Consider the following 133,535-nt stretch of genomic DNA (forward strand, 5'->3'; position numbering starts at 1 on the left):
TCAGAGCTTACAAAGCCTTCTTGGGAAAACTGTACCTGGCTTATAGGTTCCCAAACATGGAGGTAAGAAATAAAGATCACTTCCTGGCACTTTTGAGAAATTGAACATATTTTGGACTCTTAAAAAGAGAAGAATTCACAAAGAACTATAGGTACCTGCTGGAGAAACCTGATGGCTTGGTTTTCTTTTTCTTTTTTTTTTTTCTTTTTTTTAAATTATACTTTAAGTTCTGGGATACATGTGCAGAACATGCGGGATTGTTACATAGATATGCCCTTGCCATGATGGTTTGCTACACCCATCAACTCGCCATCTATATTAGGGAATTATCCTAATGCTATTCCTCCCCTAGGCCCCAACCCCTGACAGGCCCTGGTGTGTGATGTTCCCTTCCCTGTGCCCATGTGTTCTCACTGTTCAACTCCCACTTATGAGTGAGAACATGTGGTGTTTGGTTTTCTGTTCCTGAGTTAGTTTGCTGAGAATGATGGTTTCCAGCTCCATCCATGTCCCTGCAAAAGACACAAACTCATCCTTTTTTATTTTTTTACTTTTTTTTGAGAGGGAGTCTCACTCTGTCATGCAGGCTGGAGTACAGTGGCACAATCTCGGTTCACTGCAACCTCCGCCTCGTAGGTTCAAGCAATTCTTCTGCCTCAGCCTCCTGAGTAGCTGGGACTACAGGCATGTGCCACCATGCCCAGCTAATTTTTTGTATTTTTAGTAGAGACTGGTTTTCACCATGTTGGCCAGGCTGGTCTCAAACTCCTAACCTCGTGATCCGCCCACCTCGGCCTCCCAAACTGCTGGGATTACAGGCATGAGCCACCATGCCTGGCCAAACACATCCATTTTCATGGCTGCATAGTATTCCATGGCATATATGGGCCACATTTTCTTTATCCAGTCTATCTTTGATGGGCATTTTGGTTGGTTCTATGTCTTCACTATTGTAAATAGTGCTGCAATAAACATATGTGTGCTGTGCGTTTATAGTATTTAAAATCCTTTGGGTATATACCCAGTAATGGGATTGCTGGGTCAAATGGTATTTCTGGTTCTAGATCCTTGATGAATCACCACACTGCCTTCCACAATGCTTGAACTAATTTACACTCCCACCAGCAGTGTAAAAGTGTTCCTATTTCTCTTTCACACTGTTGGTGGGACTGTACACTAGTTCAACCACTGTGGAAGGCAGTGTGGCGATTCCTCAGGGATCTAGAACTAGAAATACCATTTGACCCAGCCATCCCATTACTGGGTATGTACCCAAAGGACTATAAAACATGCTGCTATAAAGACGCATGCACACACATGTTTATTGCGGCACTATTCACAATAGCAAAGACTTGGAACCAACCCAAATGTCCAACAATGATAGACTGGATTAAGAAAATGTGGCACATATACACCATGGAATACTATGCAGCCATAAAAATGTTGAGTTCATGTCCTTTGTAGGGACATGGATGAAGCTGGAAACCATCATTCTCAGCAAACTATCGCAAGGACAAAAAACCAAACACCACATATTCTCACTCATAGGTGGGAATTGAACAATGGGAACACCTGGACACAGGAAGGGGAACATCACACACCGGGGCCTGTTGTGGAGTGGGGGGAGGAGGGAGGGATAGCATTAGGAGATATACCTAATGTTAAATGATGGGTTGATGGGTGCAGCACACGAACATGTCACATGTATACATATGTAACAAACCTGCACGTTGTGCACATGTACCCTAAAACTTAAAGTGTAATAAAAAAAAAAGTGTTCCTATTTCTCCACATCCTCCCTACCATCTGTTGTTTCCTAACTTTTTAATGATTGCCGTTCTAACTGGCATGACATGGTATCTCATTGTGGTTTTGATTTGCATTGCTCTAATGATCACAGATGATGAGCTTTTTTCATTTGTTTCTTGGCCACATAAATGTCTTCTTTTGAGAAGTGTCTGTTCATATTTTTCACCCACTTTTTGATGGAGTTGTTTGTTTTTTCTTGTAAATTTGTTTATGTTCCTTGTAGATTCTGGATATTAGCCCTTTGTCAGATGGTTAGATTGCAAAAATTTTCTACCATTCTGTAGGTTACCTGTTCACTCTGATGATAGTTTCTCTTGCTGTGCAGAAGCTCTTTAGTTTAATTATATCCCATTTGTCAATTTTGGCTTTTGTTGCCATTGCTTTTGGTGTTTTAGTCATGAAGTCTTTGCCCATGCCTATGTCCTGAATGGTATTGCTTAGGTCTTCTAGAGTTTTTATGGTTTTAGGTCTTACATTTACATCTTTAATCCATCTTGAGTTAATTTTTGTATATGGTGTAAGGAAGGAATCCAGTTTCAGTTTTCTGAATATGGCTAGCCAGTTTTCCCAACACCATTTATTAAGTAGGGAATCCTTTCCCCATTACTTGTTTTTGTCAGGTTTGTCAAAGATCAGATGGTTGTAGATGTGTGGCACTATTTCTGCGGCCTCTGTTCTGTTCGATTGGTCTATATATCTGTTTTGGTACCAGTACCACGCTGTTTTTGTTACTATAGGCTTGTAGTATAGTTTGAAATCAGGTAGCGTGATGCCTCCAGCTTTGTTCTTTTTGCTTAGGGTTGTCTTGGATTTATGAGTGCTTTTTTGGTTCCATGTGAAATTTAAAGTAGTTTCTTCTAATTCTGTGAAGAAAGTCAATGGTAGCTTGATGGGGATAGCATTGAATCTATAAATTACTTTGGGCATTATGGGCATTTTCATGATATTGATTCTTCTTATTCATGAGCATGTAATGTTTTCCCATTTGTTTGTGTCATCTCTAATTTCCTTGAGCAGTGGTTTGTAGTTCTCCCTGAAAAGGTTCTTCACATTCCTTGTAAGTTATATTTCTAGGTATTTTATTCTCTTTGTAGTAATTGTGCATGGGAGTTAACTCATGATTTGGGTCTCTGTTTGTCTATTAATCATGTATACGAATGCTTGTGATTTTTGCACATTGATTTTGTATCCTGACACTTTCCTGAAGTTGCTTAACAGTTCCAGGAGTTTGGGGGCTGATATAATGGGGTGGTTAGCAAGATGGCTGACTAGGAAGAGCTCCAGTCTGCAGCTCCCAGCGAGATCAACACAGAAGGTGGATGATTTCTGCATTTCCAACTGAGGTACCCAACTCATCTCATTGGGATTGGTTAGACAGTTGGTGCAGCCCATGGAGGGTGAGCTGAAGCAGGGTGTTGCCTCACCCGGGAAGCACAAGGGTTCAGGGAACTCCCTCCCCTAGCAAGGGAAGCCATGAGGGACTGTGTCATGAGGGATGATGCATTCCGGCTCTGATACTATGCTTTTTCCATGGTCTTCACAATTCACTGACCAGGAGATTCCCCTGGATGCCTACACCACCAGGGCCCTGGGTTTCAAGCACAAAAGTGGATGGCCTTTCAGGCAGACACCGAACTAGCTGCAGGTATATATATATACACACACACACACTCCAGTGGTGCCTGGAACACCAGCGAGACAGAACCATTCACTTCCCTTGAAAGGGGGCTGAAGCCAGGGAGCCAAGAGGTCTAGTTCAGCAGATCCCACCCCCATGGAGCCCAAGCCCAGCAAGCTAAGATCCACTGGCTTGACATTGTTGCTGCCAGCACAGCAGTCTGAAGTCAACCTGGGACGCTTGAGCTTGGTGGGGGGGAGGAACATCCACCGTTACTGAGGCTTGAGCAGGCAGTTTTCCCCTTACAGTGTAAACAGAGCCACTGGGAAGTTGAACTGGGCGGAGCCCATCACAGCTTGGCAAAGCTGCTGTGGCCAGACTGCCTCTCTAGATTTCTCCTCTCTGGGCAGGGCATCTCTTAAAGAAAAGCAGTAGCCCCCGTCAGGGGCTTGTAGATAAGACTCCCAACTCCCTGGGACAGACCACCTGGGGGAAAAGGCAGCTGTGCATGCAGCTTCAGCAGACTTAAACATTCCTGCCTGCCAGCTCGGAAGGAGATCAGTGGATCTGCAAGCACAGTGCTTGAGCTCTGCTAAGAGACAGACTGCTTTCTTAAGTGGGTCCCTGACCCCCATGCCTCCTGACTGGGAGACACCTCCCAGCAGGGGTTGACAGAAACCTCATACAGGAGACCTCTTGCTGGCATCTGGTGGGTGCCCCTCTCGGATTAAGCTTCCAGAAGAAGGAACAGGCGGCAATCTTTGCTGTTCTGCAAAGATTCTGTTGTGTTTGCTGTGCTTGTGATACCCAGGCAAACAAGGTCTGGAGTGGTCCTCCAGCAAACTCCAGCAGACCTGCAGCAAAGGGGCCTGATTGTTAGAAAGAAAACTGACAAACAGAGAGGAATAGCATCAACATCAACAAAGAGGATGTCCACACAAAAACTCCATCCAGAGGTCACCAAAATCAAAGACCAAAGGTAGATAAATCCACAAAGATGAGGAAAAACCAGGGCAAAAAGGCTGAAAATTCCAAAAACCAGAACACCTCTTCTCCTCCAAAGGATCACAACTCCTTGCCACAAGGGTAACAAAACTGGATGGAGAATGAGTTTGACAAACTGACAGAAGTAAGCTGCAGAAGGTGGGTAATAACAAACTCCTCTGAGCTAAAGGAGTATGCTCTAATCCAATGCAAGGAAACTAAGAACCTTGAAAAAAGGTTAGATGAATTGCTAACTAGAATAACCAGTTTAGAGAAGAACATAAATGACCTGATGGAGCTGAAAAATACACTGTGAGAACTTCGTGAAGCATACACAAGTATCAATAGCTGAATCAATTCAGTGCAAGAAAGGATTTCAGAGAATGAAGATCAATTTAATTAAATAAAGCATGAAGACAACATTAGAAAAAAAAGAACGAAAAGGAACAAACAAGCCTCCAAGAAATATGGGACTATGTGAAAAGACCAAACCTATGTTTGATTGGTCTACCTGAAAGTGACAAGAAGAATGGAACCAAGTTGGAAAACACTCTTCAGGATATTATCCAGGAGAACTTCCTCAACCAAGCAAGACAGGCCAACATTCAAATTCAGGAAATACAGAGAACAACACGAAGATACTCCTCGAGAAGAGCAACCCCAAAAAATATAATCATCAGATTCACCAAGTTTGAAATGAAGGCAAAAATGTTAAGGGCAGCCAGAGAGAAAGATCAGGTTACCCAAAAAGGGGAGCCCATCAAATTAACAGTGGATCTTTCTGCAGAAACCCTATAAGCCAGAAGAGAGTGGGGGCCCATATTCAACATTCTTAAAGAAAAGAATTTTCAATACAGAATTTTATATCCAGCCAAACTAAGCTTTATAAGCAAAGGAGTAATAGAATCCTTTACCAACAAGCAAATGCTGAGAGATCATGTCACCACCAGGCCTGTCTTACAAGAGCTCATGAAATAAGCCCTAAATATGGAAAGGAAAAAGCAGTACCAGCCACTGCAAAAATATACCAAATTGTGAAGACCATTGATGCTATGAAGAAATTGCATCAACTGACAGGCAAAAAAAAAAAAAACAGGTAGCATCATGACAGGATCAAATTCACACATAACAATATTAGCCTTAAATGTAAATGGGCTAAATGCCCCAGTTAAAAGACACAGAATGGCAAATTAGATAAAAAGTTAAAACCCATCAGTGTTCTGTATTCAGGAGACCCACCTCATGTGCAAAGACACACATAGGCTCAAAATAAAGGGGTGCAGGAATATTTACCAAGCAAATGGAAAGCAAAAAAAAAAAAAAAAAGCAGGGGTTGCAATCCTATTCTCTGATGGCTTGGTTTTCTATAAGGTTTTAAAAATTCAATCTAAGATTCCTTATGGAAACTTTTTACAAAGTGAACTTCAAAAGGCCCATATAGCAAATAGTCCTTTTTCCTGTATCTGTGTAAATAATGAGGCTAAATTAATGAGACCAGCCATATGTTACTATTTTGTGATCAAGAGTGATTTTTCTTCAAGATTGCCTTTGATCAAAAGGAAGAGTGGGGTGACTATAAAAATAAATGTTGTGTTTTAACAGAAAATGCTAACATATTCATATTGGTTTCCAAGGGATGCTGTAACAAAAGTACTACAGAACTGGTGGCTTAAATTGATTTCCTCAGAGTTGCGAGGGCTAGATCTGGAATTGAAGTGTCATCAGGGCTGTACTCCCCATGAGACTTACAAAGAATGCTTCAGTGTTTTTTCTAGCTTTAGGTGGTTGCCAGCAACCCTTGGCTTTCTTGGCTTGTAGGACACATCTCTCTCATCTCTGCCAGTCGTCCGTGGGGCTTCTGCCGTGTATGTGTGTGTGTGTGTGTCCCCTGTTTGACCCTCTGTTCACTCATGTCCAAATATCCTCTTTTTATATTGAAACTTGATTACATCCCATGAAGACTAAATCATTGTAGACTTATTGTAGACTAAATCATGTCTTTCCACCAAATTCATACTTTGAAGCTCTGAATCCCAGTGGGGGTATAGTTGAAGGAAGAAAGTGATTAAGGTTAAAAGAGGTCATAAGGGTAGGCCTTTGATCTGACGGGATTAGTGTCCCTATAAGAAGACACCACAGAGCCTGTGCTCTCTCTTTACAAGCACACACCAAGGAAGGCCATGTGAGGACACAGCGTGAAGGTGGACATCTGCAAGCCAAGAAGAAAGCCCTCATGAGAATCAACAAAACACTGATGATTTTGGACTTGGATCCAAATTTTCCTTCTTTTCAAGAATCAATATGAATATCAGCTTAGAATAGTGTTCTTATTGACATTCCTTCAGGCAACAGGGAACCTGCTAATCAGTCAGTTCCAGTAACTAAAGCAAGATCATCTTCTGACCATAGCAAACCTGTAAGGCACGTTATTTTCTCCAGCTGAGTGGGGCACAGACCTCTTAATTACTGAGTAAATACTGCTCAGGTTTTTGGTTTTGGTTTTGGTTTTGGTTTGGTTTACATTTTATTTTATTTTTATTTTATTTTATTTATTTATTTATTTATTTTGAGATGAAATCTCACTCTGTTGCCCAGGCTGGAGTGCAGTGGTGTGATCTTGGCTCACTGCAAGCTCCACCTCCCGGGTTCAGGCCATTATCCTGCCTCAGCCTCCTGAGTAGCTGGGACTGCAGGTGCCCACCACCACATCCTGCTAATTTTTTTTATATTTAGTAGAGATGGGGTTTCACTGTGTTAGCCAGGATGGTCTTGATCTCCTGACATCGTGATCCACCTGCCTCGGCCTCCCAAAGTGCCGGGATTACAGGCATGGGCCACCGCGCCTGGCCAATATTGCTCAGTTTTTAAGTCTGTGACCTAAATTTTGCAGTCTAGAACACTGTCTCAAAGAAGATATCTTCATGATGCTTTGAGCTTGGGGATATATTTACTCTTTGGGCTGCCCTCTTCCCTTTTATCATCTCCCTGTCCATCCTCATCTTTAAACTTTCTGAACTCATTAGCAGGCAGGCACAGTACCTTTAGTGTGGCTTGGACTTCCCTGCCTCCAGAACTGTAAGAAATATATTTCTGTTGTTTAAACCCCCCCAGATTATTGCATTTTATGAGCAGACTAATACAGACACTACTTCTAAATAACATGATGTTTACAGATCCCAGAGTTAGTATCTGAACATGTCTTTGGGGCACACAATTCAACATACAATATCTTTCAGGGATATCAGATTCTGATCATATTCATTATCTTCAAACCACTTTGCATATCTTTATAAACTGTAAATAATTGATGGATAATCACATTCTGTCTTGACTTCTCCCACTGTGAAAAACAAAAACAAAAAAACAGTGTTACTTCCTAGCTGTCACCTTGTACAAACTGCCAACCATGACCAAGTTTTCAGGTTTTCCAGTTTCCTTCAATATCTGTTTCCAAGCCTCCAAACAACTATTTCCCATTTTTCTCTCTCCCTCCTGATTTGGCATCACTGAGAACTCAAACTTGACTGTGCAGATTCCAAGCCTCCAAACAACTATTTCCCATTTTTCTCTCTCCCTCCTGATTTGGCATCACTGAGAACTCAAACTTGACTGTGCAGATTCCCATCAGGGATCTAGGTTACCTTGAAGCTGGCCTTTTCCCCAGGATCTGAAGAAGTCCTGAGAGTTGATGCCTGGTAACTTAATGAACCTGGAAGTATTCATAACTACTGCAGACTGTGCATGGGCTGGATTTCTCCCCAGACAAACCACTGTGTGAGCTACAAAGGCTGTCTGGTAAAACACTTGCTTTACAGAAAAAATAAAAAATAAACAAGACTGTGGACAGCATCGTGCAGACTCCTCACTTCAAGAAACCCAACAAGCAATGTGCATAATCAAAAGATTTCCATTTGCAAACCAGTTGCAATCTGCTGGACTGGGTACCCTTGCAGTTCAACTCCTGGCTGTTTACTTTAATGCAACCTTTTATGTTAATATTTATGTTTCTCATTTTAGAAATTCCACTTTTAAGATACTTATTCTGTATGACCCTAAAACAGCTCACCTTTGCCAGCATGCTCAACAGACATTTCTACTGGTCTTCCAGGAACAGCACTGAGGAAACTCTGGCCCTGAAGACTATTGCACTCAGTCATGCCCAACTTCAAATTTTCCTTATCCCTGGTTGTTCAGGGAGAGTTTCTCTGAGCTTGTATTGAAACAGAGGAGAGACTGACAAAGCTGATCAAAATTTACATTTGACATAACTTGAAACTGGCTAGACTATGTTGGCTGGCCCTCAGTTTTATGTGAACTTCCTTCATTATAACTTTTTTTGCTCTATCTCAGATTCAAACCTCTGCCCATGTACCTAAATGAAAACAAGCATTCTCTACCTCAGCTTTCCTGTTATTCCAACATTTGATACAGTTCCTTAAGTATCAAGACCCCTCAGCATATTTTAGTTTTTTTCTTCCCACAGTCAACTATCTCATGTCTTGGCATATAACAGCTTTGCTCGTCCACCTATTCCAAGAGATGTTCTGGCATAGACTCTGAGCATCTCTCTACTGCAAAAACTCCCCTTAATGAAGTCTTTCCTTGGACAGGCCTGGTGGCTCATGCCTGTAATTCCACCACTTTGGAAGGCCGAGGCAGGCAGATCTTCTGATGTCAGGAGTTCAAGGCCAGCCTGACCAACATAGTGAAACCCCGTCTCTACTAAAAATACAAAAATTAGCCTGGCATGGTGGCAGGTGCCTGTAATCCCAGCTACTCAGGAGACTGAGGCATGAGAATCATTTGAATGCAGTAGGTGGAGGTTGCAGTAGGCTGAGATCACACCATTGCACTCCAGCCCAGGTGACAGGGCAAGACTCCATGTCAAAAACAAAACAAAACAAAACAATAAAGCCTTTCCTTTATTAAGGAAATCCAGAGATGTGTGTTTTTCCTTGACATTACATACAACTAATAGTTCTCTTCCTAAGCTGCCAAGGGTGTACTGGGATAAAGTAGGCAGTTTCTGGGAGAGAGAGTAACAGAGTGTAAACATGTTAAATAAATTTCCCAAGGCCTTAATGCTAGTAAGTAAGTGATTTAAACTTTTTAACCAATATATCTGACTCCAAAGCCCATCTTTTCTCAATATATTATGTGGAAGGAAGGCAGGCAGGCAGCCAGGAAAGCCACTTGTCTTTCCCTGGGCCATGTTACCTATAGTGTTTCTGTAATTGGTATGAGCCCCATCCTTAAGGTTCTGAGCATCCAGCCTCACTTAGTTTCCTAATGAAGTTATGAGTCTCCCTCATGAATGATAATGGATTAACCATACACAGTGTACCAGTCAGAGCAGCCAGGATACAGAAATCACAGCAGCCATATTTTAATAGGGGATTTTAATGTAAAAAATATTAACTAGATACTGAAGAACCAGAAGGCAAAATAAAATGAAGCACTCGGGTATCCTGGAAGTAGCAACTGCAGGAAGCAACTGCGGCACCTAAGGTTGTTGGAACAAAAAGGGACTGAATTATTGAAATTTATAAGCTTAGAGGAAAAGCCCCTTGGGACAGTAACCCAGGGCTGTGAAGGTGCTGATGTCTCCAAGGATGGCCATGAAGAAGGTATGCATGTATAGAAAAACCCACACACTGAGTCCACCTGCTGCTACACGAAGGCCCTACTCCTGCTGAAGTAACCAAGATTGTTGGTTCTCACTCACAGGTTTGGAAAAAAGTCTGTCCTCCCTTGCTTCGGCCTCCCAATATCCCTCTATGCCCATGTGGGCAGGGCCTGATGGGAGCCAGCTGGCAAGCATAATGTCAAGTGCAGCGTCCCAGCTCTGCCCTCACAAAGCAGAGCCCAGATGGGTGGGTTGTAAGCTAAGAAATGATAGGTTAATAACTGGAACCTTTACATGCCCCAGCGAGTGAGGCTTCCATGAACTACAAAAACTATTCCCAGAATGTAGTGGCTTAAAATGATTTACTATTTTTTTCATGATTCTGTGAGTTAGCAATATGGGCAGTTTGGTTGGCCCTACCTGGAGTCACTCACGCAGCTGACTGGGATCCAAGGTAGTCTCATTCAGACTTTAGGATGCTGGTGCCAGCTGTTTGTGATGGCATCTCAGTTCTCCTCTTAGGGCATCCCGTCCCCCCATAGGTGACTCTGGGCTTCTTCCCTGGAGGCTGATGGGAAGCTGATGTCGGCATTGTAAGTGGTTCTAAGCAAAAGCTAAAAGGCCTTTGAGCCCTCCACTCCAGCACTCACACACCCCTTCCAGTATATCCTATTAGCTAAAGCAAGCCACAGGCCAGACCAGTCTCCAGGAGATGGAGAAAGAACTTCTATCATTTGATGGAAGGAGAAGGTAAATCATTTTGCAAATAGAACTGGTCCAGAAAGATGGACTTCTGGGAGCTGTGACTGCAACCATTCTCACAGAGGGAAGAAACCTTTATTTTTCTAGGTCACCTCCTTTAGGTCATCCCTTTTCCCCTCACCTCTTGTTACCTGGGAAATGGCTTACTAAAGAACTGTCTTTCCCCATATGACTTAGCTATAACTCCTGGATAAGTCCTTTGTTTACCTAGCACAAGGCCAGACACACACTCTTCATGTTTCATATGGACCTAGGTCCTCTGAGGAAGAACATCTCATTACCTGACTTGATTCTGCCAAGGATGGCCCCCAGAGCAGCTCTGTCAAGGTTTTCAGGACTTCTCCCCGCCTGGAACCTCTATCCCTTTCTCAGCTCCATTTCTGCAGGACCTCCTACCTCAGTGGTCAAGTTGCCATGTCCATGACAACTGTGATGTGAAATTGCTTTTCTGAGGTTTACTTCTAATAAATCTGGTCAAACATTTGTAGAGCTAAACTCACTAAGGATAATAATTATTACCATTTTTATGCATTTTTTATAAACTGGTGACTCAATTCATCTCTGGGAAGGTTGGCAGAACCTTCCCAGTTTCAATACTAAGAATCCTAAATTCCAGAAAACCCATCAGTCCCAAGCATACCAGGACAGTTGGTCAGCTGATTGTTAATGTTCTACACATGGTATTGATAGTAACTTAAAGCTGTGACTCTGGAGAGTGACAGACCAAGTCAGCTTTGGCTCTGTTACATATTGGTCTTGTTATCTTAGTGTATTACTCCATTTTTACACTCCTGATAAAGACATACCTGAGACTGAGAAGAAAAATGGGCTTAATGGACTCACAGTTCCATGTGGTTGGGGAGGCCTCACAATCGTGGTGGAAGGTGAAAGACATCTCTTACATGGCAGCAGCAAGAAAGAATGAGAAAGAAGTGAAAGTGGAAACCCCTTATAAAACCATCAGCTTTTGTGAGACTTACTTACTACCACAAGAACAGTATGGGGGAAACCACCCCCATGATTCAATTATCTCCCACTGCGTCCATCCTATAACATGTGGGAATTATGGGAGTACAATTCAAGATGAGATTTGGGTGGAGACACACATCCAAACCATATTTTCCCTTCCCTAGCTCCTGTCAAATCTCATGTCCTCACATTTCAAAACCAATCATGCCTTCCCAACAGTTTCCCAATGTCTTAACTCATTTTAGCATTAACTGAAAAGTCCATGGTCCAAAGTCCCTTCTGAGACAAGGCAATTCCCTTCTGCCTATGAGCCTGTAAAATCAAAAGCAAGTTAGTTACTTCCTAGATTCAATGGGGTTGCAAGCATTGGGTAAATACAACCATCCAAATGAGAGAAATTGGCCAAAACAAAGGGACTATAGACCCCGTGCAAATCAAAAATCCAGGGGGCCAGTGAAATCTTAAAGCTCCAAAATTATCTCTTTTGAGTCCAAGTCTCACATCTACATCATGCTGATACAAAAGGTGGGATCACAAGGCCTTGAGCAGCTCTGCCCCTGTGGCTTTGTAGGGTATAGCCTCCCTCCTTGCTGCTTTCATGGGCTGCTGTTGAGTGTCTGCAGCTTTTCCAGGTGCACGGTGCAAGCTGTTGGTGGATCTACCATTCTGGAGTCTGGAGGACGGTGGTGGGACTCCTCTGTGTGGCGATTCTGACCCCACATATCCCTTCCACACTGCCCTATTGGAGGTTCTCCATGAGGGCCCCCCCCCAGCCCACAGCATACTTCGGCCTGGGCATTTAGGTGTTTCCCTACATCCTCAGACATCTAGGTGGAGGTTCCCAAACCTCAATTCTTGACTTCCATGCACCTGCATGCTCAACATTGCCTGGGAGTTGCCAAGGCTTGGGGCTTGCACCGTCCAAAGCCATGACCTGAGCTGTATCTTGGCCCCTTTTAGTCATGACTGGAGCAACTGGGATATAGGGTACCAAGTCCCTAGACTGCACACAGCAGAGGGAGTCTGGGCCTGGCCAATAAAATCATTTTTTCCTCCTAGGCTTCTGGGTCTGTGATGGGAGGGATTGCCCTGAAGGCTTCTGACAAGCCCTGAAGACACTTTCCCCATTGTGTTGGTGATTAACATTCAGTTCCTCATTATTTATGCAAATTTCTGCAGCCTGAATTTCTCCTCAGATAATGGGATTTTGTTTTCTATTACACTGTCAGGCTGCAAAACTTCCAAACTTTTATGCTCTGTTTCCCTTTTAAAACCGAATGCCTTTAACAGCACCCATGTCACATCTTGAATGCTTTGTGGCTTAGAAATTTCTTCTGCCAGACACTGTAAGTCACCTTTCTCAATTTCAAAGTTCCACAAATCTCTAGGGCAGGGGCAATATGCTGCCAGTCTCTTTGCTAAAACATAAAAGTCACCTTTGCTCCAGTTTCCAACAAGTTCCTCATCTCCTTCTGAAATCACCTCAGCCTGGATTTCATTGTCCATATCATTATCAGCATTTTTGTCAAAGCCAATGACAAGTCTCTAGGGAGTTCCAAACTTTCCCATATTTGTCCTGTCTTCTTCTAAGCTCTCCAACCTGTTCCAACCTCTGCCTGCTACCCAGTTCCAAAGTTGTATCCACATTTTCAGTTACTTTTTCATCAGCACCCCACTCCTGGTACAAATTTACTGTCTTAGTCTGTTTTCACACTGCTGATAAAGACATACCTGAGACTGGAAACAAAAATAAATTAATGGATTCACAATTCCATATGGCTGAGGAGGCCTCACAATTATGGTGGAAGGTGAGAGGCACTTCTTACAATTGGTAGCCAAGAGAGAATGAGAAAGAAGTGAAAGTGGAAACTCCTTATAAAACCATCAGATCTCATGAGACTTATTCACTACCAGGAGAACAGTACAGGGAAAATCACCTCCATGATTCCATTATCTTCCACCAAGTCCCTCCCACAACATATGGGAATTATGGGAGTGCAATTCAAGATGAGATGTGGATGGGCACACAGAGCCAAACCATATCACCTGGCAAGTTCATTGCCTTTCTAAGCTTTAGTTTCTTCAGTCTGTAAAATTCTGCATAAGAGAGTGGGGCACAGAATCTGTGGTTGTCATAATGCTCCATCATTGTTAGGGGAAAGGCCTTAGGATGGCTGTGTCCAAATGTGGCTTTTGGAGTAGACCCATGTACTCTGATGCTCTTTATACAGAGTATGATGATGATGGGGCCACTCCTGCTTCCACCCTGGGTTCCTGGAAACCAGGTGTTCTTCCTCCTGGGTATGAAGAGGAATTCTCTCATGTTATGCACACAGTGCATCAGTAAAGAGGGCACCAACCCTTGCATAGCATTGCCTCTGAGTTGCTGCTTCAGCTGTGCCTTCAGCAGGCCATTCCAGGACTCGAGGAGACCCGTTGCTTCTAAGTGGTGCATCCCACATATTTCTGTCACTGTTAGGGGATTTTATGGAACATGCTGGGTTGTATGGAATCCATGACTGACTGTGGATCAGGCATTTCATATGCCCCTGGACAGTGGTGCTTTTTGAGGCTCTGCGGGCAAAAAATACAAATAGACACTTTCCCAGTGGGAATGAACCACTGACCCTTTAAGGATAAAAAGGAGGCTGCTGTAATCAAATGACCATCGAGTTGTTCTTTTTCGGGAATATTGGTCTCTAATCTTTTTAGGTTGGCCATTTATACTAAGCAATAGCTAGATCAGCCATGGTCAGTGGACATCCAAGGTATTGGCCCAAGCATAGCATCGATCCTTGTCCTGCTGATTCTGGCATGGGGTGGATGATGACAAATGCTCAGTAATGTAAACCACCCCAGACATTTGTCTCCTGGGTAGTCCAGTGCCTCCTCTGTGGTGGATGTTTTGTGGTGGGCATTAACATGCCATGCAAAAGACTTCATACCTTCTGTGACTATTGATTCCAGCCAGCAAAGTCATGTCCAACAATTTGGATATGGTCTCATCTAATGTCACTGTTCCTTCTAAAAAATGTAAGTAAACAGGTACGGTACTGACAAGTTAGACCACTGTGAAGAAACTTTTCCTGTTTAGTCCTTAAAGGCTGCTCTGAGAGTCGCTTTAAGCAGATACTGACCATGTTGGCTGTTACCTACTTTCAGAGGTGAATAATTCATAAACCAAGAATGGGCTTTTTCTGCTCCCCCAGCTGGCTGCACGTAACCCCTCTCCACCACCAGACCTTGCAGATGGTCACAGGTGCACACTGGGGCAGGGCTGCTGGTGTATTCATGAAGATGGACATAGAGTGGGGCTTCTCCTCATGCAGCTTACTTACGTGCGCTGACAGTGGTGAACTTTACCAGGCCCTGTGATCCTGAGTATAAGGAAGTTTAAAGAATTCCCCTCACCTCTTGTTATCTGGAAAATGGCTTACTGGAATAACCATCCTTCCTCATGTAACTTAGATATAATTCCTGGGTTTACCTAGGAAAAGGCCAGAAACAGACCCTCCAAATTCTCATTCTTTGTCTCATTAATGAATACATGAGCTAATTTCCCCCAACAGATTAATCAGTACAAAATACTTGACCAAACTTTTACTTGACCAAACTTTAGTTAAGCTCCTCTCTCTTCAGAGTACCCTGAACTTCAGCCTACCTTCAGCTTGAGTCAGCATCTGAATGCAGAAAGGCCCCTCCTAAACCCTCCTAAATATTAGCTGACTTCAAAGACACACAGTCCCTGAGACCCTGATTTTTTCTAGCCTTCTTACTCCTCTCTATTACTTAAAAGCCCCACTCTGGCTGACCTTAGAGACACTTGCCAATCTCATGCCTAGGTTTCCCCCTGTTGCAACAGTCCTCCTCCCCTCCCTCCTATAATCTGTTTCAGTACAGGCCCTAAGCCCAGATTTCTTTTGTTTAGATAGTGACCGCTAGATCATCACAGCCCTGACCTTGAATGTACCAGTTTGAACTTTCAGAGGAATGCTGGGTGGTCTATTCACTGTGACTTCTTGAATGTGACAGACCCATAGTGCTCAATTCCAGATGCATGGATACATGCCCCTTACAGCCAGGCATTCCATCCTTACCAGGGCCCAGTAGTATGCCAGGAACTATGTCCCAAGGGAGGGATTTTTTAGCTGCAGATGGCATGGATGACCTCTATCACCAGAGCCTGTGTTGTGATTTCTCCCACTGTATGTGCACCCACTACTGACACCCCCATGGGGAGTGTAGGTTTCACAGACCAACTAGCAGGGAAGATCCACTGCAGAATGAACCTGCTGCAGAGCCTTTTCCTGTCCCAGGACCTGCTCCTACCTGGCCATGGTCTAAGTCATCTGGTGTAGAATGTGTCATCTCCAGATCCCAAAGGACTTATCCAGGTGATCAGCTTCCTTCTTTGTGGTAGGAGATGCAGGATGCCTTATACTTTTAAGGATAATGCTACAAATCCCCTGACTTCTGGACACCTCAAAACTTCAGTGACAGGTCCCTGAATCTTCTCAGAGTTTAACTCCTGCACCCACCCTCTGGAGTACATGTGTCTTCCCAAGACCTCCATGGCTTCTTACTTATCCAGCCTCATCAGCATGACGTCTTGACAAAATGGATCAGCATAGTGTTCTGCAGATGCACCAGATGGCTTTGTTCTCTTATATAACAGCACCAAGTAGAGTAATCATAATCCTAGGGCAAGACTGTCAGTAACTATTGTCCTTTCCACATGAATTCCAATAAGACTTCTGTTTTGATCAGAAGAGAAAAGAGTATATTCAAAAATTCAGTGCTGTGCACCATGTGCCTAATCGACTAATGAAATTAACTCCAACAACAACCCTGTGTCTGGAGCTGACATTGCCAACAGAGTGGCTAATTGGTTGCTCGAGGTGATCTCCAGTCCTCCCCCAGGATCCAGCTTACTTATGAAGAGGCTGCACTAAAGAGTTAAGAGGAAACATGATAAGGACCCCTCCACTCCATATCCCACCACAAGTTTAAGGAATTAAAAAAATGACACTCATCACTTCCACCCAACTCCATCCCCCTGCAAACATGCAATATTGTTGTTGATTTGCTATGTAGCTGATATGGGTTGCAATTTCAGCAGCTTCCACGTGTCCCTCTTACTTCACAGGCCAAGGGCCCAATGAAGGAACTACTCCAATGATCAAGTATATTAATCCAATTATACAGTCAGGGACTTTGGAAAGAACTGCTGGGTGGGTCTGCAAAGTAGCTGGAATTCACCCAGGACTCTAATTATTATGTAGCCCTATAAGCTCCCACTCTAACAGGGGACCATGATGATGCTTTTGGTATTTGGGTATCAATATTGGCTTAGACTCATGTCCAACTGTCTTCAAATATCAGGGGTCAGCAAACATATTTTGTAAAATGTTAGTTGGTGAACATTCTAGGTTTTTCAAATTATAAGACTGTAGTTGTAATTATGGACTCTGCAAATGTAGCATTAAAGCAGCCATAGACAATGTGTAAACGAATGGAAATTGCTGTGTTCCAATAAAATTTTATTTCCAAAGACAGGTGTCTGGCTTGATTCTGCTCCCAGTCTGTAGTTTGCCACCCCCTGCTCTAGGCAATCTCTTTCCCTTAATGTACAGTAACCCAAGTAAATGTCTCTATGTTCTCTTTGTAGAAGAACTGTATACCCCAGAATACAACAAGGTTTCAGGGTTCTTCCTTCTAGAAACACAAATATTTCTTCAGTTCCTGTGTTCCAGAGCTGAAGATACAAAGATATCACAAGAAAATAAAACTACAGACTAACATCTCTTATTAATAGAGGTGGGGAAATCCTCTATAAATACTGTAAAACTGAATCCAGCAAAATAGTAAAAAGAATTATTTGCCATGACCAACTGAGATTTATCCCAGGATTTGACAGCATTCAATATATGAAAATCAATCAATTTAATATTCCACATTAATAGAATGATAGAGGAAAAAATCTACATAACCATATTGATTAATTCAAAGGACACATGTGAGGAACTCAATACTTCTTCATGATAAAAACACTGAACAAACCAGGAGTAGAATATTCAACAAGTGTAAGTCCAAAGAGAACCACACCAGGACACATTATAATTAAATTGTCTAACATCATACACAATGAGAGAATCTTTTTTTAATTTGTAATTTTTATTTTATTATTAAAATTTATTTATAATTTACAAAAGGTATATATTCTGTACAACATTGTTTTTAAAATGCATACATTGTGAAATTGCTAAATTGAGTTAATACGTGCATTACCACATGTACTTATTTTTATGCTGAGAATTGTTTAAATTTACTTTCTGTGATTTTCAAAAATACAATATGTTGTTATTAGCTATAGTCACCATATTGTACAATAGATATTTTGAACTTATTCCTCCTAGCTAACTGAAAAAGAGAGAATCTTGGAAGTAGGAAGAGAAAACAGTTTGTTGCATAAGTGGAGCTTCTATAAGATTATCGCCCAATTTCTCAGCAGAAATTTTCCAGGCCAGAAGGAGGTCAGGTGATATGCTCCAAGTCCTGAAAGGGAAAAATTGTCATCAAGAATACTGTGTCTAGCAAAACTGACCTTCAAAAATGAGAGATAAATTAAAGCTTTTTCCAAATAAACAAAAGCTGAGGGAGTTTATTACAACTAGACCTGCTCTGAAATAGATAATAAAGGGAGCCCTTCAAATTGAAACAAAAGAGTGGTAGACAGCAACATGAAGCTGTATAAAAATATAAGGTATCTGGTAACAACAAACACATGGACAAATATAATAACCTGTAGTTTTAAGTATTCATAAAGATATAGTTTGGAATTACTTATGTTTAAAAAGGAAGCAGAGGACAAAAGTTTGGAAAATTTGCAGCCTGATGATGTGATAGAAAAGAAAAACCCATTTTCTGAGGAGAAATTCAAGCAGGCTGCAGAAATTTGCATAAGTAACGAGGAGCCAAATATTAATCGCAAATACAATGGGGAAAATGTCTCCATGGCTTGTCAGAGGCTTTCACAGCAGCCCCTCTCATCACAAGCTGGGAAGCCTCAGAGGAAAAAACGGTTTCACAGGTCAGGCCCAGGGTTTTGCTGCTTTGGGCAGTTTTGGGACTTGGTGCCCTGTATCCCATCCATGCTAAAAGTGGCCATAATAGAGCTCAGGCTGTTACTTCAGGGGTTGCAAGCCCCAAGCCCTCAAACCTTGGAAGCATCCACATGGTGTTGAGCCTGCAGATGCACAAAAGTCAAGAATTGAGATTTGATAACTTCCACCTAGATTTCAAAGGATGTGTGGAAACAACTGGATGTCCGGGCAGAAGTTTGCCACAGGGGCAGGGCCCTCATGGAGAAGCTCTGCTAGGGCAGTGTGGAAGAGATATGTGTGGTCAGAGCCCCTACACAGAGTCCCCACTGTGGCACTGCCTAGTGGAGCTGTGAGAAGAGGGTCACTGTCCTCCGGAACCCAGAATGGTAGGCCCACCAACAGCTTGCACAGTGCACCTAAAAAAGTCACAGACACTCAACATCATCCAGTGAAAGCAGTCAGGACAGGTGCTGTATGCTCCAAAGCCACAGGGGCAGAGCTGCCAGAGGTCAAGGGAACCCACCTTGTGCATCAGCATGACTTGGATATGAGACATGGAGTCAAAGGAGATCATTTTGGAACTTTAAGATTTGATTGTCCTGCTGGATTTCTGTCTTGTGTGGGGCTTGTGGCCCCTTCGTTTTGGCCAATTCCTCCCATTTGGAATGGGTGCATTTACTCAATGCCTGTACCCCCATTGTACCTAGGCAGCAACTAATTTGCTTTTGATTTTACAGGCTCCTAGGGGAAGGGACTTGCCTTGGACTATGGACTTCCGAGTTAATGATGAAGTGAGTTAAGACTTGGGAGACTGCTAGGAAGGCAGGATTTGTCTTGAATTGTGAGGACATTTGATTTGGGAGGGTAAGGGCAGAATAATATGGTTTGGCTGTGTCCCTCCCCCCCCCCCCACCCAATTTCACTTTGAATTGTAATAATCCCCAGGTGTCCAGGGCAAGGCCAGGTGGAGATAATTAAATCATGGGGGCAGTTTCCCCCATACTGTTCCCATGGTAGTGAATAAGTCTCATAAGATCTGATGATTTTATAAATGAGAGTTCCCCTGGACAAGCTCTCTTGCCTGCCACACTGTAAGACTTGCCTTTGCTTCTCCTTTGCCTTCTGCCATGATTGTGAGGCCTCCCAAGCCATATGCAACTGTGAGTGCATTAAATCTCTTCCCTTTATAAATTACCCAGTTTCAGGCATGTCTTTATTAGCAGCATGAGAACAGACAAATACACTGCATGAACAATTTATAAGTAGACTCTAAAATAATCAAACTCACAGAAGCAGAGAATGGAATGATGTTTTCCAGGAGTCAGAGGAAAAGGGGAAGATCTTGGACAAAGGTTACAAAGTTTCAGTTATGCAACATGAATATATTCTGGAAATTCAATGTATATTTTTGTAACGTTAGTTAATAATACTGTATTATACACTCACAATTTGCAAAAGATTATTCTCACCACACAACAAGGAGATTAAAAAGAAAATGGTAACTGACGATGTAATGGATACGTTAATTATCTTGATAGATGTCATTATTTCAGTGTATATTCTATCAAGACATCAACCTTTATACATCTGATATATGCAGTTTTTACTTGTCAATTATACCTCAAAAAGCTAACGGTAATGACTAGTAGAGGGCCCAGAGGGAAAAGCCATTGTGAAGCTTGGAGTGGGAGGGGCAACACAAATGACAACACCCCACTGGCATCAGGAATGTCACATCACACACTCATTCTCCAGAATTGTATTCCATTGGGAAAAATCATGAAAGTGAGATTTATTTTTTCTAAAACCCTATTACACTATAAAATGTTTCACAGTATTTAGAGGAGAAAGAAAGTCACTGATATGGAACAAAGATCCTATTTTCCATGTGGTAAAGAAGGGTAAAGTGTATTTATTATTTGGGTATGATAAAGATACAGTATGTTCTCAATGTTCAGTTAATAAATGTTTGGAGCTATGTACATTTTTCTATGCTGTTCTGTTTCAGGAAATTTCCAACAACTGAAAAATGTTATCAGGTGACACTACCTTCAAATGGGACAGAAAATTTTGACCGGCGACACCATCAACACAGACAATCTTTCATAAGAGACTATGCCTTTGAAAATAGGAGGACAGTCTAGTTGAAATGGCCCACTTTTCAATTATTTGTATTTCTACAGATTACATCACAATAATGAATCTATATATATAACAAGATTATGTAGTAAGCCTCTAAGTGTCAAACACATTGACAAAGATTCTAACAAAATTAACATTGTCTATACTGCATAATTTATTTTGTTGAAAAAAATAAATTGAAAGAATAATGAATTGTTTTCCAAAACATTACATAATTATTAAGAGTAAAGTTTTAGGAATCTATGAGAAATATCTGAGTTTTCAATACAGAAGTATTGGAAATCCAGTAAATTATTCCTTCTCAAAAACTAATGGATAAAGTTAGATCTGAACACCATATTTCCACTGTCTTCATGAAGAGATTCAAATTCCTATTTCTAACTTAAAAGTCCTTCTGTAAAAGTCCCTGGTCCCTTCTGTAGACCATTAACTGAGCAGAAGATTTGAGAAAAATGAAGACTCCCCATTGTATTTTAAGGTTAATCTGTTGGAGTGATTTAATTTTTTGTTTTTAAAGTTAAATATTACAAGGAGGTTAAAGGCTAATTCTTTCAGCTTTTTCTAATAGAAAGGAAATCAATGAAATATTTTCAGACATGTTAACTTAGAGTTATAACCACACAGAGACTTAATTAACACATGACTGATGGCTAAAATAAAAATCTTGAGATAAATATAATAAATAAAGCACAGAAGTAGATGTAATACAAATATGCCTAACGTTAGAACACCATTGTGAATATTTGAATCAAATTTCTTAAAGACCTTTCAATATAAATAAAATGTTAAAACATATGAAATATTATTGACATATTTGAGGTCCCTTTTTCCCTCAGAAATAAAAAACAGATTCCTTGGAATGACTAATGGAATTCAAAAATGTCTTGTAAGATTACCTGATAAATGCCAAGCACAAATAAAACCCTGTGAGCAATGAAAGGGGGCAAATATCATACAATTCCTGCAAACAGTAAAAATAATGACAGGTTATCATAATGAAAACTATGCCAGTATGTTTGAAAATATATGCGAAATAGGAATATTCAAGGACACATAATTCTTAAAAACTAACTCAAGAAAAAATAGAAAATATCATCTTATAATAGGTTATGGAACTTTCTACTTGCTGAGATCTTCACCAATACCTGGCAGTTATATAAGCATGTTGATTTTTCCAATTAAAATAATTTAAAAGAATTCACTTTTTTTTTTTTTTTGAGGCGTCTCACTCTGTTGCCCAGGCTGGAGTGCAGTGGCACAATCTCAGCTCACTGCAACCTACTCCTCCTGGGTTCAAGTGATTCTCCTGCCTCAGGCTCCTGAGTAGCTGAGATTACAGGAGTATGCCACCAGGCCCAGCTAACATTTTTATTTTTAGTAGAGACGGAGTTTCACCATGTTGGTCAGGCTGATCTTGAGCTCCTGACCTTGTGATCCACCCGCCTCAGCCTCCCAGAGTGCTGGGATTACAGCAGTAAGCCACTGCGCCTGGTGAAGAATTCACATTTTTAGCATTTTCACTTCCTTGATAACTCATGCTATTGGACATTTTCCCATATGTAATTTGGACATCAGGTTTTCTTTTTCCGTGAATTGCTTGTTCGCGTATTTATTTTTTTCATGATTTTCATTTTTTGTTTCTAAAATATCTTTATGTATCAGGGACTGAATTATATATGTTCCAAATATATCTGTTTTTTGATTATCAAAACTATTTAATATCGAAAAATACATATTTTTTATTTTATTACATGGTGAATTTTATATTTTACTTAATAAGTTCTGCCAAGCCTCATAGTTATAAAGATATTTTCCTGAATTGTGTTCAAAAATGGTAAAGATTTACTTTTTTTCTTTTTTACATTTAGATTTTCAGTTCTGGTTTAGAATAGATAAGAGTCTCAACCAAAATCATATAGCAAGCAGCATATAGGAATCTCTACATGCATTCTCGTTAAGTTCAGAAGCGAAACAAAAGATGCCAGAAATGCTTGCAGGACATGGACAAATGGAGAAAATATTTTTTTTCAAGTAAAGACAACATGCTGATGTCGATTATATTAGCATAAAATTGAATAGTGGGCCCTAAACTAAAAATTCTAGCAGGGTGGAAAACCTCAGGTACTTTTCTCAGCTTTTTCAAGTTGTTAAAATGGAAAAAAACTAAAATTGACCAAAGCCGAACAAAAGAGACCACACAGACATTAGATCAAATTGTCAAATATGTGGAGTGAAAAGAAACCCCAGGGAGGGACAAAGAGAAGCAAGTAGACCAGGTGCTCTGTCTTGGGTCTTAACACACGTAGTTCTTCCCTCCAACAGGAGACCAGAGACAGCACACAACAACAGGGCATGCAGAGATGCTTTTGTGACAATTATAGCATCTGTTCAAGGCAAGGGGACTCTATCCAAGAAAACCTCCCAGTTCTGCTTACACCAGCCCCTGGGCCAATTATCAAAATTGCTATTGGCCGCAGGTCTGTCAGGACAGGGTGACCAAATGATCCAATTGGACTGGGACTGTCCTTGTAGCTGGAAAAGTCCCACTTCATAACTTGGCAATCGATGTAATCAACAGAACCTCTTTTCACACTCACATTGTTCCTGTTTTGATATGTTCGCCCCTTAAAGAAGGCCTGTAGCATGAGTGGTCATGTTTCACAGCCAGAATATTCTAAATCATGCATACGCAATGACAACTATGAAGGGAACATCTTACTCTTCCTCCTCCAGCAGGAGTTTCAACAAACAGACCTCCTTTACGTTTTCAACAAGACATCAGCTCAGCAGCCAGAAGTAATCATGATGTTAACCACCATATGCCTGGCATCCTTTGTCCTGGGCAGTGTTCTCATACCTTACGTAATTTATGTCACTTTATGATCCTTACAACCAGCTTGCCAGAGAATAGGGAACCTAGCCACATGGCTTCAAAGTTATACTCTAAAAGGCTATGTTCTATTGCTTCTTCATAAGGAACAAGAGTTTAGAAAGAGATTGAGAAGACATGACTTTGTCTTAAAAGTATAACTGAAATTACAATTTAGGAAAATGTCTATGAGTCTTGCAAAGCAGAGGACAGACAAATGCAAACATATGGAATTTTAATAATGAATTCTGTACCAATATTTACTTAAATCTAGGGTACTGAGTGGTATGTATAATGAGAAGAATAAAACCAGTCGTTAGTTCAGCTCAACAGATGGAAATTTTATTAAGCACCAGGTGAGGGGTGCAAGGTCAGAAGCTCTGGAGACTGTTCTCCCCTGCCCACACCCAGTGACAACTACAGTGTGTCCCACTGCATCCACTAACCCCAACATTCTTTCCCTAGAATAAAACACACACACACACACACACACACACACACACATGCACACACACACACACACACGAGGACAGGGAGGATACATGGTATTATTTTTATTATAATTTATTTAGTTAGTTAGTTTGAGATGGAGTCTCACTCTGTCACCCAGGCTGGAGTGCAGTGGCACGATCTTGGCTCACTGCAACCTCTGCCTCCTGGATTCACGCCATTCTCCTGCCTCAGCTTCCCAAGTAGCTGGGACTATAGGGACCCGCCACTATGCCCAGCTAATTTTTTCTATTTTTAGTAGAGATGGGGTTTCACCGTATTAGCAAGGATGGTCTCGATATCCTGACCTCATGATCTGCCCACCTCAGCCTCCCAAAGTGCTGGGATTACAGGCGTGAGCCACCGTGCCCGGCCAATACATGGTATTATTATGGGCCTTGTGTTTTCCTAAAATGAACTTTCTTCTGTATCAATGTTAACTATGGATCCAGTGAGGACAGAGTAGATTATGTCTTCCACAGGGTTAGAGGGGACAGGATGAAATAATTGTGCAAGTTCCCGACCTGGGAGCTGGTCTGGGAAGCCCTTCAGTCCAAATATGGGCTCACTGGGATAATAAATGGATTATTGGTTTGTATTCCCTCGCGTTGGACCTGTTCATTTACATTCTGAATAGCTGATATCAGAAGGGGAGCAGGGATCCTCAACTTTGTGGTATCTGCAGAGAGCAAAGCCAGGACTAGATTTGCACCTTAGTGGGTACATCAGGATCCAGTGGAGACAGAACACAGCAACAGGTGCAAAGTCCTGCCCTGGCATCCACCTACTGCAGGTCTTATGCCAGCCTGACACACCCACCCCACCCCTCCTCTCAGATTTAAAAGCTCTGGACAGTCAGCACCATCCTCACCTGCTGTACTCTTTCTTGCAAAGTGTCCTGGAACTGGCTCTGGGTTTCCAGGAACCAGTGTTGACCAAGAGCAGCAAGCTGCTCCTTGTGGCCTCTGAGATACCAGGTAAGACTTGCCAGCTTAGAAAGTCTCACCCTAGTGTCCACCCACCACCAGGACTTGGAAAATGGGAGAGGTATTTAACCCTCATTAATCATATACAAAATAGCTTTGAGGTCTTCAGAATTGGTGGCTCCAAATGAAACTCAGGTAAGTTGTGGACTGAATGCCTCATGCCTCTTCAGAAGGTATTGGATCCTGATGTAACACTAAAGCAGAAATCTAACCTGGTTATCTTTGTCTGATTGCCTGAGAAAATGAAGGAGATGCTAAAGGAATGTGCTAAAGGCATGGCTATGGTGTACAACTGTGTTATGCTGCTGCAGCAGTATGGAGCTGCATCCCACAGGAAGGGGACACCACACAGCTGTTAAAACTTCACCACCAGAGAGTGACAGGCCAGAAGTCAAGTCTCAGCTTTGTGTCTTATTAGGTGAATGACTTTAGCCCTCTAAGCCTCAGATTCATTATCTCCAACACAACTACCTACTCTTTGTAGTTATAAAAATTAAAATAAGAATTTCTACAAACTCTTCATCACAGATTAGTCTTTTGCAAATAATAGCTATTGTGCTATTAATATCAATAAGCAAAATAGTGTGATTTTTTAAATTATGTTTTTAAATAGACAAGTAAAATTTGTATATGTTTCTCATGTATGATGCAATGTTTTGAAATATGCATGCATTGTGCAATGGCTAAATTGGACTAATTAACATACTGTAAATCAAATAAAATGACTGAGGCATGTCTCAAACATTTCTTAGAAGTTTATTTTGCCAAGGTTAAGGATGAATCCAGGAAAAAGGGACACATAACCACAGAAAACATGTTTGGCCGTGTGGTCCATGCTTTTTCCAGAGAGAGTTTGGGGGCTTCTATATTTAAAGAGGAAAGAGGAGGCAGTAGGGGGAAAAGGAAAGAGAAAAAGGTGGGGAGACTAGATAAAAGAAGCAATAGTTGGATTCCTTTGAGTCTTTTGATTAGCTTCTCTGTATCCACATTTTTCCAATGAAAGAAGCAGGTGGATTAATAGTCAATTATGCAGTCACTTGGTGCTCAGTGAATCTGCATTTTTACATAAGTAAAATGAGTGAATAAAATAATTATAGAGTATAGAGAACAGTCAGATATGCATTTGTCTCAGATGAGTGGTGAAAGGACTTTCAGTTCTATCTTTTGCCTCTGAAGATGTTCTAGGACTTTCTCCTTAGTTCAGCTAAAAACCGGGTCCTTGTCACACAACCATGAAAAATTAAGCCTGCAGACTCTTTGAAGGGTGATAAGGGCAGGGTTTATTGAGCTAAAGGAAAAAGGCGGGGGGCTGACAGAGACTCTCAGCAAAGCCAGAATCCTATTAGTGGGCTTCCAGCCTCACGAATTGAATCCCAGATTCCACCCTGGAACAGGGGAGGTCAGGCTCCTGCCCCCTGCAAAGGGCGCAAACTTCCATGGCTCCTCCCTGTTCTCCCAGGGCACAGCCTGGTGGGAGTTTCTCCAGGGACCCCTTTACACTTGGTTGTCTCATTCACCCCTCTAACAAAGTATATCTAACTTCTGTTAGAATAACAATAAGGATAGATATAAAGACCTATCCTAACTGCTTCCTGCTAACAAGGGGCACTGTTTTGGGAAGACAGCAGTCAGATCTCCCTCAAAGACCCCTCTAAGGGTACCCAGTCAAATGGGCCATCATCCGAGGCTCCAGTTGCATGACCATATGGAGTCTGGTTGTCTGAAGGTAAGAAGAGACAAACCGGGTTATCAGAAAACATGCATCAAACTGAAACAAGGAGGAGGGTAAAAACAGCTAAAAAGTACTGAGGTCTTTTACCACTTTGCATGGGGAGAGAGAGGCCAAAAGCAAGTCTGGTAAAAACTTTACCCTTTTGCCACAATGTTGAGCTTCTGGGTTCCCTTACCCTGAGCCCAATCCTAAGCCAACTGGTTTAAGGTTTGGGAAATTAACTTTTCTCAGTTTGCAGTATGCATCTGAGGGGCGTGTCCTGTAGTACGGAGACACAATTACCTATCAGTGAAGAGAGGACAGAGGAGGAAAAAAGGAAAAAATGAGGTGTTTTTTCAAAGGAGTCCCAGAGGTTCAGGATGCAATTGAAAGGGGTACAGCCTGAAAATGAATGGCTACTCATCTACCAAGAGGGAAGCAGTCATCCATAGTTCCCTTCTCTTCCAAACAGATACCCGGGGTATGTGAGGGAGAGAGGGAGGAGTGTCTTCTTTCTCTCTTTCATCCTTGTATCCCTGTGTCTTAGTGACCTTGATTGGTGCTGCCCATGGGTGCCAAAGCAGCATGAACCTGTGAAGCAGAGAGGGCTTAGAGAATACAAATTATCTGCTCTCGCCTATGTCTCTCTTTCTGCTATTGTCAGTAGCCTTGGAGTTCCCTAGACCTCATTTATGCCATGGATACTAGTATGACTCTTATTCATGAAACAGGAGGCTTGGCTTAATTGGCAGGAATTAGTCATGCTTACCTGCACTGTGTCTTTTAACCTTTGTTATCATCTGCCTCTGGATCACTTAGATCCAGTTTTGTTTCCTAGGGCTTTGACTCAAAGCTTGGAATTAAGTTGGGACAAAAATGTGTCTCAGGGGTTGGGGTGAGGGGTGTTGCATGGACTGCTTATCAAAAGCCAAATGCTAAAGTATAGCTGTGGAACTTAGCCCTCCTCCAACAAGGGAGTGAAAAGAATATCTTGTGACATGCCCAGATAACTGGTGGCTATAGTTATGCTTGCTAATATTTGGGTGCATGATGATTGGCTTTTGTTAGCTCCCTTTGTCTTAGTTTCACACACACACACAAAACATCTAGGTGATAGGCATCCTATTTATTCATATCACCTGGCAGGATTCACAGGAGAATTACTCAGAACTAGAATATTGATCCTGATTTTTACATTACTCACCACTTTTTTTCTTTCTGAGCTGCAGCTGGAGATTGCTGGTTAGTTCACAGGAACAAGCAGGGTTAGTCTAAAAATGCAGGGAAAACTTACAAACAACTAAGAAGTTTAGAATTTAATGATAAATGAATGATAAGTTTTAAAATGTTATTTTTCTCTCTCCAGTCCTCATTTTTGTTTTTAAAAAAAAAACATGATACAACTGAGTTGTTTGCAAAATAGATTTTAGTCTTATACTTGGCCTGATTATTTGCATAAAGTGCAGCAAGAATAACTATTACTACATAGACCTTTTGGATTGGCTTTGAGGGAATTCTGTTCCACAGGGAATCTCAGATAAGACCTTTACAAGCTGAGCCCAGCTGTGTGTTTGTATCCTCAAATACCTGTGAGTTGGGTGATTTTCTTCTCTTAAGGTCACAAGATAAACTTGGGGCTCCTGGGTCTGTTGGAAAGTGACATTATTTACTGACCACAGGTCAGGAATCCTGTACAGGAACTGCATATATGAGGTTATAAGGCCAGTTTTTTGTTTTTGTTTTTCACCCAAGGGGGTTTTATTGGCTCTGCAAGTTGAGCTTGACTCTTTAAAGGGAAGCATATACCTCCAATCAAAGCCTTTATAATACAACCAGTTTTTCCAGGTGCATCCTATTGCAAAAGAAAATGGATTTTTATTGCATTGCACTAATGCAAACAACTACATTGCCATAAGTGAAGAATACTCACAGATCATTTCTGAATTCTAGAGGAACCAGGCAGAGAGAAATATTCTCCAAATTTTATTCACAAGAGTATAACTTATTCAATTACTAAAGGCCATCAATAGTTCAAAATAAGCTTCCTTGACTTTGAAAAACAAAACAAGGATCAGCAATATTCCAAGAAAAAGTCAAAAAGATTGTATCAGCTTACTGAGTTCAGTCCATTTAGTTCTTGATTTGCTTGATATTCATGAACATTTCAGCTCTTCATGAATCCTGTACATTTTTCCTTTATTCCAATGTTACAATCGCCAAAGTTATCAAAAACCAATATTTGAGAGCACATGTCAGAGTCCTATCACATATTATGAACCATCTTTTGAGAAGGATTAAAACAAAACAATTGTCTGTGAATAACAAAATGCCCAGGGTAGTTACAGTTAGAAACACAATTGACAAAGAAGTTTGGTTATCTTTGTGGTTTACAAAACTTAACATAACAACCTTAATTATGATAAATAACATATACTCAGACATTAGAATTTTAGAAGCCCCATGCAATTTTGGAACATATATTAGCATTATTCACAAAAATGTAAGCTAAAGAAGATTAAACATCATTTTGGCAATTCCATGTACCTAGACTTGTTAAATAATCCTGTTTATCTCTCTTTTCTGGACACTCCAGGGGCCCTCTGAAGAATCCAAAAAGCCAGGTTTCAAGGAAAGACAATTTTGAAGTGAAGGTTAGATTTTGGGAAGCCTGATAAATAAGTTAGAGGATTAAAACACTTGCTTTTATAAAACAGAATTCCAGATTACTGTAAGTTATTTATTTTGTCACAATGACTCAGAAATTAAAAAAGCAAAATACCTTTTATTTTAATGCTCAATTTACAGAAAAACCATATAATAGCCTTCTGATTTTAGTCAATACGTTCACACAGAATTTTGCAAGGTTAATTTTTACAATCCTTCCACCATTGTTTGAACTTTCAGCTTTATTCTGTCTTGATTCAAAACAATTATTTAACCCTATGCAAGGATTTACATTTCCATGCCTTTTTATAACCTTTTACTAAAAACACATTTTATTGTTCTCACACACCTAGCATGTAAATCTATTTCCAGTCACCTCAATTACATGTCTTACAGGTAACTCCTAGCAATTTTAACTTTAATGTAAAACCTGATAAATTGTTTTAATTGTGTGCTAGGTGCAGCCAAGGTTTTACTTACTCCAGCTTAATTAAGGATGTGGCTAGTTCCATATGTTTCTAGGCCTTACCAAGTTCGGCAGTTCTCAAAAACCAAAGAAAGTGGTTTATAACCTTAAAACATTTAGGGAACATTGCATCTGACCTGCACAATTTAATCCACCTATTCATATTTTGAAGACATCTGCTTTTTACCAATAATCTTTAAGGCTAATTTAATTTCTCAAAGATTAAAGTCATGTGAACTGAAAGGTACCACAGTTTTTATCTTCCCTTTAAAAAATATTTGGTCCAAGCACTTGTCTTCCTTTAGGCCAAATTAATTTGAGCTCTCTTAACAGAAATCTCACACACAACACATATATAACTACAGAGATGGGCAGGAGAAAACCCAGTCTCTAAGCAGATCCCCTTAAGAGACAGAGCTAGGAAAACATGCAGATATCAAACCAGAAAGTACTCCTTCCCTATGGCAGGATTGCTAAAAAAATAAAAATAAAAAAAAGCCTTGCCACTGGATTATAGGCCACACCCACAGGACATAAAGCAAGATGGAGGCCTGCAGCCAAGTTTGCTGTGGACCATACAGACATGCAAAAAACATCAGATTGGGTACAGCTTACAGCCTCACAAATCCTTTTTCACAATTAAAACTTTTATAAACAGTGATCCTTATCATTCCTAGCCTAGTAAAATGTCTTCCAAAAGGGAATATAAAAACCTCATTTAAAAGTTAACTGCTGACAGGGAGGAGAAGAAAAAAGGATGCCTGGGAAAAGACCCTCTTATTCTTATGCAAATCATTCCCCCACAAGAGAGAAAAGCTTAATTGCTGTGGGACAGAGTTGGACTCCCTGGATGGGTGAGGGGGACACTCCATGAGCACGTGGGATGGGATGCCTTGGGGTCTTGGCAGCTCTTGCAGCTTATTCCTACACTGTGTGGCCATTGAACACTGTGCACACATTCAGCAGACAGGTGTGCACTGTGCACTCCAGCAAGTAGGGAAGGAAGGAGGAGCAGGGAGCTAGCCCACCCGATCATCCCTGGTGTGTTCCTGTGGCCATTGGGGTGGTTGTGGACACCTCCAGTACTGTAAAAGAAAAAATATTTGTCATTACTGTCCTGAAAAAAAAGAAGAGGAATGCCATAGGACCAGAAGGCTCAGAAGAAACAATCAGAGGTTTTGAGTCCCCATTTCACTCACCCTTTCTCAAGCCCCACATTGCACGTCAAAGGTGCTGTAGGATTTTCTCCTTAAAAACTAAAAACAGGGCCCTTGTGACATGATCATGACAAATTAGGCTCACAGGCACTTTGAAGGGTGAGAAGAGCAGGGTTTATTGGGCAAAAAGGAAAAAAAGAGAGAGAGAAACTGGGACTCTCAGCAAAGCCAGAGTCCTGCTACTGGGCTACCTGCACAGATGGAATCCCATCTCCCACCCCAAAACAGAAGCCAGGCTTCTCCTGTCTGCAAAGGATGTGAACTTCTGTGGCTCCACCCTGTTCTCCCAGTATACAGGGCAATCATAGTTTCTCTGGGGTCCCCTTCATAGATGGCTGTCTCAAAGATAAGCCATTAATTTACAGATTCAACAGATAAAGATCTTGGAGACCACAGGGAAATTCCTTCTGAGGAAAATGTGAAGGAAGTTTGTAGCTATCTATTTAGGAACAATATTGGAGGCAGGTTTCTGTAACTCAGTTCCCTTTGTGTGACTTTTCTCTTTGGCTCAGCGAATTTGGGATTCTGAGATTTTCTTTGCTTTTCACATTCCCTGCCTTTTTTTCAGAAGCCATTTTAGAAGAAAATGAGTCTCCAGTCCCAGGTTCTAATCTGATCCATCATCACTAGGATGGTCTATTACCAGAAGTTCAGGCCCCACATTGCTAGGAAGGCTTGTTCCTAGAAGGTCATGTCCTAAATTACCAGGAAGGCTCATTTCTAGGGAGTCATGTCCCTTAAAGAAAAAAAAATAAACAAGGAGGAAAGGAAAGGAAAAATGGAGTCATGGGAGAAAGGGCAAAAATATAGCAACTGAGGCCAGATTTATAGCAATAAAGAGAAATCAGTCTTGGAATCTGGTTCAGACTAAGCCACTGCCTCCTCAGTCAGAACAACTTGGTGCAATCATTACCCTGACCTTTTCAGTTACTTAGTTGTAAATATATACCTTAACAACCTTATAAGCAAAACAAGACAGAATCTAAATTATTATTACTAATCTGCAGTAGGAGGAGAAAACTCCCTTAGGAACCTCCAGGCAGGGCACATGCCCACAGAGGATTTCTGCATATAAACTTTGGAATTTAATTGGTCTGAACAGCTACTTCATAATTCAAAAGGTTTCAGTGCCACACACAGTGCATTTATCAAAACAAACAACACTTCAACTCTATTCTAGATAACATCTTCCAAGGAGTCCAGCTGGAGGGGAGGTCCCTTTTTCTGGCTCCAGGCAGGCCAGGAGGGGTCACAACCCCAGCAGCTCAAGTCAGGCACCTTGACCCAGCAGCTCTGGATGGCCAAGCACACTCTTGCTTAACTGGGTTTGCTCCCACTTAAGGAGCTCAGATTCTACCTGCTGGGCTTGCCTGTCCTACCATCCAGATATCTGGGCCTCTGAGCTCCCTGAATGAATCAGCCCAAGGGAGAAACCCTTATTCAGGGCAGAGTTTGGGCCTGGGAGAAGTCGATCTGACCAAAACCAGGACAGGCCTCTGGCAATTCTAGAGGGCACCGAGGCAGGGTGGCATCACCTCTGACTTGAGAGGAGGAAGCTTGTTGTGACCTCACCCCCACTTCTCTAGGATGTTGGGCTCTAGGGACTACATGGGCACCTCGAGCCTCCTCCTCGCATGACCTTGATGATGCTATCCTTTCCTGCTTCCCTGCCTTGCTCTGCTCATCCCTGTCAGTGTCCACTCCAGGCTCATCTACCTCTCCTGAAGCCTCTTCTTTGCTGACTCCCCAGCAACTCCCACCTCATCAAGGCAGCTCCCACTTGAGTCGGGGTACTCCACAGTCAGCCTCTACAGAGTGTGACATCTTCCTGATATCCAGGAACTGCCCCATGCATGTGGTCTTGTCCTGAAGGCCCTGCATGGAATCACTTCCAAAACAGAACTCCTCCTGTCCCTGCCCCAGCCTACCCTTCAAAGCTGTGTGCTTGAGCAGAGCCTCTCCCACTTCCTCCATCTGGCTGCCTCTGCCCCTCTTTCCCAGCAGGACAAGGACCACCCACAGCAGGTGTCCTTGCACGTTGGCTACAGCTGCCACTTGAATATATTTCCAATGTGTCATCAGGATACCTTTACATATGTTTCATTTTTACACTCTGTTTGTAAGTGTTTACTCCACTTTTATGTTAGGGAACAAGGAATAAAATTCACAGCAATCCATGAAATAAATGGGGAAAATTATTTCTTTATTTTTAATGACTTCCATGGGACATGAAGCATTTCTATCAATTATAAATGTAATGTTAGCAGCACCTGTGACTTCATGCCCATAGAAAGCACAGATATGTCTCACCACATTAGTTATAAAATACTATTGGAGTTCATGACTATTTCAAATTATGGTCGTATTGATAGACTGGCTGCTAGATATTGTTATTTAATGTATAAATAAAGGAGCAGTTAGATTGCTATGTTCAGTGTATTTCTTTATGTAATACTTTGATAATTATACTTCAGTAAGTTTCCTTTGAGATTCCATAGATAGATGGCTGGGTAGATTAGATGATAGATAGATAGATAGATAGATAGATAGATAGATAGATAGATAGATAGATAGATAGATAGATGTGTGTGAGTGTGTGTGTGTGTGTGTGTGCGCGCATTTAAAACATTATTTTGATAAAGGAGGATTAAACTTCACCAGACTTCTGCAGGGTTTTATGACACAAAATAATAAAGAACCCTCGCCTTACAACCTTCCAGATTTGTAATTGATTTTCTTCTCCAGGATTTTATTCAATTTTGAAATGAAGGTTTTTGTGTTTGTTCCTTATCAAAGACAGTCCTTGATAAGATGAACTCCTCCTCACACTATTCACCACCTCTACCAAACAGAGGCATCTCTGAAGTCTGAACACCCTTCATCATGATCTGCCCTGGCCTACTTGGGAGGGGGTGAGTCACAGGCAGGATGCTGGTGCAACATTTTCACAACTCTTTTCAAGGGTTCGGACCCCTTGAGGTATTTGTCCAGGGCAAACATTGTTGGCACATGAAGTCCCAATCACTAATCTCTTTACTCAGCAGAAGTATGGAAAGCCAGATCAGAGCATCTCCCAGAAAACAGGTGCCTCTAACAGAGATTTGCCAGCATCCTGTTCTCTCTTGTGTGGCAGCTGGTAGAGTTTGCTCTTTCCCAGAAAGGCACTAGATGGCTGTGTATCATTCTGGTTAACAACAATTCCAATTCTATTCTTCCCTCTGTCCTGGGAGAAAGAGTGAAATAATTGTGTACAGTGGCAGAGGATCTTGAGACTCTTCCTCAGGTTTCCCATAACTACCCTCCTCCTTACTAATCCTTACATTGTAACAACCCTTTTCTTCACCAGTTGTATTCACAGTCTTTCGTGCAGTGCCTGGCAAGGTGTAGATGTGAATGAGCAAGAACACAAATGGATGAGAAACCCCTAAGAGAGATAAAGTGGACTTTTGGCTAAGGGGATTTGGAAATTGAGATTTTATGCACAACTTCCCACTGTAATACACAGAAATTCTACAAAAATTTATCACAAATATCTCCTTAAGTGAATGGCTCAACTCAACAGCAAAAAGAAACAGAAATCCCAAAATGCCAGGAACAAAGAAAGAACTGAAAACCAGAATGGAAGTACGCAAGCTGCTTTTGGACCTGGCTGGGCTGTGGGTGAGAAGGGCATGAGGAGTGGGGACTCCCAGGGGCTTTTTGTATGGTTACCTTGAACAGTGCTTCTCTCACTTAAAGATGCATTGAACCCCTGGAATCTTGGTAAAATGCAAGTTCTGATCCAGTAAATCTGAGACCAATCAAGGTTCCACATTTCCCCACAATCTCCCAAGGGATGCTCTTTGAGTAAGAAGGATGCAGGCTTGGCTGTAGTAAGCAGGTGGACACAGGAGATGAGACCTCATGCCCAAGAAATTCTGGGATTGAACCTAAAACCCCTATATTTTGCCAGAACTCTCAAAACATTTGCACCATCACTGAAAGGGTGGGCTGGAAAAAATGTCTTGACAGAGCAAGGAGATGGCAGTTTCTGTACAATACTTGTGTCTCTGACTTCTTTTGTTTCTTGATTTTCTCAACTTAAAATATAACTTCATTCCTCCCTCATTAAGTCGAATTTCCAAAAAGTCTCCCTAAGAATTCCACCCCTCAGATATAAAGCTTATGAATTACTGTATTTGCTTCTCCTCTTGTTCCAGGTTATATGCTAATTGAAGATGTGTTTTACAGACTCACCCATCTGCCTCCTCCTGTCTAGTTAAAGTTACTACCATCAACAATAATAGCAACAGCAACATTCATAGCACTTATTCAGTAAAAGACGACATTTGGTTAACTTTTGGTTTGTGCCAATATTGTGCTAACATCTTTTCATTATTTTCTCATACAATCCTTTTAACAATCCTATGAGCAACAGTAAATATTAGCCCCATTTATAAGTAAAATTATCCTTAGAAAAATTAAATAGGAAGAACTTCCCATTTCCAGTCCAAGATTAAAGAAGCTTGAAGGTTACTCCTGTCTCCAGAACAAGAAAAACAAACTGTAAGCCTAAATTCGTTAAAGAATGAAGTTTATGGGCAAACTGCTGCACCAAAAACTGGACAAATGTGAACACAGAAAAACACAGGGGAAGAAGCCTACAGCTGGAGTAAGTGCAGGGATAGAACAACTGAAATTATAGTGATGAATTGCTGGAGACTCAGCGTGCACTAGCTTAAGAGTTGACCATCTCTCCAACTACTTCTCTAAGCATATAGACAGCCCACAGGAGAGCTATGAGTAAACACATTCTTTCATTCAAGGAATCTTTACTGAGCACCCACAGGGAGCTAAAGCACTGTGTTGGGCACCAGAGAAGAGACATTGCAGAAAAGAAAACAAAAGCCCCTGCCTTTATGCACTTAACATTAACAATAACAGGTTAACTGATAAATATGGTATATCAAGTGGTGATAAACACTGTAAGAAAAAATAAAGCAGAGGAGGCTTATCATTTAGATGAAGTTGCCAGAGAAAGACTGCCTGGGGAGGGAGGGTGGAATAAAAGATATTTAAACAGAGACTAAAAGAAGTCATGTTGTGGGAAAGCAGAGCGTTCCAGGCACAAGAAGGAGAGATGGGAGTGGGCGGGGTGCCCCAGAACAGCCAGGAGGCCAGTGTGGCTGGAGCAGAGCAAGCAGAGGGGAGCAAGGAGCTCAGCCAGTGTAGGAAGGCATTGACATTGGGCTGGGCACAAGGTCTCACGGGCACTGTAAGGACTTTGGCTTTTACTCAGAGTGAGAGTGGAAGTTACCAGAAGGCTTTACCAAAGGAAAGACATACACTGACATATGGAAAGTTGATACTTCTGATTGTTATATGGAGAGTAACTGTAGGGAGCCAGTGTGAGGCAGGGCAGGAAGTCTTGAGGCAATTTCAGCAGTACAGGGAAAGATGCTGGAGGTTTACTGGGAGGTGACCAGGTGGTCATATGGGAAAATATTCCTTGTTTTTGAGAGGAAAGCTTGTACAAGTGGACTCCTTCAGCATCAGAGACACCTGAGGATTTGACCAGAGCACAGGTTGAACTCCTTGCAATACTAAGCTGAAGAAGTACATAGTGTACCAGATCACATACAGACAAGGGCTCTACTAGGATCACTGTGTACCTAGTGTCACTATCACAATACACTCTTCCTGGCTTCAAGATAGTTTATTGTGTGACTGCTAATTTGTGAGATACAGCTGCACTGAAGAGTGAGGATAAATCACTAGGAAAGTGCTAAAGCTAAGCACTCCCAAGCTGGTGGTTTCCTGAACTGAGGTGGTGAGCACCACCTCACTCAGTCTCACTTCTCATGGCAGGCATCTGCCCGAGCATAATGACTGGGAACATTAGAAGCTTCCCTAAGAAGTCACAAGACCTATGATGCTCTTGCTGTGTATGCTCTGTTTTATGTCCTGTGTTGTTTCTCAAAGCTAAGAAAATTGAGTGTCCAGAAAAGCTACTATTTCTTGTGAATTTGACTCTCCATCTAAACTTGAAGCCCTCTTTGATTGTTGTGCAATTTTATAGGTAGATTTGACAGAGTTTGATGATGGATTAGATGTAAGATGTGAGCAAATACAGGATTTTTGACTCCAAGGTTTTTGGCATCTTTTGTTTATTTTTTAGGAGGGGATAGAGGCTAAATTTCCTGGGTTCTTACATGCTCAATCATTTTGTTTACATTTGAAATGCAAAGTGGCTGCATATAAAATTCTTCAGCTGTACTTTCTTTCTTTGAAAGTTTTGTAGACATCGCTTCACTTCCTCTGCTCCTAGGTATTAGAATAAGAAAATCTAAAACCAGCCTAGATTTTCCTCCTCCTAAAAGACTTGTTTGTTTGTTTGTATCTATGCAAGAGAGCCCTTGAGTCTATTGCTAAATAGTAAACTGCACTAGGATAGGACTAGGCTCCATGAGGTCATGCAAGGAGCTACCAGGAAAATATCAGCCAAATAATTCCCAGAAATCACACAGCTTTGAGATGCTTTTGTGTTCCAACCAGCCTGTGATGGGCAGAATTATTATCCCTATGACTTTAGTCCTATGTTGTCACACCTGTGCTTATTATTATTATTATTATTATTATTTTTAGAGACAGGATCTCACTGTCTGCCCAGGCTGGAGTGTAGCAGCACAATGAACATAACTCACTGCAGCCTCCTAACTCCTGGTCTCAAGTGATCCCCCAACCTCAGCCTCCCTTTTTTTCCTTTTTTTTTTGTTTTGTTGTTGTTATTGGTAGAGATGGGGTTTCACTTTGCTGATCAGCTGGTCTCAGAATCTTGGCTACAAGTAATCCTCCTGCATCAGCCTCCCAAAGTGCTGGGATTATAGGCATGAGCCACCTGGCCTGGCCTGTGTTTATTTTATATTACATGTCCAAGTGATTTGGAGCTATACATAAAGTTACTAACTAGCTGACGTTAAGATAAGGAGAGTATCTTGGTTATCTGAATGAGCCCAGTGGAATCACAGGAGCTCTTAAAAGTAGAAGAGGAATTCAAAGAGATTTGGCAGAGGAGAAAGTCAGGGAAATTCAAACCAGGCAGACTGGATGCATGATTACTGGCCTGATAATGAAGAGAGGCAATATTAAGGAAACAGTATCTCAGCACTACACCCAAAAGGACCTGAATTCTGTTGACAACTGGGAGCTTGAAAAAAAAAAACCTGAAGCCCCATAAAGATAAAGTCATCTGATTGAAGTACCATAAAAGGGAAGGGATACAAAAATATTTTAACAATTTATTGCCAAAAGTTTACCAAATTTGAGGAAAATGATGAATTTACAAATCCAAGAGGCTCAAAAAACCTTAATCAGGAGCTACTCATGAACACCAAACCTCACCCGTAATCAAATTGCTAGGAACTAATGGGAAAATATTAAAAGCAGACATAGAAAAAAAGATACATTGCCTAAGAGGAAACAATGTTAAAAATAACCAAAGCCCTCTTTTCTAAAGCAATGCAAACAAGGAGACAGTAAGTAACACCTTTAATGTGAAAATTTTTTAAAACTGTCAACTTAGGATTCTATACATTAGTAAAAATACACTTTAAAAATGAAGGTCTAACAACAACTTTCTTCAGTTAACCAAAAGCTGAGAGAATATGTTGCCAGCAGATCTGCACTAAAAACAAAGTTAAAGGAATCTCCTCAGTGTGATAGAAAATGATAGTAAATGAAAACTTGGATCTGCTACACAAATGAATAAGGAATGTCAGAAATGATAATAATATGTGTCAATAAAATAAATGATTTTCCTCATTTTTAAATTTTGTAAAGATAAAGCAAAAATTTTTTAATATATTAGAGTTTACGACATATGTAGAAGTAAAATGCATGACCAAAATAAGACTCAGACTAAAAGTAAATATAAAAATGTACTGTTGCAAAATTCTTACATAATAGAGGAAATAACATATAATATCAATTTAACATAGATGGTGACAAAATAGAGATGTATACTGTAAACCCTAGAGTCCCTGCTGGAAAATTAAACAAAAAGATATTATCAAAAGCCAAATGGAATTCTAAAAAGAAGTCCATTCAAAAGAAGGCAGGAAAAGAGTAACAAATGAATAAAGATGGGAATATAGAAAACAAATAGCCTGGCAGCAAATTTAAAGCTAGTTATGCAGATAAGTATCTTAGAGATAAATTTTCTAAACACTGCAATTAAAATGTACTTCACATATAAAACCACGATAAAGTGAAAGTAAAAGATGGGAAAGATATACCATGCAAATAATAATTATACATCAACAGAAATGACTATATAATATTAGAACAAGAATTATTACCAGAGATAAAGACAAATATTTCATAATGATAAAAGGGTCAATTTATCTAGATAAAATAATTCTAAGTATCTATGTCCCAAATAACCAAGCTTACAAATACATAAGGCAAAAAAAGTGATAATTTAAAGGAGAAAGAAGCAAGTCCACAATTATAATTAGAGATTTTAATACTCTTCACCCAGTAATTGCTGGAACAAGTGGACAAAAAATCAGTTAGAATATAGAAGACCTTACTGCTGTTATCAGCTAACTTGACTTAATAATAATTTTAGTTCCCTTTATCCAACAGCATCAGAATCTACATTCTTTTCAAGTATACATGGAATATTTTTAAATGCAGACCATAAAATTGGATTTAAAATAAGTTCTCAAATAAATCTGAAAGGACTGAAGTTATGTGCAGCATCTTCTTAGAAGAAAATGATACTAAATTAGAAATTAATAAAGTTATCTGAAAAATCTACAAATATTTGGGAATTAAACAATATAATTCCAAATATATGACTGTAAAGGAAATTAGAAAACACTGTTAAATTATAATGAAAGAATAACGATCAAAATTTGTGAGAGGCAGCTAAAGCAGTGCTTAAAGAGAAACTTTACAAAATTTTTAATTTATAAATATTTATATGTGTGTGTAGATATATGAAAGATCTAAAACAAGTACTCTAAATTTCCAACATAAAAAGCTCAAAAAATTAAAGAAAAATGCAAATTGAGAACTTTCTCAACATGATAAGGAACATTTATGAAAAATCTACATCATTTAATCATTTAAGGGTAGCATAATGAATACAGAAAATACTAAGGCTAAGGCAACTATTTTCTATTTGACCTAATAGGTAAACTTAGTAAGGTCACAAGAGGATGTAAAGTCAATAAACAAAAATATCTATTGTCTTTTTAATATTTTAGCAACAATTAGAACACGAAATTTTTAAAATACCATTATAATGAATAGTGTTTATAAACATGAAATACTTAGAAATAAATTTAACAAAAGCCATCCAAGATTTCTACATGAATACACTACTGATAGAAATTTTAAGACTTAAATAAGTAAAGAGGTATACAAATTCTGTAGGTCAAAAGACTCATATTGTTAAGATAAGAGTTCCAGAATTGATCTATGGATTCAATGCCATGTGAATCATAAACTGAGACATTGATTCTAAGATTTACATGAAAATGCAATTGACCTGGAGTAGCCAAAGTATTTTTATAAATAAGAGTGAAGTTGGGTCCAGGCACGGTGGCCCATGCCTATAATCCCAGCACTTTGGGAGGCTGAAGCAGGTGGATTGCTTGAGCTCAGGAGTTGGAGCCCAGCCTGGGCAACATGGAGAAACCCCATCTCCACTAAAAATACAAAAAATTAGCCAGTCGTGGTCGTGCATGCCTGTGGTCCCAACTTCACTCATATATATATATATATGGAAAGACTCCATTGCTTGATTTCAAGACCTTCGTCTATTCAGCTTTAGCATTCAAAACAATATGGTCTTGGCATAAAGATAGAAATAGAGAATTGAGTTCTAAATCTTGAAACAAAAGATGGATATGCAAAAGAATGGAGATCCCTGAAAGCATAAAATTCACAAGTCTTATAAAACAAAAACACAGTGAAGAAAAATGTCACTAGATAACAATCAACATGATGACTGGAACAATACCTCACATCTCAATATTAACGTTGAATGTAAATGGTCTAAATGCTCCATTTAAAATATACAAATTGGCAGAATGGATAAAAAATCACAAGCCAAATATCTACTGTCTTCAGGAAAGACACCTAACCGACAAGGATTCTTATTGAATCAAGGTAAAGAAATGGGAAAAGATATTTTACACAAATGGAAACCGAAAGCAAGCAGGAGTAGCTATTCTTATATCAGATAAAACAGGCTTTAAAACAACAGAAAAAAGGAAGTCAAACTCTGTTAACTATATGATTTTATACCTAGAAAATTCTAAAGATTCGTCCAAAAGACTTCTAGATAAATCGGTGAAGTCTCAGATTACAAAATCAATGTACACGTCAGTAGCACTGCTATACACCAACAACTATCAAGTTGAGAAACAAATCAATAACTCAATCCCTTTTACAATAGCTACAAGAAAATAATAAAATACCTAGGAATATATTTAACCAAGCATGTGAAAGATCTCTACAAGGAGAACTACAAAACACCACCAAAAGAAATCATAGATGATACAATCAAATGGAAATACATCTCATGTTCATGGATTGGAAAAATCAATATGAAAAAGACTATATTGCCCAAAGCGATCCACATATTTAATGCAATTCCTGTCAAAATACCAATATATTTTTTCACAGAATTAGAAAAAATATCCTAAAACTCATATGGAACCAAAAAAGACCCTGAATAGCCAAAGCAATCTTAACCAAAAAGAATAAATCTGGAGGCATCGCATTATCAAACTTTGAATTATACTACAAAACCATAGTTTTGGCACTAGTATAAAAGTAGATGCATAGACCAATGGAAGAGAATGTGGGGCCCAGAAATAAAGCCAAATATTTACAACCAACTGATCTTTGACAAAGCATACAAAAACATAAATTGGGGAAAGGATATCCTATTCAATTAATGGTGCTGGGAAAATTGGATAGCCACATGTGCAAGAGTAAAATGATCCCTACCTCCCACCATGTATAAAAATTAACTCAAGATGGATTAAGGGCTTAAATCTAAGACCTGAAGGCATAAAAATTCTAGAAAAAAAACATAGAAAAAAAGTCTTCCAGATGTTCATCTACGAAAAGAATTTATCAATAAAACCCCAAAATCAGATGCAACAAAAACAAAAATAAATAAATGAAACCTAATTAAACTGAAAATTTCTGCACAGCAAAAGAAATCATCACTGGAGTAAAACAGACAGCTTACAGAATGGGAGCAAATATTTGCAAATTATGAATCTGAAAAAGGACTAATATCGAGAATCTACAAGGAACTCAAACAATTCAACAAGAAAAAAAATAAATAATCCCGTCTAAAAAGTGGGCAAAAGACATGAATAGACATTTCTCAAAAGAAGACATACAAATGGCCAATAAACATCCAATAAAATGCTCAACAACACTAATCATCAAGAAAATTCAAGTTAAAACTACAATGAGTTATCATCTTACCCCAGCCAGAATGGCCATTATTAAAAAGTCAAAAACCAATAGACGCTGTGGATGTGATGAAAAAGGAAGGCTTTTGTACTACTGGTGAGAATGTAAATTAGTACAACCTCTCTGGAAAATACTATGGAAATTTCTCAAAGAACTAAAAGTAGAAGTACCATTTGATCCAGAAAACCCACTACTGGGTATCTACACCAAGGAAGAGAAATCACTATATCAAAAAGTCACGTGCACATGTATGTTTACCACAGCACAATTCACAATTGCAAAGATATGGAACAAACCTAAGTGCCCATCAACTGATGAGTGGATAAAGAAAATGTGATATTCCTCCCAAGACTGAACCAGGAAGAAATGGAATCCCTAAACAGACCAATAATGAGCTCTGAAATTGAGTCAGTAATAAATGGCCCTATCAAGCAAAATAAGTCCAAGACCAGATGGATCCACTGCTGAATTATACCAGATGTACAAAGAGCTGGTACCATTCCTGCTGAAACTATTCCAAAAAAATATTGAGAAGGTCCAACTCCTCTTCATCTCATCCTATGAGACTGGCATCATCCTAGTCTCATGGAACACACACGTGGAACACACACGCAAAAAAAAAACTGCTAGCTAATATCCTTGATGAACATTTATGCAAAAATTCTACAAAAAACACTTGCAAACTGAATTCAACAGCACATCAAAGAGCTTATTTACTAAGATCAAATAGGCTTTATCCCTGGGATGCAACGTTGGTTCAACACAGGCAAATCAATAAATGTGATTCATCACATAAACAGAACTAAAGACAAAAACCACATGATTATCTCAATAGATGCAGAAAAGGCTTTAGATAAAATTCAGCCCAGCTTTATGTAAAAAACACTTAATAACCTAGATATGGAAGGAACATACCTCAAAATAGTAAGAGCCATCCATGACAAACCCACAGCCAACATCATACTGAATGGGCAAAAGCTGGAAGCATTCCCCTTGAAAACTGGCAGAAAACATGAATACCCTATCTCACCACTCCTATTCAACGTAGTATTGGAAGTCATGGCCCAGGCAATCAGGCAAGAGAAAAAAATAAAGGCACTCAAATAGGAAGAAAGGAGGTCAAGCTATTTCTGTTTGCAGATGACATGATCCTATACATAAAAAACTCCATAGTTTTCGCCCAAAATCTCCTTAAGCTGATGAACAGCTTCAGCAAAGTCTCAGAACACAAAATTGATGTGCAAAAATCACTAACGTTTCCATATACTAAGAGTCAATCTGAGAGTCAAATCAAGAATGCAATCCCATTCACAATCAACACAAAGAAAATAATTAAATGCCTAGAAATATAGCTAACTAGGGGGGTGAAAGATCTCTACAAGGAGGACTACAAACCACTGATCAAAGAAATCAGAGATAAGACAAACAAAATGGAAAAACATCCCATACTCATGAATAGGAAGAATCAACATCATCAAAATGGACATACTAACCAAAGCAATTTATAGATTTAATGCTATTCTTATTAAACTGCATTGGCATTCTTCACAGAACAAGGAAAGAAATGCTGTTAAAATTCATATGGAACCAAACAAAAAAAGCCTGAACAGCCAAGGCAATCATAAGCAAACAGAACAAAGCTGAGGCATCATGATACCTTACTACAAACTATATTAGAGGGTTACAGTAACCAAAGCAGCATGGTACTGGTACAAAAACAGACACATAAACCCATGAAACAGAATAGAGAACCCAGAAATAAGACTGCACACCTGCAACTATCTGATCTTTGACAAAGCTGACAAAAAGAAATAAGGAAAGGACTCCTTATTCAATAAATGAGGCTGGGATAACAGGCTAGCCATATGCAGAAGATTGAAACTGGACACTTTCCTTACACCACATACAAAAATCAACTCAAGATAAGATAAAGACTTAAATCTAAAACCCAAAATTATAAAAGCCCTGGAAGACAACCTAGACAATACCATTCTGGACTAGGAATGGGCAAGGGTTTTATGACACAGACACCAAAAGCAATTGCAACAAAAGCAAACATAGACAAATAAGATTTAATTAAATGTAAAAGCTTCTGCACAGCAAAGGAAACTATCAACAGAGTAAACAGACAACCTACAGAATGGAAGAAAATTGTTGCAAACTATAAATCTGGCAAAAGTCTAATACCAAGCATTTATAAAGAACTTAAACAAAATTTACAAGAAAAAAACAAACAACCACATTAAAAAGTGGGCAGAGGACTTGAACAGACACTTTTCAAAAGAAGACAAACATGTAGCCAACAAGCATATGAAAAAAAGTTTAACATCACTGATCATTAGAGAAATGGAAATCAAAACCACAATGAGATGGGATGGCTGGCAAGATGGCTGAATAGGAACAGCTCCCGTCTACAGCTCCCAGCAAGATCACTGCAGAAGGTGGGCGATTTCTGCATTTCCAACTGAGGTAGCTGGCTCATCTCACTGGGACTGGTTATACAGTGGGTGCAACCCACAAAGGGCGAGCTAAAGCAAGATGGGGTGTCACCTAACCCTGGAAGTGCAAGCGGTCAGGGAATTCCCTCCCCTAGCCAAGGCAAGCCGTGAGGGACTGTGCCCTGAGATTTGGTGCATTCTGGTCCAGATACTATGCTTTTCCCATGGTCTTTGCAACCCACAGATGAAATTTCCTTGGGTTCCTAAACCACCAGGGCCCTAGGTTCCAAGCAAAAAACTGGGCAGCTGTTTGGGCAGACACTGAGCTAGCTGCAGGACTTTTTTTTGTTTCATAACCCAGTGGCACCTGGAACACCAGTGAAACAGAACTGTTCACTCCCATGGAAAGGGGGCTGAAGCCAGGAAGCCAAGAGGTCTAGCTCAGCAGATCCCACCCCTACAGAGTCCAGCAAGCTAAGATCCACTGGCTTGAAATTCTCGTTCCAAGCCAGCAGTCTGAAGTCAACCTGGGATGCTTGAGCTTGGTGGGGGGAGGGATGTCCACCATTACTGAGGCTTGAGGAGGCAGTTTTCCCCTCACAGTGTCAATGAAGCCACTGGGAAGTTCAAACTGGGCAGAGCCCACCACAGCTTGGCAAAGTTTCTGTGGCAAGACTGCCTCTCTAGATTCCTCCTCTCTGGGCAGGCCATCTCTGAAAGAAAGGCAGCAGCCCCAGTTAGGGGCTTATAGATAAAACTCCCATCTCCCTGGGACAGCGCACCTGGGGGAAGGTGCAGCTGTGGGCATAGCTTCAGAGACTTAAATGTTCCTGCCTGCTGGCTCTGAAGAGAGCAGCAGATCTCCCAGCACAGCGTTCGAGCTCTGCTAAGGGACAGACTGCCTCCTCAAATGGGTCCCTGACCCCTTTGTCTCCTGACTGGGAGACACCTCCCAGCAGGGATTGACAGACACCTCATACAGGAGAGCTCTGGATGGCATCTGGTGGGTGCCCTTCTGGGACAAAGCTTCCAGAGAAGGAAGAGGCAGCAATCTTTGCTGTTCTGCAGCTTCTGCTGGTGATACCCAGGCAAACAGGGTCTGAAGTGGACCTCCAGCAGACTCCAGCAGACCTGCAGCAGAGAGGTCTGACTGTTAGAAGGAAAATGATCAAGCAGAAAGGAATAGCATCAACATCAACAAAAGGGACGTCCACACAGAAGCCGCATTCGAAGGTCATCAATATCAAAGACCAAACGTAGATAAATCTATGAAGACTAGGAAAAAGCAGTGCAAAAAGAATGGAAATTCCAAAATCCAGAAGGCCTCTTCTCCTCCAAAGGATCACAGCTTCTCTCCAGCAAGGGAAGAAAACTGGATGGAGAATGAGTTTGGCAAATTGGCAGAAGGAGGTTTCAGAAAGGGGGTAATAACCAGCTCCTCCGAGCTGAAGGAGCATGTTCTAACCCAATGCAAGGAAGCTAAAAACCTTGAAAAAAGGTTCGCTGAATTGCTAACTAGAATAACCAGTTTAGAGTCACATAAATGACCTGATGGAGATGAAAAACACAGCACAAGAACTTCATGAAGCATACAAAAGTATCAATAGCCAAACCAATCAAACATAAGAAAGGATATCATAGATCGAAGATCAACTTAATGAAATAAAGCATGAAGACAAGATTTAGAGAAAAAAGAATGAAAAGAAATGAACAAAGCCTCCAAGAAATATGAGACTATGTGAAAAGACCAAACCTACATTTGACTGGTGTACCTAGTAGTGACAGGGAGAGTGGAACCAAGTTGGAAAACACTCTTCAGGATATTATCCAGGAGAACTTCCTCAACCTCGCAAGACAAGCCAACATTCAAATTCAGGAAATACAGACAACACCACAAAGATACTCCTCAAGAAGAGCAACCCCAAGACACGTAACTGTCAGATTCGCCAAGGTTGAAATGAAGAAAAAAATGTTAAGGGCAGCCACAGAGAAAGGTCAGGTTACCCACAAAGGGAAGCCCATCAGACTAACAGCTGATCTCTCTGCAGAAATCCTACAAGCCAAAGAGGGTGGGGGCCAATATTCAACATTCTTAAAGAATTTTCAACCCAGAATTTTATATCCAGCCAAACTAAGCTTCATAACTGAAGGATAAATAAAATCCTTTACAGAGAAGGAAATGCTGAGAGATTTTGTCACCACAAGGCCTACCTTACAAGAGTTCCTGAAGGAAGTGCTAAACATGGAAAGAAAAAACCAGTGCCAGCTACTGCAAAAATGTACCAAATTGTAAATACCATTGACACTACGAAGAAACTGCATCAACTAACATGCAAAATAACCAGCCAGCATCATAATGACAGGATCAAATTCATACATAACAATGTTAACCTTAAATGTAAACAGGATTAATGCCCGAATTAAAAGACACAGACTGGCAAATTGGATAAAGAGTCAAGACCCACTGGTGTGCTGTATTCAGGAGACCTGTCTCACGTGCAAAGATACACATAGGCTCAAAATAAAGGGATGGAGGAATATTTACCAAGCAAATGGAAAGCAAAAAAACACAGGGGTTGCTATCCTAGTCTTTGATAAAACAGCCTTTAAACCAACAAAGACCAAAAAAGACAAACAAGGGCATTATAAAATGGTAAAGAGATCAATGCAATGAAAAGAGCTAACTATCCTAAATATATATGCACCCAATACAGGAGCACCCAGACTCATAAAGCAAGTTCTTAGAGACCTACAAAGAGACTTAGACTCCCACACGATAATAGTGAGAGATTTTAACACTCCACTGTCAATATTAGACAGATCAATGAGACAGAACATTAATAAGGATATTCAGGACTTGAACTCAGCTCTGGACCAAGTGGACCTTATAGACATCTACAGAACTCTCCACCCCAAATCAGCAGAATATACATTCTTCTCAGCACCACATGGCACTTATTCTAAAATCAACCACATAATTGGAAGGAAAACACTCCTCAGCAAATGCAAAAAAAAAAACAGAAATCATAACAAACAGTCTCTCAGACCACAGTGCAATCAAATTAGAACTCAGGATTAAGAAACTCACTCAAAACTGCACAACTACATGGAAACTGGACAAGCTGCTCCTGAATGACTACTGGGTAAATAACGAAATTAAAGCAGAAATAAATAAGTTATTTGAAACCAATGAGACTAAGGACTCAACATACCAGAATCTCTGGGACACAGCTAAAGCAGTGTTTAGAGGGAAACTTATAGCACTAAAGGCCCACAGGAAAGATCTAAAATCGACACCCTAACATCACAATTAAAATAATTAGAGAAGGAAGAGCAAACAAGTTCAAAAGCTAGCAGAAGACAAGAAAAACTAAGATCAGAGCAGAACTGAAGGAGACAGAGACATGAAAAACCCTTCGAAAAATCATTTAATCCAGGAGCTGGTTTTCTGAAAAGATTAATAAAATACATAGACCACTAGACAGACTAATAAAGAAGAAAAGATAGAAGAATCAAATAGACACAATAAAAAATGATAAAGAGGATATCACCACTGAGCCCACAGAAATACAAACTACCATCAGAGAATTCTATAAACACCTCCCTCTATGCAAATAAACTAGAAGATCTAGAAGAAATGGATAAATTCCTGGACACATACACCCTCCCAAGTCTAAACCAGGAAGAAGTCAAATGCCTGAATACACCAATAACAAGTTCTGAAATTGAGGCATTAACTAACAGCCTACCAATCAAAAAAAGCCCAAGACCTGATGGATTCACAGCTGAATTCTATCAGAGGTACAAAGAGGAGCTAGTACCATTCCTTCTGAAACTATTCCAAACAACAGAAAAAGAGGGATTCCTCCCTAACTCATTTCATGAGGCCAGCACCATCCTGATACTAAAACTTGGCAGAGACACAACAAAAAAAGGAAATTTCAGGCCAACATCCCTGATGAACATCAATACAAAAATCTTCAATAAAATACTGGCAAACCAGCAGGACACAGTGGCTCATGCCTGTAATCCCAGCACTTTGGGAGGCCGAGGTGGGTGGATCACAAAGGCAGGAGATCAAGATCATCCTGGCTAACATGGTGAAATCCTGTCTCCCTAAAACTACAAAAAATTAGCTGGGCATAGTGGCAGGCACTTGTAGTCCCAGCTACTCAGGAGTCTGAGGCAGGAGAATGGTGAGAACCCGGGAGGCAGAGCTGGCAGTGAGCCGAGACTGTGCCACTGCACTCCAGTCTGGGTGACAGAAAAAGACTCCACCTCAAAAAAAAAAAAGAAATACGGCAAACCAAATCCAGCAGCACATCAAAAAGCTTATCCACCATGATCAAGTCAGCTTCATCCCTGGGATGCAAGTCTGGTTCAACATATGCAAATCAATAAACATAATCCACCACATAAACAGAACCAATGACAAAAACCACATGATTATCTCAAAGATACAGAAAAGGATTTTGATAAAATACAACACCCCTTCATGCTAAAAACTCTCAATAAACTAGGTGTTGATAGAATGTATCTCAAAATAATAAGAGCTATTTATGACAAACCCACAGCCAATATCATACTGAACCAGCAAAAGCTGGAAGCATTTCCTTTGAAACCAAGCATAAGACAAAAATGCCCTCTCTCACCACTCCTATTCAACATACTATTGGAAGTTCTGGCCAGGGCAATTAAGCAAGAGAAAGAAATAAAGGGTATTCAAATAGGAAGAGAGGAAATCAAATTGTCTCTGTTTGCAGATGACATGATTGTATATTTAGAAAACCCCATCGTCTCAGCCCAAAATCTCCTTAAGCTGATAAGCAACTTCAGCAAAGTCTCAGGATACAAAATCAATGTGCAAAAATCTCAAGCACTACTATACATCAATAATAGACAAACAGAGAGCCAAATCATGAGCGAACTCCCATTCACAATTGCTACAAAGAGAATAAAATACCTAGGAATACAACTTACAAGGGATGTGAAGGACCTCTTCAAGGAAAACTACAAACCACTGCTCAAAGAAATTAGAGGGGACACTAACAAATGGAAAAACATTCCATGCTCATGGATAGGAAGAATCAATATCATGAAAATGGCCATACTGCCTAAAGTAATTTATAGATTCAATGCTATCACCATCAAGCTACCATTGACTTTCTTCACAGAATTAGAAAAAACTACCCTAAATTTCATATGGAACCAAAAAAGAGCAAGTATAGCCAAGATAATCCTAAGCAAAAAGAACAAAGCTGGAGGCATCATGCTATCTGACTTCAAACTATACTACAAGGCTACAGTAACCAAAACAGCATGGTACTGGTCCCAAAACAGATATACACACCAATGGAACAGAACAGAGGCGTCAGAAATATCACCACACATCTACAACCATCAGATCTTTGACAAACCTGACAAAAACAAGCAATGGGGAAAGGATTCCCTATTTAATAAATAGTGTCGGGAAAACTGGCTAGCCATACACAGAATACTGAAACTGGACCCCTTCCTTACACCTTATAAAAAAATTAACTCAAGATGGATTAAAGACTTAAACGTTAAGACCTAAAACCATAAAAAATCTAGAAAAAACCCTAGGCAATACCATTCAGGACATAGGCATGGGCAAAGACTTCATGACTAAAACACCAAAAGCAATGGCAACAAAAGCCAAAATTGACAAATGGAATCTAATTAAACTAAAGAGCTTCTGCACAGCAAAAGAAACTATCATCAGATTGAACAGGCAACCTACAGAATGGGAGAAAATTTTTGCAATCTATCCGTCAGACAAAGGGCTAATATCCAGAATCTACAAGGAACTTAAACAAATTTACAAGAAAAAACAAACAACCCCATCAAAAAGAGGGTGAAGGATATGAACAGATACTTCTCAAAAGAAGACATTTATGCAGCCAACAAGCATATAGAAAAAAGCTCATTATCACTGGTCATTAGAGAAATGCAAATCAAAACCACAATGAGATACCATCTCACACCAGTTAGAATGACAATCATTAAAAAGTCAGGAAACAACAGATGCTGGGGAGTATGTGGAGAAATAGGAACACTTTTATACTGTTGGTGGGAGTGTAAATTAATTCAACCATTGTGGAAGACAGTGTGCTGATTCCTCAAGGATCTAGAACCAGAAATACCATTCGACCCAGGTATCCCATTACTAGGTATATACCTAAAGGATTATAAATCATTCTACTATGAAAATACATGCACATGTATGTCTATTGCAGCACTATTCACAATAGCAAAGACATGGAACCACCCCAAATGCCCATCAATGATAGAATGGATAAAGAAAATGTGGCACATATACACCATGGAATACTATGCAGCCATATAAAAGGTTGAATTCATGTCCTTTGCAGGAACATGAAGTTGGAAACCGTCATTCTCAGCAAACTAATGCAGGAACAGAAAACCAAAAACTGCATGTTCTCACTCACAAGTGGGAGTTGAACAATGAGAACACATGGACACAGGGAGGGGAACATCACACACCGGGGCCTGTCAGAGGGGATGGCTGGGGGGATAGCATTAGGGGAAATACCTAATGTAAGTGACGGCTTGATGGGGTGCAGCAAACCACCATGGCACGTGTGTACCTATGTAACAAACCTGCACGTTCTGCACATGTATCCCAAAACTTAAAGCATAATTTTAAAAACCACAATGAGATACCTTCTCATACCAGTCAGAATAGCGATTAATAAAAAATCAAAACTGACAGATGCTGGCAAGGTTGCAGAGAAAAAGGAACACATATACACTGTTGCTGGTAGTATAAATTAGTTCAACGATTGTGGAGGACAGTGTGGCTATTCCTCAAAGACCTAAAAAGAGAGCTAGCATTTGACCCAGTAATCCCATTACTGGGTAAATACCCAAAGGAATATGGAGCATTCTATTGTAAAGACACATGCACACTTATGTTCCTTGCAGCACCATTCACAATAACAAAGACATGGAATCCATTTAAATGCCCATCAGTGGTAGACTGGATAAAGAAAGTGTGGGACACATACACTGTGGAATACTATGCAGCCATAAAAAAAACGAGATTATGTCCTTTGCAGGAACATGGATGGAGCTGGAGGCCATTATCCTTAGCAAATTAATGCAGGAACAGAAAACTAAATAACGCATGTTCTCACTTTTAAGTGGGAGCTAAATGATGACAACTCATGGACACATAGAGGGGAACAATACACATTGGGACCTATGCGGTAAGGGTGGGTGGTGGGGAGGGAGAGAATCAGGAAGAATAGCCAGTGGATGCTGGGCTTAATGCCTGGGTGACAAAATAATCTGTACAACAAACCTCCATGATACAAGTTTCCCTATATAACAAACCTGCCCATGTAGCCCTGAACTTAAAATAAAAGTTAAATTAAAAAAAGAAAATGTGGTATACATAGATATACCATGGAATTCTACTCAGCCTTAAAAAATTATAAACTAATGTATTTTGCAGCAACTTGGATGGAGGTGGAGGCCATTATTCTAAAGGAAGTAACTCAGTAATTGAAACCCAAATACCACATGTTCTCACTTAAAAGTGGGAGCTAAGCTAAGGGTACAGAAAGGCATACAGATTGGCATAGTGGACATTGGACACTCGGAAGTGGGGAGGTTGGCAGTGAGGGATGAAAAACTACACATTGGGTGCAATATACATGACTCAAGTGATGGGTGCACTAAAATTCTAGACTTCACCACTGAACAATTCATCTATGTAACCAGAAATAACTTGTACCCCTAAAGCTATTGAAATTTCAAAAATTTATTGAATAAAAATAAAATATAAAATAAGAAATAATAAATTTAATTTAAAGAGAAAACAAAAACATCCTAACACTAGAAACAACTCAGATTTCCATCATGATGTGTATGAATAAACAAATGGTAGACTATCCATAAAATTAACTACTCAACAGTAAAAAACAATGAACTACAGATGTACACAATATGGATAAATCCCAAAGTAACTACCTTGTGTGAAACAAATCAGACACAGAGCACAAACTATTTTTTTCTATTTATATGAAATTCTAGAATGTGTAAAACTAATATATTGACAGATATTAAATCAATGGTGGCCCAGAGCCAAAAGTAGGGATGACTGATTGCAAACAGACACAAGATTCTAACCTTGACTGTGGGAATGGTTGCATGGATGTAGGCATTTGTCAAAATCCATCAAACTATACATTTAAAATAGGTTCATTCCATTGAATGTCATTTTTACCACAATGAAGCTGATTTCAAAAAATTACAGTCCATAATGAGGGTAAAAGAAAAAAGAAAAAACTCATTCACCACCAGTGAAGATAACTATTATAAATCTCTTAGCCTGTAAATACATAATTAAGGAAAATAATTTAGAGGATTTGTAGTTCTTCTCTAGTTTATGAGAGGAAAGTTATTTTCTACATAAGATCTACAAAATAAATAGAGGAGAAATAATGGCTTTAAAAACTTAATAATTTAAACTCACATTGAAAATTCATTTTGGCAAGATCATCAATAGATCCTAAACTAATCAAATAAAACTTGAAAAGAACTGATTAGTCAAATGGTATTGAAATGTCATCACAAGTTTAATTCCTAATAGCAAATGGAAATATGAACCTTTACAATGAGAAATTTGATGGTCACCTACTTAATGCAACGATCAAAGTAGTACCACTAATAGTGGGACGATCTGGCATAAACACCTCTTGGTATGATGCAAAATGAAGTACAAAGCATGGTCTGAGAAATCTCCTGGCAAAAAAATATATATATTTTATCTGAACCTAATCAGGTTCTAATTTCCATTCTATGGAAAATAAAGGAAATAGTGCAACAATTTTACATACTGTGAGGAAATAAGGAGATAAATCCAGAATGTGGAGCATAATATAAGACAGCTGGCTGATCTGTTCAAAAATCAATTGTTAAGGAGGAAAGAAAATTAATGTCATGAAGAAGAAATATGGGAGAAACAAAAATGACAACAAATGTCATTGAACCCATGAACCTTAATTGGGAAAATGACTGTAAATGACATTATTAAGCAACTGAAGAAAAGTTAATGTAGACTGAGTATTTAATGATATTTTGAAACCATCATAAATTAGATAAGATGAGAAGCGTGTAGGAAATACGGTAGGAGAATGTCATCTTGGGACATGCAGCATTTTTAGGCATAAAGTGTCAAGACATCAGAAACATTCTGAAATGGTTCACTAAAGCACAGTAATGATAGATTTGAAGAGCTACGGAGAGAGAGATGAGATAGATATAGATGGATAAATGAGAGGGTAGAGAGATAAAAGTCAACAGAGAAAACTGTTCTTTAAAATTTAAATTTTTGAATGCTTTTTTTGTCATATTTTCAAAATTTTCTCTAGTTTAAATTTTTTCATAATAAAAGTCAGGAAAAAATGCTCGAAGTCCTACCACAGGAAAGTTTGTGACCCTCTCATACCTAAGGGTAGGTGTAATACAACAGAAGTTTTCTTTTATACCTCCACAACATTCATCCAATTTCAAAGGATCTCATTTTTCTGCCTTTCTTCAACTATTCAATACCTGGATAAAAAAAAAAAACAGTCCACTAAAATTAAATAACTACTGTTAATGTTTTTAGGTACAACCTGGATGCAAGAAATTTTGACTTGATTCGAAATGATGGTGATGTGGAGAAATGCAAAAAAGCCACTTCTACAGACAGACACCCTTTCCTTGAACTAACATTTCGCCTTGGAGAAAAACCTGGTGAGCCATATGTAACAAGATTGAAAGGGCCTTCACTGCAAGATACCAGAGCAATGTGCAGTGTCTTGGTCAAGTGCCTCTATGGTGGCCTGAATTACCCTCTTTCTTTCTGGAGATCAATTTGGTCACCAGTCAAGAAGTCATACCCTAGATTGGGCCCTCAGAGCCTCCTGGTGTTCTGAGCGGATGGCCTTCATCTTCTCAACAAGTTGCTCATTTTATTTCTTTACTTTTCCTATTTCAAAGAACTGATACACAAGACCCTTCTCTTTTTTTTCCTACTTCCCATGTTTGAATAAATGGAAAAGCCAGCAATTAGTGTTGAGCTATCATAAAATGATGGAGGTGATTTCTAAGGGAAAAGAAGGAGGATAAGTAGAAGGGGATATTCTATAGACACTCCCAGAATCAACTGTGGTAGCTAAAGAGCTTTCCTCATGGTGTAAAAGCTCAGAGAGTAAGATTAGATAAAGAAAGGCCACCTAGAAGGCTTTCAGAAGAAAGAAATGTTTACATGTTCTTGTGGATAGACAGCTATTGTCTCCAATGGAAAAAATTTTATAACCATTCTTTAGCCTAAGTAACAAATGTAAATTCAAGGATTTCCCAAGAGTGGCAAGAATAAATGAAGAATATGACTTATTTTTCTAGATTTGGAGATAGCTCTTGAAATGCCCTCACCACGAATGATAAAAACTCACCTTCCTTCGCATCTAATGCCACCATCTATCTGGAAAGAAAACTGCAAGCTAAAAAATGCTCACTTTTCAAACTTTTCTTAGCTTGGTAATATAAATTATATAAGTGAAGAAATCCTTCAAAATACTAAAAGTGTTAATGTTTTTAGACCTGGAGTCCTTAAAATCAAAGATTACATAAATTTGAAATCTGTGAACATCCATGTTTTCTAATACTGTTTTCTCCAATCCTACTTCATGAAAACTTCTAGGTCAAATTTTCCAAAATTCAGCCTGTATTGCTACAGACTGAATCAGAGAGTGGATTGGGAGCTAGAATGGAGGGGAACACTTTAAAAATAAAACGCTGTTGCTTTGCTCTGCCAAAGTACTAGCAGATGCTCTCCTGGTCCCACAACCAAAAGTATAGGATCTACTCCTTGCCAAGGCTTCCACACCTCCGTAATCTACTTGGTAGATTAAGCTCAAAGCCTGTCCTCATTTTTATCTCCCTCACCTCTATATCTGATCTCACAAAATCCAGTTCACTTCTTCCATCCTTCTAATCTGTGCACTACACTGCATCACTACCACCTGTACCCAAGTCAGCTCACTGCTCTCTTTTGCCTCCCAGTTGCCTCTAGTCCTGCCCCCTCCAACCCCTCCCCTCTGTAACCTCGAATCTTCCTAAAACACAAATCTGACTAAGGAATTTCCCAATATAAACACTTCCACAGGTGGATGAAGATCCCTCCAAATCCTCTATATGACTTCGATGGCCTTGACAGTCTGCACCCTGCTCCAGCTCTTCCCCAGTGTCTTCCCATTCCCTGATCCTCACTACAGTCCTCCTGAAATCCTGCAGGTCCTTTCACACACACAGCATCCCCACACCTTCCCACATGCTCCCATCTGACTCGAGCATACCCCATCTTTACCTGCATCATTCCTACTTGTTCTTTTGGTCTGTGCATAGAAACCACCTACTAGGAAGTTCCCCTGACCCCATGGCTGGGTGAGTTTCATGTATACATGTTGGCATATGTGTGTATGTTTGCCCCATTCATTGTGTTTACCACACGGCATTGTAGTTTTCTCTCTTCTTATCTCTCTGATAGACTATGAGCTCCAGAAAGGCAGGGACTTGGTCTTGTCCAATTTATCATTCTAAACAGTGTCTGGCACATAGGAAGGGTTAACTTCTCTGCTCTGCGCTTGTGGAATTAATGATCCTTAATTCCCAATCATCACATCACCATTCTTTTTTCCATAATATGCCTGAATTCCCAGGGAGAAGCCAAGAGCAATGCAAATAATAAAAAAATTATATATCAGCTTAACCACCCTATTCTTTCAGAAACACTGTCTGAGACATTCTCTGTACACTTCTCATTGATATATCAAGGAAGAAGCTCTGGACACAGTGCACCAATTTCTGTAACCAGTCCCAACCTCATCTTGTACTAAGCATATATTAGTGGCAGCCCCTCAAATTCTGTAAATCTCAGTTACTTCATCATTTAAAGGATAGGACCTCTTCTCTTCTTATCCAACCCTAATATTTCTAGGAGTCAGATGAGATGGTATGTACAAGAATGATTTCTCATTCATTAATATTTTCCCAGTTGTGAAGCTGGAAATTCCTATTCACCTGTTGGGATATGGCTGAAACTCACCATTTCCTGACCCCTTCTCTGAATGCCCAGGAATGCTTTGTCACTTCTTCCTTCTGTGACTACTCAGCATATTATATCATATTCCAACCATGATTGACAGTGCTGTCCTAATATCATGTTCATCTTCCTGCATCACTCATAAGCACTCTAAAGCTGGGCACTCTCATTTGTCTTTCTCTTCCCCATGGCCATCAGGGTTGCAGAGTCAAAGAGGATCCATTTATTTAATATTTTAATTCGTAAATAATGCATATAATACTATGAACTTATTGGGTGTAGTTATCATTGTATTGGAACACTCTCCTAGAGTACTTCCCCTCAGTCTTATTTTTCTCTCCCTGGCTTCCTTCTCTGTCCTTGATTTCAGATTATCTATGTGGCCGGAAATGCCAAGGATTGCCTCGTGTCTTACTACCACTTTCACAGGATGACTTTTTTATTGCCTGATCCTCAGAACTTTGAGGAATTTTATGAGAAATCATGTCAGGAAAAGGTGAGTGCAAACTAATTTTGTGGTACCTTCTTTCAGGAGATTCTAAAAATAAGTGCCTCTAGAATCTGACATAGAAATGTACCAAAGGCCATCCTGAGTGAGGAGGTCCTATCTTGGGGACCTGGGAACAAGGAAACCAAGTAGAAGAGATTATTTTCCAAAATTGGATATAAATGTAAACTGAAGTCACATGGGGCCATAAGTGTAGGGAGAAGGTAAAAAGCCCCAAATCCTTGACTTAAGTTCCAAACAATCAACTTCAAAATAAGAAGAGGAGGCATTTCCTATGGAAAGACATGGCAGTGGGAAGGCATGAGATGATATCCTGCTGGCTTGATCTGACAATGTTATTGGACTACTGAGCTGTCATGTGCAGTCACAAATGTCATACATTGCACAGCAATAGAGAGTTCCTTTCCCATAGGTCATAGTGCACAAAAATCTTAAACATGTTCACCTGCAGTGACTCCAAATTAGAATTAGCAGACATGACCCTTCACCTACTTACTAACAAGATCACACCTTCCAGAACACCAGAGAACCAGTTAGAGCCACACCTTTCAAAAAAGCAAGTGGCTGGAATTGACCAGGTGTGAAATCAGATTGGCAAAGACCTGGCAAAAAGCCCTTCAAAGAAGAATATCTCATGGAAACAGCAATCTTTAAACAGAGGAAGAGACTAGAGGATTACAGAAGATGATTTTGGATGTGAGAATAATTTTCACATATCTGTACGAATTTAGTGTAGAAACATGATTATAGATCTTCATTGTCACTGCAGTGAGAAAAATGCAGACAAATGGATGAAAATTACATGTTGTCTGCTCAATTTAATGCATATCTCTCAAATAATTAGACCTTCCATAAGTGAAATGGCTGTGTTGTGATGCTGGGAGCTCCTAGTCCTTGTACAATCCAACTGTCCCTGAGCAAGTGTCTGTCAGGAAACCAAGCAAAAGGACTTCTTCCCAGCAGGAATTGGGATCTGATGATACCTAACAGCTCTACCTAGTTCAAGAGTAAGCAGAGAGGGCAGATACAAAATAAATCATTGCCAAAAAGTCAGTATAACAGTATTTCAGAGCCCCTACTAACAACCCTTTTATTTGATTAAATTTAATTAAATTCTAAATCAAAAAGTAGTTTGCATTGCCCCCATGAATTCATTATAACCAGTCTTGAACACAGCATTTATAGCCTTTAAAAAAAAAAAAAAAAAAAGGAAAAAAATAAAATTACTTCCTCATGACAACTTGGTTAAAAACAAATATCTGTATAAAGATAACCCTGGAATAATACCGGTCAACAAACTTGAAAAGAGGGGAGGGTAGGAAAACGCATACCCAGAGACCTTACCATTGAGACTGAAGACTAGTCATCATGAACCCGCACTCAAAGTGTACTTAGCCAAGGAACAAAGAAGGCCACATTGGGTGCCAGATATTGTGGGATCTGGCCAGCAGCCCACAATGCAATGGGGCTCTTTCTTTGTTCACAGGTGGATCAGCAGGTCGACAAATAATAGACACATGCAAGATAGTGAAAGCTGGGTCTGGGGGGTCACTGCCTTCTGGTCCTGCAATGCCGCCAATGCATTGGATATACCAGCATTATTATTAAGTTTGGTGAGGGTGGAGGTAGGTTAGTGAGGGATTTAGGGTCATTTGATTATGAGGTGAGATGGTCACATGGGGATGAAGTAATTCTTTAACATAACATCTGTATGCAGAAGTACAGTACGCAGAGATAAGAATTTACAATATAGTCTGTGGATCAGTAATTTCTAACAGAGCCTTAAAACAGAAATATAGTCTTTCCATAACCTATGATTAGCAAGATATTAATCAGCAGTAACAGTTGCAGCAAAAGCTGGTTACAGACCATCCATAGAAACAGGATGTGAAGCTAAACAACTGGTTAGACCAGAAATTCTCAGAAGGGAGTATGCCTTCGCCCTAAAGAGGCCTAGAAGAGCCATGGCAAGATGGGGGCGTTTATAGCCCTATCTTATCCATATGAAGAGGCGCCCCTCATGCATCCATTTATAGGCTCTCCACAAGGGTCACATTCCATTCCCGGAGGCATGAACATCTGCTTTTCTGGGGTAGGAATCTTGGTGATGTGAAACCTCCCTGACTGCATGTCCGTTCATAGGCTCTCTGCAGGGGGAAGGACATCATGTGCTGTTGGCTCATTCTGGCAGCCCAACCTGGCATTGTCTTTACACAATCCTGCCTGCAATTTTGTATTTACAATAATCAGGAGCATTTCATCTTTTATTCTGTAGCAATAGTTTCAGGGGGTCTCCCTACATCAGAGTTTTTATAGGCATAGTATTGGGGCATGGTAGTCCAGGATGGCCTTGGAAAAATGCAACATTTCAGCAGGAAATGCCTATCCTCAGCTAAGTCTGTGGGGTGGAGCTGTAGCCAGAGACCAGGCCCTCCTCTACCCAGCAGTTCCTTCCTCCTTTGCATAGCATTTAAAGGAACCACACTCTTTTCTACCCAGCACTAATATATCATTATTAGAAGAGATGGTTCTGAGAGGCCTTAGTGAGTAGCTGAATGACAACAGGACAGATGACCTCAGAGAGGACAGCAAGGAATATGTCATGAAAGGGAGAAATTTGGAGAGATTTAAACTCAGAGATAAAATTAGAGAAATCTAAAAAGACATTTCAATTAGCGTCTTGAAAGGGAATCAGGAATATACACAGCTCCCAATGCACAGAACAAAGTAACCTCCCTGTAGTTGTGATCATTATCTCTACCTTATTTTAGTAAAAAAAGCAGTGCTATTGTTACCCCAGGCAAAGGGGAAATAGCATCCTACCCTCTAGCCAACTGGAAGGAAGACAAACTCAATGGTAAAGAATAGATGATGAGATCTTAAGAAAAGAGACCAGCTAGTAGTCCCTAGGGTCTGCTCTGAGGTAGAAGAGAGAATGAGGATGGGGAGTCTAAACCAGCCCAGAGGGAACCCTGGGTGAAGTTTCCCCATCAACCATCACCCTTCTGACTCCATCTGGCCAGATAACTCAACCAACTGAAATACAACCTTCATGTCTAGTTGGTGATCCAGAGAGATTTCCTCTAGTACTCTTTAAAGGCATAGCAAGAAAAACAGAGATTCATTGATCACCCCTGCCTTGTCAATGCACTCAAAGACTGGTTCACAGGGCTAGTATAGTTTGCAATTGGAGAAGTGACAAGCCATAATGAGTAGAGGGCTCTGGTTCTCAGGTAATGTCAGAGTCAAAAGTAGACCTCAGAAGAGGAAAAGGGAGACAAAAGGAAAAGTGAACCTCATTTGCCTACTCAGAAATGATTCTCTAAGCAACTGAATGCTGTCAATAAAAACATTTCCTGTACCACCATTTGGACTCTCAGTGTTCACGACCAACTATACAAAGGTTGTTTCTTTATCACCTCATGCAATGGGTGATAACTGCCTGGAGCAAAGCTGCTGTGCATTTCTATTAGGTTGGTGCAAAAGTAATTGTGGTTTTCAAAAACCCCAATTTCTTTTGCACCAACCTAATACATGGAGGATTTGAGCTATTCTTCATCCTCCAGAGCCATGACTTGGCTACAGGCTGTTGAGAATCAGACAGTTCACAGATACAGAGTGCCCCACGGCCCCCCATAGAGCTTTACCCAGTGTGGCCTCCAACAAGAATGCCAGTTTTCTCACACCTTTCCCAGCAATGGATATTATCATTGCTGTTTAATTTTTGCTAATTGGAGAACCAAAAGGTTTTTCTCATTTTTATTTTGTGTGTTCTGTTTAGTTAAGTTTCTGCTATTGTACCTTATTTCTGCTTTGGAGATTCTGTGTGTGGGGCAGAGGAGTACGTGTCTGAATGTCTTGCCTGTTCATAGTCATTGACTCTGCTCTTTTGAGGTGTTTATCATGCTTCTTATTGGTTTATAAAGCATGGATATGTTTATGTATTACATATAATTGCATGCAGATATTTAATTTCCCCAATAGTCTTTGTTTATATTTTATCTTTATGCTATATTTCATAATGTAGATAATTTTGTCTTTTCTAAAATTTTATAGGATTTGTAAACAGATCCTAAAATTATTTTCTTTTATGTCTTTTGATATTTATTTCAAGACTAAGGAGGCATTCCTTCATCTATTAAGATATTTGTGGGTTAAATCTTCAATCCATTCATAGTCATATATAGTATCACACAGAGATCCAACTAAATTTTTTCTAATATTCCCAAAAACATTTATCAAATAACATCTTACTTCCCACCAATTTGGGGTTCTACTTTCATTCTTTCTAAAGTTATGAATATATATATGTTTTATCTTACACTAAGCTACTTATCTGTGACAATGTCAACCTTCAAATAAAGTAAGATCACTTTTTCCCTTATTTTTCTTTTTCAAGTTGATTTCTATTTAGTTAAAAGAATTACTCTGTCATGAGAATTTTAGAAGATATGCACAGATTTAAAAAGAAATCACAGGCTGGGAGCGGTGGCTCACGCCTTTAATCCCAGCACTTTGGGAGGCCGAGGTGGGCAGATCACAAGATCAGGAGATCGAGACCATCCTGGCTAACATGGTGAAATTCCATCTCTACTAAAAATATAAAAAATTAGCCAGGCGAGGTGGAGGGTGCCTGTAGTCCCAGCTACTCCGGAGACTGAGGCAGAAGAATGGCATGAACCTGGGAGGTGGAGCTTGCAGTGAGCCGAGATCGCACCACTGCACTCCAGCCTGGGTGACAGAGTGAGACTCCATCTCAAAAAAAAAAAAAAAAGAAAGAAAGAAAGAAATTACAATTGGATTGAAATCATATTTCATTTCCAAATTATGAAATATTTTTTATTATTGATATATTTATAACAAATCTTCACTTACAATAATGGAATATTCTTGTATATGTTTATATTTTGTAAAAATTTTTCTCTATTTTTTCATATTGACATAAACATATTTTGATAAATTTTCTATTTTTAGTTATTGTTGCAATCATAAAAGGAATCTTCCTTCCTACTTCACATTTTCCAAGTCTTTTATTTAGCACTAGCTCAAGGAAAGTAATTCGATTATATGTGCAATTTTGCATGTGTATGTATTTTATATATATGTTTTATATACACACACACATTTGTGTATGTATACTGACCATATTACCAATAGTGAATTAGTTCCAATAGCTTTCAGTTACTTTTCTTAAATTTTCTTTGGACATATGTGTCTTCATTTGGGCCCCCCCAGAACCTAGAATCAGTCACTAGAACAGGAATTTGTGTGTGAGTGATTTATCTAAATCTGCTCTGCAAATCTCCAGCAGAGCAGTGGGTACCTGATTTAGGACAGAAAAGGGAGAGAGTGAAACTCAATCAGCTCCATAGAAGTTGACTAAATGTGAGTCCCACAAAGACCCTGGGGAACTATGTAAAGCACAAGCTTTGGGATTTTCACACTGGAGCGTTGATAGAGGCAGGACACTTATACTCCTGTCCTCATTGTTTGAGGGTTACCCTTCCACTCACTGGCAGAGCAGGCTTCCAGAAGAAACCCCTAGACACAGAGAAAAAGATACTGGCATTTATAAGACGTCAGTGGAACACAGAGGAGCTGAGCACTTGCCAGTGTCTGCTACAGCCCCCTTTGCACCAGGGATCTGCTTGCACTTCAGGTAACATTTGCAGCCTGCCTTTCACTTTTTCAAGATCAGCAGCAATTTCTACAACAAAAACAAATTTTACAACGGGAGTGTTAATGGAACAAGCTACAGCCCCAACTGCTGCAATTTGTACTGAGACTATAATATATACTCATCCTCTCCCTCCTCTTTTGCTCTGCTGATGCCTCCTAACTTCAGCCAGTACTTGTGCTGGGCAAGAGGGCCTGCACATCAGGATAACACAACTTGAATCCCTGAAGAGTCTGAGCTCCCTGGTTACCTTGCCTTTGTCAGGCTGTGGTTGTTGCAATACACTACTTATGGTTAGTACTGGAAATGAAGGCACTAAGAGGAGTCCCAGTGAATCTCCCAGATCCAGACATATTCCTCACTGCCCCCATTATGTGGCACCAACTCCATCCCCTCATGGAAATCAGGGCCAGTTTCTGCCAACATAGTAACTCCTGCTTGCCTTTGCCTGCAGTTCTATAGGCAAGAGGAAGCAAAATTGACCCAAAATAACCATACTTTTAAGTTTGGTTGGGCCCCTATTGAGTCCCTTGGTAGAAAAGTTCCTCCCCTGGGCACCAGGACACCTGGCTCCAGCAAAGCCTAAAGATTATAATCACAAATCCCTCAGAAACATCACAAAGGAACTGATGACTGGGCCTGTACCTACCTGCCACTTCCCCTGGCCTCCTGTAATCTACCTGTCATGGATACAGTACCATATAATGGCCATTCATTTAAAGAACGCCCTGTAACTTGAAGGAAAGCCCCTGAAACTTGTAAAGTGTCATCTCTAAGTTGGCACCACCTTAGCTAAAACTTCGAGAGTTCATTCCGTGTTCCTTAAAATGATCTGCTTCTGGATCAAGTGTTCTGGGATAAGACAAAGAGGTCTTGCGTCTTAAGCACATTTTCCCACCTTCTTTGCTGTAAAGTGTCCCATTGGTGGAAGGGGATGATAATTCCGTGGGATCTCAGAGAGTAGTGCTGGCCAACACACTTCAGAGAGGAAAGGTAATCATTACTTCTCCAAAATGGAGAGTGATGCAATCAACCAGTCACTGTATGTACAGTTGGTTTCTTCAAGAAATAGGACCATGATCAAAAGGCTCATCATCATTCCCTGCTGCTGCAAGATCAGATATTCACAACTCGATATGCCTCTGTGAGAGACAGCCCATGCCATTGGGCTCATGTAAACATGATGATGGCTTAAGAGAGAGGCTAGCTTTGCTTAACCAAAGAGTCATTTCAGGCTGAGCATGGTGGCTTGCACCTGTAATCTCTGCACTTTGAGAGGCTGAGGAAGGAGGATAGCTTGAGTCTAGAAGTTCAAAACCAACCTGGGCAACATAGTAAGACGCTGTCTCTTAAAAAACAGAACAAAAAATTGAAAGATTCCCTTCTTCTCTCTGGTTGTTCAGTGCTTCCTGTTGTAGATCCTCTTTGTTGGAATTTGCTGTGAGACACAAAAATCCACAGGATTCATTCCCACCCCTATATGGCCAAGCACGTAGCTCTGCCACTGATCTCTGTGTCTCCAGTTCATTAATCTTGCCCTTCCAGGATATCAGTCAACCAGCTGGCCCTTTATCCTGCCCAGTAGTTCATGTGTATCCTCAACTCAGGCCACTTGTTCCTCCACACAGAGAGAATGACCAGACATACTGCACATAGCTCTACTCACTCAGAGGACCTACCCTTTCCACTATCCTCCTCACCACCCCACCCACTAATATGGAAACAGTCTATTATTGGATCTTACTGACACAAGGAACACATAGGCAGCAAATCCATCCTGATATTTCCTCCACTGTCAGATGGTCATAGGGAACTCCCCACAGGCTCCAAAGGAGGGATGCTGGTGCGATAGAGGAAAGTGTGGGTGGTGAGGAATGTGGAGTATCTCATTAATGAGCTTATGTCTTCCAGATTGGCTCAGACCTGATCCCAAATGTCCATTAGTATCATAAAATGAATGGTTGTTTATGCAACCTTATGATTTGGTCTAACAATTCCCACCTATGGTGAGAGGCACTAGCTGCAGAGTCAATTGGTGTCTCATATTCCAGTGCTTAATCCCTACTTTGACTGAGTACTCTGCCAGGGGCTTGTTTTCAAATGGTCAGCAGTTCTCTTTAACAAACAACACGGCTTTGCTTGATCCAGAACCTTAGGAGTGCACACTGTGAATCTCCTATTAGGACATGCCAGAAGCTCCACACAGCATCTTCCTTTTACATGGTTAGAAAGAGCATCTTTCTTTTCCTCTCGAGCAGTGGTCCTCAATTGGGAGTGATTTTGTCCCCATGTTCTGGAGACATTTTTTATTGTCACCACTGGGGAGATGCTATTGGCATTGGATGAAATAGAGACCAGGAATGTTGCTAAACATCCTACAATGCAAAGTACAGACTCCCACCCCCAATGAAGAATTATTGAACTCCAATGATCAACATTGAAAATGTTGAGAAACTCTGCTGTGGGCCCACTCCCTCTGACACAGGGATGCTTCTTACCAAGTTGAGTCAAGAGGAGGCCAATTTTGCAGCCCCAGAGTTGCTGAGGAATCAAGGGGCTCAAGGTTGTTAGGATGCCCCAGGTTTCGGAGTCCCAGTCTTTCCCTATCTGGCTCTAACTTTAGCAAAGCAGAGTCATCAGAGCTGCGCATTCCAACTCCTTTGCAGTTCTGCCACTCAATAAAATCCCAGGCTTGCTTTCCTCCAGTGTTCCCTCTAGCAGAGGGAGGTGAGAGTCTCCTAATTAAATGCTGCTAAAGAGGGCTTCTACTCCACATTTTCCTGGAATTACTGGTGAAAATTTTTGGCATTTAACAACAATCAATAACCCAAAAGTCCTTATAATTAGCACTGCTATTTGTAGTTGAAGATTGTCTCTATAGAGAAAAGCTACTGATATTTTGTATTTATCTTAGATACCATCATTAACTAGAAATGAATATAAAAAAATCCCATTCACAATGGCCATAATCAAAAATTGAAAAGCAATAGATATTGGAAGGGATGTGATGAAAAGGGAGCACTTTTACACTGCTGTTCGGAATGTAAACTAGTACAACCACTATGGAAAACACTACGGAACCACTATGGAAAACCACTATGGAAAACACTATGGAGATTCTATAAGGAACTAAAAGTAGAAATACCATTCGATCCAGCAATCCCACTACTGGGTAACTGTTGCGGGAAGTCAGGGACCCCAAATGGAGGGACCGGTTGAAGCCATGGCAGAAGAATGTGGATTGTGAAGATTTCGTGGACATTTATTAGTTCCCCAAATTAATACTCTTGTAATTTCTTATGCCTGTCTTTACTGCAATCTCTAAACATAAATTGTAAAGATTTCATGGACACTTATCACTTCCCCAATCAATACCCTTGTGATTTCCTATGCCTGTCTTTACTTTAATCTCTTAATCCTGTCAGCTGAGGATGATGTATATCGCCTCAGGACCATGTGATAATTGTGTTAACTACACAAATTGTACAGCATGTGTGTTTGAGCAATATGAAATGTGGGCACCTTGGAAAAAAGAACAGGATAACAGCAATTGTTCAGGGAATAAGAGAGATAACCTTAAACTCTGACCACCGGTGAGCTGGGCAGAACAGAGTCATATTTCTCTTCTTTCAAAAGCAAATGGGAGAAATATCGCTGAATTCTTTTTCTCAGCATGGAACATCCCTGAGAAAGAGAATACGCACCTGGAGGTATAGGCTTATAAACAGCCCCCCCAGGTGCTCCTGTCTCTTATGGTTGAGGCTGCAGAGATGAAATAGACTCCAGTCTCCCATAGCACTCCCAGGCTTATTAGGAAGAGGAAATTCCCGCCTAATAAATTTTGGGCAGACTGGTTGATCTCAAAACCCTGTCTCCTGATAAGACGTTATCAATGACCATGGTGCCCGAAACTTCATTAGCAATTTTAATTTCACCTCGGTCCTGTGGTCCTGTGATCTTGCCCTGCCTCCACTTGCCTTGTGATATTCTATTATCTTGTAAAGTACTTGATGTCTGTGACCCACACCTATTCGCACACTCCCTCCCCTTTTGAAACTCCCTAATAAAAACTTGCTGGTTTTTGCGGCTTGTGGGACATCACGGAACCTACTGACATGTGATGTCTCCCCCGGACACCCAGCTTTAAAATTTCTCTCTTTTGTACTCTGTCCCTTTATTTCTCAAGTTGGCCGATGCTTAGGAAAAATAGAAAAGAACCTATGTGAATATTGGGGCAGGTTCCCCAATAGATAACTACCCAGAGGAAAAGAAGCCATTATACAAAAAAGATACTTACACACACATACTTATAGCAGCACAATTAGCAATTGCCAAAATATAGAACCAGTCCAAATGCCCATCAATGAACAAGTGGATAAAGAAATTGTGATATATATATATATATACACACACACATACACCATGGAATACTACTCAGCCATAAAAATGAATGAAATAATGGTATTTGCAGTGACTGGATGGAATTAGAGATTATTATTCTAAGTGAAGTAACTCAGGAATGGAAAAATGAACATTGTATGTTCTCACTCCTAAGTGGGAGCTAAGCTATGAGGATGCAAAGGCATAAGAATGATACAATGAACATTGGAGACTCTGGAGAACGGGTGGGGGATGAGGGATAAAAGACTACAAATTGGGTACAATGTATACTGCTCAGGTGATGAGTGCACCAAAATCTCAGAAATCACCATTAAAGAACCACCTGTTCCCCAAAACCCTATGGAAATTTTATATATATATGGGATATATATACATACCCCATTCACAATAGTAACAAAAAAAGTAATACTTAGGAATGAATATAACAAAGAGATACAGAACCTACATTATTAATAAAATGTATCAAAAGATGTGAAACATGATAAGAAATATCAATTCTTAAAAGAGAAAACTTAATATAAAAATGTTAACTCTTCCAAAATTTACATATAAATTTAATGTAAAGCCAAATTTACAACCAAATTATATTAAAATTATATTAAATTATTTTAAATTTTATATAGAAGTCTAAATGACTGATAATACCCAAGAAAACTTTTAAAGGGAATCTGGAGAACAGTCATTATCTTTCTAGACATTGAAACAAACTATAAACCAGAGTAATTATTGTGTTGGCACAGGAATAGATAAGTAGATAAACAGGAAAAGTTTTCAAAGTATAGGTATGTTTAGTAAATTTTTAAACAGCACTAAATTTAAGTATTGAAAAATAAATTATTTAACAAATTGTGTTAGCAAAATTGACCCACCAGCTGAAAGAAATTTAAATGGGAATGTCATCTCATATCATATGCAAAAATAAATTCCAGCTGGATTAAAGCCTTAATTGTATGAATATTAAGCAATAGAAAAATTAGCAGAAAAAACGAGACACTATATGTACAAGGTAGGTTCTGGGAGAAAATTGTATTACCAAAGTAGGAAAGAAAAAGTAATAAAGTGAAAAGACATGTTTAAATATATTTTCAAAATTTTTTAAGATTTTTTTGTCAAAAGCTGACATAAAAATCAATAAACATCTTTTCAGAAGTGTCTGTTCATATCCTTTGCCCATTTTTTGATGGGGTTGTTGGTTTTTTTCTTGTAAATTTCTTTAAGTTCCTTGTAGATTCTGGATATTAGACCTTTATCAGATGGGTAGACTGCAAAAATTTTCTCCCATTCTGGAGGTTGCCTGTTCACTCTGACGTTACTTTCTTTTGCTGTGCAGAAGCTCTTTAGCTTAATTAGATCTCATTTGTCTATTTTGGCTTTTGTTGCCATTGCTTTTGGTGTTTTAGTAATGAAGTCTTTGCCCATGCCTATGTCCTCAATGGTATTGCCTAGGTTTTCTTATAGGGTTTTTATAGTTTTACATTTAAGTCTTTAATCTGTCTTGAGCTAATTGTAGAAAGTGTAAGGAAGGGGTCCAGTTTCAGTTATGTGGCCAAAAAACATTTGAAAAAAAGCTCATCACCACTGATCATTAGAGAAATGCAAATCAAAACCACAATGAGATACCATCTCACACCAGGCAGAATGGTGACTATTTAAAAAGTCAAGAGACAATAGACGCTGGTCAGGCTGTGAAGAAATAGAAATGCTTTTACATTGTTGGTGGAAGTATAAATTAGTTCAACCATTGTGGAAGACACTGTGGTGATTCCTCAAGGATCTAGAACTAGGAATACCATTTGACCCAGCAATCCCATTACTGGGTATATACCCAAAGGATAATAAATCATTCTACTATAAAGACACATGCACGTGTATGTTTATTGCAGCACTATTTGCAATAGCAAAGACATGGAACCAACCCAATGCCAATCAATGATAGACTGGATAAAGAAAATGTGGCTCATATACACCATGGGATACTATGCAGCCATAAAAAAGAATGAGATCATGTTCTTTGCAGGGACATGGAGGAAGCTGGAAGCCATCATTCTCAGCAAACTAACACAGGAACAGAAAACCAAATACCGTGTATTCTTACTCATAAGTGGGAGTTGAACAATTAGAACACATGGACACAAGGAGGGAAACAACACACACTGGGGCCTGTTGGCAGTTGGGGGGAAAGGAGAGGGAGAGCATTAAGACAAATATCTAATGCACGTGCAGCTTAAAACCTAGATAATGGGTTGATAGGTGCAGTAAAACACCATGGCACATTTATACCTATATAACAAACCTGCACATTCTGCACATATATCCCAGAACTTAAAGTAAAATAAAAAGTTTAAAAAGAAAAAAAATCAATAAACAAATGATAATTAGGGAACAATATTTGCAGCTAGATAAGTTGTTATCTATATATGAACAACTGTTATAAACAAACAAGAAAAAGGTAAACATCCTAATAGAAAAATGAGCAAAAATATGAATAGGCAATACACACACACACACACACACACACACCACAAGGCCAAACACAAAAACCTTATGAAGATTCTCAATCTCATCCTGTTATCAGAGAACTGCAAATCAAGGTAGAAATGAACAGAAATTTCTCACCAATAAAAGTTGCAAACATTTCGAAAATGCAGAGAATGACAACACACATTGTTGGCTAGGATTGGATAAAGTTGGGGAGAAGTATATTGTTCTATATTCCCAGAGAAATCTAATTTCTTTTTTTAGTGCAGAGATCACACTATTTTATTATTTTACATTGTTTTATTTTTTTCTCTCTTCTGATCATTTATATTTATCTTTTTAAATATTATTTTAGATTCAGGAGTACACATGCAGGTTTGTTATATAACCAGTAAAATCATGTCACAGAGGTTTGTTGTCCAGATTATTTCTCACCCAAATACTAAGCCTAGTACCCAAGAGTTCTTTTTTCTGATCCTCTCCCTCCTCCCACCCTCCACACTCAGGTAGGCCCCATTGTCTGGTGTTCCCCTCTTTGTGTCCATGAGTTCTCATCATTTAGCTCCCACTTATAAGTAATAGCATGCAGTATTTGGTTTTCTGTTCCTGCACTTGTTTTCTAAGAATAATGGCCTCCATCTCCATCCACATTCCTGCAAAACACACAATCTTCTTCTTTTCTATGGCTGCATAGTATTCCATGGTGTATATGTACCATATTTTCTTAATCCAGTCTGTCATTGATGGGCATTTAGGTTGATTCCATGTCTTTGCTATTGTGAACAGTGCTGCAATGAACATATATGTGCATGTATCTTTGAAACAGAATGATTTATAGTCCTTTGGGTATACACCCTGTAATGGGATTACTGGGTCAAATGGCATCTCTGTTTTTAGCTCTTTGAGAAATTGCTGCACTGCTTTCCACAATGATTGAACTAATTTACACTCCAACCAAGAATATATTAAGTGTTCCCCTTTCTCCACAACCTCACTAGCATCTATTATTGTTTGATTCTTTAAAAATGGCCATTCTGACTGGTGTGACATGGTATATCATTGTGGTTTTGATTTGCATTCCTTTAATGATCAGTGATATTTTTTCATATGCTTGTTGGCCACATGTATGTCTTCCTTTGAAAAGTGTCAGGTTCATGTCTTTAGCCCACTTTTTAATGGGGTTGTTTGTTTTTTTCTTGTTAATTTGTTTAAGTTCCTTATAGATGCTATATATCAGACCTTTGTCAGATGTATAGTTTGCAAATACTTTCTCCCATTCTGTAGGTTGTCTGTTTACTCTGTTGATAGTTTCCTTTGCATGTAGAAGCTCTTAAGTTTAATTGGACCTCATTTGTTAATTTTTGCTTTTCATGTGATTGCTTTTGGCACCTTCATCATTAAATCTTTGCCCATTCCTATGTCCAAAATGGTATTGCCTAGGTTATCTTCCAGGGTTTTTATAGTTTGAGATTTAAAATTTAAGTCTTCAATCCATCTTGAATTAATCTTTGTATATGGTGTAAGGAAGGCGTCCCATTTCAATCTTCTGCATACAGCTAGCCAGTTATTCCAGAACCATTTATTGAATATGGATTCTTTTCCCCATTGCTTGTTTTTGTCATATTGGTCAAAGATCAGATGGTCATAGATGTGTGGCCTTATTTCTGGGCTCTCTATTCTGTTCCATTGGTCTATGTGTCTGTTTTTGTACCACTACCATGCTGATTTGATTACTGTAGCACTGTAGTATAGTTTGAAGTTGGGTAACCTGATGCCTCCAGCTTTGTTCTTTGTCTTGGCTATCCGGGATCTCTTTTGGTTCCATATAAATTTTAAAATAGTGTTGAATCTGTAAATTGCTTTGGACAGTATAGCTGTCTGAATGATATTGATTCTTCCTATTCATGAGCATGGAATGTTTTTCCGTTTGTTTCTGTCATCTCTGATTTTTTTGAGCACTGGTTTGTAATTCTCATTCTAGAGATCTTTTATCTGCCTTGTCAGCTGTATTCCTAGGTATTGTATTCTTTTTTTTGGCAACTGTGAATGGGATTGCATTCCCAATTTGGCTCTTGGCTTAGCTGTTGTTGGTGTATAGGAATGTTAGTGATTTTTGTCATTGATTTTGTATCTTGAAACTTTGCTGAAGTTGTTTGTTAGCTGAAGAAGCTTTGTACCCAAGCCTATGGGATTTTCTGCATGTAGAATCCTGTCATCTGCAAACAGGGATACTTTGACCTCCTCCTCCTCTCTTCCTATCTGAAAGACCTTTATTTCTTTCTGTTGCCAGATTTCTCTGGCCAGGACTTCCAATACTATGTTGAATAAATATGGTGAGAGAGGCCATCCTTGTCTTGTGACGGTTTTCAATGCTTTCTTGAAAATACTTCCAGTTTTTGGCCATTCAGTATGATGTTGGCTGTGGGTTTGTCATAGATAGCTCATTATTTTGAAGTATGTTCCTTCAATACCTAGTTTATTGAGAGTTTTTATCATGAAGAAATGTTGAATTTTATTGAACGCCTTTTCTACATCTATTCAGATAATCATGTGGTTTTTGTCTTAGTTCTGTTTATATGATGAATCACATTTATTGATATTCATATGTTGAACCAACCTTACATTCTGGAGATGCAGGCTACTTAATCGTGGTGGATTCGCTTTTTGATGCACTGCTGTTATTTGGTTTGCAAGTATTTTGTGAAGGATTTTTGCATCAGTGTTCATCTAGGATAGTGGCCTGAAGTTTTATTTTGTGTGTGTGTGTCTCTGCCAGGTTTTGGTATCAGGGTGATGCTCGCCTTACAGAATGAATTAGGGAGGAGCCCATTCTCCTCAATTTTTGGGGATAGTTTCAATAGGAATGGTAATAAGTTTTCTTTGTACATCTGGTAGAATTCAGCTGTGAATCCTTCTTTTTTTTTCTGGGCTTTTTTTGGTTGGTAGTCTATTTAGTACTGATTCCATTTTGGAGCTCATTATTGGTCTGTTCAGGGACTTAGTTTCTTTCTTGTTCAGTCTTCGGAGGGTGTATATGTCCAGAAATTTATCCATCTCTTCTAAGTTTTCTAGTTTGTGTGCATAGAAGTGTTCATATTGTATTTCTGTGGTATCAGTGGTACCATCTTCTTTGTCATTTATAATTGTGTTTATTTGGATCCTCTCTCTTTTCTTCTTTATTAGTCTAGCAGAATATTTATCTTATTAATTTTTTTCAAAAAACCAACTCCTGGGTTTGTTGATCTTTTGAATGGTTTTTCATGTCTTGAGAGAAATCTAATTTCTTATGAACCTTTTGGAAAATTGTATCTATTAAAAATAAAACATAATCAATTTGAACCATAAACCCTCCTACTACTATTGGAACTTTTCCAGGAAAAACACAGTATATACAGATATACATATAGGATGTGTGTTGCAATATGGTTTGTAGAATAGTGGCTATAATCTGTAAACTATGCAAGTGCCTATGAAAAAGGAAGGAGGTAATAAATTGTCAGACATCCTGTTTGGTTTTTCATATTTGTCTTCATTGCTCACGAGAGGTATTCCAGATAAGGAATGGATTTCTTATTAATTAACGTACTACCATATATGAATGTCATCCTCCCTCAAACCCTCTAACTCCTAACACCCAAGCTCAGACCTATACCTGCACTGACACTATGAAAGTCAGATGGAAAACCTTTCTACACAGCAGACAGATATCCCATAGGCCAAATCCCATGAGGAAACAAATGCCCTAGTTATAAATGGGAAAGAGGCACCTGTCTCCCTCTTCTCCTGAAAGGGTCTCCTCCTTAATCCAACCCTTTGCTATGTAAATAAAATCTCTCTAGGAGCAGAGAGCACCTCTGACCTAGAGATGTCACCAAGGTCTGGGGCTCATTCCTCTTTGAAATGCAAACACCTAGGAAGATAGCTACATTAGACTCCCAGGCATCCTGGGGCTTAACCTAGGGACCTATTGTAGACCATACATTTTGGCCCTCTAGGAAGAGCTAAGGAGAAGTTTTATTATCTTTTTGAAACAGAGCAATGAACTAAACAAATGGCTGCAGATCCAATCTCATTAATGCAGACAGTCTCTGGAGGCTGGAGTTTCTTGCACAAGCACTGATCCATCTGGGGAAGTTTTATTTCCCCATCTGTTCACCTTATAGAATATTATTCAGCCAATAGAATATTATAGAATAGAATATTATTCAACCAACAAAATATTATTCCAACAGAATATTATTCAGCCAATTCAAACCTAGCCAATGAGTTGGAAGGGTTACGGTTAGGGTGAGAATTTTAAAAAATGAATGAGTATGAACTATTTATCAGCTAGCTTAGCAGAATTTACACAGGGATGAAATGCAGAGTAATGTATAAAATGTGATCTTCTTTTTGCAAAATAAACCATACACATGTACATATACACATTACTACATGTCAATCACCTTTGGAAATACCATCACAGAAGCCCCCAGAAACAATGGTTCACCAGCCATCTAGGCATCCCTCAATCCAGCCAGACTGACACCTAAAACTAACTATCACAATATGTAAATATAAATATTTGTAGATATATTTATAAGGATAGATGTAAAATATTTATATTTGATTATATGTATGGATGTGGAGATGTACAAATGAAGGCCACCAATATATTATTGGTGGTTTTCTTTGCATGGTGAGATTTCAAGTGATTACCACTTCTGCCTTTATATCTTGATATATTCCTAATTTTTAAGACAACATATAGTAATTACACTGTTTATGCTAGTGAAAATCTAGTATTTGCACTGTTCATAGTGTTTATTTTATCTTTGAAAATTCCTTTACTTCGACAGCCTTGAAGTCGTGTACAGTCTGTGCAGTTCACCACAGATCCTACCATACCTACCCCCTCCTACAATAATTTTACCAGTTTGTGCTTAAAATATTTTAGTTTATTCCCTGGTGTACACCCTTGTTTATTTTTAACTATGTGATTTCCCAGATTCAGAGAAATATGTAATAAATTCTACCATGAAACAGAAGATTTGTTAAACAATCAATTTTACTTTGTATGATTTAATGCAATGCACTTTACTATGTAAATATTCATGTTTGTTACATCTCTTGTATTAAAAACTCCAGATATGAAAAAAGATTTAAATATTTTTTAATAATATCATGGTTTGGGGTAGAAAAGACTTAATATTGAAATTTGTCATTCAATTCTCCTTAAATTAGCCAAAAGTATAATGTTGTCTCAATTTCACAATTCAAATATTATTATGATTTCTTTTTTGTTGTTAATTTTTCTTTTCTGTTCTTTTTTCTGGGGAGGAGGATTCCTTTTCTTATTTTTTTAAAATATGACAAAGCAATACTTTATTAATAAACATCCAAGGATAGATAGGGAAAAAAGAAGAGTCCCACCAACTCTTCCTCACACGCTGCCTAGGACTGCCTTTTCAAACTAGTACAAACAACAGACACTGGGGACATGCAGATAAGCCTTGCCCCAGACCTCAGGAACCTCAGTCTTTACAAAAGAGTCTATTTAGGAAATCAACTGTGGGACAGCAATTTCCTGGGGGTGGGACTCCATCTCTCAGGAAGCTGTACTTTCCTCACCTAGATTGTTATTTTTAAATTTTTTTGTTGTTTATTTGCTTTTTTCCAAATACAGATTTACCTAAAATTATAGCCCTGTCACTTTCTGAGAAGTGAATTTTACTCCATGGCATTTTTCCTCTTCACTCTGCGAGGAAGGAGGAAATCAGTGGAAGTCCCCGCCAAACCCACTGCCCACAGCCCACACATCTGTTCACAGGCACCAAACGTGCTCTACCTCCTCAGGAGAAGGTAGACAATTCTTTAATCCCTTTGTAGTCACACACAATTGACCTTATTTCCACCAATAATGAAATCCTGTAAGTCCTCCAGGTAACTAAGTGCCATGAGTCTGGCTTCCCCTGAAAACACTTCTATTATGGAGAGTGATAAATGATCCCTGCAGTTGTCCAAGTAGTAAGTCAATACACTACAGCAGGTGTTCCCTCTGTAATTGGGCCAGCAGGTAAAGCAGCTGGGACCCTTAACTAGTTCTTTCTCTGTGGACAACTTGGGTCTGTAATATTAACCAGAGCACATGTTCCCATCACCACTATCAAAACATTTAATCCATAACATGTCCAAGGCTGAATAAATGCCAGTGAGCAATTATTTGTCTGCAGACGAGTCTCTAAGCTGGTCTCATCATTGGAATTCTTGTCCTCTACAAACGATTCTCCAACAGCAACCAGTGTGTGCTCTGTTCAGTGGAAATCAGAGTCTTGATTTTAAGAAAGAGATCTAAACCCTTCAAAGGACCCCCCTTGAGTTAGAATAAAAACCAAACTCTCTCGCAGTCCCAAAGCCTCCTTGATCTCTACCTACCTTTCTGATCTCACTTGAACCACTCACCCCTGGTGACCACATAGGCTCAAGTCCCCTGTTGCCTCCAGGAGCAGGTCAAGCCCCAGGTCTTAGAACTGGGACTCCCTCTGCCTGGCATTCCCTTTCCAAGGGTCTTCTCTAGCCTGGCTCTTTCAGGTCTAAATTCACCTACCTCAGAGAGCATGTTCACAACTTCTTGGCCACCACCCCATTTCTTTTCATAACGAACTATCACTTTTGTCACAGCACAGCATCTGCTGCAATCTTGTTTATTATTTTATTATGTGTCTCCTCATACATGATTGGAAACAACCACTCCCAACAGTTAAACAGCGCCTAGCATGTAGAAAGTGTCCAGTAACTATTTGTTGAGTGGATGGATGGATGGATGGATGGCTGGGAAGCTGGATAGACAAATGAGAACCACCTACCTACCTATAGAGTTTAGACCAAAAAAAGAAACTCCATAGTTATCTTGTTTCGAATTATCCAAGTAAGTTCCTACAGTCTGTATGTCATTCCAGAGTAACCGTAGACTCACTTATGATTTTCAGATGTTGTTGTGGTTTTCTAATGACCAAAGGACACAGATTGCCATTCACATCCTTTGGTCATTTCCCCTTTAGGATTCCATCCCTACCACTGGCTGGGTCCAGTTATGGGTACCAAGGCATTTGTACATGGACAGCAAAATGAATACAATTTTTTTAAATTTTATTGCTGATTCACAATTAAAGACACATCTTTTAGATAACTATCACTGAAATTCTGAATGTGGGCCTCAAAAGTTGATAAATATTCATAGTGTCACTGAAAGTCTGGAACATAAAATTTCTACAAACCACCAAAAAAAGAAAATGTACTATTTCTCCCACTTCACCCTTTTCTCATAGAACAAATAGAAACATGGAGCAAATTGACCTCAAATGCATAGTATTTAAAAATTTAAAGTTTTATAGCTTATAGCAAGCATCTTTAGGAGATACTTGATTTAACAACATTTTTAAATGTGTTAATATACATATATATGACTTGGTGAGCTTCTAAGATTATACATTAACAGATAAAATTTTGAAGTTCAGTTTATTTTGATAATTATATATTTGCTAATTTAACTTCTTTCAAAGTCGTTGCTTCAAAATCTGGAGAGTCCAATAAACCAAATATTCTGTATATTTAAAATGAACCTCCTGGCCTTGAACCGCATTAACTTCCTTTATATTAAGATCTCTCCACCATAGGAAGAATCATGTTGACCTCAACTGCCTGAGTTCCCAAATTAGCTGTGTAACTCTGGGTGGATTATTGAAGCTCTCTAGGCCTTACATTTCTCACCTGTAAAATGGGGGCAAAAAACGATATATCTATTTGGCAGAACTGTAGTAAGGATTTTTATATCACAAAAGACAAGTAAAGCACTTAGAAATTGGGCTCAATATATATTAGCCTTTAATGAGGGTTTGCTATTTATTGTTTGGTTTATTTCATTTGGAGGTCCAAGGTTCTTTGCATGGTAACTACCATAAGTGAATAAAAATTAACAATTATCATTAATTAATGTTAAGCCATTAATTAATATTCTGAGGCCTCATATTAAGCCTCATTAATATAATAAAATATATTTAAATACCATTTAAAATGCAAGTAGAACAAAAACATGCAAAATAACATTAGGATAAAAGTAGCTATAATTTTATGAAATAAATAAAAACAGATAGTGATTTTAGCAAATGTGCAAGATAACCACGCAGTGTGTCCACAAGAACATTTTATAAGAGAACTATTTGAAGTATCAGGGTAACTACACCGAACAAGTAAAACCAAATAAAAATGGTTAGCTTGCAATTATCAATAAATGAAAAAATGGAATACAAAACAACAACAAAAAGAGACTTCTGTGGCATTTTAAACCTTTGATTTTAATTCCACCAGAACATTGGGTACACTATAAACTAGGGATAACTAACAGGTCTTATCTTTTGCCAATTCTTCTCAATTGAAAGTGACTCTCTGGAAAACTATGTTAAGGAGAATTCTGAGGACACATATGGTTTCATTGGGAAACAGTTCCCTGTTCATTTACTGCTGTAAACTACAGGTACAAGAGGGAATGTGATGCTGCATATGACTCCTAATGCTGGCCGTTGTAATTCCAAACTTGTAATTTCTAAGTGGTTTGCCACTGCCAAGAAATAAGTGGTCATGGGACAAAACAGTTTGGAAGCAAGTGTCAGGCTGTGCTGCTGGGCTGATTGGCTGGAGTTCATCACCAGGGCTTTCATTAGTTACTACCTTGATCTCCTCCTTCAGTTGTTAAGCACTTAGATGCAACCCAATCCCTAACTTGCCTTAAGCAGGTCCTATATCAAGGGAAGAAAAGGAAAGGATTAATGCAAGAACCTCTCCACAGGCCCTCCTCTGTATGTCAGGGCTTCAGAACTCATGAACAATCCCGGAAGAAGGGACTAAAGGAAGCAAAGTCATCAAGAGTCCACAAACAGAAAACAAAGATCAAGGTCTTGAAAACTACTTTCTCTTGGAATCTTGTGAGTACTGGCTAAAAATCCTCCCACTGAATTCCCAGGGTAGATTCCTTCAAGATGAACAGATAGCAAGGTTAGGGAAGAAAGGAAAAGAGTCACTTTCTCCAGCACAAAAGAGAAAAAAAAATTTTTTTCAAAGATATGAAGGAGGAAAAAAATGTATTTCCAGCCCTTAGTCCCAAATTTCCCAAGGCCTCTGTCTATGGTGGCCTTATTAGATTAAAGGGAAACTCCTAAAGAATTAACTTAAATTCACTCTGAGCAAGTTACTACCAGGTCCTTCCCCTCCCTACAGGTGGGAGACATCTTGACCCACCTCCAAGTCATATGCTCCCAATTTCAATTTGTCTGTACTAAAACAGGGCCAGGATCTTCTCAATAGCACCCACACAGACCAAGGACATGCCCAGTCCTGGGTTCTGTGGCCAAGGGTATTAACTACAGAGCCACCTTTCACTGTCTGTTCACAGGAAATTGTTTTGAAAAGAACAGAGGAGCAAACTGGCAGCAGGTTCAGGGGTCCTGGCAAGCAGGCTACAGCTCCAGGGCAAGGGTGGGGAGCAAGGCCTGAGCAGAGGCTTCCATGCCTTTCCTTTGGCTGCACAAAGGATTTTCTCCTCTTAACTTACCATCCTCACAAAGGGCTCAGGCTATACAACTACAGACACTCAGATCTCACAGTCTGTATTCACAGACAGGCCTCAAAAAGCCTGTCTCAAAAGGCGACAGGAGGGCAATTCACAAGAGGTGAGTTCCAGGCACCCTGGAGCTGCAGCCCAGATAGTCATGACATTCCAAGGACATAGGAGAGGAAAAAGGGGGATCTTCTGCAAGTACCTGGACCTCAGATTAACCAGACCCAGAGGTTTCATGAAAGCTTTGCCCTTCACCCCAGTAACAGGTGGATGTTTTCCTGAAGGCTCCCCATGTGCTAGAGGCCCTGAGGCATGAACTTGAGCAGTGGAGACAGCACCTGTGTGCCTGGCACCAGCCAGGTAGTGGACTCTACTCTGACCTCTTCTCTGACCCCTCTGCACCATCGAGGCTCCTCCTGAATAAGAACCTCAGAGCTTAGCCCCCTTCTCAGGTGGGCATTGGTAATGAGCATGGAGGGGCCAGGCCCCCAGTGATCTCCTGGAGACCACTCTACAAGGGCCTCTGCAGCAGTATTGGCTTCTGGGCACTTCACCTTGTTTTGGAGCCCAGCAAAAGTGCATGAGGACACAGAAAATGTGTAGCTTGGGATAGAAGATACATCCCTAGCCTGACAGGGCACAATCCCATCCACCAGGGCAGGTGACTGGACTGGGCATCTGCAGGGAACCCTCACATGCTAGTTTTCTGGGCAAGTCCTGTCTCACACTTCCCCCACAGGCTTGGCTGTGGTAGAGGCTGGGTGCAGAGGGCCTGGATCTCCCTTGGGAGCCCAACATGAAACCCTCTCCTTCCCCAAGCATGGGGGAGCTGGCCATGAGCCAATTCATTTTGCACAGACTGGGGCTGAGTCTGCAAGTAACAGTAATGACCGTGTGCCATTGGTTAGCGCTAGGAAGGAAGCAAGCTCTAACTCAAGAAGAAAAGTATGTCTTCCTATCTCACAGGTGGATAAGCAAGTTCAAAGTCACTCAACAACAACAGAAATACAGCACCCACTTTGTGTTGCTTATCACCAGGCATCAAGGTGACTAGATGTGGTTCCTGCAATCAGAAAGCTGAAACCCATTTATTAATAGATTTCTAGAGCAAAGTCTGCTTAAGTGTCACTGTTTTCCTATGTCATTGAAATTGTTTTTACTAAACTTAATCTGTTTAACTTAGCTTTTTAATGAAGAAAATATTTGCTTTTTAGGTAAATGTTTTTATTTCCAGTCTAGGTGTAAGAACTTTAAAAAGTTTAAAACATGTATCCAGGGAGATTCTTTCTGCCAATTTACAGAATAAGTACCTTTTTTACTTAAGCCAAAAATAATAGATAAAAAAACTTCCAGTTCTGGTAACAAAACAGATGAGGTTTCTTGAAAACCCTCCCAACATAAACACAAGGATTTCTAGATAAATACAACCTCTCCTTTTCTTTTTAAATGTGGAGCTGCGCATGGAGGGAGGAAAGGACATTCCACGGTGCCCTGAAAGAAGGGACTACAGCCCAAGGCCCAGCATTGTAACCACCCAGTGGGTTCACCTTGCCCGCTGCCTAGACAGAGCTGATTTATCAAGACATGGAAATTGCAATGGAGAAAGAGTAATTCATGCAGAGCTGGCTGTGTGGGAGACTGGAGTTTTTTTAATACTCAAATCAGTCTCCCCAGCATTTGGGGATCAGAGTTTTAAAAGATAAATTGGTAGGGTAGGGGCTTGGGAAGTGGAGAGTGCTCATTGGTCAGATTGAAGATGGAATCATAGGGGGTCGAAGTCAGTTTTTCTTGCTGTCTTTTGTTCCTGGGTGGAGTGGCAGAACTGGTTGAGCCAGATTACCGGGGTCTGGGTGGTGTCAGCTGATCCATCCAGTGCAGGGTCTGCAAAATATCTCAAGCACTGATCTTAGGTTTTACAATAGTGATGTTATCCCCTGGAGCAATTTGGGGAGGTTCAGACTCTTGGAGCCAGAGGCTGCATGACCCGCTAAACTAATTTCTAATCTTGTAGCTAATTTGTTAGTCCTGCAAAGGCATACTGGTCCCCAGGCAAGAAGGGGGTCTCTTCAGGAGAGGGCTGTTATCAATTTTTTTTCAGAGTCAAACCATGAACTAGATACCATCCCAAAGTTAGTTCAGCCTATGCCCAGGAATGAACAAGGACAGCTTAAAGGTTAGAAGCAACATGGAGTCAGTTAGTTCCGATTTCTTTCACTGTCATAATTTCCTCAGTTTTAATTTTGCAAAGGCAGTTTCAGCATGGCAGGCAGGGTTGCTGGGAATGGTGAGTGCCCATCGCTGCATTTTCACTCCTGGAAGGTCAGGAGAGGAGAGCCTAAGGAAGGGAAGTAGAATTGCACAGCCCTAATCCTAGCTTGGATTTTTCAGAGGGCTCTGGAGGGGACTGTTCATCATCAGGGAGACAGTGGAGAAGCTCGACAGGGCCATCCCGGGCTGTGGGTGAACGGGAGGCTCCCCTTGGGATTTGCAACTGTGGACCTGAGCAACAGAGCAAAGTATGCAACTCATTTGCCAACCACCAAAACAATAAATGAACATAAAAATAAATCACAAGTTAGTAATATTCTGGACCACCTGGCAGGGGCAGGTTCAGAACTTCTCTGGAGAGAGAAGCCCTCAACCAGGCTGCAGAGGTTTGTGATGAACATCCTTCCTGAAAGTACACTTATCATCCAAAATGGAAACCACACTCAGAAGGAATCAGCAGAAAGCATTAGCAGCATAGTAAAACCTCCTACAACTTCAGGTAACAGAGTATGAATACATAGCCATTAATATTTCAAACTATAGATTAGACATAACAAAAAATGGAATCATTAGTACAGAAGAATAAATATCATCCACAACCCTACAGCTGCAGAATGTCTTTCTTGAAAGCTAGATAAAATATTGTCTAAAGTATATCTTCTTAACTATGTTGCTGAACTGGCAAAACCGTAAGGGAAATCCAGATAAATGAAAGAGAAATGAAAGCTCCTCTGAGGTACGGGAGGGCTCTCATTCCGACAGCCAGAGGGGCTGGGGGACAGCACACAAATCCCAAGACAACAGGAGGGGGTTCTGAGAAAAGACCAAATCTGAGAAAGCGCACCCTAAGAACTGCAGAATACAGTTCCCCTTGTTGGCATAGGTATGGGAGGAAAGAGAACAATTCTCACTGTGATTATGAAATCAGAAGCTGAATGTCACATGCATTGGCCACCCACATCGCATTATATAAGTAGTCTGACAAATGAATGAGACATTTTTCTCTTATCTTTCTCTTTAGAGAATTTTAAACCTATAGAAAAGTTGAAAAAGTGTGCAAAAAATACATTTGAACCCTCTTCTAGATTTGCCAACTTAATTTTGCTGCATTTTCAACTCAAGTTTGCTGCATGTACCCTTCCCCAAAGGTAAGCATATGTGGATGTATATGTACTGTACATGCACAGGCATGTTTATAGGCCCTGTCAATGCACAAATGCTTGTATAAGACCTGTATATGCATAGGCACATGTATATGCACTGCATATACATATGTGCATGTGTGTGTCCTGTATATACATATGTGCATGTACACACACATAAGTGTACTCTATTTCACTGAGCCATTTGAATGTAAGTTAAGGTCACTGTGACACTTTACCACTACATACTTCAGCCACTACCTCCTAAGATTGAGGACATTCTCTTGGTATCAGACCAATTAAACTTTAACCAAAAAAGCAATATTAGAAATAAAGATAGCATTTCATAATGTTAAAAGAAAAAATTCACCCAGCAGGGAAACTTTTCTGAACTGGTATGCACCCATCAACAGACTCAAAGTTATAGTGAGCAAAAATTGAGAAGATTACAAGAAATTGATCAGTTTTATAATTATTTTGGCTGTTCTATGTCCTTTTCCACTAAATAATGTATCAGACAATAAAGTAAATCTGTTGAGAATTTTAACAATGCAAGTAACAAACATCAGCCAAGGAAAGAGGAAAGGAACTGAGTTTATCATGTAATGAATCACAACACAGTGATTAGGATAAATGAACTAAATCCATGAAGGACTCTCTCATGCAGCCATAATCCCACTAAACATCATCAACAGTCACACTTCCTCAACTGTCTCAAGAGTATCTCATATAGCTTTAAAAAAAAAGGATCCAATCAAAGTATTTCTCTTTAGCCTCTTTTCATCTAGAATAGTCTCTGGTCTTTTTTGGTTTTTCATGGTATTAACCTTTTTGAGGAGTTCCGACCAATTGCCTTGTAGAATGTTCCACATTCTGGATTTAAATGATTGTTTCTTCTGTTTAGATTCAGATTAAGTAATTTTGGCAAAACATGGTCAAATATATTAACCAGATATTAACTAAATTAATAAATTTTTAAAAATATAAGTGAAAAAATCAAAAGGATGTGTACAATATTTTTATGTCCAAATTTAACTCATAGAAATTGTTTATTATAAATAAAAATAATTAAAATTATAAAAATATGAGGATGACACACAACCAATTCAGAAGTATGATTACAATTTATTATATGATTACAATTTTTACTCTAGGGAAAGAGAAAGGGATAGCAATTGGCAAAAAGGTTTTAGCTATCTGTAGTGTTGTGTCTATTTAACTAAAGCAAAATGTTAACAGCTTCTGAACTTTACTGGTACATACATAAGTGTCTGTTAGATTTCTCGCTGTTCTTTTGGTATATGTGCCTTATTTCATAATTAATAATTGAAAATATAAAACATAAACCCATAATTATTTCATTCGTTTGTGCAGTGGGATGCGGGGAGATGTGTGGAAACAGACATGAGAGTCAAATCCAGCATAACCTTCCATGGTGTCTCTGCTGGATGGGAGCCGTTACCACAGATTTCCAATATTCATGTTAACATATGATTAATGCCCTTCCTGAATTTCCTTTTCTCAACGGAAGTTAGATGGGAAGTGGAGTAATTTTCCTCTCCATTGTCAGACATTTCAGCCTTGTTTGGACCAAATTCTTTGAGGAGGAAAGCAATTGATCTACTTTTGGCTGCCCTGGCCACTAGAATCTAAAGTAGGTAGGAGGACAGCTGGCTCACGATTCACATCTGAAGAGAATATTCCTGCAATGATGAATCAAATCCACTAAGAACTTGAGAACAGCTGAATCTACTTTATGTAACAAGGACTACCTATTTCTAGCCCCAAACCACAAGGAGGAGCGTCACCACGTCCTCTGCCCACAGGGTCTCACTGTATTGCAAGTCTGGTCTGGGTCTTTTCCCACCAGCTCCTTGTCATGCTCTTGTCCACAGAGACCATCCATTCTATACTGGGAAGTCTTACAGGTGCTTCAGGGATATTATCTCTACAATCTGAACTCTTTTACCAAGATGTTTTTCACGTAGTCTTTACTACAGTCCACAGTCACTTGCCGGAAAGCCCTGGGTCCAGACATTTCCAGGACTAGAGTGTATGGATATAAGAAAGGTGACAGGACAAGTGTACCACATATTACACAATCTGGGAATTGCTTAAATTTTTTTTTTTTTTTTTTTTTGACGGAGTCTTGCTCTGCCACCCAGGCTGGAATGCAGTGAAGCGATCTCGGCTCACTGCAAGCTCCGCCTCCTGGGTTCACGCCATTCTCCTGCCTCAGCCTCCCGAGTAGCTGGGACTGCAGGCGCCCGCCACCACGCCCGGCTAATTTTTTTGTATTTTTAGTAGACACAGGGTTTCACCGTGTTAGCCAGGATGGCCTCGATCTCCTGACCTCGTGATCCGCCTGCCTCAGCCTCCCAAAGTGCTGGGATTAGAGGCGTGAGCCACTGCACCCGGCCAATTGTTTAATTTTTAAAGTATCAATTGATTTTTTTTATCAGGGCAGAAACTTAGAATGGTTTATATACAATATTTTAAAGGGGCTCAATTTGAGTCTACTTTGGGGACTCATTTTAATTTATAACAGGGAATCAACAATGTCTTACCTCAAGTCAAAGTAGTTTTTTTAAAACATTTTGGCAATTTTTTTAAGTTTTTTTGTCAATTGTGGTTATTAAGATGACAATCTAAAGGCTGTAGGAAGGTGTGAGTCATAGTTTTTCCTGACATCTTTGTAATTATCATAGTCTTTTTTGAATTAGGGAATAGACAGGTGTTAATTATAGAATATATGTCTCCCATATTTATAAGAAAGTTGGCTGGGTGCAGTGGCTCACACCTGTAATCCCAGCACTTTGGGAAGCCAAGGAGGGCTGATCACCGGAGGTCAGGAGTTCAAGACCAGCCTGGCCAATGTGGTGGGCGTCGTGGCGCACGCCTGTAGTCCCAGCTACTCCGGAGGCTGAGGCAGGAGAATCGCTTGAACCTGGGAGGCAAAGACTGCAGTGAGCCAAGATTGTGCCACTGCACTCCAGCCTAAGTAATAAAAGCAAAACTCCGTCAAAAAAAAAAAAAAGGAAGTTAATAAATCTGTTTCCCACTGTCAGTTGTACCTGGGGCTCTTATGTGGATATGATGACAGGTTGGCTAAAACATATACATTTAACAAATTGTAGGAGGAGTTAAGAATATTTATGAAGATATATTGAAAAACATGTAGATAACATATGACTTACACTTACATTAGGGTGGAGACCTAATATTTAAATATATTACAATTAGGCCCTATATGTAAAACGTTATTTTAGGATCCAAAGTCATGCAAATGTATAATTTTTATGAACCAACCACAACTAGTCTATGGTCCATGGTCTTTTTATTAGGAGAAAGTTACTGAAATCAGTCTATTGTCTAATTAAAGCTGTAGTTATGGCTGTTTTTAACAGGGGCTGGGGGTCAGTTAGTCAGTATCTAGTAAAGCTTCAGTTAAATTGCTTTAACATTGTTTATTTTGAGGCCAGTATTTGGCTGAGAAAAAGAAAAACCTGCGGCAGGTAAAACATAGTTTACTTTGTAAGTGTAGGATCGTGTGACTTAACTCTTGCCTGGCATGGCCTTAGGTCTTGTTTATAATTTGGAATTTTATTGTTAGAAAGAGTCTGTTTTGTCAGTCTTATGATTTTTATTTAATATTAATATTGGTAAGTTGTTGTGTCTAAACCATAAAAGGGAGGGGGCATAGCAAGGTGTGTCTGACTTCCCATCCCATCATGGCTGGGGAACTAGGTTTTTAAGGTTTTTTTCCCCTGGAGTTCTGCTGGAGTTCCAAAGACAAGGCTTTGGTTAACTTGAGTTGGTGTCAGATACTGGTGTCAACATTTAAGATTTGGCAGCAGTTGGTGACTTTTTTCTTTTTTTTTTTTTTGAGATGAAATCTCGCTCTGCCACCCAAGTTGGAGTACAGTGGCATGATCTCAGCTCACTGTAACCTCTGCCTCCTGGGTTTAAGCAATTCTCCTGCCTAAGCCTCCCAAGTAGCTGCAATTATAGGCGTGTGCCACCACGTGCAGCTAATTTTTGTATTTTTAGTAGAGACAGGATTTTACCATGTTGGCCATGGCTGGTCTCAAACTCCTGACCTTAAGTTATCCTCCTGCCTTGGCCTCCCAAAATGCTGGGATTACAGGTGTGAGCCATCATGCCCTGCCAGTTGGTGACTTTTTAGATGAAATATGTAAACTCAGGAGTCAAAACCCTGTAACTTAACGGCACAAGGATTAGTTAATAGCACCTGATAAGGATGCTTCTAAGTGGCTGGAGGTGATGATACCAGAGTCTATGATCTGACTGGAAGTTGTAAAAAGACTTTACAAGCTTGCAGTGATTAATTTTTATAGCTTTGAAAAGTCCCCAGTAATAAGTCTAAGTCAGAGACTTAGTTTAGAATTTTGATTTTGAGGACATTTATTAAAGATGTTAAAAGGCTCAAACCATTTGGTTGAAACAGAATTACAGATTATTGTAAAATGACAGTCATTTATTTAACAGAGTGATAATTAAAAGACCACAAAGGCAATACAGAAGGTTAAACAAATATGAAAACCTTAATTATTTTAAATCTCAGGTTTTTAAGTAATCAAAAACTTAATAAAGATAATAAAAAAATTATCTTGACAAAACACAAAATTATCTTGATAAAACACAAAATTATCTTGAAAAACTGTCTTTTCAAGCCAGTTATCAAAGAGGCAAAGAAAAACCTTTTGAAGTGTGACTGTTCTATTTTATGGGAAGTTGATTTAGGTAACCGGTAAGTCAAGCCTGATGAAAAAAAGTACTTGAGTTTAATCAGATGCAGGAAGAATGTGTTTAAGGTTATGAATATAGGAGGGAGATACATTACTCTTAGAAATTGTCTGAGAAGTTATTTGATTATATTGAATAATTTAGACATATTAAGAAAAGCCAAGAGTATAGAATCATGTTATACTGGAGGAAAATATTGGTTTTTTAGACCTTTAAGATAAAACATTTTAGTATCAGGCCACAAGTTAGAATTAGAGGGAAAAATTACAGGAGCTGATGTTTAAATATATTTAAACATATATACATACACACAAAGATTTAACAGCTTTTACCTTGGAACTCTTGCAATGAGACAGCATCACAAAAATCATTGGCCTATAAAAGATAGCTAGATCCAAATTATTTTTTATAAAATTGGGATCTGTCAATAGGCAATTCAGTGAAGACTGTGAACAAAAATTTTGGCTAAACTAGTTTTTATGGCAATTTGATTTTTTAAAAAACTTTTTTACCCTTCAATTTTTGTTTTAAATGAGTGTTTATTGCCTACAGAACTGGTTGAACTGTATAAGAAAAACAAAATCTCCAAATAACCTTGAATTGGTGGTACTATAAAAAGTGAGTTTTATCTCAACACCAGGAGTTTAATAGCAGTAGATTCAAAGCAGGAAGGAAAAAAAAATAAAGACAGAAATACAGAGTTTTAGAAGACTCTGCTTAATTCTATAGTTGTAGGTTAACCATTTGAGCTCTGAAGTTTTCTTGCTATAATTTGTCCATCAGTTCAAAATGTGTATAAAAATGGGCCATAATATGTAACCAGCTGGAGTCTCAGACAACCTGGCTTGCCTTTGAACTTTCTCATGTTTTTAAACATGTAAGCAAGAGTGCATAAAGATAACTGGCAGACAAATGAAAACGAACCAGTTCTCAAATTGGGTAAAAGTCCAGCAACTATTCCCCTTTCCAACAGGGTATACCAATCAAAGACAAAAACAAAGTGGCTTATTCAGAGGAAAAGCCCAAATGGAGGGGAAGGGAGTTCCTGATTATACAAACTGGAGCGACTTACCCAGTCCTGGAGTCCACTGACTCCCCGAGACACTGCTTCTCCTTGCACCAATGAAGCATTGTAGGTAGCTGATGCCACAACAGGGATAGAAGGAAGGATCCCCGAGACAAAAGTATTCTCAACAGTTGCTGGGACATCCCTGGAATCCTAGCCATGAGATCAGCTAGCCACAAGCAGATGGCACTCAACAAGTGGTTATTGTTCTGCCTGGTAGTGTAACTCTACCAGGTAGCAGCCCTGCTGTGCTGCTACAGCCAATTGCTCCATCTACTGGAAACCAGGAAGGATAGACCACCTGAGGCACACAGCCACATGTTGGGCTCCATAATTTTAACCAAACCCAGATTCAGCTGCCCGCCACTCGAAAGAGAAACATGAGAGACAAGAGTTGGTGGAAGGAAAAGCAGATTTTTTAAGAGAGCAAGCAAACCAAGAAGATGGCAGACTAGCATCTTAAAGTACCATCTCAAGTCACTACAAATTTTAGGCTGTTTTTATGTTAAGGGCAAGGGGAAGAAGAGAGGGTGGCAATAAAGAGGTGAATGACAATCTGAGTGCCAGCGAGGGTCTGAGGAGGTTAAGAACTTTTTTGTCTTTGGCCAGGTCACAATGCTTTTATAAATGTTTCAAAAAACATAATTGTTAACATAGTTTTTTTTTAATCCCAGAGTTAGTTTTTAAAACTACATGATTGTTATTTTTATATATTATCTCAGTACTCCAAAATTATCTCAGCCTACATATAAAATGAGTTAAAGGCCCCTTCAACAAAAATAGTTAGTTACATTAATTCTTTTGCTATTTCACTATTACATGACCTCCTGCCTTCCTCTTATAAGAACACTTCTGATCACATTGGGCTCACCCAGATAATGCAGGATAGTCTCCCCATCTCAAGGTTTTTTCACTCAATCACATGTGCAAAGTCCCTTTTGCCATGGAAGGTGACATATTCACAGTTTCCAGGCATCAGGACATAGACACCTTTGGGAGACATTATTGTGCCTATTGCTTCATTCTTCCCAGTGCTGTGTGATTGCAGAGGAAGTTAGTGAAAGGGCTCCTTCCTGTTCAGAGGCCAAGGGGAAGTGTGTCCCTCTGAACACACACATGGATGTCTTGATAGTCCCCAGCGACAGGATTCAGCTGCAGCTCCACATTCCCTCAACATAGCACTGGTGGCATCTGGCCTAGGTCACAGGAGCTACAGGAGTCTGCTGAAGAAGGGGTGCTAGGGGTCATATTTCTGGTCACAGGGGCTCTGCCTAGTTCCATTCATAAAATACCACAAGGAAATATGGTTTGGTACAAAAGTGATGAACAAGTAATAAGTGTATACTTTCCAATTTATAGGATAAGCTCTTAATATATTCTGTGCTACCTCCCTGGAACAGATAACATCTATTTGACTTTTTTTTTTCTGAGCTAAATGAATGACTTAATCCTTTCTCTTCCAGAACATAGTGTCTAAAGTGGAAATAGAGATTTTTCCAAATGTTAAAGATGCATTAAAAGACATATGGCCAACCTTAGTGGGCCGGGCATGGTGGCTCACGCCTGTAATCCCAGCACTTTGGGAGGCCAAGGCAGGCGGATCACAAGGTCAGGAGATCAAGATCACAGTGAAACCCCGTCTCTACTAAAAATACAAAAAATTAGCCAGGCGTGGTGGTGGGCGCCTGTTGTCCCAGCTACTCAGGAGGCTGAGGCAGGAGAATGGTGTGAACCCGGGAGGAGGAGCTTGCAGTGAACCGAGATTGCGCCACTGCACTCCAGCCCGGGCGACAGGGAGAGACTCTGTCTCAAAAAAAAAAAAAAAAAAGCTTAGTGGAGTTACATTTTAGAGTGTTTTAAAGAACGAGTTGAAGATTGATTACCTAGGAGCATGGGTATAGGGACACAAAACAGGGTCATGAAAGGTCTAAGGTTGTTCAGGAGATCGAAGTAAGTTCAACGATGATGAGAAAACACAGGTCATGGGGGCAAGGGAGTGATGGGAGATGAAAAGGGATGCCCATCAAGGACCAGATTCTCTCTTCTTTGAGGCTTCCTTTGGAATAGTTCATAGATCACATTTCTGCACACTTGAAAAATCATACCATCTTTTTAATATCTCAAAATCCTACCCAAACTGAGAACAACTTCTAAAAGGACTCATTAGAACATGTCTTCCGTTTAGGAGGAAGCAGTAGCACTACCAGGTACAGTGTTAACTCCTGCCATGGTTGACTCCATTGGCCTGCAGAAACTTTCCACCTTTGCAATTGCTCCTTTAAGTTAATATCTACATCTCCATGGCCCTATTAAAGCTATCCTACTAGGCACTGGAAACCCATCAATTTTGTTCCTAAATGAGATCATGAATACCACAGAAAATGTGTGCTGGAAGCACATTACATATTTCTGAAACATCAATTTATTTTTTTTTTCAGACGGAGTCTCACTCTGTCACCCAGGCTGGAGTATAGTGGTGCAATCTCGGCTCACTGCAACCTCCACCTCCCGTGTTCAAGCAATTCTCCTGTCTCAGCCTCCCAAGTAGCTGGGACTACAGGTGCATACCACCAAGCCTGAATAATTTTTGTATATTTAGTAGAGACAGGGTTTCACCATATTGGCCAGGCTGGTCTCGAACTCCTGACCTCGTGATCCACCCGCCTCAGCCTCCCAAAGTGCTGGGCTTACAGGCGTGAGCCACTGTGCCCAGCCTGAAGCATCAATTGTACTTGCACCTTCTGGGTAGAAGGAAATTATTTTTACATGAAACATTAATAAGTACATACTAAGATTCACTATAGTGAACTAAAGTGAACTACTATGGGAACAATGATGACATCCCAAGCTAGTTTGAATTCCTCCCCCAGCAAAATGAAGTTCCTCCATAGCTGCCATATTGCTCTTCCACAGAGATTTGGGCAGGCTTTGAGATCTAGAGTTGTAAACATGCAGGGAAATTTCTATGTAACCCAGACCGCCAGACTGAAACCTTCTGAAGATCACTGTCTTATAGAGACCCAACATGACTTAATGAAGCCTGTTCTGTGCCTTCTCCCAGCTCTGTGGTAGGCTGGGTCAGATGCAATCTAGTGGGCCCACCCCTAGCCTGCTTCAGTACTGGCTTGCATCCAACCAGTCTAAGCACTGACTGCATGAGAGGCTTCCTTTCCTTGCTCAAATTTGACAAAAGTCTGTGAACTGAGTGGCCCCTCTGTCCCTGGGCTCCACGCCAGGGCCTCTGCTTGTGGCTCAGGCCTCAGGCATCTCTGATGAGCCAACATAAACCAGCTCTTGGCTAAGAAATCTCCCAGGTTTGTGGTCCTCCCTAGCGTCCATCCCCATCAGAGGTGCACTTATTTCTTTACCATCTTTCTTTACCCAAAATCAAAGCTATTTGCAATTCTCAGGCTCCCACAGTTTTTACTTCTCTCACTTAAATTAACATGAAACACAGTAATGAATTCCCACTATGTGTCTCTTCTGACTCTCTCAGACAATAGTCTTTTTTAAAAAAGGACTGACTGTTCTAAGTATTAGAAATGACACAACACACCTTTGTTTTAAGCAGCTGTCCAGTCCTCCCAGTAAGATGTCCTTGGAGAAGATGAAAGAGATTCAGCTGGAGGAAAAATATCTATACCCAGAAACTAGAGAAGTGAATGGAATCCTTATGGCCAAAATGATTAGTGATAATTGGGACAAAATCTGGAATTTCCAAGCAAAACCTGATGATCTCCTCATTGCAACCTATGCAAAGGCAGGTGGGTATGAGGAAATGGCAGGAAAGGCAGATTTAGCAGAGCACTGACACCTGGAGTGAGTCTCCCAATTTAAAAATGCAGGTTTTCACCAGTGCTGGCCCTGGAAAAAATGAAAACCAGACTTGCTCATGATCTCCAATCCTCTACAATCCAAGATCTTCCTTTTATTTGGTCCCTGTAAAAGAGATTGCCAGAATCCCAAATCCCCAAAGGACTGAAGGAATTACAAAGAGCACAGAGGTTCTTACAGTAAACTTGCCAACCAGCCAGTCCTTGCTCCCATCTGGTAAGCCAGAATTAACCACAGTTCTTGCCCTTAAGAAGCTCCTTCCAGTGGAGGAGACAGATGTGGAACTGAATGCTTTCACCCCCCTATAAAAAGTACTGACAGAGTTGGGGCCAAAATTTATGTGAGTATGATGGGGAAGATGTGAGAAAGGGAAGGTGGCATTTACCAGCATCTTATGAAAGGAAGAGGAGTTTGTGGGAAAAGCAAAAGTCAGAAATGGCAAAGAGCATCCTAGGCTTGTGCAGGGTGGAGGAATGGGAACATCACCACCAGCAAGACTGTGATGATGCCTCATAATCCCCATGTTATCTGAATATGTAATTTCAGACAGTGTGACCAAGTGAGGTAAAGGACTTTGATGAGTTTGGGAAAGTCTCTCAGTGGTCACTTGACTCAACATGAAGAAATCCATAACCAGAAACATTTCAGAAAAGGGTCCCTTCACCACATTTCATGGAAATGTGTTTCTGTCCTCTCTTTGGCTCCAACCTCCCCTCCTTAGCCTCACTGCCTTCTTATTAACTCAGCATTGGCTGGCCAGGGCTTTCTTAATAAACGTAGGTAGGGGCTTGCTATTAGTAGGTTTCAGTTTCTCTAGAATCTCCTTTCTGTTTGATTTGCATTGGACACTTTTCTTTGCCCAGATGTGAAGGTAAACCTGTATTACCTAAGGGCAGAAATTTTGTTTTGGTTTGCATGGGAAATTATGCAGTTGGCCCCAAGGCCCTCCATCCCAAGGCCTCAATACTTCCCCAGTCTTACTCCCCCATCTCTCCCAGCACCTTTCAACTTACTGTGAGCCCTCCTTCCTTCCCAGTGTGGAATATGCATGCCTTTGTCTTAGCTCCTGAGGCTCCTCACCTAGGATGCTGTGCCTCCTTTGTGAAGATGGACATTCTATTCCCACTTCAGCCCTTCATTTCAGAGCTACCATCCCCTTCCTTCACTGAGCCCTGTTGACGCCTTCTGCAGTGAGTCTGCCCTCCTCTGAACTCCCGGAGCCCTTTACACATTTTTACAGCCCTTCCTGGAACAGTTTCTCTTTCGGCTATGTGTATGGGTCTCATGTTTCAGTCAGCATCAGGTTTGGTTGCAAGCCACAGAGACATCAAAAGTAGTAAGAAGAAAATGGATATTTGGTGGACAATTAGCTCTCTCTGCTTCAGTCCACCTTTTTGCCTACCCACACGTCCATTTACAGTCCTCTTCTGTGTCAGTTAAGATTCTATTTGACTACAAGTGTTAGAAAACCCAAAATAACACAAAGGGAAAAGCAGTCAGGAGGCTGGTAGCCTGGGGCTGAAACAGCGGCTGCCTTGGTCATGAGCCGCCCTGGTCCCTTCTAGCTTTCTGCTCCACCATCCTCAGGTGTGGCTTTTGAGTTTATGGTCCAGTATGACTGCTGGGGCTCCAACCACCACAGGCACATTCCAAATACTAGCAAGGAGGTAGGAAGGAAGGAATAAGGTCATATTCTTTCCTTTCATGACAGGTTCCCAGAATTTACTGGCATGGCCACATTTATCTGCAAGAAATAGTAGAAAATATAACCTTTGAGCCAAACAACTATATGCCAAGTTAAAAATTGAGAATCTATTAATTTGAAAGGGAAGGGAAGAATGCATAGTAGCTGTGGCAAGAAGCAGTCTCTGTCACATCTTACCTCCTCCCAAAATATTGTAAGCTTGTTAGAGCAGTTATAATGACTAATTCATCTTTGTATCTCTGTACTTTCATTTGCTTCAATATTCAACCACGAAGCTACATTCATTAGGGACAAAGCCCCATGGTATGTACTAGGAACAAAGGAAAAAAAAAATGAGTCCCTACCTCCAAAGAGCTCTTAGTGGCAAGGAAGCTAATATGTAAGCAGACCATGATAATCAATGAGCGCAGATGGGGGCTGGTGCTCAGAGGAGAGGCCCCATCCACTCTGGGTGGCAGGCGGAAGCCCCGCTCACCTTGGGGGTCATGTGGAAGAGAGGGCGGGTGAGCTGATCCTGCTTAACACTCAGCAATTGGGAGATTAACTAAATACATGAGTAACCATGAAAATAGAATTAAATTATGCCACGAGTGGGTGAAGATGAGAATAACCAATGCTTCTAGGCACAACCTGGACACAGGAGATTGTGGACATGATCCAAAATGATGGGGATGTGCAGAAGTGCCAGAGGGCCAACACATTTGACCGCCATCCTTTCATCGAGTGGACGCTGCCCCCACCCCTCAACTCAGGTAAGTTTGCCCGAGTGAGACCTACGGGGTTGGAACCACTGTTCTGGGTCAGTTTTCACCTAAGAGGAAAATCATTTCTGCAGTTAGCCTTTTAGAAACTATGTCCATAAGGAACTGGGAAGAAGTTTGAAGGAGGTTCATGTCAAAACACCTGGGGAGAGAAGTACTGTCATAAATGATTACACTTTACACCAAATATACTAAGAAATGCAAGACATAGAAGGCACCCTTGAAGATTTTGTAATCAAGTTGGGAATAAAGGACATGTTTTTATAAAGCCAATTGTAATAAATAGTAGTTTTCACAGTAGGAGACAAGCCTTTGGTGGGAAGGCATAGACGTTAAAATCACACAGTCCAGCTTCAAATGCCGGTATAGATTTTTTATCTCGGTACCTTGAGCAAGTCATTAAGCATCTCAAAGCTTAATTTTTCTTCATTTGTAAAATAATAATACCTAATATGTATTGAAACCCTATTATTGATCGGGACAATTATTTCAGCAAGATTTATTGAAAAATATTTTTTAATCTTTCCTCCCATTGAATTGTCTTGACTCTTTTGCCAAAATTAATTAACTGTTTATGTATGGGTATATTTCTGGATTTTCGATTCTGCTTCTCTCCTTGATGTATCAGTCTTTATGCCAATATTACACTGTTTTATAATAATTCCTGTAGTTTTCTAAGTTTTGAAATTAAGTAGAAATAAGACCTCCCCATTTCTTTCTCTCTCTCGCTTTTTTTTTTTTTGCTTTAGCTATTCTAGTATCTTTGCATTTTCATATAAATTCTATAATCAAGTTGTCAGTTCCTACCAAAATCAACAGGCAAACAAAGAAACAAAAACCTTCTCATATTTTGGCTGGGATTGCATTAAATCTATACATCTATTTGGAAAGAATTAATACCCTAACAAAATTGGCTTTTCTGGCCTATGGAAGTGCTTTATGTCTCCAATTATTTAGAATGTTTTAAATATCACTCAGTAATGATTTACAGCTTTCATTATGCCTGTCACATCTTCAGTCAAATTTAATCATAAGGATTTTTATTATTTTATTAAAATATATTTTAATATTGTTGTATTTTAATTTTTATTTATATGTTGCTGATAGGTTGAAATATGTTGATTTTTTGTTGGCCCTTGTATCTTGCAACTTGACTTATTAGTTCTAGATTTTTTGTACTTTTCGATTGGATAGTGGATTTTCTACACAGACAATGATGTCTTCTTTGAATGAAGACAATTTTACTTCTTGCTTTCTAGTCTTGATTTCTATTTCTTTTTTCTTGCCTTATTTCACTATCATCTGGAGTCTCCAGTGCCGTATTGAATAGAAATAATTAGAGCAAACATTCTTGCCTTGTCCCTGATCTTAGTGGAAAAGGATTTGCTCTTTCACCATTAAGTATAATATTAGATGCAGATTTTTTTAGGTATCATTTATCAGAGTGAAGAAGTTTCTTTTTATTCCCTGTTTTTGCAGAGTTTTTAATAATAAACTGCTGTTGCATTTAGTCAAATGTTTTTTGACTTGGGAATTCAATTCATGTATTTAAATTCATTCTTTGTTTAGGGCTATCAATTTTTGTCTGATCATCGTTTTAAATGTACTTGTTTTTAATATGTACAGTTTTGTTACATTTAATTTCACTACATTTTTCAGAATTTTTGTAATTTTATACCAGTGGCGTTTAGCGGAAGTTTTTAACTTCCAGATGAAAGTGCTTCTTTGGTTTTTGTCTTTGTGTTTGATTTCTAGTTTTATTGCATTGTGATAAGAGACTATTGTTTGTAAAATGTCAGTGCTATGAAATCTACTGATGTTTTACTTGTGTCTTAATATATAATTATTTTGTGAATTTTCTATGTTTGCTTGAGAAGAAAGTATATTCTCTATTACCCAAAAGATTTAATATATTATATTGTTTAAACACTTTGTATTCTTCTCTTTTTTCCAGTTGACTTATTTTGCACTGAAAGTTAAAATATCCTATTATTAATGTGTTCTGTTTGCATCTGCTGTGGTTTCTGTTTTGCATAAGTGGTTACTTGATTATGTGGTACATAGATATCTGTGGTTACTATATTTTATTAGTATAATGGAATCTTTCACATTATGAAGTTTCTTCTTTGTGTCATACATATTTGGGGTTGAATCTTAATTTATCTTATAGCATCACAATCCTTGGTTTCTTTTTTTAATTTTTAACATTTGTAGGTTCATAGTCAATGTATATATTTACAGGAAACATGAGATGTCTTAATACAGGCACACAGTGCATAATAATTACATCATGGAGAATGGGGTATCCATCTCCTCAGGCATTTATGCTTTGTGTTACCAACAATCCAACTATACTCTTTTAGTTATTTTAAAATTTACAATTAAATTGTTATTGACTATAGTCACTCTGTTGTGCTAACAAATAGTAGGTCTTATTAATTCTTTCTAACTAATTTTTGTACCCATTAACCATCCCCACATCCCCCACAAACACCCACACTACCATTCCCAGCTTCTGGTAACCATCTCCATGAGTTCAATTTAGATTTTTAGTGAGAATATGCAATGTTTGTATTTTTGTGCCTGGCTTATTTCGCTTAATACAATGATCTCCAGTTCCATCCATGTTGTTGCAAATGACAGGATCTTTTTTTATGGCTGAATAATATTCCCTTTAAGACAGCAAATTCCCTTCTGGCCCAAAGTGTGTCTATCCATTCATGTGATGGAGACTTACCTTGCTTCCAAATCTTGGCTATTGTGAACAGTGCTACAACAAACATGAGATTGCAAATATCTCTTTGATATACTGATTTCCTTTCTTTTGGGTAAATACCCAGCAGTGGGATTGCTGGATCCTGTGGCAGGTCTATATTTAGCTTTTTGAGGAATCTCCAAAGTGTTCTTTATAGTGGTTGTACTAATTTACATTGCCAACAACAGTGTAGAAAAGTTCCCTTTTCTCTGCATCCTCACCAGCATTGTTTATTGCCTGTCTTTTGAATATAAGCCATTTTTGCTAGGATGAGATGATATTTCATTATAGTTTTGATTTGGATTTCTCTGATGATCAATGATGTTGTGCATCTTTTCATATGCCTGTTTGCCATTTGTTTGTCTTCTTTTCAGAAATGTCTATTCAAATCTTTTACTCATTTTTTGATTGGATTATTGGATTTTTTCCCATACAGTTGTTTAAGCTCCTTATATATTCTGGTTATTAATCCCTTGTCAAATGGGTAGTTTGCAAATATTTTCTCCCATTCTGTGGATTTTCTCTTCACTTTGTCGATTGTATTTTTTGCTGGGCAGGACCTTTTTAACTTGATGTGATCCCATTCGTCCATTTTTGCTTTTGTTGCCTGTGCTTATGGGGTATTACTCAAGATAATTTTGCCCAGACCAATGTCCTGAAGAGTTTTCCCAATGTTTTCTTGTAGTCGTTTCATAGTTTGAGGTCTTAGGTTTAAGTCTTTAATTCATTTTGATTTGATTTTTGTATACAGTAAGAGATAGAAGTCTAGTTTCATTTTTCTGCTTATTGATACCCAGTTTTCCCAAGCACCATTTTTTGAAGAGACTGTCTTTTCCCCAGTGTATATTCTTGGCACCTTTGTCAAAAATGGTTCACTGTAAGAGTGTGGATTTGTTTCTGGGTTCTCTATTCCATTCCATTGATCTGTGTGTCTGTTTTTATGCTAGTACCATGGTGCTTTGGTTTTTTGAAGTCAGGTAATGTGATTCCTCCAGTTTTGTTCATTTTGCTTAGGATAGCCTTGGCTCTTCTGGGTTTTCTGTGGTTCCATGTAAATTTTAGGATTGTTTATTCTATTTCTGTGAAAAAATGTCATCAGTATTTTGATAGAGATTACATTGTATATATAGATTGCTTTGGGTAGTATGATCATTTTAACAATATTGATTCTTCCAATTCAGGGACACGGAATATCTTTCCACTTTTTGGTGTCTTCTTCAACTTCTTTCATCAGTGTTTTATAGTTTTCATTATAAAGATCTTTCAGTTCTTTGATAAAGTTAATTCCTAGGTGTTTAATTTTATTTGTAGTTATTATAATCAGGAGTACTTCTAAAATTTCTTTTTCAGATCATTCACTGTGTCAGAAATGCTACTTATTTTTGTATGTTGATTTTGTATCCTGCTGTTACCAAATTTTTTTATCAACTCTAATAGTTCTGTGGAGTCTTTAGGATTTTCCAAATATAAGATTATATCATCTGCAAACAAGGATAATTTAACTTCTTCCTTTCCAATTTGGATGTCTTTTATTTCCTTCTCTTCTCTGATTGTTCTAGCTAAGACTTCTACTACTGTATTGAATAACTGTGGTGACAGTGGGCACCTTTGTCATGTTCCAGATTTTAGAGCAAAGGATTTCAGTTTTTCCCCATTCAGTATGATACTAGCTGTGGGTCTGTCATATATGGCTTTTATTATGTTGAGGTATGTTTCTTCTATACCCAGTTTTATAAGGGTTTTCATCATGAGTTCCCACATGCTCCAGAGGTGGCATCTGGGAGCCAGAGACTACAGTCAAAAACCTTAGAAGTCTACCTGGTGTTCTATTGTACTGTGACTAAACCGGCATTCAAACCACAAGATGTAGTCCTGCCCACTCTTCCTTTCCCTTTTCAAAGGCAGAGGAGCCTCATCCCATGGCCACCGCTACCACAGGCCCATAGGGAATACTGCCAGACTACCACTGATGCTCCCTTAAGGCCCAAGGGCTCTTCAGTCAGCTTGTGGTAAATGTTGCCTGGCCTGGGACACACCCATCAGGGAAGTAGTCTCCCCTCTGCCCCAGGGAAGGTCCAGAAATGTCATCCAAGAGTCAAGTTCTGGAATTAGAGAGTCTCCAACAGCCTACTTGGTGCTGTACCCCACTGTGGCCAAGCTGGTACCTGAAGCCAGCATGTCTCAAGGTCTAATTCAAGGCCCTCAACATAGTATCTGAATGATGCTGCTGGTTATTCAGGGCCCAGGGACTTTTCAGTTAGCAGGTGATGAATGCTGCCGGGATTCATTCTTTTTTTTTTTTTTTTTTTTTTTTTGAGACAGAGTCTCACTCTGTCGACCAGTCTGGAGTGCAATGGTGTGATCTTGGCTCACTGCAACCCCCGCCTCCCAGATTCAAGCGATCCTCCTGCCTCAACCTCCCAAGTAGCTGAGATTACATGCGCGTGCCACCATGCCTGGCTAATTTTTGTATTTTTAGTAGAGATGGGGTTTCACCATATTGGCCAGGCTAGTCTCGAACTCCTGACCTCGTGATCCGCTTGCCTTGGTCTCCCAAAGTGCTAGGATTACAGGCATGAGCCACCATGCCTGGCCAAGACTCATTTTTAAAGATCCTTCCCTTTAAGACAGCGGATTCCCTCCTGGCCCAAAGTGTGTCTAGAAATGTCTGGGAGCTAGGACCTGGAAGGGAGAGTTCAAAACTCTGACCTGTGCCCTATCCTGCTGTGACTGAGCTGGTATCCAAGATGCAAGACAAACTCCACCCCACTCTTCCCACTTCTCTCCTCAAATGGAAGTAACAGATCTCGTTTGGTCCTATGAGCTGTGCGGCCTGGAAATAGGGGAGGGATGATGCCAGCACTCCCTTAGTCACATGGGCTGGTATCTCAGTAGGTCATATACCCTGACCAGTCCATTGTCTCTGAGCCCATTTCAGCACTAGGACTCTCCTAGGAGTGGCAGTCCTTGTGGCCTAGACTGCCTTTTGCGTTTATTTACAACCCCAAAGCACTTTGGACCTCAGTGGCAAGGCTTGCAGGAACTCAAATTCCAACCACTGGAATCAGTGATTCCCATCTGATTAGGGCTGGTTTAAATGCTCTCTCCATGGGCAGGCGCCGGCTGAGTTTGGTCCGATTTTGCTTTCTGCTGTAAGAAGACGGCACTGAGTTCAATGCCTCACAATTGCTGTGCTCTCCCTACCCCAATGAACAGAAATGCTTTCAGCACCACACTGCCACTTCATGGGGGCGAAGGAGGGGTGTTGTTGGTAATTCAAGAGTCATATTTTGTTTTGTTTTGTTTTTAACCTCTTCAGTACCTCTTTCAGGGATACAAAGTTAAAACCAAGTACTGTGAGTGCTCATCTGATTTTTGGTTCTTATGAAGGTGCTTCTTTGGTATAGATAGTTATTAAGGTGGCGTTCCTTGCACGGCAGAGGGGGCAGAGAGGTGGCATGATCAGTGGAGCCTTCTATTCATCATCTTGCTCTCCACAATCCTTGCTTTCTTATAGTTTTCATTGTGTTTTATATCTTTATCCATTCTTTTATTTTTACCTTATATTAATTATTATGTTTCCAGGTATTCACTTGTACAATGCATATAGTTAGGTTTTATGAGCCAATATGAAAAATATTAATAGGTTATTTAAACCACTCACATTTATTGATATGACTGACATGTTTGGTCACGATTATGCCATATCATCATTTGTTCAAATTACTGTTGTAAAAAGTAATATTTACTGTGTTTCTTTCCCTATTTAGTATATCCTTTTTATTTTCCTTTTTGTTTTAAAAAAGTGGGGGATTGTTTGTTTCGATGGTGTTTGTATTTAGAAAAGTTTGTATTTTTTTGTAGTGGTTGCTTGTGTATTATTACCCTTTACAAAACCTTAATTCCTCCTTTCTCTTACTTAACTTTTTACTATCTGATCTGCTGGTTTCAAAGGAATACTGTGACTCCCCCTATTAATTATACAACAGCAAATAATCATATTTCAAATATTAAGTTGTATTATTACTACTTTGTGGGAACCTATAAGGTTTACACATTATTCTTCTACGCTTGATCTATCCTCATTAATTCAGTTGTAATATTATATAATGTGAAATATTCACCATTGATCCTTTTTGCAAAGATTTCCAAGTCATTTATTGATTGGATGGAACCTATTCTAGCTAACTGATCAGGAAAGGCACATGTGTACTGTATTCCCTACTCCTTGCACATTTAAACCTTTTTTTTATCTATCCTTGATACTTAAAGCACAGCCTGCCTGGGGATAACAACTTTCTTTCACATTTTCTGTCCTTAATTTCTTTAAAATGTTGATCAACAGTTTCTTTGCTTTTTATGATGTTTTCAGGAGTCTGATGCCAGTTTGGTTCTATTCACCTTCAGGATTATTTCATCTTTTGCATGAGGCATGATTTTTTTTAATCATAAAATATAATAATTTTACCATATATTTCAGAGTTGATCATTATGAATCAACTTTCCCAATACCCCATGGTTAACATATAAATTCCAGTCTTTTTCTCCAGAAAATGTTTCAGATTACAGGTTTAAATACTAGTTTTATTCCACTGTTTTCATTTTCTTCTCAGGGACTCCAACTTCTACTAATGTTAGACCTTCTTCATCTGTCTTCAATGTCAGCCACTTGCTCTCTGAAACCTTTTACTTCTTTCTTTTTCTTGTGTCATTGTCTTAATTGTTTTAGTGCTTTTCTTCAATAGCATTTATATTTTCATTTAAATCTACTCCCCATTTATCCACTTTATAATTTAATTTTTAAAGCTATTTTTGCCTTTTCTTCTACTTCTTTGTTGAGTTCAATCAAATCTTTTTCACTTTCCTTTTTTGTCCACGTCTGTCCTTACTTTTTGTACTTCTGATTTCAGATTTTATTTTCATATTCTCAAATGTTCGTTTCAAGATATTTAATTTAGTTTAAAATGTTGCGTTTTCATTTTCAGCTTTGTAGTTGATTTTGTGGGGATTTGTTTTTTTTATTTGACTCTTGGATCTTTATAGTAGCTTTGTGTCAATGAAATCTGTGTTTTTCTCCTATTTTTATATACTTCATGAACATAGTTTCTAGTTCGAAAACATCCTCTTCTGTCAGTTCTGCCTTCTTCTGAGCAGTTTTGTTTATAAGTATTTAGTACTGGTTAGTGGGGAGGAGAAGAAATTGGCATGCTTTTTCTTTCTCTCTTTTATGCAAAATTTTTACTTTGATTTTCTCCCTCTTGCTTCCTTCTATCCCTTTACTGCTGTGCCTCCAAGGAGAACTTCCCTTTCCTTACATATCTCATTCTCCATCAGAAGCTATCTTCTCCATTACTGACACTTATGCTTTACTTGCAAACCTCTCCCCTGAAGTTGGTGCTGCACATGGATACGTCTGGCCTATATTCAGCATTTTAACAGTTAGCATTGGACTTTCTGTTTCCAGGAATACTTCGTCTGTGCTTTATCTAAATCTTTCTTACCTCTCTACTGTTTTTCACAAAACTTCTCTTCCTTGACTCTCCACACTCATAGACTCACTGATTTCTAATCCTGGCTTTCACATTTACTAACTTGGAAAAATGACTTGATCACTATAAGGCAGTTTTTCAACTAAAAATATTTCCGAGCACAATGCTTGCACATGTCTGATGGCTGTTATGGTTCTCGGCCTTGAAAGTAAAAGTTGAAAGAAAATCTTGCATGCTTTAGAGCCACTGGGGCTATTATAGAGCTGTTCTCACCAACCTCAAACATCTTTATCTGCCCACACAAGCACACACCAATGCCCAACAACTAAGGGAAGTAATGTGCCTCCATAGTTTTCAATATTTCATCAGTGCTTTCCTCTACCAGAATGAGCAGTAAAGTTGTCATCAGAAAGGGAACATAGGCATAAAAATTATTATTTTAGACAGAGAGCTGACTGTTGGGTCAATCTGATTTCAAATGATTGGCACAGTACTAATATCGAATCTATGCAGCTGATGAGAAATGTTTGGCTGAATTGTGTGGCCTTATTTCCCAGGTCTGGATCTGGCTAACAAAATGCCTTCTCCTAGAACTCTGAAGACTCATCTGCCTATTCAGATGCTACCACCTTCCTTCTGGAAAGAAAATTCAAAGGTAAGAAGAGCCAAGTCTTCAAACAGAGTTTGATTGGCATGGCCAAATAATGTCTCTAAGTAGAAACAAAGACACTAAAAGAAAGATAGCCAGTGGAGCCAAAGGGCAGATGGTGGCATTACTCCACATTCCCACACACTCCATTCTGGATTCATCTTCCTTTAAAATATTATTTTTGGGTACATATTGGGAAATTTTCAGACAAAATTATTCTGAGTGTCTGCCATCTAAGCCACATTCAAAGAAGGTGATCAATGAAACAAAGCAGGTATTTCCTGAGGAAGAGTGATCTCTTAGATTGTGTCCTCTAAGGAGCTGGCAGAGTCAGACCTGAAAGAGAATTATTTGGAGGAAAACCTGTGAAAAGAGGAGTAAGACAAATAAGGATGGAGAGCAATAAGACCATGATGCAAGTCTGACCTCTATGAAGGAGAGGCAAGGAAGGAGAGTTGAAAACTCACACTACAATGCAGCCATGAGCAAGATTCATCCAAGCTGTTGGGGAGTCCTCTAGCCAAAGTCAACCATCAGAGAGTACCGTATCTCATAGACTGGGCCTGCCTTAGCATGACTGCTGTGCTTACTCACCAGCCAAGAGCAGCCGTTTGGAAATGTGGTCTTATAAAGAGCATGGTAGTGGGTTCAGAGTACAGCAGCTGAGGCCATCCATCACTTACTTTCCACATTCAGAGATCTGAACAGCCCGTGTTCATGGCCACCATCTGGCTGCCCTGATGAGATTATGTACACCTTGGTATCCAAAATCTGCTTCTCTTCTTTTCAGGATGAGAAATACGATTTTGTCTTATTTTGGTTTGGCCCACCCTTAATACCAACTGAGAGATCGACAGACTCTCAGAAAGCATATCTTGTGAAGCAAGATCCTAGGAACTATTAGACCTTTATTTCCTTCATTTTCAAAAAATATATTTTTATTTTGACACTTTCTAATTCAGATCCTATAAATGCAGTGTACATTGAATGTAGCAGGGTTTCCTTTTGATTTCTGCTTTATAAGTTAGTCTTAAATTAATGAAATGTGTAATATAAACAAAATATCAACCTATTCATTTGCAATGAAAAGTATAGCCATTCAGCAGAACCAAATGCTTGTATCAGCTAGACCAACATATCATCTGCTTGTGGGCAAGCTTCTTTGTAAACAGTTATCTGAAGATTGCTGAGAGAGTCTGTTGATGTTAAAAAGTGTTTTTCAGCTATGACAGCTGGAGAGTCTTTCAACCTTCTAGACTGAATTCACCAAGGAAACCATAACAGTCAAGTCTAACCAAGACTATCTGTCCTTGGTGCAGTGCTCAGATACACGACGCGAGTGATTGCTCTTTTTTCTGAGCTTCCATGACTCACTAGCTCTTTATTTTGTCCATCTTCTATCTCCAAATAAGGTACAATATGATTGAATAGTTTTCCAAGTATCTGCTTGCTTTGCTTCCCTGATTTGCTGATTTGCTTCCCTGAGATCATACCCAGATCACCTGGATTTGTGAAAACTTCTTGGTTTATTCCCACAGATAAATACCTTCACTAATTGTATGTTAATTTTATTCCTCAAGAACCAATATTACTTCCAAATCTTGTAGACTCATTGTCAGAAGACACACTAACACTTGGTTAGTCATCATACTAACATCTTTTTGTAAAATCACGTCTTCTAAATAATGTAAACATCTCAGTGGCAGCACTTCCATTTATCCACTTAGACTTGGTGTGAATTATTTGAGTAGGAAAAGACTGTAGGGAGCTTAGTCCAAGTTTTTCATTTTATGATGGCATGGTAGGCTGAATAATAGTCACTCCAAGATACCTACATCTAATCACCAGTACCTGGGAATATTACCATGTATTGCAAAATGGACTACACAGATGTGGCTAAGTTAAGGATCTTGAGATGGAGAGATTATCTTGGATTGTCTTGGTCTTAAATATCAGCACAAGGGTATTTAAAAGATGGAAACAAGCATATCAAAGGAGGAAATAGGAGCCGTGACAACTGAAGCAAGAATTTGGAGTGATTCAAGGAAGGGGTCAAGAGCCAAGGAGTACAGGTGGCCTCTAGATTCTAAAAACAAGAAAATGAATTCTCCCCAGAGCCATTAAAGGAACCAGCCTTGCTGACACCTTGACTTTAGGCCAGTGAAATCAGGCCTTTAGAACAGTGAGAGAATAAATCTACATTGTTTTAAGTCATTTGTGGTAATTTGTTACAGGAGCAATTGGAAATTAATACAGATGAATCAAGAAGTTCTCAGAAATTTTATTTGACATTGGACCCCACACCTAATGTACATCTGAATATGTTCCCTGTTTAGCCTAGGACTTCCCATTTCCATTTAGGCCTAGAAGGCAATAAGCAATTTAAGCATTAAGGAATATTACACAAAATATATGTACATAATAATAAGACTTTGCACTTCCATCATACTTTTTGACACCATAAAAGCTTTCATAAATGCTGGATAGGAAGCCAGCAGCAAGAAAGGGGGCAGAAAAACAGAGTCATGCCAGGACTGCGTTCATCTGAGTGAGCAAAGATGGAAAGCAAGAACCTAGGGCAATTCACTTAGAGTAAAATAGGGCTGGATGATTGGTTGTGTTGGACACAGAAGTTCCGTAGTGAGACACAGGACAAAAATTCTTGAGAAACCACTGAGAATGGTTCCTCCCCAGCCCTGCTAAGATTGCATACAGCAGGGTAGGATGGGATGGGAGCCAGAGTAATGAGGGGAGGAGGGGTCACCAGGACAAGAAGCCAAGAAGTCAGCTCCTTCTCACCAGACCATGCCTGCCCTATGAGAAGACCATCACACACAGCTCCAAAGACGGATTTAGCACTGCCTCAAGAGTCCTTCATCCTCATCAGCAAATGAATGTAGGAGTGATAATTTATCGGTAATTTATCATGGAAATTAAACCAAATGTCTAGTTGCTTTAGCTCCTTCCAGCCTAGAACCTAGTTTAGATTCCTTGCTTAGTGAAAGCCAAGGGGAACCTTCACACACTGAAAAATATACCACATGCTATGGTCTGCCTTTGGCCCTTGAAAATTCATATGTGAAATCTTAACCCCGACAGTGATAATATTAGGAGGTGGGACCTTTGAAAGGAGATTAGGCCATGAGTAGGGAACCCTCATGAATGGAATTCATGATTATAACACATGGCTGTCTTGAGGCAGCAGATCATCACCATATACCAAACCTGTCAGCACCTTTATCTTGGATTCTACAGCCTGTAGAACTGTGAGAAATAAGTTTTTGTTGTTTATGAGCTACCCAGCATGTGGTATTTTGTTATAGAACCCTGAATGGATGAAGACAACATGGGTAGCCTCCTTAACCTCCAGAAATATCACAGTTAGGGTGAATGTAGTATGCACCATGCAAACAGGATACTTCTATCAGAGAAAAGGGGTGCTCTTAATGATCACGCTAAGACCGCAGCCATAAACTGGAACTGCACCTAGACAAACTGGAAGAGATAGTCACCTTTGATCATAGAAAATGCATGAACATTCAATTATTCAAATAGGAGAGTCCAAGATTCTACAAAGAGGCTTTCTAGGATTATGGTCCTCTGCATTGAATAATGATATTTCTCTGTCTTGTTTTCTCTCTGCCTCTCATTCCTCTTGCTGGCTGATTCCAGATTATCTATGTGGCTAGAAATGCCAAGGACTGTCTGGTTTCCTACTATCATTTCTCAAGAATGAATAAAATGTTGCCTGACCCTGGTACATGGGAGGAATATGTTGAGACATTCAAAGCTGGAAAAGGTGAGTGGAAGAAAACTGTGAGTTCATATTTCCTTATTCATTCACCTGCTGACAGCAGAAAGGAAGATAATTTTCATTGAATGGCTGTATCCATCAAGGTCTTATGAGGAAGTAGATGGCACACTCAAACTGGGTCATCTGGGAAGACTCTAACAAAGAGACTATTTACAAGGCTATGAGCAGAGTTTAAGGAAACTGACAAGGGCTAGTACAGTATTCTGGGGAGAGTACCAGCAGGGAGCCATATCTCTCCAGAGACAAAAGAGGACCCCTTGACAAGAGCTAAAGCCTTTGGTGGGGGAAGCAGTGAGCCAACAGGAAGGGCATCAGGGAAATAAACACAATGCCCTCCTCTCCTTCTGCCTCTAAATGCCTTCCTATGCCTCTTGCTGACACAGTCTAGCTATAATCCTGAGGGCAAAGGAGATCATTGACACAGTCCATGCAGGTTGCTTTGCAGGGCACCAGGCAGAGCACAAGAGGATGGAAAGTGAGTTGGCAGAGACAACAGAAAATACCCAGCGAGCCTCTCTTCCTTCTATTTATCATCGAAGAGAGTGAAGGTGCCCAAATATCCAGTACTTATAAATTTTTCACAGTAAAAGTCTTCTTTTTAAAATCAGCCTGTTCAGAAACAATATTTATTGCATAATATTGACCAATGCACTATGTGACGATGCAAGGAAAATAGAGGTGTTGAATCCCTGGCCACAAGACAATCTTTCATGGAGTAATAAGTTCAAGGTTAGAAATATAAGCCAAGGGATCCAGAATACTTTTTATCATCACCCTACTTTAAAAAAAAAAATCCCTGCCTTCTGCAAATAAGAATTCTGCCCAAGGTCTTTGTCTTCTGGTTGTATTTATTAAATGTCCCCTTTTATTTGAAATATTCATGTTTGTTTTACAAGTTTCATGCTTGCATTGACATCTCATCTCTCTCCTTCCCCTCAGTGCTGTGGGGTTCCTGGTATGACCACGTAAAGGGATGGTGGGATGCAAAAGACCAGCACCGCATTCTCTACCTCTTCTACGAGGACATGAAGGAGGTGAGGGCAGTGCCATCTCCATCAGATCCTCCCACATCCTAGGATACATCAATCCCTATTTAGAACCCTAGTGCATGGGCTTTCCTGCAGAAGAGCCTTCAGTGCAAGTCCATGACACTGTTTGCAACTCAGTTTTATCCTCAAACGCTCTAACTACTTTTTCGGTATTCTAAATCTGCTTTGCTTTAATTCAGTTTTCAAAATATTCTTCTTCCTCAGGAAATAGCACATGCTTTATAGTTGAATCAATCCGTTGGCTCCTGACACTTGTAAGCCAGATATCTTTATCTGCAAAATGGTATCATATCTATCTCATGAGATCATTGTAAAGATTTACACTATCATATTTGTAAAGTGTACATAGTTGTGTTCAAGAAATTTAGCTTCCTTCTCCCTCTTGCACACCTCAACCCCACATCATAAAGCAAAGTTTAATCCATATAAACACTGGTAGGATTAGTCCCACATATTGGGACAGTGGACTGATTTCTGAATTTCAAACCATCGTGTATGAGTGCCTGCACAAATTCACTCTCAGACCCAGTGCATCAGCATCCTAGAATTACAAAACTAGCATCTGAGATGTCCTCAGAAATTTAATCAAAAGCTATAGCTTTCTCTCTTTCTGTATCTCTTTGATCAAAAAGATCCAAGAAATAATGATTTATACTTCTGGGTCAACTTGAGATTCCTTTTATTCCTCCTCTTAGTGACCTTCTGTTAAGTTCATAGATTCTTTTTGCCATCTGTTGTAGTCCAAATACTAGAGTTAGTTATACTATGCTTCACCACCAACATTGTTCCTCCTTCACACAGCCTTTCCTGTTCTCCCCCAGGAGATATCATTGCTCCTTCCCACCAAATCTCCTGGCACTCTGTCTGTACGTAGGCAGCATGTACTTTCTCAGCCAGCCTTGTGATTGTTTGTGTTTATGTTTAATTCCTTTCCTTCAAGGTAAGCCTCTTCAGGGCAGGGACAACCCTCATCTTTGTGTTGCTACGGTATCTGGGACAGTACAGTGCCTGGCACTAGGAGTCACTTGAGAAATATTTTTAAAATGTGTTCAAATGATCCTTTAACTCATTTCTCTCCAAATACTGTCCAAATGGAACATCATCCCCAAGGGAAGACCCAACATGATTTGTTTGGTGTGACTGTTCCACATACAGGACCCAAAGCGGGAAATTGAGAAGATACTGAAGTTCCTGGAAAAAGACATATCAGAGGAAATTCTGAATAAAATCATCTATCACACCTCCTTTGATGTAATGAAGCAAAACCCAGTGACCAACTATACCACTTTGCCCACCAGCATTATGGACCACTCCATCTCCCCTTTTATGAGGAAAGGTAGATAAGCTTTGTAGTCTAAGATGTCAAATGGAACTCTGTGGTCCCCATGGTCTGCTTAGATTTTCCAGTAATGCTTCATGCTCCACTATTTATTCTTTCCAGCAGCACCACTGTACAACCTTTGAGAGGCAAGTTGCCTGTTTGTCCTCATTCTTGGTGGGGTCCTAAGGGTGCATGCTTACCTCTCCCTGTACTCCTGCAACAATCATTAAGATTTTGCCTTGTTTCAGGGATGCATGGAGACTGGAAGAACTATTTTACTGTGGCCCAAAATGAAGAATTTGACAAGGACTACCAGAAGAAGATGGCAGGAAGCACCCTAACCTTCCGCACAGAGATCTGAGAGCAGTCAGGGAGTCTGTCCTGGACTTTCTTACCAGATTTTTGCCATTTGAGCCTCATGATCAAGGACACTTAAAACAAAGACACCCTTCCTCCAGTCTGGAGCTGTTACACACTACCTGTAGATGATAATACTTCATCAAAATGTAACCAAATCCTGGGTAGAGTTTTTAATTAAGATACATGATCCCTCATTTAGACACCAACCACATAATGTACTCCCCTGTCCTAAGGCAAAATAAAGGCAATTTAGTTCCATCACTAGTTTACAATAGTGAAATAAATAAAGAGATAAATAAGAGTAGAATTTCAATGTAAGAGAAAGTGAGCAAGAGAAGAATGAGGATGAGAAGTGGGCACTAAGGAGAATGTGTGGGGGAACTGGTTTTTATTTTTAAAGGTCAGGAATGAGAGGCAGAGGATAGTCCTACTCTTGAAGATATTAGATTAGGAGGTGCAGGGGGTGGCATGAAGGATGGAATGCTGTGAGCTGGGTCTGGCTCAGGTGGCTTCAAGCTGAAATGGTCCCAAAACCAAAGAGAAAGGCCACAGGAGAGCGATAAGGAACACAAGATGAACAAGAAACTCAGCCTACTTCTGTGGCCAACACAAGGCTGGAAAGCAGAGAAAGATTTTATCTTTCAGATGGACTTCTGAGAGAGAGAGGAAGTCTTCAGTGAGCTCAAGGGAAAAATAAAATAAAATATTTGGTAACTCATGGACGTTAAGAAAAGCTTCAATTTCACATCTCTGTGGAAAATCGTTTTTTATACTTTTTTTAAAAGGGCTCTTAGCAAAACTGTCAGCATTGCCAAGTTCTTCAGCTACACTAATGATTATGTTCTTTTCTTTCTTTTTGTTAAAACCTGTACCAAGAAAATATCTGCCATCATTTTATACAAACTATACAACGATCCATGTATTATTATTCTTTTAATGTCAGGAAGGAACATTTTGTGGGATAGGTGATTAACTTATCATTAAACCATACAACACAAAAAAATATCTACTCCACCCAGTAACAAAGTATACCCCTTGGCATTCTTTCATCTTTCCCTCTCTAGGGTAAGCATGCAAATCATTAACCACATGACAAATATCCCAGTATAGTATTTATGCAGAGTTCCGGCCTGCACTGAGGAAAGATATGGTGAACTGAACCAGCATGATTCAATAGCAAATAAATTTTTAACAGGAATACCCACACCAAATGTCTTGGGTTCATGTTCTAAGAGCTGCCTAAAAATTTAGATAGGAAGCACATAATCACATAATGACTCCCTTTGTGACTGTGATAGAAACTGGATATATGGGCAGTATTGATCAGAATATAGGCAATAGGTCTAGAGTTTACAACTAGGCAAAACTTGCTTTTCTCCCTTTATAAACTAATTTTTTTACTTTAATTGTAAAAATATATCCCATTCTTATATTCTCTATAAATTTCAGCCACAGAAAATACTTCTAGACTCCTCTTTTACAAAGCTCTGCTATGTCCTTTTAAACAATGCTAAAAGTACTCTGAAGAAGAATTAATGGTTTAATTCAATCTTAAAATATCTTTGGTCCAGCTGCATAAAATAAACATGATGAAGATGACCATCCATGTACCCTAGATAATCTTGTATTCTGATCACTTATTACATACTTACAGAGAGAGAGAGAGAGGGACTCCTAAATATACCACAGTCATAGAAGATCAAATTGTAAATGTTCAATTTACTTTGGAACCTTTCACTTAGAAGAAAATAAAAAAGCAGCAATGGGAAGTTAGACTCATAAAATTTTAGGGTGAGAATTACAAGAGTCAGAAAGATCACATCATTCAACAATCTTACTTTTCAGAAGAGAAGACTAAGAACCAGGGAGAGAGGGATGGCCCCCACAAACAGGTCACGCAGACACTGTTAATCAGGATCCCCCGGCCCCTGGCTAGCTCCCCACACACTGCAGGAGTCACGCAGATTGCGAAAGTCTTCTCTGCAGACTTCATCTTGCACTCACTCACTTCCTCTTAGCACTTGGAACAGCTTGGGTGTTCTATGGATTCTCTCTGATTACATAGAAATTCCAAAATTTTTCTAATGGCCTATTTAGAAAAAGAAAAACAACAAAGCCTGATGGGAATCCACTTAGAAAGGCAGCTCTTCCCAGAGAGGGTCTCTGCATTAGAGTGTCTTGGAGATATCTGTGAGCAGGAGGGAGCCCACAGCAGAACCTGCCCTTCCCCAAAGCTGAGTAAAGCCCAGCTCTGCCCTCCACCCCCATCACGAGGCTTCTGGGATTTCTTTGGCCTGTAGCTACCAGGCTGACACCCCCTGCATCCTGCCCAACCTCATCACATCTCCCACAGGACCTGCCCTAAGTGGAGTGGACCGAGCTCCCTATGCAGCCCCAAAGACTATGTTCCACTGCCCTTTTCCTCATTTTACCCCTAATAATCTAGTGTGGGTTTTGCTGTTAGGGGAACTTCGAAACATCTGAGGCAAGTTTTAGTCCATATAAACTCAAGTATGGGGAATGCCAGGAAACAAATGACAGAGAGGAGGGTTAGGGACTGGAATGAAAATCCTTAACCCTTTCTAGGTGTTGTTAAAATGATCACCTGGGAGGCCATCAGACCTGAGTGCCTCCAGTGTCCCAGATTCCTATGGAAGCAAACCAACACCCAACTCAGTTACACTGAGGACTCAATCAGTCAGAAACCACCAATCAACCTTGGACTAGGGACTTTCCAATTATTGCTCCACTTTGACCAATTAAACATTTCCCCTATCCTGCTTCCCATTCACTCTATAAAAGTCTCCCCACACGCTCCTTCAAAGGAGCCCTGAATCATTCTGGCTTGGAGCGCCAGATTCATGAATCATTGCCTGCTCAAATAAACTCTATAAAATGTTAACGTGTCAGAGTTTACCTCTTAACAGTTCCTATTCTGTTTTTTTCAGCTTGGTAGAATTAGAGTTCATACTAGAGGAATCTAACGATCAGTCTTCTCCAAAGAGGATTTTCATCAGTGGAGGACCCTCCCAGCCCTTCTCCATTATCAGTGCCCTTTCTCTCTCTACATTCATGGGTTGTTGGTCTAGGCTCAAAGAGGTTGGTCTAGGCCACAGAGGTGGCCTGTGGGCCAAAAAATCCAGCCATTTACTATGGCTGGGAGCTATGAATAAACTGTTTGTATACTTTTAAACAGTTGTTATAAAAACAACAGAAATGACAAAGAAGAATATGTGACCCACAAAGCCTAAAATAGTTCCTATCTGGTCCTTCACAGAAACTGTTTTCTGATCCCTAGTTTAGGAGAACCCCCCAGCAGGCCTGTTCTGTAGGCAGAGGCCCTGGGCAACCATCAACCCAGCCCTGCTGTAGGCACCATGGCCATACAGGCATCACTGTTGCACACCTGCTCTATGGAGGGAGGGCAGAGGAGGAGAGAAGGGAACAAAAATTGAGTAAAGCCAAATTTGGTTTTACAAATGAATAAATATTGACAAACACCCTAAGCCCAGCTGTAGCTGGAACAGAGCATACCACAAGACCACCATGCATGGCTGGCACAAACATCCAGGGCCTGGAGTCCTCTCTTCCCTCACAGCCTGCCCCATCAGCAGTGCTTTCCCCAGTCTGTACATCTGGGCTATCTCAGCAAATCGTAATGTCTTGCCTCTCACTGGGTGCTTCAGAATCCCTCCTCAGGAAGAAGAGGCAGTGCTCCTCAGAGACCCCTTTTCATCAAGGAGGGCTAAGCATTGGGCTGAGGGCAGCAGGAGTCAGGGACCCTCCAATGGGTCTAAGATAATCAGGGGTCCTCAGCTGTCTGCAGGCCGCCCTGGAGTGCTGCGTCTTTGTTGGCAATGTGGACTGTTTCCAGCAGAGCTGTCTCCCTCAGGGTCATTGCTCCTGTCAGTCTCTGGGCACCACCTTCCACCCAGGGGGCACATTGGGAGAGTAGAGGTGAAGCGGCCATCCCTCCTCAGTGGTGCCCATTCTCTTCCTTCTCGCCCTCCATCCAGCTGGCCCTGACCCATGATCAGTCTCTGCATTTCAGTGACTCCCAAGCACGCTGTGGCTTCCACTTTCCTCATTCTGCAGCCTCTTTATAAGAACAATCAACCATTCATGTTCCATATTCACCATAAGCAAAGCAAGAAAGAGAGCCCTTGCCTTTCATGAGATTCTTGGTAGTCCTCTGGGAAATCTGCCTCCCCATGCAGTCTCTCTGCATGTGCCCAGGGCCACCACATCTTCTTGGGAACACACTCACATGGCCAGGTCCTGGAATTGCCTTACATTGGCAGCTGGTTCTTGGAAACCCCATGGAATGTGTTACACCAACTTCCTTCAAACCCTACCAAGCAGAACTCAGGGATTTTAGTACTTTCTGTAAATCTCTATCTGCCTTGGTTGACCATCCCTGAATTGACTCGCCTGTGCCTTAACTGGGCTTAAGTGAAAAAAGTTCAGTCAGAGCAGAGCATGAGTTGAGTTCATCGGACACAGAAAACGTGTCCGAGCTTCCTTCTACCCCAGCTGAAAAAGGCAGCCCACCTCCGTCGGCTCAAGCTGAGATTCTGGGTAGGCTTGCGCTGGATCTTATGTGGATGAATGAGAAGGCTCCTGAAGATCCGTATTTGTGAAGATAGGGGTCCTGGGTGAGGATCGCATGGGAGTCCCAGAAATCCAGACGTCATCAGACCCTCCCAGCCTTCTTCCCAAAGAGTTCTGAGGAGCACTCCCAACAACGGGAGCCTGTGCATGGTAAAGGACCTGCCTCCCTTTGAAACTTGTAGGGGAAGTATGCCCAGCTCTCCAAGCCAAGGGAGGTCCCAGGCCACCACAGCTCTCATGCTCCCGAGGCAGGAGTTTTTCCTCCACCCACCTTCCCATCTGGAAGCACCTCCTGGGAAGTGGTGTACATATTGCAGTCCCAGGAATAAGCAGGTAGGCATAGAAGGGACCAATAGTATATGTGGGCCATGATGGCAAGGACCATAAAGTAAGTGCAGGTGCAGTTTTCAGATGGTGACCTGAACATGGCCTCCAGCCAGAAGATAAGGATCAAGAATGGTTATGCATGGCTGATGGACAGCTCTCCACCTGTTAGGTCATCCCCAGTGTGCAGCTGGATTGCTGTGGGCTTTTGGGTCATTGGGCCTCCAGGAGCAGTCATTAGCAATGTGCACTCACAGAGTTCAGCCCTAGGTACAAAGTTTAGCAGAAAAAGGTGGACTAACTGACTAGGGTTTGGTCCACCCCTGGGTTTAAAACTCCAGAGTCCAGCATGTCCCTAACCAGAAGGCCACTGGCTGCCTGCCTAAGCTCCAAACTGATGGAGAACAGCCCCAACCACCACTAGTACCCACCATGGAAATTAGGGAACAATACAGGTGCGGGGAGAGGCAGACCAGGCTGGCTTCCGACAGAAGACTCAGTGTAGAATCAGCTGCAACAGCCAAATAAAAGTTCAGATGCCCTCCCTAGCAACTCACGTGGACATGAGCCCAAGAAACTAGCACAAAACATCTCCAGTCATGCCCCTTGAGGTCCCAGGGAGCTGGAATTTGGGGGAATGTCAGGTCACACCCTGGTTGTAATCAAGCAGGAAACTGCAATCAGTCACAGCACTTTGGCATAACTACACGCCAGGCTGAATGTCCAAAGGTTGTTTGCACAGGAAAAACCTTAGGAGCATCCTGCTAGGGGCTAGTGTGCCAGGCATACATCACTGTGAAATCCCACAGTGTGCAAGCAACCTGTGCCATCCTGTATTTGGGTTTGGGTTGCCAGAAGCAGATCCTGGTATGAGGGTTTCTGTGCAAGGGATTTATTTAAAAAGTGTTCCTAGGAGAGAATTATCAGTGTGTGGTGAGGCAGGCTGGAGAGGAAGTAGCCAAGCAAGGGTATGGACTTAGCACAGTCCTAGGTGCAGCCTGATCCTCAGGGGGCAATGCAGGGATTGTCCCTACTTGACTCAGGGAACTGGGCTTTCCTGGGGCATGACACAGTCACTCCCTCTGAGAGGCCCCAGGGCAATGTCAGCTCCCATACCTGTGTTCTGTGAGCCTGTGCTCTCTAAGCCTCTGGGCAAAGCCACTCAGTCCCCAAGGTCCAGGCTCATAGAAGAAAGGGTAGGGGATGAGGTGAGGACTGGCAGTGGGGATCCGAGGGCAACTGGGCAGAGCACTAGGAACTCACCTTCATTACCAGGGAGCATCAGTGAGGATGAACCCACTTTTGAATCCCACATGAAAAACCCAGCACTGTGTGAGTGCCACCAAGAACCTTGAGCTCTGTATGGTTGAAAAGCTTCCTTCTGAAGTTGGAGCTGAGTAGTTGTTCAATACAGGGTGCACATGGGGGCTGAGGATGGTGATGAACTACAGTGGTGGCACATGTGGGATTGATTGATCTGCCAGCTCAGCATTGATCTGTGAGCTCTGCCCTGGTCTTTGCCAGCCAAGCTGGAGGGCCTTCAGCCTTAAGGGAAGTCCCCCTTCTTATCCCACCACACCCTGCTGCCCTGATACAGAGTGTGGCTACTTAGGTAGGAAACCCTAGAATGTGAGATGCAACATCCTAGCCCCTTTCCATGGGGCAGGGGGTATGCGTCCAAGCCAGGAGGGTCCTAGGACAGGGCGTTTCCTACTCAGGGCAGCAGGCCCTCCTGTAATTGAGAGACCCGGGGTCAGAGTCACAGAAACGAAACGAAACGAAACGAAACAGAAACAAAGATGGAACCTGAGACCCGGAAGCTGGAAAAGACACTCTGGGGAGGGCCCGAGGCATGTCTCATGACTAAAACACAACACTGAAGGCACAGGGGATGCGAAAGGAACAGGAAGAACAGGAAAAGTAAACAACCAGAAAGGATTCCTGGGAAAATGCCTGAACACTGAGCTATGATGATGACAAAACTCATAGACAGACTTGCTCCACTTAAACTAAAGGCACAAAATAATGTTTGTTTTTTGGGTATATTAAATGGATCTTTACTTAATTTCTGAAAGAAAGCTGAAAATATAAAACTGCTATACTTTTCCACCTGACATAGAATATTATAATGAAATCTCTGACTGTGATGTATCGATGACAGATAGATAATAGATATAGATATAGATATATACAGACAGATGAAGAACTGTTTTTCAGTGTATTTAGCTATGTAAGTACACCTTGATGCCTGCACGCCATCGGATTTCACAGAGATGTCTGCCTGGCAATCAGCTCCCAGCAGGATGCTCCTGTCTTCTAAGGGTTTGCCTTGGCAAGAAGCCTTTGGACATTCAGCCCGGTGTGCAATTATGCCAAAGTTGATCTAAAGCTGAAAAACTACTTGGAAATAATAAAGTAATCTCAACACAAGGCTTTATATAGCGTGCCTGCGAAGGTCTGTGATCAAAAGCCTTGAATTTCAGCCTTGTTTCTGCAATGTTGTCACAAATGTTAGTCGACAATCTATAGAACTCGAAGTCTTTCATTTCTCAGGCACAGGGACCTGACTCATGCTTCTCAAGCACACTTATACCTCTGTCAACCCATCCAAAGGCATCTCACTTTAAATATATTTCTGATTAAGAGATGGGGGTTCAGGCTGGGCACAGTGGTTCATGCCTGTAATCCTAGCACTTTGGGAGGCCGAGGCAAGCAGATCACTTGAGGCCAGGAGTTCAAGACCAGCAATGGCCAACATGGTGAAAACCCATCTCTACTAAAAGAAAAATACAAAAATTAGCTGTCTGTGGTGGTGGGCACCTGTAATCCCAGCTACTAGGGAGGCTGAGGCAGGAGAATCGCTTGAACCTGGGAGGCAGAGGTTGCAGTTAGCCGAAATAGTGCCACTGCACTCCAGCCTGGGTGACAGAGCGAGAATCCATCTCAAAAAAAAAAAAAAAGAGAGAGAGATGGGGGTTCTTTGTTAAAAAAAAAAAGAGAGAGAGAGAGAGATGGAATATTATAACCTTCCAACTTAGTGGGAGATGGAAATAAGAAAACACTGTAAGGATCCTTCCAACCTAGAGCCTATGAACTTGAAATGCAAATGTGAATAGATCATCTTCTCCCTTCAAAAGCTCCAAATGGAACCTCTATGTGATTTGCTCCCACATCTAATTCTTCAGTTACAAATATTCTGCAGGATTATTATGTTTTCAACTGCGTAGCAGATCTTCCCACCTCCACAAGTAATATCCCTCCATAGTACCTCAGTGTTGGAAATGTTTAAAATGACCCTCTTCATGCTGCTGCTCCTTCTCCTCCTTAACCATTTATTCCTTGTAATTTCTAATTTCCAACTGCTGTTTATGAAAACAGTATTTTATTGGGTATCTTTCCCCTTGGTGTCCAGTAACTTAAATACTATGATATAAAAGTAATAATACTTAAGCATTATAATTTAAAAGCAATACATCTTCTGTTACTTGATGGGGATGAGAGAAGGAAGAAAACAAGGACTTTGCTTAATATACATTTATATGCACACATTCATAACAAAAAATATTCATGACAATTACAGCCCTCATTTCTGTAAACGGTTATGTGGTCATACCTGATACTTATAACTACCTTCTTCCACTACCCATTCCATATTCCTATGCTTCCTACAAACACCTCAGCTAGTCATGCACCATTACCTGGTGAGGTTACCCAAGCCTTCATCCTGAAGGATCTGGACCATAAGTACTCCTGCCCGAATTCAGCTGTAGTTTTCCATTGAACTTAATCACAAGGCATGGTATACAAACACTCAAAGTTATCTGCTGGATTCCAGACATACTCTTGCTTGTTTCTATTGTGAAGCATGGGGGCCATGGACATTTGGGACACTTCTTCATGTAACTTACTTGTGCCTTTAGGGCCTGCTCAGGCCCAATCATGTATACATCACTTCCATTTCATGGTGAGTTGCTGCTCTGCACACCCAAGTTTATGGCTTTGTGGATTAGATAATAGTTCATGATGGGCATCTCAGGTCATACGGTAACTTGGGTGTCCATGGTTAAGCATTCAGTCTCTACCTAGGCCCAGTAGCAGGCCAAGAGCTGTCTCTCAAAAGGAAAGTAGTTATCTGTGGAAGATAGCATTGGCTTGCTCCAAAATCTTAAAGACCTGTGCTGTGATTCACCTGCCAAAGATTCCACACAGCATCCCTGTCTGCCACTGACACCTCAAGCACCATTGGATCTGCTGGGTCATGTGGCACAAATGGCAGAACAGCTTGTGCAGCAGCCTGGATCTATTGCAGAGACTTCTGCTCTTCTGGGTCCTTCTTAAACATAATGAATTTTCAGATTGTTCAGCAAATGGGCTGATGTAAGACACACAAAGAGGAAGATGATGCCTCCAAATTCCCAAGAGGCCTACTGAGCATTGTGCCTCATTTTTGGTAGTAGAAGGAAAAAGATGCAAGAACTTACCCTTCACATGAGAAGGGATATTTCAACATGCCCCATACCACTGGACCCTTAGAAATTTCACAGAGGCAGAAGGCCCCTGAATTTTAGTCAAATTTATTTCCTACCCTCTGACACTCAAATGTTGTACCAACAAGCCCAGAGTGGTTGCTACTTCTCGCTCACTAGGTCCAATCAGCATAATGTCATCAATAAACAGAACAGTGTAATATCTCATGGAAGAGAAAGGTAATCACATCTCTGTGAACTAAATTATGACACAGAGCTGGAGAACTGATAGACCCCCAAGGAACAATAGTGAGGCGTGTTGCTGGCCTTGCCAGCTAAAACCAAACTGTTTCTTATGAGCATTATGGACAGGCATGGAGAAAAATGAATTTACCACATAAATAGCTACATGTCAGTTATCAGGGATGTGTTAATTTGCTCAAGCAATGAAACCACATCTGATGTAGCAGCTGTAATTTGAGTCACCACCTGGTTAAACTTATGATAATTCACTGTCATTCTTTAAGATCCATCTGTCACCAGTTAGAATGGTGATCATTAAAAAGTCAGGAAACAACAGGTGCTGGAGAGGATGTGGAGAAATAGGAACACTTTTACACTGTTGGTGGGACTGTAAACTAGTTCAACCATTGTGGAAGTCAGTGTGGCGATTCCTCAGGGACCTAGAACTAGAAACACCATTTGACCCAGCCATCCCATTACTGGGGTATATACCCAAAGGATTATAAATCATGCTGCCATAAAGACACATGCACACGTATGTTTATTGCAGCACTATTCACAATAGCAAAGACTTGGAACCAACCTAAATGTCCAACAACAATAGACTGGATTAAGAAAATGTGGCACATATACACCATGGAATACTATGCAGCCATAAAAAATGATGAGTTCATGTCCTTTGTAGGGACATGGATGAAACTGGAAACCATCATTCTCAGCAAACTATCGCAAGGAGAAAAAACCAAACACCGCATGTTCTCACTCATAGGTGGAAATTGAACAGTGAGAACACATGGACACAGGAAGGGGAACATCACACACCAGGGACTGTTGTGGGATAGGGGGAGGGGGGAGGGGGGAGGGATAGCATTAGGAGATATACCTAATGCTAAATGACGAGTTAATGGGTGTGGCACACCAACATGGCACATGTATACATATGTAACTAACCTGCACGTTGTGCACATGTACCCTAAAACTTAAAGTATAATAATAATAAAATTAAAAAACAAACAAACAAACAAAAAAGATCCATCTGTCTTCTGCACGGGCCAAACAGGAGAGTTGCATGGGGATGTGGTGGGAGTCATCATCCCTGCATCTCTCAAATCCTTGATGGTGGCACTAATCTCTGCAGCCTCTCTAGAAAGGTGGATTTGCTTTTGATTTACCATTTTCCTAGGTAAAGGCAGATCTAGTGGCTGCCACTTGGCTTTTTCCACCTTAACAGCCCTCACTCCACAAGTCAAGGGAATAATGTGAGAATTCTGCCAGCTGCTAAGTATGTCTAGGCCAATTGTACATTTCAGAACTGGGGAAATACCCACAGGATGGGTTCAGGAACACACTGGACCCACTGTGAGAAGGACCTGAGCTGAATTCCACGGCTCATCTGACTGCCATAAGCCACTACTCTGACTGTGGTGGGCCACAGTGGAATTTGGATCTCTGGAACTTAGTGTCAGTTCAGGGCCCATGTGTTTAGTAGCGCCCCAAGGGTCTGATTATTTTCTTTTCTTCAGTGCATAGTCACCCTGGTAAAAGATAATAAGTCCTTTTGAGGAAGGCTGGAAGAAAGATTATAAATTTTGGTGGTGTACTGAGGCCCATCCTCAAAGAAAGCACAAAGAAAAATTAAAAATAAGTAAATGGAGCTTCATCAGAATTACAGACTTTGGACTTCAAAAGATACTATCAAGAAAGTTAAAAAAAAACTATAGAATAGAAGAAAATATTCATTAATCCTATATCTGACAAGGGACTTCAGCATAAAATATAAAAAGAACTCTTACAACTCAAAATAAAAATGGACAAACAGTCCAATTTTTAAATGGGCAAACTTATATCAATCCTGCACATTTCTTTGATTTATGAAAGAAAAAATGTTGCAACATATAGAAGATCAGAGCAAGGAAAGGAGGAAGCAGAAGCTAGAAAAATCTAGATTGTCTTCATGAGCCAGACAGAGGATGGCAGAAGCTGGCCCAAGTCTGGAGCTGGCTGAAGATGAGGCAAATCTCTTTGCAGCAAAGCCCCCAAAGCATGTGGATCGTGTGGATGGATTTTTTCACTTTCTGCCTTGTCATTTAGTCTAACAACTGAGACTCAGATGAGAGCTGAGTAAAAGGTCTCAGTCAGGCGACATGAACCACCTCCACCTCCACTAATTCAAGGAAGAAGAGGTGCAAAACCCATGCCCACCTGTGTAAATGCTGCTGCAGGTTTGAGAGAAAATAATGCTCAGTCACCAGCTATAGGCAATACACGTGTCTCTGTGAGCTCCACCCCCACACCTCCTCCACCACCCTTTCCATCTCCCCTGTCAATGTCTTCATTAGGAGCTTCAGTGACTTCAACTGCTCTCCACCAAGACCTCTCCCACCTCTGCCTCCACCTCCAAACACTGCCTTGGGAACTCCAGCAGTACCACCTCCTCCAGCTCCTTTCCACATTTTCCCCAGCCGTATTCACCCAGCTCCTCCTCCAGCTGCTCCTCTACACAGCCCTCTCTGCCAGGAACTAGTGCTGTCCCAGTTCATCCATCCCACAAGACATCCAAGGCTACCTCCAGCCCCACACTACCTTCTCTGGCTCCACTTGGTATTCAACCATCATCATCTGTCACAGTTGCAGTCCTGCTCATCCTCTCTCTGGCTACATCCAACTTCACCTACTGCTGTCCCAAGTCCCCAAGCTCCATGAATGACCCCAACTCCTCCAACACAAGTTACGTCTGCTTATGAGCCAAAGTGTCATCTCCCAGCTGTACCTATAGTCTGGGTTGCCAAGAGTGTACTTCTGGAATCAGTAAGGAAAGGTGTTCAGTTACACAACGTAGAAGAGCAGGGTGTAAAAAGAGCTCACCATGAAGACACTGAAAATGATGTTGCCACCGTCCTGTCTTGCCATACTGCTGTGGAATCTAGTGATTCAGAAAATGTTTCCAAATTTGATGAAGTAGACTGGTTGGAGAAATATGCATTGATAAATATTAAAAATTCGATGTAAGTGACCTTTGTGATTCTTGTTCTTTGAAAATGTTTGCTCATTCTAGTGTTTTACTTTATTTTCCTTATGATAAATAACTTTTCCTCCATAAATTTTTATTTCTAAGAAAAATATTTCAAACTAAATGCTTTACAAGTGGTTCATTTTCTTCCCCTAACAAAATCCAACTTGGTCAGATAAACTACTAAGTGTTGAGCGTGGACATCTGTTAGAGTAGCAGATTCAGTTTTTGGACACATTTTAATCGTATACTTCATGAATTTTAATTTAAAGAAAGCCACCGAGATTGAAAAGATTGAAATCTTCAGGGCGGCTATATCTGTTAATGAGCATTTGTCCATTTCATGATATTTTAAAAGAATAAACTGCCTTGATTACAGAATCATTCAAAAAGTACATTTAGCTTGTCGTGTTGAACTCCCATAAAGGAATTTTGAATTTTTTTTAATATTATTTTGTTTTTAAATACTTAGCTCTTAGTTGAAAGTTTTGTAGTACCCCCTTCCTCCTTATAAACTGTGTACTATGATGTTGCTAGCCCATAACAGTTAAAAATTTTCCACATTAAATGCTCTGGCTTAAACATACATATAATTATATAACTGCTAAAAATGATTTTTGTAATGGGCAAAGAACTTGAATAGACATTTTTTCCAAAGAAGATATAAAAATGTCCAAAAGATACTCAGCTTAATGAGTCATTAAGGAAGGCAAATTAAAACCACCATGAGATGCCACTTCCTACTCATTGGGATGGCTATGATAAAAAAGGAAGATGATAACAACAGTTGGTGGAGGATGTAGAGAAATTTTATCCCTCATACACTGGGAGTAGGAATGTAAAATGATGCAACTACTTGGGAAAATAGTCTGGCAGTTCCCCAAAAAGTTCAATAGAGTCACCATTTGACCCAGTAATTCCACTTCTAGGTATATACTCAAAAGAAATGAAAAGCTCTGTCCACACAAAGACTTATATATAAATGTCTATAGTGGCATTACTCCCAAAGCTAAAAGAAGGAAACAACCCAAATGTCCATCAACTGATGGAAGGATACACAAAATGTAGTATATTCCTAGAACAGAATACTATTCAGCCATAAAAGGGAAAGAAGTGCGAGACAGGCTACAACATGGGTGAACCTTGAAAAGATAATGAAATTAAAATGTAAGATTGAGAATATTATAAAAGAAGCCTGTCACAAAAGACCACACACTGTATGATTCCATTGATATGAGATGTCCAGACTAGGGAAATCTACAGGGATATAAAGTAGAATTGAGATTGCTGAGGGCTGGGAGCAGGAGGCTGGAGGATGGCATCTAAAGGGCACTGCATTTTGGGAGGGCGATGAAAATGTTCTAAAATTGATTGTGGCACAACTCTGTGAATATGCCAAAAAAAAAAACACTGAATTGTACATTTTAAGTGAGTGGGTGAATTGTATGGTGTGTGAACTATATCTAAATAAAGTTGTTACAAAAAGAAAAAAAGGTCAGCAATATGGAGCCTTCAAGATGACACTGGCAACTCACATGAGGAGAATGACCACAAAGAAGCCAGAGGTGCAGAGAGGAAAAAGTTTACTGAAAGTGACTTTTACGTCAAATTCAAGAGTTTCCTCTTTATTCTAAACAGCAGAGTGGGCAAGCCAAAGCTCACTGCCTGTTTTTGTAAATAAAGTTTTATTGGAACACAGCCCCAACTATCTGTGTAATGTTGTCTGTGGCTGCTGTCACAAATCAGCGGCCGACTTGAGTAGCTGCAACTGACACCATGTGATTGGCAAAGCTTGAAGCAGTCACCACTTGGCCTCTTACAAAGAAAGCTTGCTGACCCCTGCTATGCACAGGGTGAAGCCCCTGAGATGTTTAGAAGGTATCTCTGCTGGCTACTTGGCGGTTTGATGGAGAACAAGGAGAGCACACTTGCTCCAGTACCGTATTCTTTCTTCTCACAGGCCCCCAAAACTCCGTCAGTCTCTTTCTCTTCCCCAGAGCCGTCAGCTCCTGCTGGAACCTCCTGTCTCTCTCTCTGCTGGGGACTCCACAAAGGGAAGCATGGCCCAGCATTCCACCTCCCCCTGCCCCTAAGACTGGGGTTGCAGACCCTTTCATTTTGAGATTTTTGTATCTCATCACTATAAGGAAATAAAGAGGCAAGAAGCAAAATCCACAAGTGCTACATTCCATAAATCATATAAAGCTCTTATTTCTTTGTTTTCTCAGTTCCTAACACAATGCCTGGTGATAAATGAATGGTGAATGAATGAATGAGTGAATGAATTAATGAATGGTGATCCTTGCTAATCTACTATGGAAATCTCAGTATCTCTGTATGCCTTCTCTTTTATTTCTGAGGGGAGAGTCCTTTGTGCCCTTCTGCGTGTTTTTATAGAATTCCTAGGCTCCTCCAAGTTTCTGGCTTTCTATAACAGTATCGTGATGCCAGCATCAACATTTAAACTAGTTGCCATCCCCAGGAGAAGGAGATTTAAGGGCAGACCCCTTAAATCTCACAGGAACTGAGGATAGCACATGGCCCTTTCTCTGTGGCACGATTTTCACAGAAGCTGTTCACTCAATGATTTCCTCCCACTCTGGAGAATGAATTCACCCTGGGTGTGCTTATCCCCAGAGGACAAAAATCCAACCCTGATTTTTTACCTAGGTGTGGCCAATGCTATCAAAGGTAAACTCATTAATCAGCATCCTGATAAGGTGATCCCAGAAAATGAGTTATTGGAGAAGAAAGCTGTAGCAACATAGGAGCTGCAGCTCTGCCAGGATGTGGCCACACACCTCGATGGTGGGGCCAATGGCAATCAGGCCTTCCTGCTGCCAGTTAACCCTGAGTCAGGGTACTCAGATAGCCCAGAAGCGAGACCTGACTAACAGCCCTTTCAGCAAAACCAGGACCTGGACCCTAACTTCCTCACCCGATGATACACCACTTGTCCTTAAATGCCGAGTGTCAGTAATCAGAGAGACAGAGAGACAGACAGAGAGAGAATGTATTTGTAACTTTTCTTTATTTTTTGTTTTTTTTGGAAAAAATACACATGCATTTTAATGTTTTCAATCAGATTACCAAAGGCCCTTCAAACTGTACCATGTTATCTCTTACTAATAGTATTTTTTTTAATACTTTTAAGTTCTGGAATACATGTGCAGTACATGCAGGTTTGTTACGTAGGTATACATGTGCCATACTGGTTTGCTGCACCCATCATCAACCAGTCATCTACATTAGGTATTTCTCCTAATGTCATCTCTCCCCTAGCCGCCCACCCTGCAACAGGCCCTGGTGGGTGATGTTCCCCTCCTGTGTCCATGTGTTCTCATTGTTCAACTCCCACTTATGAGTTTTTCTTTTAGTCCTTTAAATGAAATGAATTAAAACATTAAATATAAAATATGCTATTAATTTGATAAGCGCATGGGATTCTTAGCCCTTTAAAAGACAAGAATAAATTGCAGATGACCTTGGCTAGTAAGAAAAATGTCCTCAAAAAGTGATACTGCTCCACACCTTCAACCATCAAATTACCCTTTGCACTTAATATGTGAGACCCCAAGGATGAGCAAACTTCCACAGAGGAGAGAGCGAGTTATAACTGTTTTAAACATGTGGTCAGAGCACCCTCAGGTATTTGGGGAGGGGATTCAGGGGTAAGCTCTGCCGTGAGAAAGTAGCTGAGGCCCTTTGCCTCCAGAAATCCAGCCTGGAGGCCTGGTCTTGAGGGAAATGACTCAGCAAGGAATACATCTCATGTTGGTGCCAATCCCACTACTCTACATTCACCAGGAAACAAAGCTATAGCAGGTGGCCTTAAAATGGAGAGTGATGTGGTATTCAAAAGCCTCAATTAGAGAAGCAGCCTTCTGGGGTTCAGACCCGTGCTCTGCAGCTGTGATCTGGAGCAAGGTATTTACCCCTCGTTGTCATCATGACAGGGGAATAATAATAGCAGCTACCCCACAGGGTTACTAGAGGTCTACATGAAGTAATAAAAATGTGAAATTCCTAGAATTGTGCCAGTTGTATAGTAAGACATATTATATCATATTATATCATCATGGAGATATTTTGACTGAAAGAAAAGCTACTAAACAATAAAATGCAGAAGTTTGTTTACTGAAACATGGATACCTTGAAGAAAAATAACTATAGTGTCAAAATAACCCACTTGGATTGGCTGACATCTATATCTGGTAAGTAGACCTACAGATAAAATACTGGACTGTATGAGCCCACTGTGTACTTCGATGACAAAGAACTATAACAATTTCTGGAGAGAAGTATATTAGAGTAGGAAGTCCTGGAAGAACTGACACAGAAGAAATAGGCTCAGCCACCAAGACCCTGTCATTGGCCCCTTAAGACTATTACAGTTCAGTGGGACAGTGAGCTACCCAGTGTCACAGTCATCTACACTCTACCTGCTGAGATGCTGCAACCCAGAATCTGTTCCTGCTGAAGTTCTTCTCAGAAGTCAAAAATTCTGCCCCTTAAATTACCCTCTATAATCTGGTTCTGTTAATTGCCCCATGCCCTCTAAAGAACCAGTTCTAAAACCCGCCATATTTATTTGGATAGATCCTTCAGTTCTGCCCATCTTTTAGTTTTAGTTGCTGAGCTGGAAAGCATTAAGAAAACAAGAATCTGCTCTGTAGAAAAATATCATTATATTCTGATTGGAGAAGAACATAAATTGAGTAGAACATGTGGAAAACACAGAAAGACAGAAAGAAAAAGCAACTGTAATTGGATCCTAGTTTCTCATTATCACTAAAATTTTACATATCCTGACCTTCTGATTTTAGACATTCTGGTGTTTGGGTAGTAGTACTGAATTGTGATATAATTTTCAATTGAATTTATTTAAAATAGCATGAGCCGGGCCCAGTGGCTCATGCCTGTAATTCCAGCACTTTGGGAGGCTGAGGCAAGCAGATCACTTGAGGCCAAGGGTTCAAGACCAGCCTGGCCAATATGGTGAAACCCCATCTCTACCCCTAATACAAAAAAATTAGCCAGGTGTGGTGGTGCACACCTGTAATCCCAGCTACTCAGGAGGCTGAGGAAGGAGAATTGCTTGAACCCAGAAGGCGGAGGTTGCAGTGAGCCAAGATTGCACCACTGCACTCCAGCCTGGGCAACAGAGTGAAACTGTGTCTAAAAAAATAAATAAATACATAAATAAAATAGCTTATTTAATTACTTGATTTATTTCTCTGGTAATTACTGATGTTGGCATCTTCATGTATTTATTGGTCAGATCATCATTTATGAAGTACCTGTTCAGGTCTCTTGCCCACTTTTCTATTTGGCTATCAGTCTTTTTCTCATAGATTTGTAGGAGTTCTTTATATAATCTGGATACAAATTTTTTTAACAACTTCTATGTTACAACTATCTTCTTCCACCTTGTAGCTTGCCTGGTGGGAGGTAGTTGAATCATGGGGGCGGGTTTTCCCCATGCTGTTCTTGTGATAGTGAATATGTCTCATGAGATCTGGTGATTTATAAAGGGCAGTTCCCCTGCACATGCTCTCTTGCCTGCTGCCATGTATGATGTGCCTTTGCTCCCCTTTACCTTCTGCCATGATTGTGAGGCCTCCCCAGCAATGTGGAACTGTGAGTCCATTAAATCTCTTTTTCTTTATAAATTTCCCAGTCTCAGTTATTTCTTCTTAGCAGTATGAAAATGGATGAATGCAATCACATTTGACAAGTGGTTCCCACATCCTTCCCCCATTCCCACCCACATTGACACATCTCATCCCAAGAGATGAGTATGGCTAACACAGGGGTAGAGGCTTTGGTGTATCTTTTTCCATACAGTTGTTGATGGATAAAACATTTTTTACAAAGACAGGATCACACCAAACACATCATTTTGTAATATGCTGTTTTGCTCACTATATGATCAGTTATTCAGTGTCCTAACATATGTACAAAACATTATTTATTAATTTGAGAAATCCTTAAAAGTGTGTTGGGACTATCATAGGTCTACTTTTCTATGTTTTTGAAGGGTCCAATTATCACATATGATAGACCCAGAAACTTGCACAGGAAGCCCCCATTTAAAAATTGACTGCGCTCAAAGTATACTTTCAGTCTTTTGAAACTTGAAAGATATTTTCCCAAGAAACAATGCTGAAATGAGTACTAGGTTCTCAAGATTAGAGTAATATCTACAATGAACTCACAAGGTAGCTGAAACACCAGGCACTCCAAATGAATCATAAGTAAAAAGATAACGCTACTGCAAAACTAGCTATTAAATGAAACAGATTATTGTATTTGCTTGAATGTCTGTGCCTTAAAACAAACTGCCAATTTAGCTGGAGAAAATGGTAAATGAAGTTGAAAACTACCATGGAATTTTGAAAGAAACTTTTATTTTTTTGTTTTGTTTTGTTTTGTTTTTATTATTATTACACTTTAAGTTTTAGGGTACATGTGCACAATGTACAGATTTGTTACATATGTATACATGTGCCATGTTGGTGTGCTGCACCCATTAACTCGTCATTTAACATTAGGTATATCTCCTAGTGCTATCCCTCTGCCCCCGCTACCCCACAACAGTCCCCGGAGTGTGATGTTCCTCTTCCTGTGTCCATGTGTTCTCATTGTTCGATTCCCACCTATGAGCGAGAACATGTGGTGTTTGGTTTTTTGTCCTTGCGATAGTTTGCTGAGAATGATGGTTTCCAGCTTCATCTACGTCCCTACAAAGGACATGAACTCATCATTTTTTATGGCTGCATAGTATTCCATGGTGTATATGTGCCACATTTTCTTAATCCAGTCTATCGTTGTTGGACATTTGGGGTCTATTTTTCAAAGCTCCAAAAACTGATATTAGTGTGTTATGGGTTGAATTGAGTCCCCCTCAAAAATGTTGAAGTCTTAACTCCCAGTGCTCGTGAACGTGACTTTATTTGGAAATATGATATTTGCAAAAGAGATCATTAGGGTGAGCCTTAATCCAATATGACTGATATCCTTATAAAAGGGGGAAATTTGGACACAGACACACACAATGAAGACAGAGATTGGGGTGGTGCCTGCAAACCACCAGAAGCTGGGAAAGAAGCATGAAACAGATTCTCCCTCACAGCTCGAGAAGAAGCCCATACTGCACCTTGATCTTGGACTTTCACTTATCAGAGCTGTGAAACAAGAAGTTTCTGTAGCTTAAGCCACCCAATTTGTACAGAAACCCTGGTAAACTAATGCAATGTGATTCTTCATTATTTCTAACTTTGTGTCAATCATGTCTCAGGATTTCTCTCTTCCTTAATACAAATGTGCCACATCCCCATGCCAACAGCCATCAGCCATGGCTGGAGTGGGGCCAGGGTCAGCAAATGGAAGGATGAGTAGGAGAATATGAAAGAAAGGAGATAGTAGAAAGTGAGGGAGAAAAAGACTTGTTCCGTCTTTCCCTGGGTGACTGGACAAGAATTAGACAAGAAAAGAGAAAGGGAGAATTAAAGCCAATGAGCATTGCAAAGTGAGAAAAACGGCTTGAGAGACATATAATTATGTGAATTGCGGATGATCAAAAACAGAAGGAAAAAAATTTAAACGACAAGGGAGCACAAGCCAGGAGAATGCTGAGCCAGTTTCCTGGATAATAAGCGAGATCCATGAAGTTACAAAGGAGTCAGAGTTTGCCCACTTAGTACCTCACCACCTGCAGGAAAGAGCTCATCTGCTCTCTTGTGGACTTGGTCAAAGGATCTGTGTGACTGAGGCAAGTGTTACAAAGCTTGCCCGAAGCAGTTGCAGCTGTAGGACATAGCACCCAGAAGGAATGGCTATGTCCCGGGGGGAGACCTTTGCTCCCGCTGCTCCTCAAAGCCAGCCTGCTGGAACACAGGCACCTTCCACTTTGTGCCAGTGGCACAAAGCAGCTTGGCTACTTTTCCCAATTGAAAACCATGATCAGATCCCTCACAAAACTCTTCCAGGAGGCAATGGTGACTTTGGTCTTTCTAGCGGGACAGAGGCTGCCGTGTAGACATTCCCCTAACTCCAAAGAGGGCACACTTTACCTGGTTCTCAGAAACAGCTCAGAAAGTTCCAGAGGTACACGAATCACAAATCAGGGAAAAATCCATGTGGTTGGATTATGTATAAACCAGGGCAGGGACTAGGGTGAGGTAAGGGCATAGCATTGAAGGAGGCATTCATTCTCTTGCACGGCCCTGGAGTGTCTCCTTACATTTTGCACCTTAGTTCCCTCATTCAAGTCCCAGTCCTGGTGAAAACTAAAGTTTGTGTTTCATTCATTTGTTTATTCATTCAGTAAGTATATTAATCCAGTTGAATGGGTACATGGTACAGGTGGTCTTAGAGATAGGCCCCAATCGACACACTGGGAGGGTAGTTAATTTCCTCATTAAAGTAAAAACAGAAAATTGCTGTAAGAGAAGGCCAAATTAATCCTATGGACCACACACTGTATGATTCAATTTATATAAAATGTCCACAATAGACAAGTCTATAGAGACACAAAGTAGATTTTGGTTTCTTAAAGCTGGAGATGGGGGTAGGAGGAATTAGGCATGACTATTAATAAATATGGGGTTTCATTTTGGGGTGATGAAAATATTCCAAAATTGAGTGTGATGATGGTTGCACAACTAAAAACATTGAACTGTACACTTGGGTGAAGTGCACAGTATGTGAATTTGATCTCAATAAAACTGATTTTTAAAAAAGCATATGGTAGTTCACAGAGAGATTGCTTCCAGCTATAACCTAAGGAAAGGCTTCAAGGAAAACATGGGTTCGAAGCTGAAGAATCTGACTCTATGGAAACAGAGTAAGAACATTTTTTTAGAGATGGGATCTCACTATGTTGCCCAGGCTGGACTCAAGTAACTGAGATTACAGGTGCACAGCAGTGTGCCAGGCTAAGAGTAAGAGCATTTTTGGCAGGGAGAAACAAGAGTAAAGCAAGGAGGCAGCAAATTATAGGATGCATACAGGGGACAGTAAGTCATTCAGCTCACCTGGTGTGTGGGGCCCATGGTGGGGATGGTGTTACATTAAAGAAGGCCTTGAGCCAGGTATTCAGGAGGCTTGAAGTAGGAGGATCACTTGAGCTCAGGAGGTCAAGGCTGCAGTGAGCTATGATCATGTCTCTTCACTCCAGCCTGGGCAAAAGAGTGAGACCCTGTCTTATAAAAAATAAGAATTAATGAATTTAGAAGGTCTTGAATTCCAAGTGGAAGCACCCAGAATTTGAGCCATAAACAACCAAAGGATAGCCTGATCTGAGCTGAGCTTAATTTATATGCTGAAAGTATGAGAGACTAGTAGGGAAGAGACCAGAAATAAGGAGACTGCTAGAAAATTGTGCAACATCCCAGTTCATCCTCCACAAATGTGGAGGAAGCAGATACTAGCAGTGGTTACTAACTGCAAATTCTGGGATTGTAGAGACTGTGACCCATGCAGACAGCAAAGGCAGGGAGATGCAGCATGCAGCGCAGCATGGCACCGATACTGGCAGACACTTTAGTACACTTAGGGACTTTAACTGCAGAGAAAATGTGAGGTTGCACTAAGAACTGTGAATCAGCCCTATGGGGCTGAAAATTGACAGCACTGGGATAAGTGGAACTGGGAAGAGAGCAGAAGTAGAAAAATAAAGTTCAGCCGGGCACAGTGGCTTACGCCTGTAATCCCAGCACTTTGGGAGGCCAAGGCGGGCAGATCACCTGGGAGCAGGAGTTGGAGACTA

General features: G+C 40.2%; 1 protein-coding gene across 6 annotated transcripts; it reads left to right on the forward strand.

Moving 5' to 3' along the window:
- The first annotated feature begins 25,285 nt into the window (after positions 1-25,285).
- Positions 25,286-111,410, forward strand: LOC101148472 (sulfotransferase 1C1). Of its 6 annotated transcripts, none has more exons than XM_055378360.2 (11): positions 25,286-25,348; positions 54,996-55,123; positions 57,844-57,969; positions 83,419-83,545; positions 92,941-93,136; positions 95,535-95,663; positions 104,474-104,571; positions 108,238-108,364; positions 109,319-109,413; positions 110,584-110,764; positions 110,998-111,410. In XM_055378360.2, exons 4-11 carry the CDS (start codon positions 83,528-83,530, stop codon positions 111,108-111,110), a joined length of 957 nt encoding a protein of 318 aa, XP_055234335.2. In that variant the 5' UTR covers positions 25,286-25,348; positions 54,996-55,123; positions 57,844-57,969; positions 83,419-83,527; the 3' UTR covers positions 111,111-111,410. The 6 variants fall into 6 exon arrangements, with proteins under 6 accessions (XP_055234335.2, XP_055234338.2, XP_030864059.3 ...); XM_055378363.2 differs by having other exon boundaries at positions 92,944-93,136; XM_031008199.3 differs by lacking the exons at positions 25,286-25,348; positions 54,996-55,123 and adding an exon at positions 79,362-79,497 and having other exon boundaries at positions 57,908-57,969.
- Positions 111,411-133,535: the final 22,125 nt, after the last annotated feature.

The sequence above is a fragment of the Gorilla gorilla genome, chromosome 12 (genome assembly GCF_029281585.2).
Source record: "Gorilla gorilla gorilla isolate KB3781 chromosome 12, NHGRI_mGorGor1-v2.1_pri, whole genome shotgun sequence".
NCBI classification, from domain to species: Eukaryota; Metazoa; Chordata; class Mammalia; order Primates; family Hominidae; genus Gorilla; species Gorilla gorilla.

Excerpts from the sequence above, each read along its gene's own strand:
- LOC101148472 (XM_055378360.2), top strand. Across the intron at positions 104,572-108,237 it reads TCTGGAAAGAAAATTCAAAG|ATTATCTATGTGGCTAGAAA; the intron begins GTAAGAAGAGCC and ends GGCTGATTCCAG. Across the intron at positions 108,365-109,318 it reads GACATTCAAAGCTGGAAAAG|TGCTGTGGGGTTCCTGGTAT; the intron begins GTGAGTGGAAGA and ends CCTTCCCCTCAG.